The sequence below is a fragment of the Calliphora vicina genome, chromosome 1 (genome assembly GCF_958450345.1).
Source record: "Calliphora vicina chromosome 1, idCalVici1.1, whole genome shotgun sequence".
Taxonomy (NCBI): domain Eukaryota; kingdom Metazoa; phylum Arthropoda; class Insecta; order Diptera; family Calliphoridae; genus Calliphora; species Calliphora vicina.
The window spans coordinates 1808773-1952951 of record NC_088780.1 but is presented as its reverse complement, the minus strand read 5'-3'; the positions used below and the strand labels follow the sequence as shown (position 1 = coordinate 1952951).

Here is a 144179-nt window from a genome sequence, read left to right as displayed (position 1 = left end):
TACTGAAAAGTGAAAAGTTTTTGAGGATGTGCTGAAGACATTCTTGAGTGTTTTCATATATGTCTATTTCATTGCAACATGAAAGTGTATATTTCTAGGGGAGTTAGTTTAAAATTATTTATTAAATATTTTATGTGAATTTCTAATTTGTTTTGCTTACTTTGTATTAAACAAAAGTATTCCTCACTTTAATATTAATTTCAATCAAAGGTTCGAAAGAATTAATTCTTAATTCCATTTTTGAAATCTAAATAAATTTGGTGTCTTCATCATTCTGTTAATGAATTCCTTTATACCTCAAATGTATTGAATTCATTGAGAAATCATTCCTTATTGAAGCCTTCAAATTTTCTTGAATTCATAGCCATTACAAAATAGCTTTAAAAATGTATTGAATGATTTCAATTTTTCTACAATTTAAGTCTATTACAAAAACGATTAAGTAATTTTTTTTCAATTTATTTTGTAAATGATTAAAAGCAAAACTGAATAAATAAAAAATAGTTTAATTCAATTTGTATTAGCTTTAAATTAACAAAAAGTTAATCATTCAAGGATTATGAAAATTCATATTCAAATTCTATTTAAATAAAAACTTTTGAATGATGCTTAAGAATTAGATGTTGGAAATTGATTTACACATTGAATGGCTGACATTTTTAATTCCGAATTAAGATTTTACTGAATTAAGCTCAAATTGATTTAATTAATTCGAAGCTCTGATTTCATATAATTTTACCGGCGCGCGTATGTGAAATATAAATTTAACAACTTCAATAAATATTTTGATAATTTGATAATTTGATTTTTGAAAATCCCGGGGTTCGGGATTTTAGATTTCCCGAAAATCCCGAAACCACCGGTCGGAATGAAAGAATGAAACTTTTTGAAATTTGTTCTTTGGCAATAAATTTTTATTAGACGCTAAAAAGTATACTATTGCATCTATGGTTTCATCTGCCATTTTGGAACGAATTTTGTTTCCGACATATACTGCTGCCGAAAAACACCTTTCACATTAAATCTTTCACATTGGCAAAACCATTTGCAAATACTTATAACAAATCTGCAAATCCTCTTATTCCTTCAGATATAAAATGATATATTTCTTTTGCAAGTTGCAAATCTACATTATAACTTGGATTCGTTATTAGCCTTTGAGCAATCGAAATATTTTCATTTTGTTCGAGCTCATCTGAGATAAAATCAATTTCGTTTGAAGAAGATTTATATTGAGTTTTGTTAGATAACATACAAAAAAAGGTGAAGAATTGATTTTCTAGAAAAAATCTAGAGAAAATCAAGAAAATCCAAAAATACCGCTTTCCTTTATTAAAAATGTTGTAGCTGGAGTTAAGCTTAAAAACTTAGCTGAACATCACTTTGCGATTTTCGGGCATGTAGAATGTCAAAATGAATGAAAAAGACACACAAAAATGTCAATTTCCCCTATTTATTTTTGAAAAAGGGGATTTGGAAAATCCCGAAAATCCCGGGATTTAACATTAGAAATTTCCGGGAATTCCCCCGGGATTTTCGGCAACGGGATTCCGGAAACGGTTAAAAGGTAACTCTAAAGCTAAATTGGATTATTTCGATAACGGTAGCGGTAATTACAGTAATTTCGTTAACTGCTGTTATTTCGGTAACGATATTTTAGTGACAATGATAATTTCATACTGAATTAAATAAAATATAAAAAAATTACAGAAAATTATAATATTTTATTTTAGTTATTTCTAAAACTGTAGCTTAGCGGTAACGGCAATTGAGCTAAAATGGTAGTTTACAGTTAACGGTAGCCAACCTTGGTTTTGAGAGACTTATTACTACTTTCAAAAAAGAGGCGATTTTAAAATATTTCATGATTTCATATACAACAACTTAATTTGAAATTTAACTTTTTTGTATCAAATTTGAAAATATTTTAAAAAAAAAAATACTCAAAAGATTTATTTGTTAATTCTATAGATGTTAGAATATGGTTTGTTGTCCATTTTGTTGTCGGCAACAGATTTAAAATAACCAATGGGATATGTTTGTAACATAACAATTTTTCTTTTTAAAGAAAATTTCATTTCATTTTCTCTTTATTTTCTTAAAAGTTACTTTATGCAAAGGTATATTATATACATATATACATATCTGTAGTAAAATATGTACATGTGACTGATTTAGTAAGTATGTATGTATGTATACTTGGGTGGCCCCAAATTTAAGATACCATTTCTCAGAATGCTTGCTATAGTATTAGTCATTGGTTAGCTAGAGCAAGGACAAGTATTTCAAGGAAAATTCTCTTAGAATGAAGAAAAAACTTGGCAATTTCTAATTTTTGCTTTTCTGAATACAAATGGATTTATCCTAATACATATGTACATTAGAATAGGTCTTAAAAAATAGAATTGCTTTGGATGGGTTTTATTTTATTCTTTAGGAGCTAAAACTAACTGATGCAAAATTCTGCTATTAAAATATTACTTTATTTGACTATTGAAGTATGTACCTACATCCAAAACAAGTATATTTTTTTAGGAGCAGGTCTAATTTACATTTATAATGTATGTGTGTTTATCTGTGCAAATAAACCCTCATGAAAATCAAAAGCAGACTAAAAGTCATTGGAGAGGAAAAACGTAATGTAAACAACAAGTAACTAACAGCAATGAGCATCATCATCAGCATCAGCCTCAGTTATTTAAAAAATAAAACAAGAACAAATGCAAGACATAAACCAAACGAAATTCTAGTAAAATATGAAACAATAAATGTAAATATTCTATAAGAGAGCAAAAAAAAAAGTGAGTCGAATTCAATTGACTTTCTAACAATATTGATACAAATGAATTAAAGCAGAGATACGAAGAAAAATTATTATGTTTTTTCTCCTTCATTTTTATAAAAAAGAAGTCAAAGATATAAAATAACGAAATATCAGAAATCATATTCAGAGAATATATTTTAAATATTATTTTTATATACGAGTAAATACATACATATTTGCAAATATTTGCTTTATTTTTCCATTTTTCTATTTATTTATTTATAACTAAATATTTATTGTTTCAGCAAGTCTGGTTATAAGCGAGTTCGTTTTCACTTCCTTTTAATCTCAATCTATTAAAACGTGAATAACTCGAATTTATTCGAGTTTAATATAATGAAATGCATTTCCGATTCAATTGATATTGTCTTATAATTGTTTAAATCTTTAATATTGATTGCGGAATTAAAAGAATTTATGTTATTATTGTGACAGGGATTTAACATAACAAGTATTCAATATAACATTAATTTAATGAATTGTTTTTCCTGTTCAATTGATATCGTCTTAGAATATTTATTAAGCTTTAAGTTAAGAGATTTATTTATTTAATACGTAGTATTTTTGTGACTGGGTACTTTTTACAACTTATTAGTAATAATAGCATTTAGTAATTAGTAATTTAGTAACATTTTATGGAATGAATTTAATTTTTGATAATTGATTCAAATGTAAACCTTAAAATATCATAAAATTATATTTCTGAATGCAAAACCATTCATATCTTTCTGAAGAATTAAATTTTAATTAAATTATATTGCATAATTTAAACATTTAAAATAATAATATTTTCTTACTAATTTGGACGATTCTTACTAATTTTAACCAAATATTTTCTATATATCGGCCATTTTCTATTTATATGTATATGTATAAATTAATTTTGAATTTCCTGTTCAAATTAAAACATATAAAAGTCATATTGAACCGAAACACTTATATTCCGGTTTACTGTCAATACCTACATATAAATGGAGTCATTAACAAGATGGAGTAATAATTTGAACCGATCAAAATCCAGGAAATCTTACTTACAATCATTTTACAATGTCAATTGTTTGTTTTTTATAAAACATATTTTCACTTATATGTTGCTAATAATTTTCCTATTTCTATCTATTAGTTTTATTTTATCTTTAACTAGCTAAAACCCGGTGTACTTCGCTCCCCGTATCTTAGTGAAATAAAAAGTTTAGAGTTAAAAAATATATGTGAAATTGGAGAGATATTAGGACAATGTTTGAATAATAACGTTATTATAGTTATCAAGATATTTAGAAATAACTGTTTACTTTGTATGGGAGGTGACTCACCCCCTGTACCGATTCCTTCCTATTTTTTGGTAATACGAAATTGATTCATGTAAAGTTTGAAGACTTTCACAAATATAGTTCTAGAGATATTGGAAAATAACTATTTACTTTGTATGATAGGTGCCACGCCCACTAATACAATCGCGACAAACTATGTACAATAATAAATGAGATATTCGGGCAAAATTTTAAGTCTATTCTACACTATAGTTATTCAGATATTAGAAAATAACTATTTACTTTGTATGGTAGGATCCATAACCACTGTAAAAATTATAGTTCTGCAAATATTAGAAAATAACTACTTAGTATTGTGCCATGTCCAATTTTTCAATTCCGCCCATTTTAATCCAAGAAGCCATAAAAATTATTTACATTTTTATGGGACTGGCATTGCCACACATGAAATTTCAAAATAAAAAGTATCTTATGGTTCCTTCCAGACATAGAAGAAGATACAGTAATAATTTCAAGGGGATCGATCCAATGGTTTAGGCTCCTATAAGTCACAGCATTTTTGATCTCCTGATAACTTGTGTTTTCTATGATAGGTATATTCTTTCGATTTGTATATATTTTACTCAAAAAATTTAAATTTAACATGTAGTAACATGTAGTTTTAAAATGTGAATACTTAAAAAGAGAAATCTGTAATTTAATGATGACTTTTAAGGAGTTTGACAAAGTGTCTCTTCTAAAAACAAACATTAATCAAGCAAAGGCTCTTTGAAAAGGTATTTTTTTTTAATTTTAAATTTGTTAAAGTTTATCATGGATTGTAGGTTTTTCCTTTCGTTAGTGGTTCTTACAAAAATATACAGGTAAACAAACAAACAGACAAACAAATAAAGGTCGGTGCTACTCTAATGGAAAACCTGTCAAGGTTCTGTTTGTTTGTGTAAGTAAGTGTATGTATATGAAAATTGTATGTTGGAGTGTTTATTAGTGGTACAAGGGGGAGATGACAGAGAGGAAATAATCTATAATACAAAGTATCATTACTTAAACACGTTTTCGATTAAATAGTCATTATTTAAGTTCTAAGCAGGTGTTTACTTCGCTTTTTTATGCTTTTGTGGTGGAAATTTTTTATTTTATTTTTATTTTTTTAAATAAATAAATCCTTCAGGTAAAATCTAAAAACATGTAAGACTTTAAGGCAATTTTTGCTTAAACAAAGCAATCAGAAAATAAAACCATTACAATGCACAAAAACACAAAAACTACACTGTAAAAAGAAACAACAAATAAGCACAACACAACACATCACAATACAATTCAACGCAACCACAATTCAAAACGAACTTCTACAAGTCATGTTCATCTTAAATTGGAAAATTTCTATTAATGTCTTGAGCACACAACAACTACATTCACACGTGCAATAAAAACAACATCAAACGTATGTGTAAAAATAGGTGTTCATGTGTGTGTGAAAAACGATATGTATGTGTGTGTGCGTGTACATGGGTGTATAGAGTTGTAGTTACGTTGACATATTTTTTAATTTGCCACAAATCAACCCCAGCACATGATTTTCTACTACTACTACTGCTGTTGCTGCTGTTGTTGTTATTATTGTTACAAAAATGCCACGAAAATTTCAAGTTTCAGTTGTTTTTTTTTTATTATTATTTTTGGGATTTACCTTTGTTCTGCAAAGGTAACCAAAAAGTCGAAACAATTTTCATTATTATCAACATCATCACCTTTGAAAACAAAAAATCTCTTTCTCTCTATGCTCGTATGCTGCTGTCTCGTCTGTGTCGACTTGTGTATGGGTATGGTTGTATATGGGTCGCTCTTTATCTCAATTGTGCTCGTATGTATGTATGTTTTTTAAAGTTGAGGTTTGAATTTTTGTTTTTATGTTCTGTCATTGTTTGTATTTTACATTTACCTCAATGTTTTTATTGTTAGAGGCGCTGATACTGCACTCTACAGTAGCAAATGTTGCATTGTTTACAAGTTAAACTGTTAAATATATGTAAATGATAAATGTGTTAAATAAAACACAATTTTAGAAATAAGAGTGATGCTTAAAAACGAACATTTTTTTTTAATGTAAACACATTTTGTTAAACAAGAAATCGCAACATAGAACAAACTTAACTGATCTAAAAATCAAATGCTGAAAATTGGTCACAATTGGATAACATTTCAATATGACATTGATATAAAATACGGATGAAAATTTTACAGTCGTATTTCTCTCCTAGTTTTTGGAAATATTTAAAAAAAACAAGCAACTTGTATTAGCAAAAAACACTAACAGCTGTTATAATCTTACTTCATACGGATAGGGCAAAAGCAACATACGCTTTAGTTTTTTAGGTTCCCCGATTATCTGGCCTCAGCAACCAGTGAAATGCATATAGGAACTAACTTATCACAACAAAATCTTAATACATATAAAATAAATTTGTTTGTGTTCTCAAAAATAATTTTAAATAATGTATGTTTAATTAAATAATAATTAATCGACTGTTCTTTTTATACCCTTCAGCTTCGTGAGAAGGGTATATATAAGTTTGTCATTCCGTTTGTAATTTCTACATTTTTCATTTCCGACCCTATAAAGTATATATATTCTGGATCCTTATAGATATCGGAGTCGATTAAGCCATGTCCGTCTGTCTGTCTGTCTGTCTGTCTGTCTGTCCGTCTGTCTGTCTGTCTGTCTGTCTGTCTGTCTGTTGAAATCAATTTTCTGAAGGCCCCAGATATCTCCGGGATCCAAATCTTCAACAATTCTGTCAGACATACTTTCGAGAATTTTGCTATTTAAAATCAGCAAAATCCGTCCATAAATAACGGAGATATGAGCAAAAATCCGAGACAACCTCTGAAAATTTCATCAAAAAACACAATGTATTGCATGCTTTGACAAAAAAACAACAAAACGTATGCTTGGATGTGCAAGCTTTGTGTATTTTGTTTCTTTTGGCGTTGTTGTTGTTTTTTATACAACTAAAGTTTAGTTTGATTGTGTGTTGGTTTTTTTGACAAAAAAAACAACAAATCGTATGTTTGAATGTGCATGCTTTGCGTATTTTGTTTTTTTTGTGTTTTGTTTCTTTTGGCGTTGTTGTTGTTTTTTATACAATTAAACGTATGTTTGGATGTGTGTTGGTTTCATTGCCTTGCGTATTTTGTTTTTTCTTTTGGTGTTTTGTTTCGTTTGGCGTTGTTGTTGTTTTTTGTGTTCTTGATAAATTTAGGATGCTGTACGCTGAAAGTGGGCAATGTACATACATATATACTAATTATAAAAAATAATAATGCATCCACAACAAAGGTGAAGGGTATATAAGATTCGGCATAGCCGAATATAGCACTCTTACTTGTTTTTTCATAGATTTTTCTTTCCTAGTCGATTTACTGAGTCCGTCTGAGAAATTTAGTTAAAATAACATATTGCAGGGTAGTCTATAAGACGGCTAACACCATTCATCATTATTGTACGTGCCATATTGTAACTCCTATTAACCTTTAAATCATCTGTTAATATTTGTTTAAACTCACGTACCAAATATTCGAGTTGGGTCTCCTGTTCAATGGCTGAAATGGGTGATTTCAGTTACATTAACATGAGTATAGACAAAAAGTATTTTATTTTTTTCATTTCTCCATTGAACGGTGGAGCTGTAGGACACTCAAAATAAATGAAAAATATAAGAAATTTAAATTACATCATTTATACAGCCAATTGAGAAGATTTTAATTGCCAAGGATGTTAATTTAAATAAAATATTCTATATTGGCTGAAATAATGTTCATTAAAAATATGAATTTATTGCCCATTTTTACACTTTAAGAACCAAACCACTGTGTGTGTGTGTGGTGGAAAAAGCAGTTGGTTGTGCTTTCAAGAATTTTTCATAATTTTCTTCAACAGCGACACTCACATTAACATTATCATCAACAGCATGAAAATATAAATATCTTATTTATACTCACAGACATGCACAAGTAAATATTAAATACATATTTGTGTGTGTTGGGGAAGAAGGAGTGGTAGCTGTAGTAGTTAAGGCAACATCGGCGGTAGTAGGATCTCAAGGGCATCAATTTAATGTTAATATACTTTTTCGTATTATTTTGCCATTGTTTCTTTGTTTTTGTGTGTTTTTTTTTAGCTCATTGTTGTTTTGTTGGTGAAATTATGTCAAAATCTCTCTTTTAAAATCGAATTACAATTGTATTAAAATTTATTTTTCTTTTGTTCTAGTAGGGAGGGAGGTAGGCAGAACAACAGAGAAGATGATGATTGCGATTGTGTTGAGGAGGACTAAAGGACTAGAGTTTATAGCCAAACCATCTACAAACGATTAACTTAATCCATCATTAATTTACAAAGTCATTAATTTTAAAATAGACCTCTGTTCGGTTCTTTGTCTTGTGGGTATGTGAGTGTGTGTGTATATATATGTAGATGTAACTTGTATTTGTACAGAGTCTGCTCGACAAACAATCATTTAAAATTTTCATCCATAAAATACTAACAATAACAACAGAAACAAACAAATTAAACAAGCAGCCAGAAAGTAGAAAAAAAACAGAACAAAACAAAAGCAGTAAAGTTTATAAAACAATTGGTTTTGTTGGTTTTCAAAATGTCACAAGTGGGCACTTTAGCACCAAAACCAAACCAGCACTAACGAGAAATAACAAACCAAGTCAATGGATTGTTCTTCTTATTCAAAAGTTTCGTTGGCTTGTTGTTTTCATGTTCGCCATGTTGTCGTTGTCGTCGTATCTGAAGAATTTCTGTTTAAAATTGTAATGAAATGAAAACAGACGTTTATATCCGTTAGACTTTACTCAATATTTAGGCATTCTTAACCTGCACGTCCGCCCTCATTTTCATTTAATTTTCATTCAGCCAGGTGGTTGCTTTTAGCTGTAACTTCCTGTTAAATAGTACAAATACTCAAACTATTTTAGCTTCAATTTGCTAAATGGTCGAAAGGACAGACAACTTTTTAACGAGTTTTCCTCTTTTCGTTTCTCATTTATTTTGAAAATTTAAAAAAATAAAAACAAACAAATTTAGTGCAAGTAAAAACTACAGCCGTATTTATTTATTCAACTGTTTTCATACTATTAAATTGTAGCTCTTTATGTTGTTTTTGTTTCTTTGAATCTTTTTTGGTAGCAGTATTTGCTGATACAATTGCAAAAGTGGTTGAATTGTTCTCCCAAATAACTAAAAATGTCCTTTAAAACTGAATTATTAATGATTTTTAACATATACTTTTGATTTCGCAGCTAGGAAATTTAAATACTAAGCTACAGTTCAATAAAAATGTTAACCGTTGTTAGTAATGATTTAAATCCCAATCCCTTAAATTCAGCATTATTATTACTTTTTGTAGAGCTTCAATGTGTTTTCTATTTTTTTATTTTATAAAATTTATATGTTTATTTAACTTTACTTTAGAATGACAACATTCTCATGGAATCGTAGTATGTGTTTATTAATTTGTCCTTGAATCACTCTTAATGATATCGAAATTCTTCTTGAGGGCGATAATAAACATGGCTAATTAATGTGTCCCAACTCTGTGTTTGTTATTTATTAGCACTGAAGGAAATATGAATTAATCTAATTCTCTGTTTAATAAATATTTACATGCTAATTGTGGTATTTGTATTTTACAAAAATTTAAATTCACATTTTATCAGCACAAATCCATGAACACAGAGAGAGTGCATCAGCCAGTGTTTGTGAAAGTAGTCCAAGTAAAAAAAGTGTTGGCTTTATACATGTTTATAGTAAATATGTTGCAGCAACATGTTTATAGTAAATATGTTGCAGCAACATGTTTATAGTAAATATGTTGCAGCAACATGTTTATAGTAAATATGTTGCAGCAACATGTTTATAGTAAATATGTTGCAGCAACATGTTTATAGTAAATATGTTGCAGCAACATGTTTATAGTGAATATGTTGCATCAACATGTTTATAGTGAATATGTTGCATCAACATGTTTATAGTGAATATGTTGCATCAACATGTTTATAGTGAATATGTTGCATCAACATGTTTATAGTGAATATGTTGCATCAACATGTTTATAGTGAATATGTTGCATCAACATGTTTATAGTGAATATGTTGCATCAACATGTTTATAGTGAATATGTTGCATCAACATGTTTATAGTGAATATGTTGCATCAACATGTTGAAAATTAATTTGTTGAAAACTTTGCATTTAAATATCTTCAATCTAGTAAATAGTGACTTAGACCACTATCATAACAACTGGCACATTTGTATGGAGAATTTGTACAAGAAAAAGCAAAACACAAATAAATATAAGAATTACCAGTCATAAGAAGAAAAATTCATTGATATTCGAAACACGACAGTTCAACGTTTATTATGGTTTCTAAAATCCATAAAAAATTCAAAAGGAACAAAATAAATGCAAAGAAATACTGTCTTCGAAACACAAAAAATTAATAAATACTCTTAGTTAGTCCTTTCGAAGGATGCTACTACTATATTTTATTTAAGTTAAGCAAAGGAAAATTAGAATGAAAATAAAAAAAGACAAAAAAGTAAGATGTTTAAAAGATATAAAATATACATTTTATACGTACGTATAAACTTTTCACTGAAGATATTATGATCATAATTATTTAACACCCCAAAATCTTATAAAAAACATTTAACGTCTTTATTTATTTAAAATGATTGAAACATTTTACTCGTTTGAATTTAAGCAATTTTTACATAATTCTGTGTGTAAAAAAAATTTGAACATTGAAACGCGATAAAAGTCCAACCAATGAGAATTTAAATTTTCCATGCAACATATTATTTTGTATAACCATAAAAACTTAAATACCAAGTTTTAGTCGACTTCGGAATTAGATTCATATAGTTTTTATAATACATTAATAAAGCTGATCGGTTTAACATAGTTATAGTTCTAAATAGCTATATGTACTCTAGCTGTATTCTACATTCTATAAGCAAGAACTAATAGCGTTTCTAAAATACCCGTATATTTTTTTCAGTTCTATGTAGCTTTCGCAAACAAACACAAACTAAACCAAACAATAATAAAAGCAATTCAGTCTCATGTAAAAATATTTCTACGAGTTAACATTACAAAGGTGCATGCATACAAGAACAAGAACAAAAACAATGACAACAATTGAAGCATATACAAAAATGTTTATGGTCATGTTAAGGAACGTCCTTCTGGCTACTTTGACTAACACAACTACTGTTACCACAAGTACTAACTACTTACTACCAAAGCTGCATGCAATTCTTTATAAATGTGTATGTGTGAGGTTGTCAATAGTATGGTTGGTTACTTGTGGCAGCTTAACTACATTATATGTTGTTGCAACAGTAGTTGTGTAAGTAAAAACATTCTCAAGATTATAAAACATGTATTAGTGGGGCAAAAGAAAAGCTAGAACAAGTAAGTAAAAAGGATCGAGAGAAAGAGACAAATGTTAAAAGAGTATGCAGTTAATATTGTTAAAGAGATGCAAAGGGAATATCTGTAATAATGCAAAAATAAATTACTCGGCGACTGGTATTTTTAGGAATTTTTGTTAGATGATGTACTAAGAAATTTGTTTTTGTAGTTTTGTTTCTTTTCTTTCGACTAGTTTTATAGCCACGAACTTCATTGAAAAATTTAACCAGCCATGTAACTAGTTAGAGGAAAATATCAACAACACAACAAGCAGCAACAGCAACAACAAAAACATCCACCAGTACAAGAAACCATCCGATATTCGTGTGTTTCTGTATGTGTGTTTGTATGAGAGTTGAAGAGGTATCGTGGCAAGGATAATTCATGTGGAAACGTGCATTTATGTGGCATTTTTTATGTTTATACATTTAAGGCAATTTTTTCTCTGGTTTCTACTTTCTAAAGAATAAAAGGATTTTGTTAAACAAAATAAAAAAAAGAAACACAGAAACTAAAGTGAATGCTCCAACCTTGAATGGTTGAACGAATATTTTTATATATATTTTTTTTTTTTTAAATATGTTCTACAGATTTTAGCCAACTTTAATGAAGAACGACATGGTTCATTAAAGTTGGTTAAAAAGTAAAAAGTAAATTAGCAAAATCTTAAAACAATTAAATTTACAAAGTACATACATACATAACTATATACATATTTTGAATTAAAGATTATTAAACTGAATTAATATTAAATGAATGTTTTGGTATCATATTAAAGACCTTAGAAATGGCATAAAATTTCGTTTTTATAAAGAAATTTATTTGTGAAATTTTTAAGGGGGAATTAAAATTACATATTTTTTGTATTTCATTTGCTCATAGATGTTTAAATATGAAATATACATCTCTTTTTAATTTGATAATAAAAATGTTTTATACTTTATATTTAAACAACTATATGCAATATAACAACTATTTTTTATTGAAATTTATTTTCCATATTTAACTTTTTTTTGGAAAATGTTGCTACTTTCGAAACCTTAAATAAACTGTGCAAATCTCTATACATCCGATTTTGCATTTGGATTTTATATGATATTTAATGTTAGACACAGGAACATTCAAAAATAAAAAAGTGTAAAATAAATGCCACGGGACTTGGTTTTACAAATCCCGTGTTTCAGGATTTCAGAAATGTAAATTCCGGGATTTTTCGGGATTTCGGGATTTTAGTTAAACGTCAAAAACATAAAATTCAACAGTAAAAACTAGTTATTTCGTTAATATATTTAAGTAAAAATATAACAAAGAAAAACTAATGCATTGAATTAAAGTAAATTTGACACAAAAGATATTTCATATTTATACCCGTATTCTGAACTTTAGAAATCCATAACAAAACTGAAAATTGTATAACTTTAAGCATATCAAAAGTTCAAATGTTCATGTTCGTGTTAAAATTGGTAAGGCAGTTTAAAAGTTATTTACAATTGAAACTGCCCTATATTAATATTAAAAATAAAAAGTATTGCTTTATTTGATAACAAACAGAAATCTGTTTAACCCTTTCACGATCATAAGAGCTTGTTTAATCTAAACATAATAATAAGAGACACGTTTAGGAACTAATGAAAATTGAAATGGTACCCATTATTTTTTTTGTTATTTAGTTATTCAATATTTTTGTGTTGGCTCACCGGTGTACCCGTGGTCGTTAAAGGGTTAAAGCACGATAGGGCACAAACTAAAGGAGCCAACAGTCTAAACTTATACACAAATACTCTCTGTTGATAAGGTTTGTTTCGTATTGAAAATGGTCCATGTTTTCCCTAGCCCCATACAATTGTCCCCCGGAATACTGTTTGAGCAGTCATATGTTGATTATGCGACAATTCTTATAAAATTTTGCACAAAATAAGTTCTAAGTACTCAATTATACTGTAATAATTAACATCGTGATAAAATTGAATAAACAAGTTGTATAAGAAAATAAATCCTTCTACCAACTTTTGTGAGGACCAGTTCATAATAATTTACCCCTATATCAGAAAACTATTTTATTGTCAATAAATTATTTGTCATTCATTCATAAATGCTGATTCAAGGTCCCATAGAAGGCCAAAACTATATATTTGTGGTGAGTTGAAGTCAATGTAAGGGAAACCTGATGCTCTTTGGTTAAAATGAAAAAATCTGGCTGCGTTTGGATTTGAAGCGATATTAATGTTACAAGTATGCTCAAATTTACTTTATAAGTATTTTGGGAACTTAAAAAATCTTCCTAAAATATAAAAAATTTCGTAATTTTCGGGATTAACAAATTGGCATCCCTAGTAAATGAATAATCAAATGCTTAAGTAATTCTCATACTGATAAATTGTTATGCTGGCCAGTTTAGTGAAATTTTTCAATTAAGCAATTTATAAAAACAATTAATAATGTATGTAATATATGTATATTGAAATGCAAACAAATATTTAATGCATTAGTGAAATTGGTTCTTAAAAAACGATACGTACATACATACATATATGAATATGCATAATAAATGCTTGTATACATAATAACATATTCATTTATTGTATATGTGCACTAAATTAATATAAATACTACAGCATTCAAATGAATTCGATATTGTTTTAATTTATGAAAAAATAACAAAAAATCAATTAAATATAACTCATACGCACTGCATTCGTTCATCATTCATATTTATATGGAATGGATTTATATACATAAGTACATACATACGTATGTGTAATCTCAAGTAAATAATCACACTCATACGCTCAGCATACACATGCACATTTTGGCATTTAATTGAATTAATTAACACAAAGCATATACAGACTTACATAGAAGTATGTATGAAGGTGTCCAAGACATTCAGATTACAAATGTTGAAAAATATGCAATACATATAATTAAAAAAATAAAAAAACACTTGAATAAATAAATTATGTAATTAATATTACATACTATTCGTATACGCGAGCAGTGTTTTTGTCATTACGAGTACTACAACATTTATTAATTAATCGTTTTGTTAAATAATAACGAGTACTATAATTATACTGTATGTACTTGATACATTAAAACATATTTACTGTGCCTGTACATATTTTTATAATGTAAACTACAATTTTGCTCTTATAGTTTTTCCTAACAAAATAAAAAAAAAAAATGGAATTTATTACCTATTTAACAATTGCAATGTGCTACACACATCCTCGTGTTTTTTAGAGAAGGTGTATTAAATATTTAAACACGACCTGCATTTTTATTTTTTATATTTATTTTTATTTTTTTAACATTTCTGTTTTGCTGGCCTTAACACATAAAAATATTAGTTGTGTAAAAAACGCGCTTGTGCTCACACATACATATATGTAGTACACAAAATGTATATACACTCATACACACATACATACATACAGTTATACATACATACAATTAAAATAATGTTAAGTGCCGCTGCGGGCAATGAAAAACATACAAAAACCAAAACCATTGCATACTTTGTAGAGCACAAAAGTTGTATGCATGTTAATGTGTACGTGTGAGTGTATGTGTATGTTAGTTTGTTTGTTTGTTTGTGGGAATGTTTTCTTACATGTAAGCAAAAGCATACCAGCTCACCAACCAACAACAAAAACAAAAACTATACAACAACAGTCATTATTTTTTTCTCTCGCTCTTTCTCTTTGTTTAAAAGGTATTTTAGTACATGTGTGTATGTTTGGACTTGTACTGTACAGTACAGTATATATGCATGTATGTATGTATGTGTTTGTATTACTTTCCATTTCATTCAAAGGCTGTTAATACCGTGTTGATATTCTTGTTGTTGTTGTTATTATTTCTGCTGTTGTTGTTTTAACCATCATACATACCATCGCTAAAGTAGCAATACGATTGTGTGTGGTTAACAACAGTAAAGCAAGCAGCAGTCTCTATATGAATGCCAAATGCAACCAAAAAGGCCCAGGTGGTTTCATTACTTGTGCATATGCATGTGTGTTAGTGCTATTGTTAATGCTTCATTAAAGTATTAAAATTAAAATAAAACTACCAACACAACAAACAAAGATTCGCTCAAAAATGAGAGAAGAGAGAGTGAAACTGTTAACTAACTATCGATATATTGAATTGCTGTAGTAAATATTTAAACTTAAAATTTGTAATGTCATGACTTTTAGTGTATTGCTGCATAATCAATAAAATATTGATTATACCAAGCAGAACGAGTGGTAAAGGTAAACATTACGGTTGTCATTCGAATAAAAAAAATTTACTACTAAAGTACTAGCTAAGGTTAAAAGTATAAAATGATTTTCCAATTAATAAAAACATATCATTTTTAATATATTGTAGTCAAACGCATTGAAAATTTACTGAAATCCCTATACGGATTTTAAAATGTTTTTTAATCTAAAGTCTTTAAATCAAGAATATAAATTATATATAATGTTCTAACTATTTAATATTTACATCTAAGTATGTACGTATCATTCATTTTGTAGTTTTGTTCAATTATTCTTTTAAAAACATTTTATTAATTATTCGTGCGAATTAAAAAATAAAATAAAAAATAATTGACAACTTTAATTTCTACAATATTCATTTGCGACCCTATAATGTATAGGATAAAAATAAATATAAAAAACAAAATATTAAGAAAATCGAAAATGTTGCCGAATTTCACCAAAAATATTTTTACTGTGCCACGACTCCCATTTTATAGTTATATACTCCGATATTTAAGCATGCTGAAAAGCCCAAAATCTACATTGATTTAAAGTTAAAAATTAAAATAAAAAAATTACATCTTTTAAATGATTTGACAACATTTTATTTGAATTAGACGCGCACACGATATATGAAAAAAAACTATAAACTTTAAAAATTGGTAAATTTTGATTTCATTTGTATACCACCGTATAATTTTCTTCCAAATGGTATTACCATAATAGACTATCATCATATGTACACAGTCTAGTGATTCTAATTGTATTGATAGATTTACTATGTAAGTTAGAAACTATGTGTCAAATTAATAAAAAAAAACTCTTGTAAGTTTCAAATTATATTTTTAAATCACAGTCTATCGATATGTGTGTCATATTTTTTTCATTTCGAAACACAAAAGAAACTCAAGCCATATGGCTGATTAAAATTTATTTTCCAAATCCCAAGGTATTGGCATCAACATGTCTTATAAATTAATGAGAATTTTGGAAATGAAGATCTTCAAAATCGGTCGATAAATGTTGATATATGAAGAAAAAACTACACTTTTTTAAGTTTTTATAAATTCTGTAAATAGACAATGTGCATATTAAAAAAAAGGTAACTCAAAGCCTTTCCAACGCTTTTACATTTAAAAAAACAAATAAACAATATTTCACTAAAAATATTTATTTTCACTTTTAGAAAAGTTTGTTATTATTTTGAACTTGTTAATTTTTCAATTCAATTTACTTTTTTTACAAATTTACCTTTTAAAATTGGTAGGAATAGAAATATATTTATTATAGAGTCTTTTAGAAACTGTAAGAGTAAAAGACTTTACTAACATTATGTTTTGTTGTTTTTCACATTCTGCTAATTCAAAATTAATTTTCATTATCTGGAGGACTCTTATAATGGGAGCAATCAAAATTTCCATGTTGCTCAATATTAATATTAATTAATTAATTAATATTAAAACATAATCACCTAGGTATGCTGATGTACAATGAAGTCGAGTTCTTCTACGAAATTAGTGATGTTGTATTCCAATACTCTGATCTCCAGTTGTTGTTTTCAGCATCGGTTGGAACTTGTACTAAATCTTTTATATCAAAAGTAGATTGTTGTTGTATAGCGGTTAATCTTTTTTGTATGTCACTTAAAAAAGTTTACAATGTAACTTTGTATCTACTGTATATTTGTTTAGAGATTGTTAATTTGTTTGTTATGCATTTGAAATAAATAATTTTGCTTTAGCAAAATTAACCAAATACAAATGATACATTCCTGTGCAAAAAAGTCTGTTAATTGAGTTTGTTTTTTGATTGCAGAAGAAAATATATATGTATATGCAGAATGTGAACTGTAATTTATATGAAAATTTTCAATTTGTAAAATACAATAAAAAATATGCTCAAATTCATCTACATTTCTCTAAAAAAAAATATGTCTACCATGGGAATATTAATGTATAGACACATAAATACATTTGTATTCATAAAATTATTCATGTTTAAAGAAAGAAAAAAATCAAAGATTTTCAATTTCTAAAACAAGTACCTATATATACAATTATGCATATGTGTCTATGTAAATTGTAATACACACTCATATTTACTCGTATTTACAAATGCATCTATTTATTCATCTTTACACTTTTAGATACAAATGATTTTGCATCTTGTTTGTTTGTTTGTGTGAAGGAAGTCTATTTGGTTTTTCTGATTGGAATTGTATTCTGTAGTTGTTGTTTTCTTTTATTTTTCCTCAAATGCACAACTCAACAGCAGTAACAGCAACTACAACATCACATTTAACCTCTAAAATTGTTCCATTTCGATAAGTTTATGATGATTGCACAAATGCTTCGAACTCAAAATAGCAGCAACAACAATGATCACAGCAACTATAACTATCTTTGGCAACACTCGGGTAAGAAGATGTGTGAATTTTGTTTGCATGATTGTTGTTCGTTTGTCTGGTAATCCAATTGTAATTTTCATAAAGCTTGACTACCATGAACAAAAACTCCATCCACATTCGCACACAGTATTGAAAGGAATTCTACTTGTATATATTTTACATATGCATATTATACAATAGAGTGTTCCGTTGGACACATTTTTTAGGATTACCATTCAAACGATTCGTATTGAAGTGCTGAATACGGGAATAACGTATGTATAAAATGTAAATACATTTTAATTAATTCAAAATATGCACTTTTAAATAGTTTAAAGAATTATTCATTTTAGATTTCAAAGAAAAAAAAACGATAATTTCAATTTTGAATAGTACTTACATTTTTTGGTAGTACAGACTTACATATTTATCAAATGAATCGTTTAATTCAAAAACCAGTCAAGCAACAAAAAATCCAAAATTGAGTTATTGGGTTTAGTGAAGAATCTTTCTTATTTTCATAAATGCTGTAGGTCTCAACAAATGTAAAAAAAAGATTTGCAAGCTCTAAAACTCTACTTGGTTGGATATGAAAAGTTTTATGGGAATATTTTTCAATGGCCAACAACGGAAGAAGAATGCCGAACGAGTGTATGATGATGAATATTTATTTCAGAACAAATATAATTGAATATGATGTTAAACTCTCTAATATATACCACTAATTTACGACATTAGTACCATAACATCAAAGACATAAATTCGAGTAAGATGGCTGAGATTTTTTACTATAATTAACTTTTCCATAAATCGCTTGTTTTGTTTTGAATAGAAAAGTAGAAAAATTAAGTAAAAAGTTGCATTATTTCCAATTAACCCCCAATTTACAGATTCCAAATGAAAAATTCGTTTGGAGAACTATGAAACTAGTCATTTGCAATTAAAATATGTTTTCAGGCAAGATAATATAAATGGTTTTGGAAAAAAAATTTAATTTATGTGTGAGTGAGTAAATATTTAAAACAAACTCAGCTGACCCTTTTATCAGCTCAGTAATGATGATTGTAAAAAGCAGTTATAATAATTTAAACACAGCTGCTGTAAATGTTGGAAGTTTATTTCTATCTGCATGAAGTTGTTGAATTGAGGTTGTATATGTGTTGTTAATGACATTTGCTAATAGTTGAGATTCATGTTCCTATTTCTCCTACAGTTTCGTAGGCAGACACATACACAAAGAAAACAGATTCGTTGTGATGACTAAATTTGTAATACCCTACACTAAGTAAAAGAGTAAAAACATTTTTCTTTTAAAATTTCAATAATTTATATTTTTGAGTGATTTTCGGAAGTGGGCCTTATATGGGAGCTATGACCAATTATGGACCGATCACCATGAAATTAGGTCGTGTGATTACGTCTATATTAAAGTTAACTATGTTGAATTTTGTGTGTATACCAACATTTCTAAGCTATTTATGCACGTTAAAGTGATAAAGTCCAATTTCGGAAGGACATTTGTATGGGGGCTAGGTGAAATAATGGACCGATTTCAGCCAGTTTCTATAGACTTGGTCCTTGGGCCGAAAAAATAATATGTACCAAATTTGATCGAAATATCTTCAAATTGCGACCTGTACTCTGTGCACAAGGTTTGCATGGACAGCCAGCCGACTAGCCAGCCAGCCAGACGGACGGACATCATTTAATCGACTCAGAAAGTCGATCTAAGTCGACCGGTATACTTTAAGGTGGGTGTTACACTAATATTTTTGGGCGTTACAAACATCTGCACAAACGCATTATACTATGGCGGTGTAGGGTATAAAAAATAGGTAATTAAGACTGAATGTTTCGATTAAATACAATTTTTAAAAGCTAAATGCTTTAAGTATTATAGACCTTATTTTAAATTTATCAAAGGTTTGTAAAACACACTTTGTATTGAAATTTTTGTTTATAAACATATTATAAATTATAAAGTTCATCATGAATAAGTGAGTAAAAGTATAAGAAAATTCACATTTGAAGACAAAACTGAGTTCATTGATTGGTTTAATGTGGAAAGGACGTATATATCATGTTTTGTTTTTCGTTCATGAATATATCGATTTTACCATGTGTTTAGAAGAAATATTAAAATTGTTATAGAATGAAATCAGTCAGGTTTTTAATATTTTTTTTTTGTATTTTAAGTATTAATTTTTTTCTTCGAATTTCTGATTCCTACCCTGATTGATACCAATGTTCCTACCTGATTGATACCAATGTTCCTACCCTGATTGATACCTATGAAATTTGTTATGTGTGTTTGAGTGGGTCCTGGATAGTTTAGATTCACAATTGACCTATATAGGAACAATGGGCATGGCACCTCCCATACAAAGTAAAATTTTATTATTGCATATCTGGAGTACTATTATAGTGGGAGTCTTCAAACTTTGTGTGAGCTATGGCAGAACAACGTTTGCCGGGACTGCTAGTCTATATATATAAAAATGAATTAGTCCATGTGTGTAATGGAATCACGTGAGAACGGCTGAAGCGATTTGGTTGATTTTTTTTATTCGATTCGAAACTTTCAGGAGATGGTTTGTAAAGAAAAAAAAAATTAAAAAATTCCGGGTAAAACTCGGATTTTTTTTTGAGTCCGGTCAACTGTAATAAAAAAGCTCCCTAAAGTATGCAGTACAAATATAGATATTTTGTTTTCAAATAAATAAGAACAGGTAGGTGTATGTGGGTTGGAGAAACTTGAAGAACTAACATTAGTAAATGCTACCGGTCGAAGCCGTGGCGGTCAACTAGTTTTATATATTTTTAAAGTCTATTTAAAAGAAAATTTGACCCGATCAAGAAAATCTGAGTACTCAGTGATATTTGTACCGATTTGTCCATGTCTACAAATTTAATATATTTTGTTTAACCCATTCAGATATATTGGACATTTGGATTTTTCCTTTTAAAGTCATGGTTGATGCGTTGATGCGAATGGATGAATTTTTATAGTTGATACCGTTATCAAAAGAGTGTTTACTAGGTTGTATATATATGTATATGCAATTTAAACATCTAATTTTTCATTGGTTTTTGTTAAATTAAGTTATTTTCATAAGTTCCTCAGCGTTCTATAAGTATGTGTTAGACATTGTAATATTCAGTACTAGCTTAAAATGATAATTACATTATTTTAAACTCTACAAAAAACGTATAAGTATTAATTAAGTATTAGTTTAGCTATTTGTGTATTAATTGCAATTAATTACATTAATTTTTTTAAATTTATTTCTGAGATACATGTAATTTAAGAAAATTCGTCCAATATATTTGACCTCACCCGGCAGGCAGGTGGGACGATTTACATGTAATTTGACTTCATATTCTTAATTAGCAGCCTCAAATTTGCTTACACTGAAATTTTCAGTTTTCTATCTCAACTAATTCTATTAAATGTCTGAAAGGGTTAACATAAGCAAACATGCATATTCCGCCAATTGAATATAAGTTTAAGGTAATGATTAACAATTTTCAAATTATGGAAACTTTTCAAAGAATGTGTATATTTCTCATATTAGATTTTTATATTTGCAATAGCCTTGTTTTCGATTATCAGATTCAAACCAACATATATTATGAAAATTACAAAAATATATATAAATTCGACCGACACATGCATTGTAATATATAATAGCTCGGATTAGGCTCCATTTTTTTGTACATAATATTAAATATTCGCCACGTAGAATTTAGTTTTGACAGTTTTTGTTATTATATTTACATATTTGTATAAAAAAAATCGTACCTATTCAGCCAGGTGTTCAAATAATTACCAAAAATCTATAAAGTAATAGAAAACTTTTAGAGATAAATTTAAATGAAAGGAAGCGAAATCTCCATAGCTATTGTTATTTAACCTCCTATGTGTATTTTAGACATTTTAATAAACATTAAATCCATTTACACTCTTTCATTGCTACATTTATTCAAATACACATACATACATACATACATACATATATTTATATTTATGTTTATTTATATAAATATGTGAGAAATATGTATGTATATATGAATACACACAAATATATACATACATATGTATATAACAAAAAAAATTCATTCATACGAAATGGCAGAACTGAAACTCAACACAACACAAAAGATGACAGAAGATGAAATACAGAAAAATTAACCGACAAATTTGAAATAAACAAACTTCAAATATGTATGAATGTGTGTATGTGTACATAAAGATGGAATGTCTGAAACACATAATTGTGCGTACACTGAAGAAAAACAACAGAGTGAGCCCAAGTTCTGCAACGAAGGATTTAAAGAAATTCACAGTGTGTATGTACTATGAATGAGTGTTACTTAAGAGACTTTAAATGACGTACAAATGTGGTAAAACGTAAATGAAAATACTTATTACGGTTTCTGTTTTACTTTTAGCTTCTTTTTTTGTTGTCCTTTTTCTGTGTAGAGTACCGGAATTTTATTTATTTCTTTACTCACGTTCTTCATTCCTTGTAGCAATTTTATGTAGCTACAAGAATTGAGCGAGCGTAACTCGAACTCACATGTACAGCATCCACGCCCTGTATGTAAATTATTAGCTGGGTTCAAGAAAAAATTAAACAGAGACGCACACATACACTCGCACAGTCTTACCAGGTTTGTTTACATGTGCTTATTTTGTGTCTGTTTGTGTTTATGCTCAGTTCTCAGTTGTGTAGTCTCTGTTTCGGATGATTTTGTTGTTGTGATACAATTTATTGTTCTCAGTAATATTTGGAGGATAAAATTAGGAATTGTGTACGAAAAATTAAGAAAATAAAATTTAAGCTATCAAAATGGAGTAGTGACAGTAGAGAGGACGAATACCAAGAGAGAGTGAATAAAATGTGTATTTGAGTAAAATCTCCAATCAACAATTTACAATTCGGTGTCGTTTTATATTTTATGTTTTATGTGAGCTTGATGTTGGTTTGGTTTGTTTTGTTTTCTTTTTCGTTACGTTTTGTATCGTTCTGTCTTTTGTATGGGTAATACGCCCTATTTTAACATCTGATTTGTATATTTTCCTTACAACAGCATTCAGTTTTTTTTTTTGGAGCAAATGAGATATTAAGAACTGTCAACAATAATATTATTGCTCTTAGTATCTATGGGAGAATGTGTGTATGTGTGGGAGTAATATTTTCCTTATACACTTTACTTTGTTGTTTACTACTAAATGTAAACAAAATGAGCACGAACTTACAATTATAGAGCATGTTCTAAATTCAAAGCCTGTAATATTTAGATCAATTTAAACTGATCTTAAAAATAGATTTTCAAAATTTCATGGAATTCTTTAATTTTCATTATCTGCTTCTTATGTATTTCCAGTACAACTTCTGGTACAAATTTTAAAGAAATATTAAACTGTTTATAATTTGAAAAAATCTTAATATTTTATTAAAACATTAGAATTCGCTTTATAACTTAACAGTAAAATTTTAATAAATAATAACAGAATGACCTCTCGAAAAAAGGGCGTTAGTACCATATACTTTTTAACCTAAATTACAAAAAAAAAAATACTTATATATATTACAGAAAAAATCTAACAAAAAAAAAAAAAAACAACAATACAACACAAAGTCTACGACAAAATACTCCAAAAATACACACATGGCACCCTAATATAACAAAAACAAAACATAAATACGAGTACAACTACAACTGCTACAGTAAATGTATGTGAGTGTGTATGGACGTGAGCATGTATTTGTGTAAAGTAGAGATGAGTTTCCTAAGATGAAGTAAAATTAAAACAACAACATAAATAAGCACAACAGTGAAAAACTACAGTGGAGAACTAACTGGCGCATGTTAAGGACATGGATACTGTGTGCGCCAGCATCCCTTTGGGTGCGTTTCGTATGATTCCTATGAACTGAGATTTACCAAAGAGCTGCAGAGAGTGAGTTCTTTTGTTATTAACCTCATTTGTAGCTTTTGTTTTGTCGCTTGTAGTTGAGAATGCTATTGGAAGAGGATAGAAAAAAATCCCAATGTTGATATGAAATCGTATATGCTCCATACGCAAGCTGCCAGTAGTTGCCTCAGAGCCCGCGGGTTGAAGAAAACGTTTTGGTTAAACGTTGCGTGTACTAAGTGTGCCGAAGAAGATTTTTTATTATAATTAAAAGCAAGAAAAAATAAAAGAAAAAAGAATAAAGATAATTCATCCAAGAAAAATTAAATAATTTCAAATAAATCAGTGTACAAATATTTTCTATTGAAGTGAAAAGAAAGTGCAATAAGGATAAGAAAAACCCCAAAAAAAAAGAAAAGAAAATAAAATAATTAAAGGAAATTTCCAAGAAAAGCTAAGAAAAAATATAAATTTATACGGATAAATAGATATATTGTATATGTATGTAGAATTAAAAAGGATATACACATGTATACAAATAAATAAAGTGGATTTGCTTAGTGCCAAGAAAACGACAAATTGTAAAAAAAACATGCTTGAATAGAAAAAGAAAAAAAATTAAAACAAAAAAATCAAATATTATGGTTATGGTTTTTTTTCGTAAATTGAACATGGACCGTTGATGCTCAATAATCAATAAAGCAAAATTAATTAAAATTAAAATTAAATTACAACCGTTACTGCCGCCAGGTTTTTCTTTGGTTTTTGGGAAAAAAAATCAAACAACAGTAAAAAGAAAAACCAAATTTAAACATTTCTACAACTGCCTGCATTCTAAAAATATATATACAAAATGTATGTTTAATCATTCATCTACATACTGAAATGTAATACATTTTAACTGTTTGATATCACAATTTCATTTACTTTCATACTTTTTATTTCTATTTTTATTTTTGTAATTAATTTTTAATAACTTTTTATTGACGCATTATTTTTTTCTTTGTTGTGGGGCGTATGAGTGACATGGAATATAAATTGTTGCTTTTATTACAGCACGTATTGTCCCAGTCACTTACAACTGGAGCTCTTAATTAACAAAATGACAGCCAGAAAATGTAATCCATCAAATCTACATTTCTGTTTTTGTTGGTTTTATAACGTTTTGAAAATCTAATTTTTTATTCAGTTTGAGAGTAATTTCGCTCGTCTGTTTTTTTTAAACTTTTTTCTTAAACATTTTTATAAAATATCATGTGCTTCTGCTGTTCTTCTACAGGTTTTTTTCAGAAATTTTCTTTAGACAGATTACACATTTTTGTCTATCTCAATTTTTCATACTTGATTATGTATGTACATGTATTGGTGCGTGAGTGTTTGTGTGTCTATCAGGATGATGTTTTGTCTTTTCACTTGCAACATTTCTAATTCTTATAGCAAACATTTTGTTGTTGTGGCTGTTGGATTTTGTTTTGTTATTTGCATTTTTCACTAACAATTTCTTTATTCATTGTTCTTCGTGTGTATAGAAAGAAAAACAAGAGAAAAAAAAGCAAATGGATAATAAAGAAGGAAGGAAAGGAAAAAAAGGTACTCGAAATGTTCATCCAACAACATGTATCGATTGTTGTTTGTTGTATCCCCTGTGAGTAAATGCGTGTTTTGTTTTAATATGAGTCTGTGAGTAAATGAGTGACTGTGAATGTATGTGTATGTGTCTGTATTTGTGTTTGCACAGAGTGGCAGTGAATGTAAGTGTGTGTGTGTGTATGATGAGTGTTGTTTTTGTTTAGGGTACTTGTACTTGGTCTATTGTATGCCACAATGTCTGCCAGTCCATTTTTCGTTGTTATTGTCTGTTTATTGTTTACAAAAATGTTATTTTTTGTGTGTATGTGTTGCCTTGTTGAGCAATTTTTTGGGCTGTTGAGAATAGAAACAACAGAAAAAGCTCTTCACAAAGACTTCTTTTGTTTTTGTTTTACTTTTTTTTTTCTTCTTTTGGTCCATCAATTGTCATTTATTGATGTTCCTTAAAATATGAGAGACGTGTATTTTTATCTTCATCTGAAGAGTTTTATGTCACAATAGAAAACTGAAGATAAGTTGGTAAATATTTTGATTGGCAAAGATGTTTTTATTTTCTCAATCATTATGAAATACAAACATATACATACATACAATTTTGCAAACATTTGAATATTGATACATACATATGTACACAGAGTAAACAGTTTTGGTTGCTATAACCGAATTTGTAGCTAATCAAATCAATTACTCTTAATGACCGATTTTTTCTGTTGTTGCTGACAAATTTAAGTTGAGTGATAAAAATTCAAATATTTTAATAGTAATTCTTCTTTCTTAACGGACATTATTTACCTCGAATCGAAAAAAAAACTGTTGATATTATGTTTTTCCCAACACCCAATATTGTAGCAGTAAAAAAGAGTGTCTAAAAAATATTAACATTTGTCCTTGTTTATATCCATTTAGTTTTTTAAACCATTTATCAATTGTTTATATCCGAAACAAAAAACCTTAACAAGTACATACACAGAGAAAACAGATCCGTTGTGGCAACTGAATATGTCGCCAATCGAATTTTGTCGGTGACATGCAGTATAACATAAATCGGTTCAAATTACTGTGTACCAAATAAACAAAGCTGTATTTAAAAATAATTCCATCAAATAGAGAGAAATCTTCAAATAAAACTTGACTTTTTCTTTTTCAATTTATTACACTTTACTAAAAAAACAGCAAGGAAATACAAATAAAATATAAAAATAATTTATAATGAGAAAATATTTACTGTACATCTTGGCTAATAAAAGTAGAATCGTCGAGGACGATTACACTGAATTTGCCATAGTCAACTTTATAGGTTTATAGCCGTTGTTAAGATCCTGCAGGATGATGTACAAATAAATTTTTTTCATTGCTAATTGTACATGTGACTACCTCAAGACAAGCGACAAAATAATTTCATTTTGAGCAAATCTAAGGTAATTAAACTAAATTTGCACATCAAATTATTTTTTTAGTCAAATTTTATATGCATTTAAATTTATTTGCTTTGGATGGGTCTTATTTCGTTTATTAGTAGCTAAATCTAACTACTGCAAAATTTAAGTGCAATCGGATAACTAGAACAAGTGCCGGAAATCGATTGAATGTTGTAAAATGGGTAAATAATGTTACTTTTCTCGCTATCTTAAAAAAATCCCTATTTAAATACTGTTTTTTTAATCATTTACAATAAACCTTAGCTTCTAGAGAAAATTATCTTTTTAACAAGGTATAAAACAATAATTTCCAATGAAAAGTAACAAAGTTATACGAGTTTTATCTGACCAAATATTGAGCAAAAAGTATTGGTTTACGCATATTTTACTCGCATTTCTATTGTTGACTAGTTGTTTACATAACTTTTGCATGCAAACTAGTAAATAATACAAAAATATCGTTTTTCTTGAATATATGACGTAGGGAAATGCTAATAACTTGGTTATTTTTAACTCGATGTTCATGTTTTATACCTCATTAGGAAGATAATTTTCTCTAGAAGCTTAGGATTATAATAACTTTTATAATAGGGAATTTTGTTAAGATATCGAAAAAACTACCATTATTTACCCATTTCACAATTTTCAATCGATTTCCGGCACGTGTTCTAGTTTCCGATTGCACTTAAATTTTGCAGTAGTAGTTTTAGCTACTAATGAACAAAATAAGACCCATCCAAAAGAAATCGATTTTTTAAGGGCATGTCTAATGTACATAGCTAATATTTTCAAGTTTTTAAATGATTTTTGAGAATTTTTAAATTTTTGAGTATTTTTGGTTGCAGTCACCAATATTTATTTAAAAAAAGGTGTATAGAATAAATTCAATTCGGTTCTCTTTTTGAAATTGTTGAACCGTAATTCTATAACAACTATAATTCAGCTCTTATTAAAATAGACAATATATTTTCAATAGCTACAATTAAAATTTTGTTATTTTTATTAAATGTTCGTTATTGCTACCGATTTTCAATCAATCATTTTTCTGTGTGTATAAATATATACAGTATATAAAGTAAGTATGCTCATAAGCATAGGCACACAAAAAAGTGTTCGTCCCGTAACTGAAATTTAAATATTGTTAATTTTCAATAAATTTTAAAATTAGATACTTGAATTATTAATGAAGTAATTTGTTTGAATTTAACACTCATACTAAAATTTTCTATTGTAATTAGTATTTCAGAACAAGTGAGAAATTGTGTAAGAACTGAGGTTATAGAACAAATAGTTTTGGAAATACATATAACTAGACTTTCATTGTGTTCTAGCCACTACACAAAAAGGACCATCCTAATGCAGCACAAAAGTTGTTAAGCCTTGTTAAGCTCATGTATTTTACATACACGTACACCTTAACGCCATGACTAAATGTTTAAGTATGTATGGATTTAGTTTTCTACACATTCATTTACACGTGTATGCATACATACATACATATGTACATAAATACATATTAAATGAAATAATAGTTGGATATATTCGTGTAAAAATATAAATATTAAATAAAAATGTTGCTAAATATTTAGAGTAGTGTTGTTAAATTTAAGACTCTTGATGCTGATGTTTTATTTTTTGTTCTGTTGCTCTTGCTGTTGTTTTATATCATTGTTCATTGTATTGCTGAATCTTTTCTCTTATTTGTCAAAATTATTTATCATCGATTTCAACTCTAATTGCCCGAACGTTTTTATGAGCAATTTGATTGAAATGTTTTGATTTTTTCTGATTTTCTACTTGGGAAAATATGTAAAGAAAACAAGTCATTTTATTGTAGTTGTTATGTCACCGTTGGTCTGTTATACGTTATTTTGATGTGTCCAATAAATTGGAAGTATGTCTTTTGTCCTTTATTGTGAAACACAGAGAGAGAGAGTGTGTGTGTGATTCAGTGAACCATTCTATATTTTTTTTGTTATTTTTTTGGTCTAAGAAAATCAGCTTCATCATCGTCATCAACGACAATTTGAAACCAGCAAAACACAGACTATAATAATAAAAAAGCAACAAAAATGAAAAGATGAAGAAAAAACAACAATAATAAACATGACAGAACAATTGATGTTGTTGGTATGGGTAGTGATGAGAAGAGCGATTCTTTTTATAAGAAACAACATAAAAATAAGAAAATAAAAATGTTTTAAAGAACGAAATATAAAAAACGCGACTTTAGTCCTATTGCAATGGATGACTTAACAATGGTCATATAAAAAACCATAGATAACCATACCTGACAGGTTCTTTTGTTCTCTATTTCTATTTTCAGTTGTGTTACATTTTGTTCTGTTCTATATTGTTTTGTTTTACTGTTATTATTATTATTATTTTGTTCTCATCCTATAGTTAGTAGTTGATGTTTGTGTATATAATGTATCTATCACTAAGAGTTCAACATTTCATATGAACATAAAAAAAACTATGAAATGAAAATATGTACTAAGAACATATTAGAAACAACAACAAAAAATACTAGAAATACAAATGAGACAATACAAGTTGATAGTAGTTGATGATGAACAAATGTTTTAATCTTTAAAGATCTCAAATTACTCTACTTGTATATTTTCTTTGGTTCTACTGTTGCATATAAGTATTTGGGGAAAATGTATCCAATATACAAACATAGATACATATTTGTATTTTACTTATTTAGTAGTCGTCATATCCTACATAGTTCTATGTGAGTTTGGATGTACTATACAAGATTTGTAGTAACATAAAACTAAACTGTGATGTTGAGATTTTTGTATTTTATTTTATATTTTCTTATTCTTTGCTCCTGCCAACGAACTTTATGGATTATCAACGTCACCAACCAAAAATGTAGACAATTGTGTAGACACTTTGCATGCTGCCGCATTGCAATATGCTATATGTTGTGTATGACTGGAATCTGCAGTAGTCTAGTGTAGTGTGGTTTGTGTAGTTGTAATAGATGGCAGAGAGACGGCGTCACTGATATAATGGCGTCTAAAGTCTACATTATAGAAACACATAGACTTGTCCATACAAAAACTCACACACACACACACAACTACATATAAATCTATGTACATAAATTGTTATGGTAAAGGACTAACAATCAAATACATTCATACATACATATGTATGTACAATAGCTGTGTGTGTGTGTGTATGTGCATACACATAACGTCCATCATTCCCTATACACACATCCACAATGTACATAGTTGTACTACAAACTTTGCTCGGTCTTTTTACATGGTCACATTGTATTATTATTTCTTTGTTTATTTCTTTATTTTTGTTATATCATTTTTTGTCGCTCTTTATATACAACCAAGGTACAACTATTCCATTTTGTATAGACGCCAAGAGTTCGCTGGCAGGATGTTCATGATAATGCTTTTTCATACATACACATACAATTTATAAAAATACATACATTTATGTAAAATATATAGACAGACATACAAGCAAACAAAAATCACAAATAGATAGCACCTAGTTGATATGAATGTTTGTGTGAATAAAATAAATGAATAAGTGCATATTTTTTGTATGATTTTACATTTTACTTGATTATGAAGTGGCTAATTTATATATTTTAGTGCATACTTTTGTCACTAAATACTTTCGTATGCACATATAAGTACATACGTATATCCATCACTATTATTCCATTAATTAGACCAGACCATAAACAATTAATTTGTTTTTAAAGGTCTAATTTCATTGTTTAGTATTTAATTAATTAATTCTAAAACACTCATAAATCAAAAAATATCTTAATTTATTTAAACTCTTCGCATGTTTTACCCAAACAGTTGTATTTTTGCATCAATTAGTTTTAGATAAATAATAAAACCCATCAAACCAAATGTATTTTAGGTGTAGTAGTGTTTGGACACTACCATACACAAACACATATCAGGCATGCAAGCAGTTTTTATTTCTGGTATAAATTTAAATGTTTGTCAATGATTCTGTCTGAATTCACTGGCATCTATATTAACAAAATGCTAAATATAGAATATCGTGAGACATTATTATTCGATTTTAGTGATGTATGTGGATCCAAAAACTCTATTCTATGGACTTTATAATTGATTTGATCTGTTCTTTGGCTCAAAATCTCGAAGCTCAATTAATTTTCGTATCTAAGATATCAGACTTAATGAAACATCAAAAGTCAGTTTCAGTAATAAAATTACATTTAGAACTTCATTCAGCTAAGCAACTGAACTTAAACGTATAAACAAATATTTAACTTTGAATAGGTGTTTCGACTAGAAGATTTATTTATAGAAAATACTCAATTTGGTTGAATAAAATGAATTTTTTTGTAAGACACATTTTACAAGATAAATTTAATTTTTTCTTAAAAAAAAATAATTTTTTTTAATTTGCCTAATAATATTTGTAATTTTTCTATAAATATTTACAAGTGCCTCCTCTAAATTTTATAAATTAGACTTGATGTCGAATTGTTTTATTCTTTGTATAATAATATGATGCAATTTCAAACCACATTTATCAGTAGTAAGAATTTAAATAATATGCATATGCATGTTCATATACAGGGATTTCATACACTACGAATAATTTTGAAATAATTCTCAGAGAAGCACAAACATTAATTCGTAATGTTAAACATAGATGGTCATATTCAGTAAAACAAAGAAAGTGACATTCAAAGACCTAGGATAAGTCTTCTCAGAATTACAATTATGTATAGTTTTGTTTATTACAAAAAATGTTTGCTTTACATTATTAAATGTGTATAATCAAAACCGATTTCCGATAGATATTTTTTCAGAGTGCTTGCAAATTAAAATGATTTTGTATTTTTCAAAAAATGATTTCTAATTACCAATAATAGAATTATAAACAATTTTGAAATAATTATTAATTAATTTATTTCATATGTAGTTAAATGAATTCATATTACCTGAAATCACTATACAGATTTGAAATAGTTTGGAATCCAAATTCTGAAATCTGAGTATATGCATACTCAATAAAAAGTAAAATAATTAAATATGTTTTAATTTGTATTACTTACATACATGTGTATTTTAGTATTTTTATTTTTTTTTTTAATTTGTTTTTGTTTTTCAAACATTTTATTATATAATTCGAATTTAATATTTAGTTATTGTGAAACATTTGTTGTAAAACATTTGAATTTGTTGATGAAAGGGCAAAGAGGAATGGAATGAAGTTTTTGTTGTGTATGTCATCCACATTTATTCGTTCTGTACAGAAATATTAAAAACTGAAAAGCAAAAACTTCACTGTGTGGACACGAATGCAGTTTCAAAGAAGAATTTAAAAATGTTTAGCAGCAAATGTTTCACAGTGTGGACCGGGACTTAACATTCATTCGAATAATTAAAGAACATTTTAAAATAATATATTCGATCACGCAAACGAAAAAAGAATAATAAACTTTAGATTTTGTACAGGGTAAAACTATTTTGCCAATATAACTTATTTTTATCTACACCTTAGTGACCGAATTCAACAGTTGTGACTACAAATTGACTTTTTATTGATAGATTCGAAAAATTCTATGTGTGCCACCGATGCATTCGATTGACAACAAAATCGGTGACTACTACGAATCTCTTTTCTATGTGTAGTTAAAAACACTTTGTTCAGTGTCTCTGTTTGAAAATAGAACTCTGACCTCAAGACTTAGAGAACAACAGCAAGTAGCCTGTTTAAGTTTCTCTGATTTAACAAATTTTGCTTTACAAGCAGCTTCTGCGAATTACCTACTTAAATCGAACTGTAATCATTTAAATCAAACTTTATTTAAACACATTCTATTTACAAACCAGAAACGGCTTTGTCATTAGTTCTCTTTACTTTTTTTTAACATTTTCTTGCATTTCTATTATATGTTTTATTAATTTTTTTTTTTTCATTTATATGTTGGAAAATTTATCAGACTTAATGTTGTAGTTTTAGATTTAATTTGGCAGTATTTCAAAATGGGTGTCAACAAAGAATAATAAAGCGGATACAGAGAATTTGTGTATGTGTATTGTATGTATGTGTGTGAATGTACTTCGTACATAAAGTATTTTTGGCAGGAATTCCAATGAAGGAAATTAAATATGTACGAAAAAGAAAAATTATGAAAACTTTTGAATTTATTACACTTATTCTTAAATTAAATAAAATTAATTAATGCTGCTGTTTTTTAAACTAAATATTTTCTTTAAAATCTTTTGCCAACAGTTTGATGCTCAATGTGATAGTTTTTAGCGTGTGAATTTATATTTTTTTTTATTTTCTCTTGCCATCTTAATGTCTATCTATTGACATACTCGTAATTCATTTAAATTAAGTATTTGCATATTTTCGAAAATAAACTTTTTAATGATTTGAATTTAATTTAATTTGTAGCTTCTCTTTCTCTTCTTTTTTCCTTTACAGCCGGTGTCATAGTGTGTCATAGAGTGTGCTCCACTGTACTAAACTGTACTGTACTCTGCTGTGCCATCACAGCACATCGTAATGTAACGTGTATTCTGTCAGTTTTCAATAAAGAATATGAAAATAAAAGAAAATGATTTTACATCTTTTATAGTCCTTTGAAATTACGGGCGAGTGATATAGTTTCTAAATTTCTTGTTCTTCTTGTTTTCTGAGTGTGTATGTGTGTGTGAAAGTAGGCAAGCAGCTCTTCAAACACATTTTGTGCTCGATTTTACGAAAAGACTGCATTTAAATCAACATTGCGGCATTAATAATGGCACGTTGTGCAGAGTTAACGGATTTGCATAAAGGAGCGTTTAAACTTGTATAGTTTTTGGTGAAATAATAAAAAAAGTGTGTTTTTTTAAGTGCGACATTTTACAAGCCTTTATGCCAAAGTAGTAACAAAACTAAAACTGCAACTATACTTAAACCAAAAGATTTTCAACTTTTGTGCTGTTGTTATCCCTTCATAAATACCAGAACAAATTCGAATTTTTCTTACCGCCTCAACAAGAAAAAAAAATAGAGAAAATAAAATAAAACACACTCGCAGCCACACATACGTTTATAAAACAAATAGGCAGACAGACTGACAGTTAGTTGGGCAGAAATGAAACTCTCACTACTCTACTGCCAATAAAATAAAAATGACATTCATGGTATTTCGCAAAATACACCATACAATTGAGTCTCTGTTTCGCGTGTAGTTGCAGCTACAACTTGAATTTAATTCAGTGAAAAGTTTTTCTATGTTGCATTTATAATGCTGGTTTTTCTGCGAAGAGCAGCATTGAAATTTCCCGCAGGGAACACTGTTATGCATACAGCATAAAAAAAGACGAAACACAGCGTACGAGCAAGTTGAAAAGGCTGGGCTAGACCATTGTTTAGATGCCATTTGAAGCCATCTAATACAAAACAAAAAGTAAACTAAAAAAAAAATTCAACAAAAAAAAATAAATAAAAAACTATAAAAACTTGATAAAAAAACAGAAAATAAAGCAAACAATACCAATATTACCACCACGAGCACTAGCAAGCACCACTACTACTACTACTAACTACTATTATTATAACAACAGCAACTTTTAGCATCATTATTACCACAGGACTGTCATTTTAGTCAACTGTCACAGAGCATTGAAAATATCATCTGTCAGTTGAGTGACATAAAAAGGAATTTTAAAATGATGGAATTGCACTATTTTTAAATCGCAAAACAACATAACAACCAATAACATCACCGCTAAATATTAACGAAAATTATAAAAATAGAAAAATTATCAGCAAAATTACACAACAACTGCAACGACTATAAAAACTGTTCGCACATAAAATTCGACTCAAAGCAACCATTACAACAAGCATTACGACAACATAAAACGAAACGATTTTCAAAAATCACATCTCGACTTTACAGGTCCAAACCAAATTAAATCAACTAGACAGACATATGTGCTGAGAAAGCGAAAATAAAAGAATTATTGCTAGACGCGTTAAATTAACGCATTTCGCAGTACGCTGTAAAAGAACTAGCCTTCTTGTCGTGTTATATTTTCGTTTACTATCGGAATTTATTCAACACCAGGATTGTGCAGAATTTTATACGATACCGCTTAACAGTAAACGCTTACCTACTTCATGTGGCAGAGGTAGGCGGCGTTGGAGGCGGGTTGGCGACTTACACCGTCGTTTAGTTGGCAATCAGGGGAGCAGAAGGCATATTGGCGCAAGGCTGCCATTTGTAGGCAATGCACCGTCTTGCGGGAAGAGTGTAAGTACACAAAATAAAACTAAACTTTAGATTAACATTTAATACATACATATATTTTTAAAAAACACATACTACTAATAACTATTTGGGAATAAATATGTATCAATCAAATTACAATACCTATCTGCTCCTATGTATACAACATACATATTTAATTTATACTAAACCAATCAGAACTGCTTCCTGAAATTATTTTTCATACATACATATATTTCCATAAAGACAATATAAAGAATTAAACAATTTTAGAATCGTTGGTAAATATTTAAAATGTCCGCATTCTGAATATTTTTAGCTGCATTTTTTCATTTCACATACATACATACATACACACATACATAAATACATACTTAATAAATTAGTAGTTTGTTGTATGTGTGCAAATTCATAATGGAAAACCATCTCTTTATAATATGCCATAATTGTCATTGTGATTGTGCAGGTGTGTAAAAAGTATTTACCTCAGAGTCAGTTATTCCATATTGTTTTCCTCATTGTCTATCTTTCTAACTGTATGTCTGTCTGTGTGTCAGTCAGTCTGGCATCGTTTAAAAATGCCAACATAAAAAATCATTTGTTTAAAATGTAAATGTATAGGTACAAATGTTTGCATACACATATAGAAATGTGTGTCTGCCTGTGTTTGTGTATGAAATGATAAAGACAATAAACATTTACGGGCCTTTAAATGTTTGAATTGAGTAACAACCCCAATATAAAAATGTCTCATCTGTTTGTATATGTATGTTAAACAAAATGCATAAAAGAAATTAAATATTTATTAGTGGCATTTCTTCTTATACTTACATTTTGTTTAACTAATTAAAAAAAGTCTGGGGGTACACCGACATTATCGTCATTGCTTCAAACTGTTTGAATCAGATAAAAACAGAAACTGTACTACGTCTATGGTTTACGCCAACATTGAACGAAACGGGGGATTCATTGATAGTAGCGGATTCGAAATTTTAATGCACCAACCGAGAATGAAATTCTTAAATTTGTCTATAAATATCGTATTGTTATGTAGAAGAATACACTGGTAATACAGTTGATGTTAATTCTAACAGCGCTAAACTAAACAGACTGCAACCCGCTACCACTATTTATGTATACAATGCCATCTTCCACCAGTTTCATGAATTATCTTAAGGGCAAAATTAGAAAGTTCTATTTCTAGCTTTAACATTTAATGATGCTATACTTACAAAAAATTATAATAGCTGCGTGTTATCAATATTGTTGATAGGTAGAAGTTTCTACTGATGGAAATGTTTATAAACATGATGAATGTTTTTGACAATTACGTCTCGTCTCTATGTTACCATATTTTAAAAACATTTTTGATATAATTTGGTGATTGTCATAAACTTCAGAATACGGTGCTTAAGACAGAATTGTTTTATTAAATATTTGATTTTGGACATTGGATTTGACATTGTCATAATGGAATATTACGGTATCATGTCTGGCCGCATATTCTGGGCGTTTTTCGGCCAATGCTCGCTTCAAACGAATCAGTTGTATTCCGTACGGTTTGACAAAAATCTTCATGGAGTAATGCCTCCAATTCTTGGTCTTCAAACTTTTTTGGATGGCCTGGGCGATCATTCAGAAAAAGTAAAACGAAAATTTTATTTTGGAATGAAACCACTTTCAGTTTTCAAAGTGGTATTGATATTTCTTTGTGATTTTTTGTTTTTCTAAAATTGTTAATAAATTTATGTACCAATCGATCACAATAAAAAATACCAAATTGCAACCATTGAGAACAAAATGTGTGACAGGCCAGTATTAATCAATTTTTTGTATGTCCATTCGGCACATACATACAAATCAACATAATCTGCAATAATTTTTATTTATTTATTTACGAATAGAAAACAATACCCGAAGAAGTTGTTGCATTTCAAATTGGGAGTAAATTTGGTAAATACCTAAAAGAACAACAAACACTCCCGAAAAAATCGTTTATTTCGGTGTCATAATTGGGTCCTGATCGACTGAAAGTCAAACTAAAAGTATATTGATAAACAAAACACTTATTATTATTATTATTATTTAATGTTTGATACTGAAAAAACTTATTCTTGACTATTTATTATTAAAACATTAGTTAATGTATTAATAAATAATTTAAAATATTCCAAAGAATTATTTGTTTGCATGTACTAAGTATGTATACACATTCGCTATCGTACATAAATATTAAATTTAAATTGTCAAACATGCCTTTACACTGACATTTATGATGATTTGCAGATAATGTCTTATATTGTACGTTGGCTACTAACAACAACGACAATCTAAAAAAAATATAATAAAAAACAAAACAAAATTAAAAACTGAAAAACTTTACTCGTATCTAAAAAAAAATTATGCAAATTCTGTTCCATCAACAATTTTTCTGTTTTTAAGTTCAGTACTTGGCAGTAGGTATTATTTGCTGCCCTTATTCTAAGAATAACACAAAGAATAAAAAAAAACTTTCTTAACCTTTGAACTTTTTTGTTCTATAACATTGAAGATGCTGAGGCATTAATAGAGGAATCCGAATTTGAAACGCAAAATGCGAAAGGGAGATTGTATATATATCAGTCGTTTCTTAATGTACTATCAGAATTTGACAAAATTTCATATAAAATTTGGTCTTTAATTGAAAATTATTTGAAAGTCGTATTATTTTTATTCAATATACATATTGCTCATTTGCTGCAACAACGTCATAATGCAAAATGTTTGAATGTTTTATGACATTTTACTATTTCTTAAATAAATTCTCAAATATTTCTGAAATAAAACCTGATTTAAATAGTAGATACTAATATCTTTCTAATCTGTATTTAACACAAATTTTTAATGGTCAAATATACCAGAAAACGTGAATCTTAATTTTGAAAAATAATTGATTTTTTTTAAAAACTGATAAAACTATATGAAAAACTAAAGAACGGCGCATTGTATTACTCAGTTCAAAACACACGGATTTTTAGTTATGACATTGTTGCAGCAAATGAACGATATGTACATATTTTCAAATATTTACAATTGGTTGTGTCAAAAAAATATTTAGTCAAACTTAAGATTTTAGGAGTATGTATTCTCAAAATTTCAAAAACAGGGCTAAGAGTTCCTAGTTACAGTAACTACCCAGTCACTTGGCGAGCGATATTTCGCTTGCTAATACATCATGCTAAATCAATATGTAACACAATATCCAAGGCCGTATTTGGGTATACCGGTGCCCTAGGGCAAATTAAAACAAGTAAGAAAGTATGGTCGGTCAAGCCCGACAATACCCTACACCAAGTAAATGAGTAAAAATATTTTTGTTTTAAAATATCAATAATTTATATTCGTGAGTGATTTTCGGAAGTGGGCCTTATATGGGAGCTATGACCAATTATGGACCGATCACCATAAAATTAGGTCGTATGATTTATGTCTATATTAAAGTTAACTATGTTGAATTTTGTGTGTATACCAACATTTTTAAGCGATTTATTCACGTTAAAGTGATTTTCGGAAGCGGGTCTATATGGGAGCTATGACTAATTATGGACCGATCGTAACAAAATTTGGTGACATGAATTTTGTATATATAAAACTTATTTGGAGCGAAATTTGTGTAGATACATATATAAATTAAACATTTATGACCGATAAAGTCCAATTTCGAGGGGACATTTGTATGGGGGCTAGGTGAAATAATGCACCGATTTTAGCCTGTTTCAATAGGCTTGGTCCTTGGGCCGAAAAAGTAATATGTACCAAATTTGATCTAAATATCTTCAAAATTGCGACCTGTACTCTGCGCACAAGGTTTACATGGACAGCCAGCCAGCCAGCCGGCCAACCAGACGGACATCGTTTAATCGACTCAGAAAGTGATTCTAAGTCGATCGGTATACTTTAAGGTGAGTGTTAGACTAATATTTTTGGGCGTTACAAACATCTGCACAAACGCATAATACCCTCCCCACTATAGTGGTGTAGGGTATAAAAATGATATATGTAGCTATAGGGACAAAATATGCTGCTGATTTGAATAGGTTTCGATAACTTTTTTTCGGGACTTCTGTTCTGTAAATTTTTTAAAGTTATCACTCTCCATTTACATAATTGACAAGTTAATTAGTCATTCTTGTAACATACATAGTTATTCGTAATTAATTTGTTATTAAGCTGTGAAAATAAACAATTGATTCTTACCAGCATTCTATCACGAAGACATTAATAGTCCTGAGTTGAATTCAGAATGTTTGCATTTGAGCCAATACTGTAAGATTGCAAAATAATAAGCGGATTTGAGTATCTCTGCAATGTCCCATAAATTGGAAGACACTTTCTCCAACGTTGAAGTTGATACAAGAACACTAATTTCCTTAATGAATTAAAATTTAAATAAATGTTCTTGTATATATGACTCTAATATTATTTATATTGTAGGAATGTCATGTCTTTAAAAAAATTGTACCTTGTATGCTCGCACCATTTCTCTATTATCGTGATTATTTTAGTTAAAATTTTAAAAATAATTATTATTTACGATATATATTGCCGTCTAATGCATAAGATCGGTATTAAACAATGAAAAACTTAGCTAAAAACTTAAGTAAGGACGGTACTGTCAATATCTGGCTATTGTTGGGTGCAAAATACTTATTGCCAAACAGAACCCATCAATGTTGTATTAGAGAAAAAAAAGAAGATTCATATTTATGTATATGTATATGTATATATTTTTCTGAAGTCATTTAAAGTTATTTGCCAACGAACGAAAAAAATGAATTTATTTCTAACTTTGTGTATGCATGCTCAAAAGTGCGTTAGTGTGTGTGTGTGGTATAAATTTCCTTTTGCTCGGTTTTATGGCTGAAAACTTTTCACATATTTTTGTAATATGTATTTTGAACATGAGCCAACATTGTAAAAAACTTAAATGAAGTTGGAATTTTATTTGCAGATGTGTGTACGTGTGAGTGTATGTGAGAGTGTGTATGAATTCCCATACAGCGTGAACGAAGAAAAACATAACCCAATATTTATGCATATCAAATGTAAAAGCAACGTAGATTAAGCCAAGAACCAAAAAAAAAAATGAATGAGCCAACTAACGACCAGAAATATCGAAAGACAACAACAAAAACAACAAATTGCTTAAAAACATGTTAAACTTTTTTCGTTTCATTTCGATTATTTTTTTTACATAAATTGTGTTGTCTTACTCTTATACATAGATACATACCAACATATGTATTGTAGTTTATCCCAACAGTTCTTGGTGACTGTCCCGAACTAGTGATTTTATCTATCATTTAGAGTGAGCAGTTATGTGACTAGTTATTTTATTTGATTACACTGATACTACTGTCTGATAGCAGATCCAAAGTAGTCAAGACCTGGCATTCACATAGAGTCAGTTAACTTACTAGCTACCTAACTGGTTACAATACTCTCCAATAGATAACTTCGGGTGGGTAAAATAACTACTTTCTAAAATGCAATACAAAATAAACGTTTAAAGTGACTACATTCTATGTTACATAGAGACACCAAAGTGACAATTGAACAAACATACAATAAACTGTATGACGTTTATATCAACACAATTTGTATAAAACCAGTTTCACAAAAAAAGTGTAGTTCAAAATAAACATTTTAAGTGACTACACTCTGAATTACATAGAGACACTTACGTGACGATTGACTTGACACTAAATTACCTAGGATATATAAAGTAACCAATTGATTTCTTTCTGCACAACAAAAAAATATTTAACTTGGAGTCAGACATTAATGACAATTACTGTAAATAAGGGATACATTGACTACTTGCTTAACTGCCGGCATGAGTATTGTGTAAGTGTATCTAAGTGTGTATGGGTTGGGTTATTTATTCGTATTAGAAAAGAATGATGAGTAGGAGAATTTTGAAAGCTGGATTATGTTTATGGGATATCAAGATACACATAACAACTGTCATTCAACGCACAAAGGAGAGAAAACAAAAATATATTTATTCATATTTTTTTTATGGCAGTTTTGTCGTATTTTTTTGCTATATCTTGTTCTTTTTTCTTTTACATCTTGCTAAAATAAAAAAAAAAACTAAGTTCGTTTATATGGCTGTTTGTAAAATGTCTGTTTTCTATGTTTTCTACATACAAAGAATGTGTAAAAAATATTACTAAAATCGACAACCATCATTGGAAGCGATAAAAAAGGGATATAGTACATACAGATACATATATATATTTTTTTTATTAAAAAAATACGGTTTTTGGGGGCTTTTTTGCAATTCAGCAAAGTATAGTAAAATTAAATTTTAATAAATATGGATAGAATAACAAACAATTCTTCACGCAATTGTTATACATACATGGATATTGGACAATGTCCCAGAAAACATTGTTAAGACATTTCTTAAATTCGTATTAATTTTTATTTACATATATTGAAAAACTATTTCAACTATATTTATTGAAATTTATCACAATCTAGAAAATTATATAGGAAGTCATGTAGAGTACTCGTATTTCTAAAGCTACTATCACACATGCCAAATATTTAACGAAAGAGCGTATCCGATATTTTAAGCTCAAATTTTTTCGACGTATATGTATTTCATACAATTTTTAAACGCATATTTTGAAATCTCAATATTTGTATTTTTTTTCTAAGTTTTCTTAATTTTGCCACTTTCCAGTGTTATCAAACATAAACACAGATCTTGCCAGTTGAGGTGTAAACAGATGATGATCAGCATATTGAATATACCTTGTATGAAAATGAAAATAAATTCTAAAATTTTGGTTTTTGAAAAAAATCGATTTGTTATAAAATTACCATTGCAAAACCAATGATTACAAAAGGAATTTCTACAATATTTGAACCACGCAGGTTCTTACATATATTCAATAATATATAAATAAAAAATATGTTCACTAATCTGCCCAATTTATTTCATCAAACTTTGTTATTTTTAAATATATACAGTGACTCAAACCCAAAATCGGACAAGAGTTTGTCTGATATATGTAAATGTGCTCTAAACATAAAATGATGTACCAACAAATTTATTTTTTTTCGCTTCTATTTACCCTCCACATACCTATATCTCTAAAAAATAACAAAAACTAAAATTTGCATAGTTAAAACTGTAAACTTTTGCACAAAAACCAAAATAACTCAATTTCTTGCGCCAAACACAAAATCGGACAGAGTAAAATAGGTATTCAAAAGTGGGCGATGTATGTATAAAATTTTTAAAATGTCAGTTATTTTTAATACAAAACATCATAAAAAATTTCAGGTTTTACAAAATGTACAATGGTTCGACTGTCTGCTGTTTCTAATTAAAAAAACAGTGGATAATAATTAAAAACATTCACTAATCTTCTTTCCAAAACTAAATGAATTCAATTAATTTTGACAAACTTATAAATCACAACATTTATAAGTCAACTTTAGATGGTGAATTATTCAGCAATACTGTTTTTCAAAAGAAACAAATATTAAATCCTTAATATGGACCAAATTTTTTAAAATGTTCAGCACCAAAATAATCATAAATATTACTTAACCATGACTTTAATATTTACTGTAAAGAAATTAAAAGTTTTCTACTTAAATTTGTTTTGTTTTTTTTTATGCATTACATAGTTTTCTAGATGAGAAATTAAATCAATTACATATTATCCTTATGAGTCCACCAATGACAGTATAATGTAGCAAATTATACATATAAATACCAGAAGTACAACCATAAAACACAACTGAAATATGATGTACTTGTTCGACATCCTACAAGAGCAAGACAAATACAAACACACACACACACTACCATACAAAAGAAAGAAACAGTGGAAAAAAACGACGCAAAACAGTCTCAGATAAAAATACGCTTTGATGAGTCCAAAGGCACGACAGGGGTGAGTGTGTGTAAATGTGTAATGTTAATATTACCACAAGCAAAGCTTTGATGCTACTTATTTCCCAAACAAAAACATACACACACACGTCAACACAACATACACACATGGCAACACATTAAAAATCCTGTATTAAGTATTTGTATGTGTGAGTAAATGTTATTTTTTTTCTTCATCTCTATTAAAACTCTAAAGTATCCGTTTTTATGTTTAATTTATACACATATATACAGTTACATACATGTATTTGTATTTGTATATGTTTACATGTGTGTGGGTATTTTTAGTTTGTTGATACTTTCAAACACACAAACATACCCATACTTAATAATACATATGATGATGATGACGATGACTATGAGAATGAGAATGTTGTGTAGTCGTCTGCGAGTTTAGAATGTGTAAACAAATAAGGAAGGGTGCATTTCTACATTAAATATTTTTCCTTCTACGAGTGAATGAATACTTTCATGAGTACATACATACATACATATAGATTTTTTAGTTCTTCTGTTTGGTTGAACGACGAACATTCCAACGTTTGAACGATCGTTTGTGTGACTTTTTGCCATAACTATACAAGTATTGATATGAATGTTAAAGTTTGAGTGCTTGTTCTGCTTTATTTTTCTTCTGTCGTATGTCGTTTCCTGCTGGTGTTAGAGTGTATTGGGGTAGTAGTGGTAGTAGCAATTAAAGTCAACAACCAACATTATATACATTCGTACGCATACACGTATAAACAGATTCACACATACTATATATGGGCAATTCCACGAGAATCGCTACCACGACTGAAAAAACAAAAGCCCTTGAAACAAAAACCTTTGAAAGTATTTAGATCATATTACAACATTTTAAAGACAAAAATAATAGTTTAAACTGATTAATTTAATAATTTAATCTTTTGGTTATGTTTTAGACTAAAATTGTGGCGAAAACTAGGCTCACAATTGACTTGTAGTATGAAATGAATTTGAATCTGATTGTTTTTTTGCTTTCTATTAATTTTTTTAGTTTTTCTATACATATGTTTACAGAATATATCTTGATTTATTATGAGCGAAAAATCTGTCAAGTACGGTATGTCACGTACGATATTACATTTTATTTATTATAAAATCATCCAAAGATTGTTTTTATTTAAATATGACGGATTGTAAAGGAAAAATATTTCGTTTAGTTTAAGAAATTAAAAGAAAACATAACGCCTCTCAGGATTCGAATATTTTCGCATATTTCTACATGTACCTCAAAATGAGATCCGTTTTATGTCACGTACGATATACCCTTATTTCGCTCAATATTTTGGACAACAATATTTCGAAAGAACTTTTTATTATTTTAAAATATAATACCCTCTGAATGGAACATAAGGACCAAATTATTTTGCAGATACTCTTATTTTTGCAAAATCTATTCCACTCTATAGGCGTACAAATGTCACGTACGATGATATGGAATTGTCCATATGTATGCATCTACATAAAGTAGGTAGTTCGAAAGTTTGTTTGTATGTATGTATTTGTATCCAGGACATTCACTTACCACACTATATATACATACATACTATATAAATTAGGGTTACCTCGTTTGTATGGAGGAAAAATAAAGTGTCAATCTCATCAACTAAACATTGCTAGAGGGGACCATTTCCAGATGTCCATATTTGGTGAGCTAAATCAATGGATACTGAACCCAGGACAAACATAATGAGAAACGGTATTTTGAAATGAATTAAACTTTTATTTTAGCTGGGAACATCAGCAACTATTTTTTTACAGGGCCAACCTAATATACATACATGCAAACATTTGTATATGATGTATACATGAGTATGGTTGAAAGAATGAATGTATTCATCCACATACATTTCTGTAGACTAGTTTGGTTAACCAATTTCAGTCAAAACTATTTATACATACTCACATTCCTGTTTGTATGTATTTATTATGTTTCCTCAGTGGTTTTCCTTGTTGTAATTTAATGAAAATTAAAATTTAAAACGATTCTTTAATGAATTTCATCAAAATGTTACATTTAAAGGATTAACTTTATCAAATAAAAATTTATGTATATACAAACCCATACAAACCTAAATTCATACACATAATACATAATAAATACATAATTACACACAAGCATTTTCGTCTATGTGAATAAATATGTATGAATAAGTAGCAAAAATTCCATAATGATTGTGGTTCTTTAGCTATGGCTCGTTTTGGTTACAGTTTAAACAGGAAAATCTTTAAAATTGTATTTTATAGTTGTACCCATCATCATACTTATCTACTAGTATTTATAGACATTATAATACAGATACTCACATAAATATTTCGAATTGTTTTGTTTTGTGTTGTTGTTGTTTTTGTTTTATGTTTTCATTTTTAAGGTCGACATACATAATAATTACAACACAATTCAAAATGTATGGGTGGGACATTCTTCCACACACAAATTAACAAGTCAAATTTATAACTTTTCATTTACATATTTCATTTATTTACCTAAATATTTATAAAGAAATTTAAATAATTTAATTAAAGAACTTAGCATAGAGAAGAAGATATTTTATTCCTATCGGTTTGATGATTGTGTGGTTGCTAAACGATATTCTCTAATTGAATTTTGGTTTGTCACATTAAATTTCTATTCAATTTAAACTGTTATTATCGTATTAAGCTTTATGGTTGAAACAGCTCAAATGCATATGCAGGTTCAAAGACAACTCAAATACATACAGTGAGTGACACTACAATGGAAACTTATTTCGTAGTTTCAGTATTCAAAAACATAAATGTATTTTTGTAAGATAAACTCAAGTATAGTCAGTTTTTTAATCATTAAATTTTAACATAAATACATTTATAGAATATACACAGAGAACACAGAATCGAATCGCCGAGTCGTGATATATTAGGACATTATGACAATATGACTGATAAAAGACCTTGTGAATTGACCAAATATGTAAGAAAAATATCTAAGAAGTATCGTGATTTAATGTTATTTCAATATTTGTTTTATTTTGATCATTTTTTGGCACAATAAGTTTTTTAAATAGTTTTTAGAAATGCCTAAAGTCAAGATATGCGAAAATCTAAAAACTAAAATAATAAACGATTTTAGTGATGGATTGAAGCAAAAATTATCTGTGATAAATATTTAATTAATAAATCATCATTTTCAAAAATTATAAAACAAATCGTGGGACAGGTACTGTGAAAACTCAAAATTTGGAAGGAAGACCCCGTAAAACAACTCCAATACAAGATAATTTAATAGCAAGATAGTTTAAGAAATTCCCTAAAATTACTCCCTTAAAAGCTTATCAGTAATATATAAGAAGACACAAATTAAATGACAACGAGTCAAGTTTGACGGTGACTACATTATGGTGTGGGGCTGTTTAAGGGAAAGTTTTATTTGTCGAATTTCAATGGCCAAAAAAACACCTCTAGGTACGTATTTTAATTTAACTCGCCTGCCCAATCGCATACAAAACCTATGTGAAATTGTAGATCGCATATTACGGATACAAAATTATTCTACAAAGGAAACTTTATCAAATGCTGCTATAAGAGCCAAATATTTTAAAGGAGACGATTTATTCTTTAATTGAACGATAAATCGTTTTGTAAAAATTAAACTTAAAGGTCCATTGTTTTGACAATACCATAATAATGAAGACTTATTATTTTGTTTTCTATTTTAAGAATGTAATAAATTAAGCGTGTTCTTATTTATTGTTGTTAATATAAGCAGTGTTTAAAAAGCTACGATAACTAACAAATTTTTAACTATTGATACAACTACTGCTTCAAAAAAGTGTATGTAGCGGTAGCAGTAACATTTGTCTTTTTTCGTTTTCTTGTTTTTTTAAAACTACTGCTACCTTCAAAATATAAAACTCTTAACAGAGCAGTAGTAATAAAACATGAATTGTAAATAGAGTAGTAGCATAAAAATACAAATCATTGCTACTGCTCTATATCGAGTTTTAATTTTTAAGGTAGCAGTAAAGTAGCAGTTGATGCAGCAGTTAAGGTAGCAATAAAAGAAGTCAAAAAAGAAAAATTGACAGAATTAAACACTGTGTGTTGTTTTTGCTTTGAGAGAGTTTGAAAGAATTATTCGTCTCAGATGTTCGTGTTGCTAACAGAAAGATCGTGTTTTCTGTGTGTATAACAAAACTTTTATTTACAATACGACCAACTTACACAAATATAAATTCATAACAACAACACATAATATACTTTTTTGGCTGAAGATTTTTATTTTTGACTTATTTTATTGCTATCTCAACTGCTACTTAACTGCTACTTCTTCTACTACCTCAACTGCTACTTCTATTACTACTAAATTTTAAAAGTAGCAGAATTAGTAAAAAACTAATGATTGCTACATCAAAACTTTTTCTTTTTTAAGGTAGCAATAGAAAATAAATTACTCTGCTACTTTTAATATTTTCTTTTATTAGTACTACTACAACTACTGCTACCAAAATGTGAAGGTAGCAGTAGTAATAGTAATTATTGACTCCGAGTTTTTATTAATTTTTTAACTAGACTACTTGTGTTTTTTCGTTGCTACTGCTACTTGTAGTCTAGTTTTTTAAACACTGAATATAACTAAATAAAGGATATATATATAAAATGCTAAAGAAATGCAAATTTATTAAGTTTTTTTCATTGTAATATTTCGCACACCCAGTTCAAAAGTGACACAACTCAAAATTTTAATTTTTATATTTGTATTTAAATATATACCAATTGAAAAATAATTAATGACATCAATCTTTTTTTTAGCCACAGTTACCAACAACAGAATACACTGATATCTTTTGTATAGATAAACAAGTATATTGTGCATAGTTTAAGCGTAAAATTCATTTTTCGGGTTTATATAACCCGACAAATTAATTTTGAGTTGTGCCACTTTTGAACTGGGTGTGCGATTTGTTAAAGTTTCCATTGTTTTGTCAGTAATTGTATATACATGAATGTACATATAAATATAGTTAACTAAAATACAAACGGCCCCAAGTACAATTTTAATAATTTTTTAGAAGCGAAAATGTTTAACAATCTTTTAAAATAACACTGAAATTTCACTTAGTCTTAATTGGATAATTTTTAATTAGAGTACATACATCTTTTACTTCAGCTCGGTTGTTGCTAAGAAAAATTACGATTTCATTTAAGAAGTCATTTATACAAATTTTTGTTCCAGCATTAGACATTAGAATCAAGGAACAAAATGTGTTTTTTTCCGAATTCGAATACATTTTTTTGGTTTTTTTGGGTTGGTATGTTTTTAATTTTTCACCGATTATTTATATATTCTTCACACGGATAATCTACATGCAATTCGAAATGTTTTATATTGAGTTTCTCAAAATTCGTTATATTCTGCAATTTTCTATATCAATATTCAGCTTAATTTAATTGTTAAGAATATAAACAGTCTATATTTGCGTACAACTTGTAGTTAAAAGAAAACATTTAGTTTTAATAATAACGTCAAATGTGTAAAAATCCATGAATTTCAAAAATGTAAAATTCTTGTAAGAAATCAGGGATATGAATACGAAAATTTGATTCAAGGAACCAAAAAGTTCATAAAAAGTATTTAAAAGAAACTATTGACCTTTAAATTTGGTTTATTAACGGTTAACCATGAAGCCAATGTTTCACCCTAATCACCCATATATACATACATGTATGTTAATACATATTGATTACCAAATATTCGATATTTTAGTAAGTATACCTTGATTTTATATTCACATTCATACAAACTACGTTATCTTAAAGTTGTAGAAATGTTATGCTTAAATTTACAACACCTGAGGAAATAGTTTGAATCCAAACTATTATTATTTTTATAAACTCTTAAGAAATACTTGCATATGAAAACAAACTTATAACCATATCTAAATTGTAAATTTAAACTAACTATGTACAATGTAAATACATAGATATTTTGTTACTAAAGAGTCTCTTTCCTTCCATTACTCACTCGCTGTCTTCTCCATACTCAGGCAGAACAAATATTATGACTGCTTCAGCGTTCGAACAAATAAACGAGCAAATAAACAAACAAATACAGTTTGCTGGAGGCTTTAACAAACTCTAGACTAAATTGGACATCCGGTGGCATAATTTTTTCTGTTTCTTTTCATGCACTTGCAACAAAAGTAGAACTATTGTAGCATCAGAAATGCAGTGCCATATAGAATGGAATACAAACAAAAAAAAAAAAGAAAAGAAAACTGTACAACTGAAGGGAAAAACCCTACGGGGAATAAAAAAGACAGTAACAAATAAAAATGATAAAGAAACAGAAGTATAATCAGAATAAGGAAAGACTAGAAATAGCAATACGACATCGTTTAGTTGTAATACGTTATGATATTAGTTATACCATCCTACCATTCCTCCCAACTCCTTTTACCTACTACATGTAAATATGCATGAATGTATGTATATTGTATATAAGTTGGCAGGCACGATCTCATGACTGTATTCTTCACAAAATACCATATATTTTCTAAAGTATAAAAATACATATATAAATATTCTGTCTTGAGCAGTCACACATATCCGCATTCGAATACCATACAATACTTCTAAATTTGTAACTACTTAAATGGCAGTTGGCAGACAGTTTTTGCTTGAACAAATCTTAAACATATTGAAATAAATTGTTGTACATATTCAGTTTTTATGGCCCTGTTAAGGAAAACTAAGTTCACTGTAAAAGCACAATGTTGTCAGGGGATATCTGTGCTCACTTACTAGAATTGTATTTGATGGCTGTGAATTCCATTATTTTGCCCACAACGTTTTTTAGATTTGTAAGAAATGAAATTTACTTCATTTCTATTATATTTTTAATACTTTTCACAATAGCATTTGTAATTATATATTTTTTAACTAAAACAAGTAGACAATTAGATGAAACATATTTATTAATATGTGTCCTGTCAACTACATGGTAATTTTGTGTTTTAATTTTAACATCAATTTTAATGGTTATAAAGTTATTACATTTTAAGCTTATTTACATATAACACAATTTCTAAATGTAATTCTCAAAATGTGATATAACGTCCAACAATATGTTCAATACTGAATTGAAACGAAAAACATATAATACATTAACACACTTTGTGAATGGGCCGAATACAACGAACGTATGTTTTTTTGTACTAAATCTTAAAATAATAATGTTAAGCAACGTGTGTTGCAACTAAAATAAATTTGATTTTTTATGTCCTACTTTTTACATGTCTGATTGTTATAGTTTTTCTTAAATATAATTTTTATTCAGCTTTTTTCAATCTATTTACACACATTACATCCCTGTACACATAAAAACTCACTTACACATATGACTTCATTTGAACAGTCCAAATTTAAGACTTTTTGCTCATAGGTTTCATTATAGTCATTAAATCCAAGAAAATAAACCAACAGCAAATACTACAAATGTCAGCAAAAACCGAAAAACCAAATTCAATGTAACTAGATTTTTTTATACATCATACTACAACTAATGTGACAAAATTTTATATTATTTACAGTGCGTTAAAAAAGTATGGGAATATAATTTTTAATTCAAAACAAGTAAGAAAGTATAGTCAGTGAATCCTTACCATATAATACCCTACACCGAGAAGATGATTATATACAGTTCTCTTTTGAAATTTATATGGAAGCAATGACTAATTACACTGTCCAACTGCATTTTTGGAACAGACTTGCGACCCTATAATTCTGAAAGGGCATGTTGAGTAGATCATTTTTGTAGAATAAACTGAATTTCATTGGGGGTCACCAAAGACACAAAAGTCGTAAATAGAACAATTTACGCTTAATTAGCCAAATTACACGCCAGGTTGGGTCTCACATTTTTTAAAAATATCTCCAAAAATCCAAGTATGATTCGAATGAGCTGAAATTTAAAATGTAAATAGTCCATAAGGAGATCTACACTCTCAGATATTAACTTACAACATTTTTTTCAGTATAATGCTACCTTCGATCAAAAAATTAAAACTTTGATCCACTGTAAAAAAAAATTCACACCAGCTGGACTATAAGTTTATTCTACAAAAATTATCTACTCAACATGCCCTTTCAGAATTATAGCGTCTCTGTTCTGTTCCAATCAAAAAGTCTCAATTTGTTGGACAGTGTTATTAAGAACCAATCGCCATAAAATTGGGTGGCATGTCTTCTGTATATATGAAACTTATTTGTGTTGAATTTTATTTGAATATAAACATTTTTAAGAAATCTATACTCTTTAAAATTCTTTTCAGAAGTGCGACTCATATTTAACATTTTTAACAGATTTATTGTAATTAAAGTGATTGTGGGAAGTGGGCTTTATATGGGAGCTATGAATAATTATGAACCAAATTTGGTGGTGCGAGTTCGGCTTATATAAAACTTATTTCTGCTGAATTTGGTTTGCATATCTAAATAACTGAGAAATTGAGAAATGAGAGTTTAACTATTTTCATATATAGCAATCGTATGGGGGCTAGGAGAAATAATGGACCGATTCTAACTAAATTCTATGGTGGTGTAAGTTCACATTAGAGATTTGCTTTAACTAAATAGACATTTCTACGTTTGGGATAGTCTGATTTGCTTTTAAATTAGCAGAAACAGTTAGCAATAAATACAAATACGAGAGCAAGCAGTATTCAATTCCTTGTTAAATATTCTAAAAGAGGTAAATTCATTTTGCAGTTCCCCATTTCCACGAACCCATACGATGGTAAATGCTTAATGGCTCGATGGACACCCGGAATTCTTTGACAATTTTCGATGTGAAAAACACATTCACTAGGGACGGACCTATTTGTCCTATTTGTTATTAGTAAATATGTGGATATCCCTTGAAAAACGAACTATGTATTGACAAAAAATTATTTTGTAAAAATTCTCATTCTTTTAATTTATTTCCATTTATTATGTTTATCTGATCTTTAATTTTATCACGAACAGTATATAATTTTAGTACTTAAGTATTTCAGTTTATGTATATTCATTAGAGTGGCATCAAAAAAAAATTGTGGATGTTCCCAACTAAAATAAAAGTCTAATTCATTTTCAAATAACGTTTGTACTGGGTTCAGTATTTGGTGAACTGAACCAAAGAATAGAAATGTCCGTTATTAAGGTTTTTATAACGCTTTTCATATTTTTAGCAAATACATATTTGGGGTCTACTATTAGTCATATTGTCATAATGTCCTATTATATTATAATAGTTGTTGTTGTGTTTTAAACAAAAAAAGGTCTTATTAGTTTATAACTTTTTTATTAGAAACACAACAAAAATTTGATTAAACTATCATAATATATTAGGACATTATGACAATATGACCAAATAGTAGACGGTGTGAATACCCCAATTATGTACATGTGTATGTATGATATATTGTATTGATATTATGTGAAAGGTCTTTGAAATACGCTTCAATCTGAAATTATATAATTTCACCGAACGGGTATTTCTGTTTTTGGAATTTTATTTGAATTTTTGAAAACCTATTTTCTTCTTGATCTGATGTTAGATGTCATTAAACGTATAAAATAAATAAACACATGAAAAATATTAACAGCAAAGAGAGCATGACAAATAAATAAAATTGTTTGCTTGAAATGTTGCAAGTATTTTAGTTAAACTATAATGTTTGTTTTGTAACATTTTTATTTGTATATCCATGTTGTGATCGTCTTGAACATATAACAAAAATTAGATCACATAAAATAGGTTACAAAAAAAATTGTAATAAAACTTGAACTAATTACATTGATTTTCAAAAAAGATTAGGAGACTTTATATGAGTTTTATAGTGTATTAGTTTAAACCAATTACAGTACTTTAAATAATTATATGTCAAAATGCCAAAAGCCTTTTCAAGACCTTTCACACGATACTAATATTGTATATGTTTCACAAAAACCTTAAATGGGCCTATTTAGCCTTTGTTCCAGCTGACCAAATACTGAAGCCAGGACAAACATTTTGAGAAACGGCCTCCGCAAACAAACTAAACTTAAAGTTTAGTTGGGAACATCGACACCTTATTTTTCTTCCATAGAAACGGGTCCACCCTAATCTACGTAGACGACTGTGTACATTTGTTGTTTCATAAGTTACGACTCGAACTTTTTTTATGTCTATTGTCTTGTGAAAAAATTTATTGTTGGCATATAAAACACAATACAAATTGAACATGGAATGGTGTCTACAATGAATGAGAGAACATTTTAATGAGAGAAGAAAATGTGCCAAACACAAAAAGTATACGAGTACTTGAACAGATTCATCATTAAACCGACGCCAATAGAAAAAACAACAAAAGTTAACGAAACATCATGTGGAACATTTGGAATATACACAGCTACATATATAAAAGTATCTGAGTATACAAGAGATTTTATGTGTGTGTATTTGTCTGTGTTCTGGTTTTATTTGGCAAAATATATGTACATTTTCTATTATTGTTTCAGAGAGATAACTTACTTGTAAGTACATACTCGTCTGAATATGTAATATCCGTTTGAGTTTCTGTTTGTTTCTTACTGCTGCCTCATCACAACACTGTTTTATATGTTGAGCAATCTTTTGACCTTTTAGCTAAAGTTGGTGTGTTAATCAACAGGACTTTTCCTTTATCGTATTTTTTTTTTGTCGATTTTAAGGGTGGGAAATGTTTTTCTAATTTATTTCTTGAATTAACACACATAGCTCTAAAACTACTTTATATTTTTACATCTGGTTCATCACATACATATATCACTGCGATAAAAAAACATCAAGAACCATTTCTGAGTTAAAATTTATTTTCTCCGACTTTTGGTGAGATAAATAAATGTCAAACAGTAGGAAATTCCAACAGCTTGCAAGACAGTAAGTTAAAAATTAAACTTTGGTTTTTGTAACTATGTATATTTAAAGAATTAATCGTATTTTCTTGAAATTTAACATATGAATTTAAGTTATCAAAAGAGAAACTTATCAAAATGAACTATAATTTATATGTATATTCGTGTTTGGTAAATTTGAAATACCCTTCAACTTAAACTAGAATTATATAAATTAAGTTCTTATTTATTGATCCCTATTTATACACAAACACACATGCATTATTGGTCAATTCACAAGGTGTTTTATCATGTCATATTGTCATAATGTCGGCTTAACCGACTCTTAGGCATTCGGCGCAGTTCTTTGCTGGTTGTTTACGATAACACAATAAACATAATATACAGATTAGTATTATTTTAGGAAATTTTTTGTTTGAAATGCAATAACAACATTTTCAAACCATTTTGAAATATTAAGACATTATGACATAATAGGACATAAATAATAGGAGCCCTTGTGAATTGACCATATGTGTTTTAACCCTCTGTTAGTCGCAACTGATCTGGTTGATACATGCAAACATTTTTTATTGTAATTTTCTTTTAAACACCCTAAATTTTAAGCCATTTTTTGATATAATATATATTTTTACTGGAATTTTCTTTTTATTACCTTGAATTTAATATTGTTTTAATGTTTACGAAATAAAAAGTGAAGAGATTATTTTCAAACGCGGCTTTTTCTTTATTGATATCAATTTGATACATCGCGACTAGTGTCAATTGAAAATGATTGCGACTAACGGAGGGTTATTTAGTATTACTTTTTTTAAACAGTCTATAAATAAAATCAATTTTAGCTACAACAAAAAAATTACATATTGGCTGTGATCATGTTTTAAACAGACAGTCAGACAAATTGACATAGCTAGATCGAATTAGTATTCCAATAGAACCCTGAGTATATAATTTATTAGGTCTCAGGCGAATATTAAATAACTATGAAGGCGAATATTAAATAACTATCCAAATGAAAACTAATCAAAAGCATTTGGAAACTTCAGGAATATATGTACTTTGAAATGGTTTTCTACACATTAAAACAAAATTGAAACTTTGTAATAATGTTTATTAAGCTCTTATTCATAAAGAAATTTTTACTTTACCAAACTTTAATTAAAATTTGATAAAATAAAAACGCATGATGAAGATGGTTACATTTAAGAAAAAAGTATTTGTCTACATAAAAAGATAACAAAAACTTATAAATTTTATACCTTAAGAGTTATTTTTATTAGAAAAGAAGGAGATTATTTTATTACAACTCTTCACGTACGTAAATATTATGAAATAAATGACATAGTACATCAGTAAAACCTTAAAAAAAATATAAAAGTCAATTTGCTTATTTGTTGCAAAGAACAACAAGAAAAGTAAAAGAATAAACTTTTTAGATTTATGTCTTTATTTATGGTCAGCTACGTAACATTTAGCACTCAGGAGCCAAAAGACAATTGTTTGAACAAGTGTTTGCAAACAAATATAAATTTATTATATTTAGAGATATTTTAAGAATGCCAACATTTATATACTTTATATTTTATATCAAATTCAGGGAAACGTACATCATAGTTGGGAATCTGTGAAAAATTATGACTATTTTTAATGTTTTTGTCATTTTTCATACTCAAGCACTAGTGCTCAATTAAATATGGACGAATATTAACTATTTTTAAACAAGAAATTAATATATAGATTGTTGAAGGAGTAGACTGGTACTGTAATGTAATAAATTTATTTATTTGTTTGTTGACATGTCATTATTTAAATTGGAATGAACTGTACATGTTCAGTAGAAAAGAGGAACTATGTACTTACAAGTCTTTGGTGCTTTGACATCTTCATTTTATTAATGTTTTATTGCTCATAATATCATTTTTATTAACTTTTCTAATTATAATTGTGTAGAGTTACAAAAATGTTAGTGTAATAACCTTGAGTTTTAATGAATTTTTTCGGTTTTCCTTTGACATTTTCTGAGCCGGCAGCCAACCAGCAATTCTCCAAATACTTTGGACAAATGTTATTATATAATTTAGTTTCCTTCTTTGCTGAAATAGAGAATTTTCTGAAACAAATGAAAGTTTTTACATTCATACACTTATATTTGTGTGTACAAAGAAGTACATACTATGTATGTATGTATGTAGTTTTAATGCTGCACCAGTTTGAATACGAGTAGATGTTAAACTGTGTGACATACATATTTTCAATTTTGGTTATTTTAAAAGTTTCTCTGTCTTATTGAGATGTTCTACCGAAAACTTTTACAAAAAATAACACAAACTTTTTGTGCTAGTTAGAATGTATTGTGTAACATCTTGTAATAATGTACATTTGTACACTAAATTTACTAACTCATACACACTTTTTGTGCGATAATTGCTTCTTTATAAAGTGTGTAAAATAAATTTACACATGTTGTACACAAACATATTTTACATAACACCCTCTTTTCCACAATATGTTTGTTTCGTAAGTGCACAGTTATTTGGAATATTAATAAACATCAAAATCATTTAAGTAGAATAATAATGTCAAATGTATTAAATATTATATTGTACATACATGACAAGTGTTGATGTCTAAAGTTAAAAAAAAGTGTTTTACACCCAAAAAATATGTTTAAAAAAAATAAAAAAAATTAAAGAAATCCAAATATGATTCCAAATATTAAAATATTTATTTTGTTAAATACAAAGCTATTGCTAAAATTGATATCTTAATAAAATTCATTTAACCTTTGAATGATTACAAAATGGCAAAATATGCTCTTTCAATTCTATAAGGGCAAAATACGCAAAAAATATACAGTACCAAGTCGATGACAGATTTCTTAAACTATTCTGTAACGTATGTATACATTATGCATGACTTCATTGGATGGTTTCCCTGGTTACGACTATTGATGTAAGTAATTATTAATAAATTTTGGCTGGAAACATTTTCAACAAGCTTTAAAAAAAACTCATTCAATCAAATAAAAATTTAAAGAAGCCTAAGTGAAGAAAAGTGACACATGATTTCAATCAAATTATCTGGAAGAGTGAACGTAGGGAAATATTTTGTTGTTCTCCGTCCAAAAATCCAAACCAATTCAACTTTATATGGCAAAATTTACTTTTAATTTTATTTTCAAAACTTAAATTTCAAACAGTGAAATTTGCATGAATATTTATGAAAGTGTAAAAATACACAAGTATTTAATTGTATGGCTTTACCTATAAACATACATACAAACAAGTACACAATGCCACTTCTATGTGTACGACATAAAAACAATTTTTATACCTAAAAACTATATACATAGTGTTGGAGCTTTTAATCCTTTTTTTGCACACACTTAAAACTTAATTATGCGTTCATTATTATTCTACTTACTACACACAAACATACATATGGGCAATTCCATTATTTCGCACGGGACCGTCGTACACATTTAAAGTGAAAAAAAGTCAAAATCGGATTTACATGTGTTTTGATTTTGTTAAAATTGTTGTTGCAATAACAAAACACATTTAAATTTACACTTAAAGTACACGCTTGTACGCACATACAATTTTCCGAAAATAAGCGAATTCACTTAATTGTGAATAAATTCGAAAATAATCGCTCGATTTTTATGATCGATAACTCATTTTGTTTCTATTACATGTAGTTTTGCGATAAAGTAATAAACCAGAACAAGTTCGGCTGTTTTAAAAAATATATTTTTTGATTCACTGAACCGATTAAAACGAAATATATAAACAGATTGAAGGCTAAAAAAAAATTATCAATTTTAGAAAAACAATTTTTTAAAAAAAATCTATCCATAGAATTTAAAAATTTTACCATTTTTGTACTTAGGTAACCATGATACATCAAATCTATATAGTGGTTATTGAAGCCTTTTGAAAATCTAATGCAATTTTAGACTAATTTAGATTAAGAAATAAGCCTTAAATGGGGACTATATTATCTTGACAATCATTTTGGCGGTTATCATGACAAAAATGTATAAAGTATAGATATAGGGTAAATTATTGTGTAGTAGTAAATAAATTAAAAAAAAAAACTAAGTTTAAATGGAAATATTATGAGAAATATCAAACGAAGGTTTTTTCCAGAATACGCTTTTAACTAGTTCTTGATCATTGCAACAGAAGTAGTTCAACTGGGCAATACTTGGTATAGCCATTCCATATTTTGTCTAAATTATATAAAGGAATGCTTTTAAAATATCTGATAATGCAAAGTAAACTCTTACAGTTATTTGCAATTGCATAGTTTCTTATGCATTCTTTTTTGACTATTTGTACCCTCAGAAAGACTTTAGATATCAAAAGTCAATGCATAATGTCTCTCTTTAAGAACTTGTATCAAAACAAAACGTGCATTATAAATATTAAAATGAGAAAAGTTGCCCTTGACCGCCTTTGCATTCGAATATCTTGAAATAGGTTATGAATAAATGTAAAATTTCCTTACATTATTTAAATTTCGGTGGAAATGCCCATATGTATGTATGTATGTGTGTACAGTGTACACATACACACATACAGTAGAGTATAGTTGCTGTAGTTAAACAAACAAGTTACACAAGTTGGCTTATAATGTAATGTTTTTAATGTAGGTTTTATATGTGTTCGTGTGTGTGTGTCGGTGTACACGATCAAGTGACAGCTGTTCAAATGGATTTTAATGTCAATTTGTTACAGTTGTTGTTTAGTTGTTTATAATGATATAAGTTTCTTGTTGTGTAAATTACTTGTACAAAAACTACAAGACATATGTATGTATGTATTTGTGTATACGATAGTGCATATATGTGTGTGTGTAAGTTGTACTTACAAGTGACTTGAACAGTTTTTGTTTTAAGTACTAATAAAGTTGTCGGGATACCAGTATTTATAACATCGACGTTCCTGGTTGTTGTTATTATTGTAGCTGATGGGATTCAGCGATTTGAAAGTATATTAAACTAAACATGTAATTAATCACCAAATTAAAAACATATTTCATGCCTTTCTTAATTTTTATTTCTCTCTGTGTCCTTGTTTGGTTATTAGGTTGCGGTATGTGGTTATATTAAGTTGCGGTATAAATGTATGTAGATATTGTGAAAATGTTTTGTTATTTTTTAGATACAGAGTTTAAAATAAACATGTTAAATTATTTGTATCTAAAGCTCTATGATGTAGATATAAAACGAATTCATAAATTACTGTAATGGTCATTAATTTGATTTGATTTATTAGATTTATGTTTGCATTCATATTATTTTCGGAGCTCATACAGCGCATAAATTATTCATAATTATTATCAAATCTCTAGCAAACACTCAAACACATGCAAATATACATATATGAATGTATTTATGACAAAACACTCGCTGTATATGAGATTACAACACAATCAGTATTAAAAGAAACAAAATGAAACAAACAAAACAACAAATGTTTACATCTGGCTTGAAATTGTTGTGGCCATTATTTCAATAAAAATCAATTAAAAAGTAAAACAAAAACAAATCATTTCGAAATTTCCACTTGACTACAACCGGATAAGAAAATAAAATAAAAAAGTAAGTCCAACAGGAAATGAACATTAAAGTTCATTTCATCATCGTCAGCGTCAGCATCAACATCAACATAATTAAAAAAATGTTTGTCATATTGATTTAAAACAAAACTCGAAACAAAAGCTTCAAAAAACAATAAATAACGATAAGAAATATACAAATTTTTTATGACATCCTTTAATTCAATTTGGTTTTTATTTTTGAAAGAGGAGTTTATATTTAACGATCTGTGTTTGTTTTTATTTTTTATTTTTGTTGCTTTAGTACAAAATATTCATGTGAGTTTATTTTTTTTATACATGCATACATACATATGTACATATGTATGTATTTGCTTCGGTAATAAAATAAATGCTTATTAAATTAAAATGTTGGAAGGCAGAGGAAATATAATACATATACATAGACTTACACATACACATACACACTTAAATATACAGCATACATGAGAACCATAAAATAACCATAAATAAACTGTGTTGTAAAGGAATATGGATTTAAGTTGAGTATGCTTAAGCAACAACAACCACAACAAAAAGCAACAACTGCAATACGAAGAAGCTAACCCAGAATTGAGTACAGCTCGGTCTAGTGTAAAAATATAATAAATAAATAAAAAAAACAAAAACCCCATTAAAAACAGTTGTTTATTTTTGTGTAAATATTAATTAAAAGCCTTGAAAATGTTCTTCTTTACTTTCCCCCCTTCCTTCTTTGCTCTTTTACTTTAATTTTCCACTCATCCCAGCTCTTCTCCATTTCTTGTTGTATTTAATGCCATAAAGAATGTCGAAAGTGAAAAAAAGTATTAATGCACATTTATTTCTCTTTTACCTTTCAACGAACCATTAACTTCTAATAGATGCAAACAACATTAAGGAAGTAATTAATATTTTTTAATTTATTTTCTCCCTCTTTCAAATACACGTACCACACCCTCTCTCACTTGTACTCGCAACTATTCGTACAATACAATATAAATATTTCATTTTATAAAAGGTGAAAAGTCCTAGGAAAATTTATAAGCTAATCATTAATAGTGAATTTAATGAAAGTCTTAGTTAAATGGTATTTAAATACCACATCAATAACGACAAACATTTAAGTAACGAAATTAGCTCGCTACACCCTAGCAATCCAAAAGAGTCTATTGGACTTCGTTATTCTCAAGACTTTACAAAACTTTAATTATGAAACTAAGGATTTAAAAATTAACTCAGTTTCTACTGCATTGTTCTCGACGACCAGAGTAGGAACAGTTGTCTGAATACCTCCCAATCAATGCGTATTGATAGGCTGTTTATGAGACAAATAAAAGTAAAAAAAGAACAATTTTATTCAAATCATTTTTTTTTACTCAGAAACATATTTTTTGTTAACTTGAGTAAAATTTAATAAATTATTAAAGAACAATTAATCAAATCAATTAATATCAGAAACGGTGCCGTTTGCAAAATTATATATGATCGAATCGGAGAGGAGGACAAAGGCTTTAAGTTAATTAACAAGGTGAAATGTATGGATGAATCATAAATTTCTGAGTGCCCTTTTAGAACCAGAACCAGAGGTGGTCAAACTCGACCACCTCTGGTTAGGAAAACTTTGTGCAGATTTGAATTAATGAAAATTTGTTATAATGGAAGAGGGAAAGTAATCATGTTTATAGCACTAAGTTTTTTCTTATAGTTTAAAAGATAATTAATTTTAAATTTTAAAATTTTCGTTTTTTACCTTGATTTTATTTTCATTTTCATTAACTTTGACATCTGTATCTCATCTTGTATTCTAACAGGGCGGTAACAAATTACGATTCATTCATACATCATTTTGCAATCGGACAGTAGTTTAAAAGATTCAGCTTTATTACCACATATTTTTTATTAAAACCACTGTGCGATGGTAGTTCATTCGCTTCTTCCAATTTTACATTATTTTCTTTTCATTTTCGATTCATTGTACTTAATGTTGAAAGTTTAGAAGTCAGTAAAATGTGTTAAAATAAACTTTCGCAAATTTTTTCGGAATTTTATTTAAAAAAACACTGTAAATTATTTACATAAATCTTCAGTTCATGTCAAATAATTGAATGTATTCTATTGTAATTACTTAATTCAATATACTACATAGTTTTTTGTTTCAAACATGTAAATTTTCTATTTTCTTTATTCTATGCATTAAATTGGATGACTGATTTTAAACAAACTACATTTTTCCTCATAGGTTTTTTTGTTAGCAAATGCGAATATGAAAATATTTTATTTTAATTGAAATTTTAATTTATTATTGTAACACCGTGTTGTTTGTGCTGTCATTGTTATAAAAACAGAATTGCTAATGACAAAGTGTCGCTGTCAAAAGGATCTAATTATTTATTTCAATTTAATTTTGCCCTCATTGCCTTTTCCCGTGTGCACTTGTTGTTGCTTTTATTATAATTCCATTTTAGTTGTATACGTCGTTGTGCTCTTTTAATGTCAACTTTATCGCAGTCACCAACATACCCACTCACTCGTATCCAGATTATGTAAACTGTAAAAGCTTTTTGGTGAAGTTAATGCATTTCTCAAATTGTTGGTGTGTGTGTGTGTGTGTGTGTATTTATTTATGTGTGTTTTTATGTGAATGTATGAGAGCGCAACACTACAGGTATACGTACTTAACATTACATTCCCTTCGTTTTCATTTTCACCTTTTCTTTTCATTTTAATAACAATTTCCATAATTATTATTAAAATAAACAAACAATTTTAACTGTACGGAAAAAAAACGAAAAACGAAAAAATCTGAAATATCAACGCAAAAATAAAATCATATAAAAAATAAATGGAAAAACTGAAAGCGCCCTCAAAGTCCTCAAAGCACGATTTTATTTTGAATAACTTTAATTTATGCAGTACACAACGAAGACGTCAACAACGAATACGAAAATGTAATAATTTTCATAATCAAAATCATCACCGTTGTCATCATCATCATCGTCACCACCATCCTTAAAGCAGCGCCAGCAATATGAGATTAAAAAACCAAAAAGAATATAAAAAAAAATCTGTGCATTAGTGTTCATAAAGATGTAAAAAACTATAATTAAAATAAATTTATTTATACCCAAACCCAGTCCAAAGAAAAAAAACAAGAAAAGTTATTAGAGTCGGTTAAAGTTTAGAGGGAAATATTTTGCGAGTTAGAAATTTTAATAATTATCAATTCAGTTTCGAAATAACATTTCTAATCAATTTAAAAATACTATATACACTACACACCACACACCACACACATCAAGTGGAACGAATGTGAAAGCAACTAAAAGACTAAAGGATTCACAAATTGAGTTGAATAGATATGAGTTTGCAAGTACCAGTATCAAAGGGTTATTCTCGTAGAAACATGTTAACGATGAATAAACCCGATTATTGTACGAGTATAAACGAGTACCGATTCAACCGCATAACGAATTTGTCAATGTTTTTATTGCTCGGAAAAATGGTGTCACTCTAAACATTTTCATGCACATCCGGCGAATTGAAAAGGTTTTCATTTCCTCCTGCTTTATTTTGCTGTAAACAAATTTTTCGAAACATGCCTGATATGATTTCTTTAGAAACTCACAAACAAACACGGGTTTGTTTTACACATTTTTCCTTTTTCTATTATAAATATTTTTATAAAATTAAATAGAAAAGAAAAGAAGAAAGCTGTATTTTTGTTTCCTCTTTTATGTGTTACTTGTTTTTTTTTTTTTTGGTTTTTGTTCTGAATGCGTCATAAAGAATGACCCAATTTTGTGGTTGAGTAGTTGCTGTACTAAATGAAAGTTTATTTACTGTTACAATTTCAAATAGTAGAAAATTGTAATTATGAAAAAATGAACATTACATTTTATGCTGTAAATATTCTGTCTATATTTAACAGAAATATCTAAGAAAATTCTAAAAAAAACCAATAAACATTTTACATTTTATTAAAATTTTATTTCGTAATCGAATTTATAAAATTAGCAATTGAATAAACGGAAGGACTTCATTTAAAAAGATGGTTAGACAACACATGGTTTCGAACTTCTTTTTCTTATTAAAAAATTATCTAGACTTACTTTTCATAAAAATCATATAAACATACACTGAGTCAAAAGAAATGCAGTAAATAATATAAATAGGGCTGCGAAATTCAAGAAAAGTAGGTTAATATACAACAGAAATTTTTAGTAAAATCGTTAAATTTTAAAAACTTGATCCATAGGTTCTCCACGGATATACAAAATTTTATGTTTCTTGGAAATTTAAATTTTACTTTGATATGGCTTTTATCGCTGTTTAAAAATTGTATAGAAAATTGGTGTAAAATCGCAAAAAATGTTAATGTTTAATAATCCTAATACTTTGTAGGGTATCATTTGCTATTTTTTAGTGCCTTTACGATTTTAAATGAAGCGTTGATATTCTGGGCACTGACAGTCTTACCCAATTTTTTTATTTGTGGATAAGGGCAATTAAAATTATACCCAATTTTCTGATAGGTAATAGTACACACAATATAAAAATAGCATTTTAAAATATTTCCAAAACATAAACTTTCTAAAACTAATGAATAAAATTTGACTACGATGGTGTACGATTTTAAGTGACATTCACTGTATGTATTTTAATTCAAATATATCGAGAACACCGCATGGTCCAACTCTGAATTTTGAGATCTACATTTGTGTATGTTTTTAGTTATCATCAATGATTAAAATAATACAATATAATTCTCTTAAAGTATTTGTGTATTTGTTTCATTTCATACAATTATTGTAGATAAAATTTATTGAAAAAGTAACAAAATAATAAATTTTTGTTGTACCCTTTTTCGTGATTTCATGATTTCGAAACGACTTTAATACTTTATACAAGTAATTTTTTTTATTATTCTCTTTTCATCTTTTGTTCCTAAACTTATTGTTTTGTATGTCTGTCTGTTTGTTTGTTTATAAGTTCGTTGGCGTCCTATAGTCCAACTGTAAATGTGTTTATGGGTCTCGCTTTAGTGACAAAACGTCTGTGTGTAGTTGTAGTAATGGCGGTGGAAGAATGGCTTTGTCTTTGTCTTTATCTTTCTCTCCAATAAAAAAAAATAAATAAATTTCAATAGTCAAATTTACAATGTCACATAACAAACCAAATTTGGCAGCCAAACTTAACGAACCAAAAACAAGCAACTATAGCAAATTACCAAAACAAACAAAAAAAAATATATATATAATACAAAATGTAACCAAATGAAAATAAAAAGGGATACAAAAACAAATTACTTTTCATTTTTCTATTTTCAAATGACTTTTTATATTGGTAAATAGGAGGAAAAATAATATTAGAAAAATGTCTTGAACGTGCGTTTTTGAATTCAAAGTTTCTTAAATTTATTATTACTCCTAGCAGAAACAGGAAACTTGCTTCGTAATAAATAATCTTAAGCAACTCAGGAACCCTATTGGAAGGAAGACATTGTCAATTACTGGTGAAAAAAGGACATTAATTGAATAAATTTTGCATTTTAATTTCAAAAATATTAAAATTTGATACAATTTTCTTTAAGCATTTATTAGTTTTAAATAATTTGCTTTTCAAACATTAAATCCACATTTGTTAATCTTAAAAATTGTTCCATTATTTGTGGTTAGAAACTTTTAATTTTCTTTTTGTGTATTTTTTTCTACTTCTTTTTCGAACACTCAAACGACTCGAATAAGTGGAAAAAACTTTTATTCTATTCTATTCATTTTCATAGTTTTCTATACAGTTTTGCAAAAAAAAAAAAAGTTTTCTCTCAAACATTTGTTAATCATAAATTGAAGTACACAACACATATACATATGTGCATACATACATACTTGTATAGTAGCATACATTCACAAATATGCACGTTTACAGCTACACACTACTACAGATGTGTGTAAAAATTGTTTGCCTTCTATATTTGTTATCAGAAACTATACGAGCATAAAACCATATTTGCATGCTTCTTGAAACTTTCATTTCGTATTTAACTATTTTCCTACCCTACAACACTTCTCCCCCTCTCTAATACAAACACAGACGTTCTTATACATACAAGAATGTACATTCATATACATATTTGGTATTTGTAGTAGTTTCCGTCTCCCAGTTAATATCAAATGATTTTAGGGAAGCATTTTCAAGTCTGATTAACACGAGACGTGTTTTTAAATTCTTGCCTATGTCTAGTTCTAATTAAAAAAAATATGTTAATGTAAGATTTAACACCACATGAAATTTTATTAGAAAGAGAACACATACCAAAACTGAGTATTTTGTATCAACATACAAAATATCGCTGGGTTCCAACAGGTTCAAATTTGTTTACTGGGTTACTTCAAACGCACATTTTTACCAACACTAGTACTTAAAAACGTATTTCAGATGCACCAACTATGCAACCTCTGTAATGTAAAAAAAAAACTTTTTCCATTTAATTTTGTCGTATTTGCCTCAAGCTTCTTTTACAAGTTACAACAACAGCAAAAACTACAACTGCAACAACACTTAAAACAAGATAAAAAACAACAATAAAATTTATAACAAAAAGCGAATGGAAAAAGTATGAAAGAAAAAAAAAAACTTAAAATTGCATTTGCGTAAGTTTTGTAATTACTTGCAAAAAAAAATGAAAAAGAACGTCTAAACTAGAAAATGGAGATTTAAAGAAAACCTAATGAAAGTAAAAACAAATTCAATTGAGACTTAAAGAAAACGCTTCATAATGGTATTATTTTAAAGAAATTATTTTAATATAAATGATGTTTCAAGTTCGATTCCATAGACATTTTTCTCTATAGTGGACTCATCAGTCACTCAATCAGTGTTTTTTTTTTTAAAAAAAAAAACTTATAAATATTTTAAAGAATATTTATGTTCCCTTTCATAATGGATATAAACATTATGAAGTGCAAACTTTTTGTTTTCTTAAATGGCTGGAAGGAATTTGTATTGCATGGCAACTAATTTTTAGTTTTTAATGTAAAATAAATCATTAGACACACATGTACCAGCTAAACCTCTGGTTTTACACAAAAACACAAACACTTTGCTTTTGTAAGCAATTGTTTGAATAATACAATACAATGCAATCGAATTTATTTTTTCCTTTAATTATATTTAGACTTTTCTCTTTTATTTCATTTTGAGATATTTTTATTCATTAAAAATTTCTAAAAATGCACTTGCAATTTCTTTTCATTATTTTTCTTAATTTTATGTTCTTAATGCAATAAGTTTTTTGTTCTTAATTACAAATCAATACTAAATAAGAAATTGCGAAAAACCACAAAACAGTAGAAAACGTAAAAAATGTTCCATTATGGGATTCATCTATAATAATCATGCGGCTGTTTGCATTATATGGGGCAGAGCGAATGACTTAACAACCAACCATTGATTAATTTACATTCGCTAGTTTATTCATCATTCATTCTTTTTTATTTACTTCTCCATAGAACAGCGAATGCTTTTAGTGCATTTTTCATTATTATTTAATAATAAACAACAAAACAACTTTGAATCATATTATGATAATATGGTGGTGAAAATTATTCAGACAAATTTATGTATTTGAAGTCACGCCTCTTCTGAATCAGATAGTTGAATCTTAAATATACATATGTATAGTTTTGGAGAATTCGGATATTAAGTTAAATGCAAATTCAAAGATTCTCAAAATGTTTGGAATATTACACAGTGATACAAAAGTGAACGGAGCTAAGAGGACCAAATTTTACTTAAAAAATTAAATCGTTTATTAATTTGAAGTATAATTTAATTTAAAAACACTTCACGGCATATAGTTTTGTAGGAATAATCTGATGTACAAAATAGACAATACAAATTTCCACTTTATTTTTTCAAAGAATTTACTTGTCCAAAAAACACATAGTGATCATACGGCTTTTGTGGTCTATATTGTTTATTTTATAAGTAGTTGAAAAGGTGATAATGTTATGAGAATACCAAATATCATCTGGAAATCTCTTATCATAATTGCACTTTGATAAAGCAATCCCTGTATTATTTCATTTTATTTCCTTAACTGATGAAAGCAAAAAGTAATGCATTCATAGCACAATTACTGTCATTATAATTAAAACCAAACTTATTACTCCATTATTTTATAAAGCCGTTTCCCTTTCCCATACTTAAAATAAAAATATACGCATGATTATAAACAGATTTGATTGTTACTTGTTTCAGGCAAGATAAAATAAGGGAAAAATAAAATTACGTTAATTTAATTTCACTAAAATTAAAAATAAAAAAACGAAGAAGGAAAATCTTTTTAACAAGATTATATCACAAACAATACTTCTTCTCATAGGAAAAATTGGCTTAAGTAATTTTGACTTCCGTTTTGTCAAGATTATAAAGGAACAAAATTAACGGCAGACGCCACAGCGAGAGCAATTTAAATCAAGCAGAATGAGATGTTCAAAAGTCAAACACGTGTACCCACACATACATATGCGTACACACATATACATACAGACATATGTAATTTAATTATGTTCCCACTAACACAGGTTCAAGAAAACTGCTCATAAGTAGTACGGTTTAATGGAAAATGTTTATTCTGCGTAAACATACAGATACACTTCTTTATACAAGGAAGTGACATAATTTCTTAAAAAATGTAACAGCATTCATTCATTTCAGCATTATTACCATTTGCATTAAAACAAAGAGTATTTATTGACTTTTCCTTTAAATGAATCCACACTTGATGGTTGTATATATCATGGATTCTACCGAAGATCAGAGAAAAAACACATATTTTTACCGAGTTTTTTGAAATTTACTATATTATACTAATGACTTTCTACAATATAGGTAATGAATGATGTTAATATGATTATGTTTAACACCTCTTAAGATTATTTACTAAACAATTACAGTGATGCTTCGAACATTCGCAATTGGATTAATTCGTACCACTTTTTATGAATTAAATTAATGCGTTTAAATATAGTATAACAAATTATTTTCTATCCAAGTTTAAAAATATCTCGATCACGTGAACGCGATAGTATGTACAAGTATTTTTAAACGCAAATATAAAATATAAATAAATGCAAATATGCATTTAAAATTTTCCATAAATCCATTTAGCAATACTTAACTCTAAAAACACAGTACAACTTGTATTAAATGCAAAACAAACAGGAAAATCCAATTATATAAAAATCATACGCCATGTAGTTCATTAAAAAAAAACAACATTCTGAAAATTAGAACATCGCATTTGTATACAAGTCAACAAAATAGCCATAATTTTAATTCGTTTTTGTTTTATTTCATATTTAGCTCCACATTAATGAGTTCCTTTCTCTGCCATTAAAAACTCTGTTACACTACAATTTACAGGAGTAAAGAAACTTAATTATCAATGAATGAAAATCATTTTCAAACAATTTATTCAAATTTTTAGCGAAACATTGTTTTTTGTCGATATGAGTGTATCTCCAGTGTATTGCAACATGATCGTGTAAAGGGGCTTTAAATACATACCCGACTTTTTGAATTGTTTTAAAAATGTGTGAATATCGACCATAAATCAAAAATTTGTATTATCTGAAAATCTATTATAAATTGTATCACAATAAATGAGTTTTTGACAAGTATTAATACACAGTATTGTAGTCTGAAAATACACCTCTATAAGATAGATACAATATAATTATTTGTTCGCATTGCTCTACTTTATGGTTAAAGTATTTGGCAAGAGAGGTACTATTCAAACCATAACTATTGTTTTTATTCAAATATTGTGCAGTATAGGAGTAATAAAATAATAAATATATAAAATTAAAGGGAACAAAACAAATATAAAATATGTAGGATGGAAAAGCTCAACATCAACAGCACTTATATTTTCAGAAATTAAAATTAAAAAACCTAGCAAAAACTAACGGTGTCAGTGATGTATGTAACTGTACCAGAAGTATTAATATTAGAAACCAAAACATCAACACAAGTTAAGTACTCGTATTTATATATGGTAGAAAACCCTGCAAACAATTTATATTGAAAATATCATCCCAATGTATCATCTTGAAGTTGAAACTCATCGAATAAGCTTCTTATCGATATTGTATCAACGTTTGTGATAAAACGCTATAAAATTTATTTGCATCTTATAGTGTCGAATTATTATATATGTATATGTAGATAGAAGTATCACATTTTTATCTAAAAAGTATCTGCAAAGAAGAACATGTTTCTAATTCAGCTTCTGACTTTAAAATGGAAATATTTTATTGCATTCCTGTTAATCAAACACTAAATACTGTTTAATTGTTTAATACTGAATGTAAATAAGACGAGAATAATGAAAGTCTGGATGGTTCAACGATACAGATGGGAGGAAGGGAAATTGAAATTGTTGACAGAATGATGATATTGGATGTTATATTAGACGATAGACTTGACTTATCTTACCATATAGACAATGTATATACAAGAGTTTGTTTCACTTTACGTCGACTATATAGCCTCAACATCTATTTACCATATCATATCAGGCTCAAAGTGGCTCATGCTCTGTTAATGTCGCTAATTTCATAATACATGGAATTATTTCTGTGTACAACCTCTATTAATATTGGAAGGGTCCGATTTTTAGTAAACAAGATTGTACGTTTTGTCTTTGGCATTGGACTTCATAATTCTAATCACAACCAACTTCCAAACAATCAAAGAAATTATAACCATATATCGCCGCAGGTCGAGCGTTTTCTTAAGTGTTTCTTTATTTCCTTGCGCGTACTTGGAATCATTTACCAAATGATTTACGATTATTTTCTTTCTCATACAACGTGCATCGAAGAAAATTTACTGAATATTTAAATCGGAGTCAAAATTGATTTGAAGTCATTTGGTGGTCCATTGCTGATATGGATTTACATTCATTTTAACATATTGCATATTTTTTGTTGTTACAAATTTGAGGTTGTTTAGTCATAAAGCATTAGTATTAAGATCATGATATTTACAAACATATATATACACACAGATAAATATTTCTACAATTATCCATATTCATTTAAACTAAAATTTAGTTTTTTCTGTGAATGTATAATATTAAGTAATTTTAATTAAATTTTTTGGATGGCTATGCAACTTTTTCTATTTTTACTATCAATTGTAATAATTTTTTGGCCATTGAAGACTTTTTTTAACACAATTAATTAAATAAAAAAATACTTATTAACATTAAATAAAAATAAAATAGAATACCAAAGAATAAAATAAGTTTTACCAATTAATTGAAATGCGAATTTAGCTTTTTGCTAATTATTGCACTAATTCTATATATGTATTTGTAAGCTCACTTTTAAAAATAATCTCAATTATAAATATAACACTAATTATTTAATTTATTAATTTTAATGGTAGCTAGTCAGTTGCCTTAATTGCTATCTAACTGGTTACTTGAGCAGCTATATATAAATAGATATTTTAACATGTACAGGTGCTACTTGATCTTAAATAGTCAGTTAAAAATACATCTCATAAACAATTCAATAAACTAACCTCCTCTCCCATTAATTATTTCTGTTGGGTCTAAACTGCAGTATAAAATAATTGTTTAAGTGATTACACTCTAGGTTACTTAGGGACACTTAAAGGGCAATTGACTTCACGCTAGTTTACATGGGGTTAAGCAAAAAGAAAATAAACTGTATGAGAATTATATCAACACATTTTTTTTAAAATCGGTTTGTACGAATTTGTACTCACAATAAAGTGCAATACAAATAAAAACGTTTAAACTCTAGATTACTTGGAGACACTTAAGTGACAATTATCTTAACGCTAGATTACGTGGGATATGTAAAGTAACCAGTTGACAACAATACAGTCAAGTGATCAGTTATTGGTGAAAATTACCCTCTAGAAGAGTTACACTGACTACTTGCATAACTGCTGGGATGTTTATGTATATGTATTTTGTATTCTTGCTAACAGACAGACGTAAACACACACAAATTCACATAAACAGAGATGCTCGCACTCGTACATAGATTTAAGTTGACATCTGACATTTAATTTAGTGCGCTGTTCATTTGTTTTTGTGCAACATGAAATTAATGTAACTTTGTTCGTCTGTCTGTCTTTCTTTCTCTCTCTCTGTCTGTCTGTCTGTTTGTCTGCCTCCTGCCTGCCAGTTTTTAGTTTTTGTGACTTTTAGTGGGACAGTATTTCATGTTTTTGTTGCTGCTGCAACTACTTATGTTTGCATGTTGTATTTGGTTGGTTTGTTACTTTGTTGGTTTGTTTATTTAAACACAGTAGTGTCTGCCTTTTGCAATCTCATATCTGCTCTTTATATTTGTACTGGTATTTGTTTTCGTTTTCTTCTCTTTCTAACTTGGTAATTTGCCAAATATTTAGGAAAAGAGTTTCCCCATTTTTAACATTATATGGCTTAAGTAAACTAGACGCAAACATACATACTCACACACAAAAAACCTAACATGCTCGTTGTGGCTTATACATTGTGTATTCATTAATTTTCATGAATAGTTACATACACACATGCCCAAACAGAAATAAATTTAAATTTGGATTTTTTCATCATCTATTTTATATATTGTTTTATGAGTACTTTGGCTGCTTAACACATTTTTAAACAACTTTTACTTTTTTTTTTTTTTCTCAAAAAGCTGTAAAATATTTGTTTGGTATGCTGCATAATATGTTGACGAAAATAATATACTGTTGATTTCAAATACACAGAAAGAATTATTGCTAAAATATTTTGAAACAAGCGAAAATATTTTCGAGTACTTTCAACAATAAAGCAAGTATTTAAATAAAAGTGTTTTTGATATTATCATGTGCATCTTACACACATTGACTAATTTTGTTAGCAAGTGTATTTTTACGAAGAATAAAAATAACTAATTACTTTTTTATCAAAGGCTTTCCAAAATTGTATATGTATTATTTGTCTGATAAACAGACAAACCCCTTGTTTATTATTTATTTATATTTTTTTTCTTTTTTTTCCCACACTTTAATTTTGTATTTTCTTATATTCTTAGGAAAAATTTCCTTATTATTTTTTTATTATCTATTCTTACATGAAAACAGACAAACATTTTACTAAATCGGAGATAAAAAAAATTGTTTTTTTTCTATTAAATTTATGCGAAATTGTTGTTTGTTTACAAATTTTGTGATAGTTCCCAATTTGAACAAAATGGTATCTGATTCTGTAAATTTCTTTACTGAATTAGAAAATTAATTCTTTCTGTGTACCCATATGTATAATACAAAGTTGTTATTCCTAATTTCTGATGATAACAATTCAGTAATAATATTGTATATATGCTTAAAAATGCCTTCATGAAATACTAATAATTTGAAGATATTAATTAAAGAACTAGCTGACCCGACAGATGTGGTCCTGTCCAAATTAAAAAAATGCTTGTGCTCAATTTGTGAATTTGATAATTTCGTTTTGGAATTTCGGTTTTTTCAGTTTATTCAATAAACTAAACCGTTTTCGAGTTACGCGAATATATGTTGTGCAACCTCCTCCATTTTCGAAATAACGGTATATCTCGAAAATACGAGCTAACCTAAAAAAAACGGTTAGCGTACCCGAATTAAGCCGCTGGGTGCCCCTCTTGACAGAAAAAAGTGTCAATTTCGTGCATAGTGTAATTTTTATTCATATAGGTTTTATTAAAATATGTATGTACAATGAATCTTATGGTCATAGAATAAAATATACATAGAAGCGTTACTGAGAGACAAAGAACCTAAGTCTGTTGTCAAAAAACTAAAAATAATCACAGATCGAGCTCCTTTTCTTGATTAAACGCTTGTTGGCCAAGTTATTACCAAATTTAGATATTTTGAGTTTTTATATAAAAAATTGATTTTTTGTCAGAAATATGAGTGATCACATATCGAGCTTCTTTTCTTGATTAAACGCTTATTGGCCAAGTTATTAGCGAATTTACATATTTTGAGATTTTATATAAAAAAAACGATTTTTGTTCTGAAATATGAGTGAACACATATCGAGCTCCTTTTCTTGATTAAACGCTTATTGACCAAGTTCTTAACGAATTTAGATATTTTTAGTTTTTATATAAAAAATCGATTTTTGATTACAAATATGAGTGATCACAGATCGAGCTCCTTTTCTTGATTAAACGCTTATTGGCCAAGTTATTAGCGGATTTAGAATGTAGACAACACTGAAATACATACTTTAAATTAGATTTTCAAAGTTTAGGGAATCCCTTTAATATAAAAAAATTTTTTGTATCCTCCAAATCGAAAGTTGTGAAATAGTGTAAAAAATTGTACTTTTTCAATTTCTCCAAAAATGTTCTCATCAAATTTTTCCATGCACAGTTTGGAACAAAGTATACCAAGTAGTCCAACTCTCAATTTTTTCAAATTACTCTCTCACATATACGGGTACCGTGTGAGCTCAGAGAAATGTAAACAAATGAAATGTCTTGAAATTTTCACTTTTAATTTTTGATAAAATAACGTTCTATTACACATTATTACTTTAACACATATAATTTTATATTTTTTTTTTAAACACTTTTAGCACACTTTCATTGTTAAAAAGTTTCTATTTTGCACAAATCAAGAAAAAATATTTTTGGAAATTCTGACATGTAATTTTTTGTTATTGTAGAATTTAAACTATAGGACAGAGTTACAATTTTTGGTATTAAAAATTCATACAAATTCAAATTTAGAACATATTTATAAAACTCTGTTGCCTGTAGAAAATTTAAAAGTTACCAACACATGTGTAATTTTGTTACTCACACATGTTTAGAGTTAGGTACTTTTTTACTAACACATGTATAGAGTTAGGTACTGTTGTCAAAGAGTTGGACTACTTGTTATACTTTGGTTTGGAATATGAACATTTTTTTGGCTTCATTAAAAATAATAATTTATTGTAAGTGAAACTACATTAATAGTTCTTCCAGTACTCTACACTGTGCCAATCATATTTTCATTAACAATTGTTTAAGCTTATTTGTAATAATAAAATATTTTAGTTTTTAGCTTAGAAATGTTAGTAAGTATGTATGTATGAGTATACTCGTCGAATATGTCACTGTAGATTAGAATTGCAGACTCATTGTAAAAGAAGACGTATGAGTGATATTTTCATAAATAGTTTTTGAAAACGACCACAAACAATAGTTTTATTATTCAGCTTATATCGTAAAATTTATTACAGTGATAGATACATATTAAAACAAGTGTGTACTCGGATGTGTGATTATGTCTATATTCTAAATAAAGTTTTTGTTTTTAAATTTCTGTATGTATGAATAACGTCTTTTGATTTATGTTTAAGTTTTAAACATGACAAGTCTGTTACAAGTCTTTTGTGTATATTTTATTTTTTCAAATGTAAATTTTATAGATTTCATATAAAAGAATAAAAATAATTCTTGTCTAGTGTCATAGTTTTTGTGTTGTTTTATGTGATTTTCGTTTAGTTTAGTTTAGTTTTTTTCTTTTATTTTTATTATTGAATCTATGCAGAATAGAGAGAAAACTTTATACATCATTTGATGCAGTAATAATTTTGGATTTCTGATGTGTTGGCAATCGTTTTAAACCATTTTTTTTTTCATATTCTATGTTTTAGGTTGGTTTTTGCAATGTGTGTACATATGTATGTATGTACGAGTATCTATGTGGATATTTTCATAGTTGCTTTTTTATTCAATATTTTTTATGGTCACAATCGTTACACGTTGTGTTTGCCAATCTTTTTTTATTTATCATTTTAATTTAGTTTTTTTCCCCCGTTTGGTGCTTTCTGTTTTACCATTATGGATTTGGAAAAAAAGAAGATAAATAACATTTGGACATTTTTTCCTTTGTTACACATACAACATACATATAAATATGTTTGTGTTTGTATGTAAGTGTTGTAAGTCACATTTGTGACATTTTAGAAGAATGTAAGAGAGAGAAAAATGTACAAACATTCATATGTATGTATCTATATAAGAACTGAAATCAAAATGAAATTGAAATGGCCTTGTGGTCATTGCTGTGTGTTTTTGTTGCTGCCAAAAAGTTTGTAAAAAAAATAAACCTTTTGCAAAAATGATTAATAGTTCTTACAAAAAAATTGGTTTTTGGCTTAAAACTGAGATTGCTAACCGTTCAAAACATTCATATAAAAGGTGAGAAATTTAAGCTTTAAATCATTTGTCAAGAAATGATATTAATTATTGACTTAAATTAAATACAAATTCTTTGATATCCATTAATTCTTTTAAGTAATGAAAATTGAGCAGTCATCCCACTAATCTTACCAAAATTTTGCCTGGTTTAAAAGATGGGCAAACATGTTTTAAAAATTTAACTAAATTCAGTCCTATGTACATACATATATGTAAATAGTTTTACTCTTTTCTCATTTTTAGTTATTTTGGAATTTTAATCACACAAATCTGTGGTCGTTTGGAAAAACTAGGTAACTCAACTTTTTTTAAAAAAAAATAGAAAGTACGTTTCATTTACTATCAGTCTGTCAGACCGAAATATTTATATAGTTTTTCATTTAAAAGTTATTTTTATGTAAAAATTTGCTAACTCCATGCATTTCTTTAAAAAACAAAGTAACACCATAGTTTCTTAAAAACAGAAAAATTAGATGTTTAAAACGAAGTTGTTTCGAAAACTAAGAGAGAAATAATGAAATATGTATATAAGAAAAAGATTTTTGTGAAAAAACTTTTTCGTAAAAAACGGATAAATTAACGTGCTGAGTCAAATAGTCAATGTTTTACCACAAATGATTACTCAAGGTGCCTTAATTCCGTAAAATGTAAAAATAAATTTAAAAAAAATAATTTTTTTTTTGGAAAAACTGACATCGACTTTCGGTTCTAATATCGAAAAATGAGTTCAATGGAACCAAAAATCTTCAACATTATCTAAAATTATGTTTTGTATAATGCGCATGCATAATAACATAAATTCATATGAAATAATTAGGCCCAGTTTTTGACTTCGTATTTAAATACGTATTTAGTTAATTTTTACTTAAATTTAAGAGGCACTTAAATACAATTTTAGTTTTTCAGTCCTATATAATTTTTCATATTTAAATAAGATAAAAGTATGGTAGCACTACTAAATTTCAAAAATTTATCGATAGTTTTGCTTAAAACAGCTGTTCAACAAAAACAAAAATTGATACATTTTGCCCAAAAACAATAAAATTATTGGTAGGAAAATGCGCAAAATGTGCTCCAATTGCCCTGCATCGGAATTGTAGTTTTTACAAGACGCTGTAAAAAAAACACAGCGCTACAATAGAAAGTTAAAAACCAAACAACAAAAGACAGCTGCTAAAAAAACATGTGGTAGTTTATGAAACTTAAATAGAATTTAAATGGCAAACGTTGGCCATTTAAGTATCATTTAAAAAAGCACTGAGAAACTCATTTTCGTATTTAAATAGAACTTAAAAATAATTCATATTTAAATACGATCTCAAAAAATGGCCGATAACCGATTAATTTTGGTTCGAATAATTTAAAATTGAAGATTTTCAAATAACAAATAAACCGATTAATTTGTTTCGATTAACCGAAATTTCTTTTTTTTGCACTTTTTATAGAATTATAGTTTTAAACTCACAATTTTTATTTCATAAATCGTGAATATTCCCTTCTAGCAATACTTCAAATAGTACGAAAACTGAAACTAAGCAATTTGGAAATTACCATTTTTTCTATAAAGTTCTATGATGAACTTTGTCCTAATGAGTCGGAGGACGACATGGTAGACATTACTGAAATGAGTCTTTTATTAGAATTTAACGAGACTATTAAAGTGTTCAAAAGAAATCCAAAAAGGACTCCACTGGTATAATAGAGGATTAAGAAAAAAAATAAAAAAGGAATTGAAAACATTAATATTCTTTATCATCCTTTACTATTGATTTCTCCAACATCTACAATTTAAAAAAATTGTTTAAAAGGAAAGCATTTAAATTATATTCTTTTTAAAAATATTATTTCAGAAGATTTCCCTAGAATTGTAAAAAAACTCACATCTGTATAAATTTATTAATTGGTTTGTTGAATTGTTATGTTTTGTTTGTTTTTGTTCTTTTTATTAACAAAATGCTAATAAAAGTGCACAAAATTCGTGTTTTTCTTTTCAATTTAAAATAAAAATATAAATTATTCGATTAATCGAATAAATTTAAATTAACCGATTATTGACGGATTATTAACCGATTAAACCAGAAACCCGATTAATTGAATACCCTAGTATGTATGTATGTATGTATGTATATGACAATTGTAGTAATGCATACTTACAAACAGTAATAACAATAACAAGACTCTAATGTGTGTATAAATGTAATGCTGGCAACAGAAGCAACATCAACGTCACGCAATCAACAACAAAACACTAGAATTATAACTGCATCAAATGTTCTAATGGTGAATCTGAAAATTGCTTCATTAAGACACTAAGACATTATTTTTGTTGTTGCAGCCAGCAGTAACAACGACATGCAAGCATTATGATGCACATTTGGTTGTGTGTGTTAACGTTAACTAACAAAAACAACAACAATGAAATGCAATGCAATTGAGTTCATAAATGTTGCAATTCAAGCTCTCATTGTTCATGTGTGTAAAAGTGAAAATACTTTTTTTTTAGATTTAGGGGTGTGTAAAAATATTTATTTTTTTTTTTGCACAAAAACACAGTATAAATCTACTCTTAGACATGTGTATGCCTGTGTGACTACACGAGTGTTGAGAGTCTTCAAACACACTTTAATTTTATTACGTTATACATTATTTCACAACGACAAAAACGCATTAGTTTAATATGCATACATTATGTTTAACAAAAAATCAACATACAAATTCTCATACCCATATACCAACATGTACGATCCATACGCATGTATACATGCATATATAGATTAGGGTGGTCGCGTTTGTATGCAAGGAAAATTAAGGTATCCATGGTCCCATTTCTCAAAATGTTTGTCCTGGAGTTCATATGATACCAATATTTCATATGCTTCATTTGCAAAATTATGATAATATTGAACATAGGTCAACAAAAATTGAGCAACCTATTCTACAATGAAATAAACTTTGAATTTAGTTGGAAACATCCAAATTTCCATTTTCAAAATTTATTTCATGTAAAATATAAAAACATAAACGATTGTTATTTAAATATGTGTTTCTAAAACAAAACTCTTTAAAAATAAAAAATAGTGAAACAAAAAAACGAATAAGAATTTTAGCAAAATGCTTAAGACAAACTTTTAGTTTTATCAAAATCTGTGCTAAAGATTCTACTCACACACTTTATTTGAATTTGAAATTTAAGCGTGTCCCACAGAAAGAAACTCATAAAATCAACTTTTTGTTATTGTAAAGTTTATTCCCACAAAAAGAAAAAAATAAGAAAAATTACAGCTGAACATAATAAGCCACAGTCCAACTGAAAGTTACTTTTGACAAAGCTTTTAAAAGTAAATAAATTTACTTGGCTCATACTTTAAATACCACCAAAAGTACGAGAAAATGCAAAAGCAAAAACGAAACAAACGAAATATTACTTACATAAACTTATCAAAAAAGTTAAAACTTGTTTTTCGTTCACAAGATATACGTGTATAAAAAATGTGATTGTAAAACTAAAAAGTAATATTTTCCCAAATAAGTTAATACCAAGGTTGGCAACCGTTACCGCTAAGCAGCCGTTACCCTTAAAACACCCTTTTAGTTCAACTACCATTCCCGCTTTGCTACCGTTACCGAAATAACTGCAATTACCGTTACCAATATTATCGTAAATACCGTTACTGCTACTTAATAAACTGAGTTTAATAAAATCTACAAAACTATACATATCTATAATAAAATACCAAATTTTTCAACTTATTTTTAATGTTTGTAAATTTTATGAAAAATTTAATTCACGGTACCATTACCGTTACCGCTACCTTCCAATACATGTCATTTCATTGAAAAAGCAGCAAAAAGTTAACAAAACTTTAAGTCTAAACATTGAAGAAAACAGACAATCTTAGTAACACACATAATATGATATACATTTCAAAAGGATCTTTTATGAACTTTGATTTGCATTGTGAAAGTGTGTTGTTATACAAAATTTAACCTCAAATCACGAAAAGCTCATTTTTCATATTACTCTCTGCAATCACTCCCCTGACAGCAATTCTTTTCTCATTTTACATTCACTATTCATGTATGTAGTATGTGTCTGCCTGTGTATGAGTGTGTTCAACAACAGTTCTATTTAATAGAACTGATGAAAATGTTTCCAAAAAATATTCATAGTTAAATTTGCTATCAAATAGAGCAGTAACCCACATGTACTTATATTATTCATAGAAATGTTTATGTTTTGTGAATCTCTATGTTGTAAAGTATATGAATATGTGAGTACATACATATACAGATTAGGGTGGCACCAACACACAAGTTGTTCATTTTAAAAAGAACGTTTCCAAAACAAAAGAGTCCTTTGGAATTGGTGATATGAACAGGTTGCATGCCACGCTGAACATTCCGCACGAGCGATTTGAGGGCATGGTCATCTCACCTGGAGATGATGTGAACTGGCTATCAAATGTCATGCGATTAACCACATAGCCCATGTCATCGATTAAATTCAGTCTGATTTATGCGCCAGAGTCATGGAAAAAAGGACATTGCAGATCGCTTAATGAAACCCCCTTTAGAATGCTCCAATTTCTTTATAATTTGTAAAAGAAAACATTTTTGATGAAACAAAAAAAATATATGTATTTGTCTTTAATTTTTTGCAATTTAACAATTCAATTATGGGGCATGGCCTCAGCTTCTAATATTGAAAAAATTAAAAAATTCCAAAATAAAATATTAAGAATGATAACAGCAGCGCCCTGGTATGTGAGAAATATTAACATTCATAAGGATCTAGGTGTCGTCCTGGTGAAAAATGAATAAAAAAAACAAGCGGAGTCATATTTGAAAACGTTAGAAGTTCACCCTAACCCACTTGCACGACATTAATGAGAAGTAATGGCTACATCCAACTAAGAAGAAGGAATCCAACAGACCTGCGCTGATGATAGGATCTGTAAATTAAATATAATTTTTCGTCAAACTTTGGTGGGACGTAAATAAAACTTAATATTTAGATTTAAGATTTGAACAACTTATTGATGTTCACATTATTTTGTGGAGTTACAAAAAAATAAATAAATTTAACAACTTAAATTGTTAATAAATATCTAGAAGAAATTGTTTATATGAAATATAAATCAATTTAAAAACAAATTATGTTTAAAGATTACTTAATAATTATTTCTGTGTTATTAGTAAAACAGTGTCTTAAAATATAATAAACTATTACATTAGCTCGGAACATAAATAACTTTTTTAGCCCCTTACAATTGAGCACACCTAATACACATACTTACGTATGTATACAAATAGTTTAAAATATAAGTATGTATTTTAATATGTTGAAAAGAAAGAATAATACGAAGATGATTTGCAAGAAAGAAAAATCTTTTTTTAAGGTGTCATACTCGACATGTCATTGGAGGTTTATTACTCTACGAACACTCGTAAATGCATGCATACCTAAATACATACATATGTACATACTTAGATACATATGTAAGTAGATATGTACTTATGTATGTATGTATGTACACAATATTTAAAACTCTAAGCAATTTCAATTTAAATTTTGTGCAATAAACGAACCTCTCTTATATATTTAAATATGTAACAAAAATAAAGATACTGAAACAACAACAACAGCAAATCCATTTTATGACACTATATTCTAACATGAATCTGGTTTTGCATATCATATTATTTATAGAACGTAAGACTAACCATGACAAACAAAGTCTTTCCAAGAACATTAGATAAAAAACATAAACTTTGGATTTTTCTGGTTTTTATGTTGCAGATTAGAAAGAGTCATAAATAAAAAATCAGTTTTTTAATGATATCTACATATACATACATATATACTAGAAGACAAAATGAAACCACAAAATACAAAACAAATATAACTATATGGGCAGAAACACTTTTCCTTTAAATTCTATGAAACGGATCTTAATTGTTCAAATTTAAAAATTTCAGAATGCAATGCCTATAAATTCTTTAGTTATAGATTCCAAAAATTTAAAAATTTAAACGAACAACCGATTTTTTTTATATGGACCACTTGAAAATTTCTCAAAATTATCATATTTTATTCTACCGATTTTTATTAGCTTAAACGGTCTAATATAAACACAATAGACTTACTAAAGTGATATTATTTATATCACTTATATGTAAGCAGAAAACGAGATTATTTTATCCCAACACATTTTCCAGTGGCACATCCAAGATCATTCATGAATTTTTTCAAAACCGAATGCAATAGTAACCTTCTGACAAACTTTATCTTAAAATGGAAGGTGTCCTTAAAAAAGTTCTAAATCCACTGATTTATTGGATTAACATCTTCTTTATTTTAAATCATATCTATATAATTTCTTTTGAAACTTAAATCGATTAGTAAACAGCACATTTTGTCATAAAATGCTTAAAGCACTTCATCTTTTTTAGAATGCTACTAATATTTAAAACTATCAACCTAACTATAAATGAAATGTGAAAGTTAATTTTTGTTAAAGTCGACTTTATTTTAAACTAGAATTTTGTTTTTTCTTTCGTACCATAAGCAATATTTTAAAAAAAGCTTTCAAAACTTTTTCCAACACATATATACATACATACATGCAAATAAAAGAAAATATTTGTCAATGAATGTAAATGAAAAAAAGAAATTTCAAAAAATTAAGCAAACAAAATGTACATAAAAATTCAAAACAAAAAGCTAATTTTAAAATAATAAAACAACATTTTAAATTCTATTTGAAATTTATTTAATGGTACGAAATTTAAAATAATATTTAACTTTATGGACTTAAAATAGACTTTAAGGGTCATTGTTACAACTTGACTTTATAGTTAAAGGTAACTTTAAGCAACAGAAAAAGATACCCTTAAAACTATAAAGGCAAGTTGTAATAATGGCCCTAAGGCTTTTGTTGTTAGGGTTTTTGATTGATTTTTAACTTAAATATTAAATAAACTTTTTTTTATAAATATTATACCGCGATAATTTTTAGGACCCTTCACCAAAGTAATTCACGTCATCAGATTTTATACGATGATGTGCTAAGAAATAAATATTGTGAAAAAATTAACTCAAATTTCAAGAAAATTATGTGATTTTGCCCATATATGTATGTATAAATATAAAAACCGTGTGAGTGTTAATTTGAACAATAAATATAAATCATACGTTCGATGAACGTCTTAAATTACACGATGGATTGCATGGTGGATTGTAAGTAAATCGTGGAGTTGCATCATAAGTTTTTTATTTATTTGTTTTTAATGGAGTATTAAAATTTAATTAAAGTAAAGCATATAAGGAATAACTTCGAAAATATATTTAATTAAATTCAAATAGTTTTTCTACATTAGCTTAATATGCAGTTTGAAAAAGCAATTTTTTTCTATTAAGTAATTCGGTAATTGTTAATGGATTTTTTGTTACAGCTATATAAAGTTCTTTTCAGGATTTTCAAGCTTAATGATTTTCAATAAAATTAGTATAAAGAAAATGTTTTAGCAATTATTTCTTCTTTCCATTACAAAGTAATTTTTTTTTATATAAAATGAAAAAATGTATGTGTACAAATAACCTGTTAATGTGTATGTAGTATATATCAAAACTCGAATACATACATTTTTAAAAAGTATCCACATTCACATGTGAAAATAAATTGAATTAACTGGGGAAAACAAATTGCAGATATTACCTAAATGTACCAACAAACAAAAGCAAATGAATGAAAAGAAAAAGAAAGCTAATAAACCATTACAAACACGATTACAAACATAGTAGATGAGAAATGAAAAATATTCTTGTTCATATGTATGGATGTATATAATAACACATACATACACTCACAACTCACTCATACATTTATATTTAATCTACAACTCTTACTCCCACATATAAAATTATACTAAATTTGAAATGTTATGCTTCTTTACATACTTATAGCCCTAAGATATAGCATTTTTCTTAACATTCCATCTTTTTTCCAACCAACCAACCACACAAACATACAATTACATTTTGTATAAATATTCCTTACAAAAGAACACGCCTAAGATTCTTTCTTTTTTGCTGTTTTTTCTTCCCTTTTTGTTTTTATTTAAAAAAAAAAAAAAAAATAACAAAAAACGTTAACAAATATATTTTCTCTAAGATTAAAAAAATAAAATAAAAACGAAACTTAACTCAACTCAACTAAATGAAAAATTAGAAAAACCTAAAAGTGTAGCACAAAAATATTTTATACGAAAACAAAAAATGCAAACTTTTATTTAAAAGGGATTCACTCAACTGAAAATAAAATTTGTTACGAACTTGTAACACATTTCAAATAGAAACATTAGCACATGTGTTACTTTTATTTAAGCGACGATAAAGAAATAATACTTTCAACGACGACATAAACGAGCAAAAAAAATAAAAGAAAAAAGGAAAAAGAAAGTAGCACACAGTTATATTCATCATACACCTCGTTTACATCACAAATATACAAAGAAACTCACATACGAATGTATGATTATTTAGTTGTAAATATGCATGTATGTATATTAGGGTGACCCTTATATTGGACTTATTAGATTTTCTGTATAACCAAGGACTAAAATTATACTCCGTCATCTAAATGCTGAAAATTTGAACAAACATTTAGAGGTTTGAAATTTTATTTGAAGTTTCAAGTTATGCAATATTTTCAAAGAAATTTAAAATAAATTATATTAAAAAAAATCCAATTAAAAGTAGTAGATATTTGTATTTCATTTACCCATACCTGTTCATATATATAAAACAATTTCAGATATCGTTAACCCATTTTACTTGATACAAACAAATCATAAAACTTCATAAATATGGGCATTTCCACGGTCCGCATTTTGTACCAATTTGATGTGAAAAAATAAAGAATTTTTTTCTTATTTACAGTTTTCGATAGCATCTTTATAGCACTATGTTTCGGGAAAAGATAGGATTTGTCGATTAGTTGTTTCCAATATATTAGCAATAACCATGGTATGCCTAATGAGACCAAAATATGTAAAATGATAAGAGAGATATTCGGACAAGTTTGAAAAATCTCCCAATTATAGTTCTCAAGATATTTATAAATAACTATTTACTGTATATGGGAGGTGACTCACGCCCTGTACTTATTCCCTTCCCATTTTTGGTTAAACTTCAGGCCGTGATATGAAATTGATTCATATGATATTTCAAGACATTCACAATTACAGAAATACAGATATTCGAAAATAACGAAATAACGGTGCCACAGCCCCTGTTCCGATACGTCCCCTTTTTGATTGGACTTCATGCACTGATAAGAAATCCAGATATTCGAAAATAACTATTTGCTTTGTTTGGGTGGTGCCACGCCCACTTATCCTATTATGACAATTTTCAGCCAAGCTTCGCACATTAATTTATCTTTATATATATAATTCTTCTGTACGTGTGTTAGTAACTGAACTCCTCCTTAACGGCTGGGCTGATTTCGATGAAATTTTTTGTGTGTGTTTGAGTTGGTCCCTGGATGGCTTAGATTCACAATTGACCTATATATTTATAATGGGCGTGGTACCTCCCATACGAAATAAGCATTTATTATTGAATATCTGGAGTACTATTATAGTGGGAATCTTCAAACTTTGTGTGAGCTATGACAGAACAACGTTTGTCGGGACAGCTAGTATATACATAGATATTTAAATTAATTATTTTGGAAAATATTGTTACTTTGACTAGATGATAGAGAATAACTTAAGAACTTGAGAGCACCGATAATCAAAAAGGGAAATATAAGGACCACCATAATGTACATGTGTATGTATAAGTATTTTGTTATGTTATTATTGAAACACAGTGCATACATACTAGGAACTACATACACAATGTATACTGAGTAGAAAGTTGTTTATATTATTTATAATATAAATAAGAATTCAGTTTTATCTAATGAAAAAAATCTCTATCCTAAAGATGCAAATTTCAGGTTTAAGGTATCTAAAGACGTTGTTGTAATTATTTTATTTACCCGTTGCATTCATTTTCTTTCAGTCTTGCTCTTTGTTTGATAAAAGAAATACAAATAATTATGTGGCTGCATAGTGGTGTATTCACTACGAAAAACTCTTAACAAGATGTGTAAATAAAACGACATCGGTTGGACATTTGAAGTCAGCGTTATGTATTATGATGTCTCATATTGAAACGATTCTACGAAAAAATATATGTATATTGTACAAAATATAAATTCAAATAACATATTTTAGATTTGAGTTATGATTTAACACGATTTGTCAGCCGATAATAGATGTGTACACGCTTATCCCCTCAAAATGTTAACTTGTAAATTTTAATCAGATTTATACCATTAATATCTTTTACTCATTTATGATTTTATATCATCTAAATTAGCTGAAATCTGAACTACTGTAAATATATGTACATATTTATCTTTTTATTTTCTTTTGATGTCATTAATAAAGTGTGAAGTCAAGTGGTCGTAATATGTTCTCCATGGACTGATTTTCTTGTTGTGCTTCCCCTTATTTTTCTTCATTTTCCTATTTCAAAATTTTCTTTTAAATGATGATTTTGAATGAAGTCGTGTAAAGCGAACAACCTTGAATTTTGAATTTAGTTCATAAAAAAATCTCACTTCATGCTTATAAATAAGTGAATGAATAAATAGTTTTGTAATTACAAGTTCACATTCACCTAAATATGTACATTAGGGTGGTTTTATAAAATCGATTTCCGATTTTTATAGATGCTCACGTCTAGAATTGTTCCTTTTAGTGTAAAAATACGATTGATAAAGTTTTAGCTCAATCGGTCTTTGCCTTCCCATGCCGAAAGTGCCTCGAACATCTACTAGTTAATTTTTCGTTAGTAATCATGTATTTAGGTTTTTACTTGTCGCTTGTAAAGGTACTTACAGAGAAATATTAATTTAATGTTTGTTGGTGCAATATTGGTAAGCAAAGGAGATGATGAACAACTTCTGGGAATCTCCGCTTTAAAGAATAGCACAGGTATCAGTCATGTAGAAGCTGTTAGCGATAGCCTTTTTGAAAACCTCAGGACTCTTTCGGCACGGGAAGGCAAAGTTTAAGTTTTAAGAAAAAATGTTGCCCTTTCACAAAAACTACCCTAATAATGTACATGTACATTAGAGTGACAATCAGTTGTATGGAAAAAATTTTTTGTTAAAATTTTGAAGAGTGCCGGGTGGAATATTGTGACACTAGACCTAAATGTTAAGTGCTGAAAATTTGAGCCAAATCGGTCAACGATTTCTGGACGCGCATCGAGGTCAAAGTTCAGATATATGCAAAATTATACTATTTATATGGAATAAATAGGTGAAACTCGTTAAATTTCTGCATTGTTTTCTAGAAATGTATAGATTTATTTATATTAATGAATATTACATTAAAAAAAATTTTTGGAAGTTAACCCTGCATCTCCTTTGGGTCAAAATGACCCAAAAACTGTATTATCGCCAAAATTCTGAAAAAATGCAAATTTTTCAGATATTTTAAAAATTTTGCGACTAAATAAATACTTTTGCAATTGAATGCAAAAGAATCGAAATGTGTACGTAATTATCGTTCTAATGAGATATAAATGACAAAATTTGGTTAAAAAATGTTAAAGTTATTACAAATTCGCCAGACCATTAACGTGTTTCAGGCCACTTGAACAAAAAATTTAGGAAAAAAAATTAACATATTTCGAGAAAAATTAAAATAAAAGCTAATTTTTATTTAAAATATATCCGTATTTACTTGTGTATGAGTTTTTGTCTTCGTAGGATACCGTTAACCTATTCGCAGGTATGGCCAAAAAAAAATATTTTTTTTAACGGCTGTTTCAAATCTCCATTTTCAAATTTTTAAAAATTTTGTTAAACAAATTTCAGAATTTTTTGATCATCACATTGGGATTTATTGAGATGAAAATTGGGAATAAAAATATGAAAAAATTATGTCAATACCTCTTACAGTTTTTCCGTACCTGCGATTTAAATTTTGCGATTTTCAAGAAAAACTAATTTTTTGTCCATATTTAGGCGAATGAGCCCAATTTCCTTAATGTTATAAAGTTTAAGTAAAACCTATTCATAATATTATAGTCCTTGTAATTTTAAATGTGGTCTGAAAGTTTTACTAAAATCGGAAAACGATAACCTTAAATCGTGAAGGTCAAAGGTCAAATTTTTCAATATTTGGAATTTCTAAAGAAAAGATAGCGAAATGTTATATATTTTTGGGCCGATTTTAATGAAACTTGAGCAAAATATACATTGGGGTCTAACATTTACAACAACAGTGCAAAAATGGATTTAATCCTTTAAGAGCACTTGGGGTCAAAATGGCTGTGTTTTTCGTGATTTTAAATGTTGAGGGTAATTTGGACCCCAAGTGCTGCTATGAGTTAATTTCCATTTGTCTGCTGTTATTTTAAATCCTGGACTTTATGTTATACTTTCCTCAAGTCTCATTAAAATCGGCCCAAAAATATATAACATTTCGCTATCTTTTCTTTAGAAATTCCAAATATTGAAAAATTTGACCTTTGACCTTCACGATTTAAGGTTATCGTTTTCCGATTTTAGTAAAACTTTCAGACCATATTTAAAATTACAAGGACTATAATATTATGAATAGGTTTTACTCAAAATTTATAACATTAAGGAAATTGGGCTCATTCGCCTAAATATGGACAAAAAATTAGTTTTTCTTGAAAATCGCAAAATTTAAATCGCAGGTACGGAAAAACTGTAAGAGGTATTGACATAATTTTTTCATATTTTTATTCCCTATTTTGATCTCAATAAATCCCAATGTGATGATCAACAAATTCTGAAATTTGTTTAACAAAATTTTTAAAAATTTGAAAATGGAGATATGAAACAGCCGTTAAAAAAAATAATTTTTTTGGCCATACCTGCGAATAGGTTAACGGTATCCTACGAAGACAAAAACTCATACACAAGTAAATACGGATATATTTTAAATAAAAATTAGCTTGTATTTTAATTTTTCTCGAAATATGTTAATTTTTTTTCCTAAATTTTTTGTTCAAGTGGCCTGAAACACGTTAATGGTCTGGCGAATTTGTAATAACTTTAACATTTTTTAACCAAATTTTGTCATTTATATCTCATTAGAACGATAATTACGTACACATTTCGATTCTTTTGCATTCAATTGCAAAAGTATTTATTTAGTAGCAAAATTTTTAAAATATCTGAAAAATTTGCATTTTTTCAGAATTTTGGCGATAATACAGTTTTTGGGTCATTTTGACCCAAAGGAGATGCAGGGTTAACTTCCAAAATTTTTTTTTAATGTAATATTCATTAATATAAATAAATCTATACATTTCTAGAAAACAATGCAGAAATTTAACGAGTTTCACCTATTTATTCCATATAAATAGTATAATTTTGCATATATCTGAACTTTGACCTCGATGCGCGTCCAGAAATCGTTGACCGATTTGGCTCAAATTTTCAGCACTTAACATTTAGGTCTAGTGTCACAATATTCCACCCGGCACTCTTTGAAATCTAAAAAAAAAAAATCGGCTGTCACTCTAATGTACATATAAGGAATATTAAGAAATATTAATTTATTTATTAATTGTTTTATTCTGACAAATTTAATAAATATTGCAACTTGTTTTCGAACACGATGAAAATACTCGTACAAGAGCTAAATTAATTTAAATTGTGTTTGTATTTAATTAAATCATGTTCACTGTGCAATAGTTTAATGCAATTAAGAGTTAATCATACGTCATGTTGAACCAATAATGTAGCGACGACAAGAAAGCAATTTAATACAAACAGCCATCCTATCCGTAACAAGGTTGCTGTTTTTTTTTTACATGTTTTCATTAAGTATTACGTAGAAAATATAATCATAATATAATTAATTTCATCTGCATTTATACATACATATGTATACGTACATACATATATGTTTGCATGTTAATAGTTATTACGACTAAAATCCCTCCATAATCCCAATATATATGTATGTAATACGTTTAACAAAAACAGCAAAATAAACTCTCGGTTTCATTGAAAACACTATTAATACAATAAAACATTAAAAGTGCATTATTATCGATGCAAATTAATGTCATTTTGTTCGTATTTTCTTCACTTTTCACATTAAAAGTCTTTATTGAAAATCTTACATCAGCATCTGCATCTGCAGCAAACAAACAAATATGTATCTATGTATGTATGTGCGAATGTGTTTGTACTTATATAGACATCTTTAATTGATTTTTGTTCCACTATTTAACGCTCACGTTATCGCTTAATAATAATAATATTAAAATTATTTTCATGTTTGTTTTCTGAGTATTAAAATAATTATACATGTGATTTCTGACATTGTGCCAGTATTATTGTGGAAATAATAAATTAGGTCAATTGAAAACAAATTCAACTTTTCTAAAGTCAAATAAAGTCAAACACATAATTACGCTGGGCTACATGTTAATCACTAATTTTCGGACACAGTAATTTTTCAATAGAAATCCAAAAAATAAAAAGATTTCTGGCAAATTATTGATAAAATTTGTCATCACTCATATTTCCCACCAAATATTGATTTTTATATGAAAAATCTAAAATCACTTATATATCGTTAATAAGAGGTCCTAGAGGAAAAAGAATAAAAATCTGTGATCACTCATATTTCCCACCAAATATCGATTTTTATACGAAAATCTAAAATCACTTATATATCGTTAATAAGAGGTCCTAGAGGAAAAAGGATAATAATCTGTGATCACTCATATTTCCCACCAAATATCGATTTTTATATGAAAAATCTAAAATCTCTCATATAACGTTAATAAGATGTCCTAGAGGAAAAAGGATAAAAATCTGTGATCACTCATTTTCCCACCAAATATCGATTTTTATACGAAAATCTAAAATCACTTATATATCATTAATAAGAGGTCCTAGAGGAAAAAGAATAATAATCTGTGATCACTCATATTTCCCACCAAATGTAGATTTTTATATGAAAAATCTAAAATCACTCATATATCGTTAAAGAGGTCCTAGAAGAAAAAGGATAAAAATCTGTGATCACTCATATTTCAGACCAAATATCGATTTTTATATGAAAAATCTAAAATCTCTCATATAACGTTAATAAGAGGTCCTAGAGAAAAAAGGATAAAAAATCTGTGATCACTGATATTTCCCACCAAATTGATTTTTATATGAAAAATCTAAAATCACTCATATATCGTTAATAAGAGGTCCTAGAAGAAAAAGAATAAAAATCTGTGATCACCCATATTTCCCACCAAATGTCGATTTTTATACGAAAATCTAAAATCACTTATATATCGTTAATAAGAGGTCCTAGAGGAAAAAGGATAATAATCTGTGATCACTCATATTTCCCACCAAATATCGATTTTTATATGAAAAATCTAAAATCTCTCATATAACGTTAATAAGAGGTCTTAGAAGAAAAAAGATAAAAATCTGTGATCACTCATATTTCCCACCAAATATCGATTTTTATATGAAAAATCTAAAATCACTCATAAATCGTTAATAAGAGGACCTAGAGAAAAAAGGATAAAAATCTGTGATCACCCATATTTCCCACCAAATATTGATTTTTATATGAAAAATCTAAAATCACTCATATATCGTTAATAAGAGGTCCTAGAAGAAAAAGGATAATAATCTGTGATCATTCATAATTCCCACCAAATATCGATTTTTATATGAAAAATCTAAAATCACTCATATATCGTTAATAAGAGGTCCTAGAAGAAAAAGGATAAAAATCTGTGATCACTCATAATTCCCACCAAATATCGATTTTTATATGAAAAATCTAAAATCACTCATATATCGTTAATAAGAGGTCCTAGAGAAAAAAGGATAAAAATCTGTGATCACTCATATTTCCCACCAAATATCGATTTTTATATGAAAAATCTAAAATCCCTCATATAACGATAATAAGAGGTCCTGGAGAAAAAAGGATATAAATCTGTGATCACTGATATTTCCCACCAAATATGGATTTTATTTTGAAAAATCTAAAATCACTCATAAATCGTTAATAAGAGGTCCTAGAAGAAAAAGGATAATAATCTGTGATCACTCATATTTCCCACCAAATATCGATTTTTATATGAAAAATCTAAAATCACTCATATATCGTTAATAACAGATCCTAGAAGAAAAAGGATAAAAATCTGTGATCACTCATATTTCCCACAAATAATGATTTTTATTGAAAAATCTAAAATCACTTATATATCGTTAATAAGAGGTCCTAGAGAAAAAAGGATAATAATCTATGATCACTTATATTTCCCACCAAATATTGTTTTTTATATGAAAAATCTAAAATCACTCATATATCGTTAATAAGAGGTCCTAGAAGAAAAAGGATAAAAATCTGTGATCACTCATATTCCCACCAAATATCGATTTTTATATGAAAAATCTAAAATCACTCATATATCGTTAATAACAGATCCTAGAAGAAAAAGGATAAAAATCTGTGATCACTCATATTTCCCACCAAATATCGATTTTTATTGAAAAATCTAAAATCACTCATATATCGTTAATAAGAGGTCCTAGAGAAAAAAGGATAAAAATCTGTGATCACTCATATTTCCCACCAAATATCGATTTTTATATGAAAAATCTAAAATCACTCATAAATCGTTAATAAGAGGTCCTAGAGAAAAAAGGATAAAAATCTGTGATCACTCATATTTCCCACCAAATATCGATTTTTATATGAAAAATCTAAAATCCCTCATATAACGATAATAAGAGGTCCTGGAGAAAAAAGGATATAAATCTGTGATCACTGATATTTCCCACCAAATATGGATTTTATTTTGAAAAATCTAAAATCACTCATAAATCGTTAATAAGAGGTCCTAGAAGAAAAAGGATAATAATCTGTGATCACTCATATTTCCCACCAAATATCGATTTTTATATGAAAAATCTAAAATCACTCATATATCGTTAATAACAGATCCTAGAAGAAAAAGGATAAAAATCTGTGATCACTCATATTTCCCACAAATAATGATTTTTATTGAAAAATCTAAAATCACTTATATATCGTTAATAAGAGGTCCTAGAGAAAAAAGGATAATAATCTATGATCACTTATATTTCCCACCAAATATTGTTTTTTATATGAAAAATCTAAAATCACTCATAAATCGTTAATAAGAGGACCTAGAGAAAAAAGGATAAAAATCTGTGATCACCCATATTTCCCACCAAATATTGATTTTTATATGAAAAATCTAAAATCACTCATATATCGTTAATAAGAGGTCCTAGAAGAAAAAGGATAATAATCTGTGATCATTCATAATTCCCACCAAATATCGATTTTTATATGAAAAATCTAAAATCACTCATATATCGTTAATAAGAGGTCCTAGAAGAAAAAGGATAAAAATCTGTGATCACTCATAATTCCCACCAAATATCGATTTTTATATGAAAAATCTAAAATCACTCATATATCGTTAATAAGAGGTCCTAGAGAAAAAAGGATAAAAATCTGTGATCACTCATATTTCCCACCAAATATCGATTTTTATATGAAAAATCTAAAATCCCTCATATAACGATAATAAGAGGTCCTGGAGAAAAAAGGATATAAATCTGTGATCACTGATATTTCCCACCAAATATGGATTTTATTTTGAAAAATCTAAAATCACTCATAAATCGTTAATAAGAGGTCCTAGAAGAAAAAGGATAATAATCTGTGATCACTCATATTTCCCACCAAATATCGATTTTTATATGAAAAATCTAAAATCACTCATATATCGTTAATAACAGATCCTAGAAGAAAAAGGATAAAAATCTGTGATCACTCATATTTCCCACAAATAATGATTTTTATTGAAAAATCTAAAATCACTTATATATCGTTAATAAGAGGTCCTAGAGAAAAAAGGATAATAATCTATGATCACTTATATTTCCCACCAAATATTGTTTTTTATATGAAAAATCTAAAATCACTCATATATCGTTAATAAGAGGTCCTAGAAGAAAAAGGATAAAAATCTGTGATCACTCATATTCCCACCAAATATCGATTTTTATATGAAAAATCTAAAATCACTCATATATCGTTAATAACAGATCCTAGAAGAAAAAGGATAAAAATCTGTGATCACTCATATTTCCCACCAAATATCGATTTTTATTGAAAAATCTAAAATCACTCATATATCGTTAATAAGAGGTCCTAGAGAAAAAAGGATAAAAATCTGTGATCACTCATATTTCCCACCAAATATCGATTTTTATATGAAAAATCTAAAATCACTCATAAATCGTTAATAAGAGGTCCTAGAGAAAAAAGGATAAAAATCTGTGATCACTCATATTTCCCACCAAATATTGATTGTTATATGAAAAATCTAAAATCACTCATATATCGTTAATAACAGATCCTAGAAGAAAAAGGATAAAAATCTGTGATCACTCATATTTCCCACCAAATATCGATTTTTATTGAAAAATCTAAAATCACTCATATAACGTTAATAAGAGGTCCTAGAGAAAAAAGGATAATAATCTGTGATCACTCATATTTCCCACCAAATATCGATTTTTAAATGAAAAAGCTAAAATCTCTCATATAACGGTAATAAGAGGTCCTAGAGAAAAAAGGATAAAAATCTGTGATCACTCATATTTCCCACCAAATATCGATTTTTATATGAAAAATCTAAAATCACTCATAAATCGTTAATAAGAGGTCCTAGAAGAAAAAGGATAATAATCTGTGATCACTCATATTTCCCACCAAATATCGATTTTTATATGAAAAATCTAAAATCTCTCATATAACGTTAATAAGAGGTCCTGGAGAAAAAAGGATATAAATCTGTGATCACTTATATTTCCCACCAAATATCGATTTTTAAATGAAAAATCTAAAATCACTCATATATCGTTAATAAGAGGTCCTAGAGAAAAAAGGATAAAAATCTGTGATCACTCATATTTAAAGTAAATTGAATATTAAATATTACATAGATTTGTGCCTAAAACTATGTGAATTTATAATATTGAGATTTCTTTTAAATATAAACACAATCAGTAGGTTGGCCCAAAGATAAATATCATCAATATCATCAACAACATAAATTATTTTACTTAGGATAGGTTAGGTTCCATTTGACTTACATGAAAATATAGTTTTACTTTAGACTTTTACAATTCATTTATATAAATACTTTTTAACAAGCATTCAAAAAATATTTTGAATTTATACAAACGTAACTCTACAAATATAACTTATGTGAAGTCGTATATATTTATTTATTTAAGTTTTTTGCAATCATATCTTATATTTCATTATTATATTTGGATTTTTAATGTGCTTTCGTTCGTACATGGTTGTAGTATATATATCTTTCTTCATTGAGGTCTTTCATTTAAATCTAGTCTCTGGTTATTCATCACTCGTTTCATAGTTATTTGTGAAAGTCTACTTTGCTTTTATACATGTTTGAATCTATATCTTTGTTATACCAAAACTTTTTGAATAAAGATGTTTGTGCAGTAAAATTTAAAATCTTATTTATTTAAATACAAAACTCATCAAACAGATGTATGTATCATTGGTATCATGTAGAATGGCCATAGCTCGCATTTTTTTCGAATTCCATTTCAAATTTTTTTTTAGAATTATATTTTCTTGCTGTAATATTAATATATACATATATATAGAAGGAACCAGATTTAGAAATATCAAAGTAGTAGAAAAACTGACAAACATAACATGAATTCACGACTGATTGGCTTAGAAATACTTTTTGAGTTGAGTTTTTTGTGATTTCAAATAAATTAACTAGTGTAATTTGTTATTGGATATCAACATAAATCTATAAATATGTACATATGTATGTTTACCAGTCTGCCCTTAATTAAACCAAAAATAATATATTTTTATAAATAATGGCTTTATATTACATGTTTTGAAATAAATAAAAAAATAAATAAATAATATGCACAAACTTTATAACCACAAGAATGCGAATCAAATTTAATAAGAAAAGTTTAATTTAAAATCGTACAATTTTTATAATTCGATTAAATCTGCAAATATGTATGAATTGTATTTTATGTGGTTGTAAATGCTATGGCAACATCTGGCGTTTGAGAATGATCATGCAACCATTATACAAAAACAAACTCACTGAAAACCTACACATATCTACACACACAAGAACCCATACTCCTCTCATACTCTCTTACATGCATACATAAGTACACTTTCATGTGGAAATAGTTTTGACAGTTTAAGAAATTTACGACTTGAAAAATATAACACTTGCAACAACTATGAATAAATGCAACATCCATACATAGTACGTACTAACGTACTGTACATGCACAGTTACTTACTTACATCCTTACTCGTACATTGAACACACACAATCAAAAGGAAACCAAAAAAAAAAAAAAACCAACAAGAAATTTAACAACTACCAGTACAATTGCATGTGCAAGTGCAAGTGATACATACTGACTTTAAGTCTTTAACTACTGAGTTTAAGAAGAAAACCGTACGTAAAGTACATACATATGAATTTATATAGAGATTCCAAAAAGCATACTGCATAATACATACAAACATACCTATTCATATGTATGTATATATGTTTGTTTGTATTTGTGTATAAGCAAATTTGCAGAGCATGTGTTGGTTAATGTCTACAATAAATATAATTTATAAGGATGAACATGTACATACTACATATACCGTACTGTGCAGAACATTAGCAACAAGATTAAGATTAAATTGGTAAAATTTATTTATATTTGTATAAAATTCACGAATTTCTAAACGAACGATTTGTCTTCAAACAAAATCGGTACAAATTTGGTTTTTATGAATCTCAAAAATTTGTTAATTTTTTATACCTTACGCCACCACCATAGTGGGGAGGGTATTATGCGTTTGTGCAGATGTTTGTAACACCCGTAATTTCCGAGTGGTTTAAAAGACTGGATGGTTCCATGTAAGCCTTCTGTATAAAGTACAGATCGTAATTTTGAAAATATTTCAATAAACTGGCCGAAATCGACCCATTGTTATGTAACAAAAACAAAAATAATATCCTAGACAGTATGGTGATGCAGGGTATAAATATTATTTTACCGCACAATCAATTCATAATCAATTTTTAACATAAATTTATCAAAGGTTAATAAAATATAATTTCCATACAAAATTTATCTTATAAACCCTTGATGAATTTAAATTAAAAATTGATTATGAATAAGACCTTTAATATTTATGTTTTTGTTTAATCATCATCAGCAGTTGCCTAAAATAACTGATTTTTTTGTAATTGTATTATTCTAAAATTCTAAATGCTGATATTCTGCTCAGTACTGTATGTGTGTATGTATGTTATATCCCTATAAAGGCAAAGTTTATGCTGATTCATATTTATTCGTTTACGTATCTCAGAATGTATGCATGTGTGTAGGTTATAGTCTGGGCAGGATGTTTTTCAAGGAACAGAAATTAGAACATCTATTTACTTAGTTAGTAATTATAATCATAAAATTCAACACAAATGAAACAAAAAGTTTTAATACGCAAATGAGTGAACATTTTGCCTAACAAATGTTTAATTTTAAATAAATAAATTCACTTTCTCAAAACAATACTTACATACATACACACACACACACTCTTGAATATATACATATCTATATAAATTATTTATATTTATTAGGAATAATTGTGGTTTTATTAATATATTTTATGTTTTCTATATTTTTAGGGGTGGATCTGGCCTAAGATGGGGAGCGTGCTCTTTGCAGCTGTGTTCATAGCGTTACATTTTGCTACCGGCGGCCTGGCCAACCCAGATGCAAAACGTTTATACGACGATCTCTTGAGTAACTACAATCGCTTGATAAGGCCTGTTGGCAATAATTCTGATCGTTTAACGGTCAAAATGGGTTTACGTTTATCACAATTAATTGACGTTGTAAGTACTTATAAACACAATAATTACAAAATAGTTAAAGACAATTCCAAAACAAATAAATAACGGAGTTTCTTGTATTAATTTACAAAAAAAAAACATTTATATTTCGACTTGTCTCCTTATAAATGTAAGATTTTAAAAGGTATTACCCAGGTTATTCAATACATTATAAATAATATAATAAAAATCAACCAAGAATATAAGATAAATTCATCTTTCCTACATGTGTTATGTTATTATCGGACAAGTAAGAAAGTATAATCGGTCAAGTCCGACACTGAGTTTACATATTTTAAAATTTCAGTAATATATTTCGGAAGTAGGCCTTATATGGCAGCTATGACATGGACCGATTGTCATGAATTTTATTTGGATACGAACATTTTTAAGTGATCTATGTTAAACAAATTTATTTGTAGAGGAATTTGTGGAAATATTTATGATAGAAAAGTCATATTTCGGAAAGACATTTGTATGAGGGCTCGGTGAAACAATGGACCAATTTGGACAGAAAAAAATCCATGTACCATCCTTAGCGTACAAGGATTACATGGATTGCCAGTCAGACAGACGAACAGATGGACATCGTTAAATCGACTGAGAAAGTAAAACTTTAAGTTCGGTTTCAGACAAATTTTTTAATATTTACTTTAATTTAAGGTTTACAATTTATATTTAACATTCTAATATATGCCCTATTGCAGTACTAGTCAAATTTACACATTTTATTTAGAAATAATAAAATTAATAAGAAAAACCGCAAAATATGTTGAAATATTAAGCACAATTCGACAAATCTGGCAAGTATGTTCTCTGCTCCGAAAACTTTGCCATATGAATATATTAAGTAATCATCAAATTGAGATGAATGATTATCTTCTTATTATATAAAAAAAATTATAATATAATTTTATAAAACACTACACCTAACATTCTTATGAAAAAAAAAACCTAAAAATATAATCAATCAACTATTCCCGTTTTAGCTTTAACACTCGTAACAAAAACTTTAATTACATTTATAGGCTCTGAGGAAAGTTCAATAGAAAACTTTGACAACTGATTGAAAGCATTAAATACTACGCAACATAGGAACCATTGTGAATGCGAACATTATAATACACACATTTACACTAAACTAAAGTAAATTCTTGAAAAATAAAATTAATTATGAAAATACTTGTAAAAGTTTCAAACTTTTACTTATAACACGTCATCGTCCATTATAAATCATCATAGACATTTATGAATTTCTGAAGAACTGAAAACACATTCTAACAACTCACACCCTTTACGGCGTTTAAAATAAAACAAACAATGAATTCTCAAAGATTTTAATTAATTATTAAATAAATTAACGCCAGAGTTAGATACGCCATTAAAATATGAAATTTAATCAAAATCAATTTGAATGTGACAAAGTCTTTTCTCTCAACAAACATTTATGCATTAATACATTGTGTAATTACATGTGTATGTGTGTATGAAAGTTTTAAATTTAAGTGCTATTTTGATTACGGTTATACAAAATTCTGTCTCATTTTCTCTTCCACTCTTTCATAATTCAGAATACATCCAAAGCAATATTTTACCACAACTGACATATTAAATTCATGCATTCACATTCGGAAACCTTTATATTTTATAACCAATTAGTAATTGCTAAGCAAAATTAAGTGCATCGTCATAGCTGTTGATTTGATTAAATGATTGTGGCTTAGTTCTAGTTGATGTTGTTATTCAAACTTCATATAAGTATACATTTTAATGTCATTTTCACAAGTTACTCTTCATACATTTAGTATAAATACACGCATAAATAGATGTATGTACGTATTTATTTATAGATTTATAAATATCCCAGCAGTTCTAGGAGACAGTCCCGAACTAGTGATTTTACCCATCATTTAGGGTGGAAAATAATTACTTTAATAGCTACGTGACTAGTTATTTTAACTCGTGCATGTTCTAAGCAGGGGCACAATTGATCCTTTTTGATTACAATGAGACTGTCTGATAGCTGATCGAAAGTAGTCCACGTTTCTAGGTGAAATAAAGTGCAGTAAAAAAAAAGTTTGAAGTGACATCACCATAGGTTACTAAGAGACACTAAAGTGACTATTGACTTCATGCTATGTTACATGGGATATCAGTATACTTAAGCAAAAATAAAAATAAACTGTATGAGAATTATATCAAGACAATTTCTATAAAACCAGTTTGTTCGAATTATTCACAATACGTATAAAGTGACTACACTCTAGATTACTTAGAGACACTTAAGTGGCAATTGTCTTTACGCTCATTACCTGGGATGTATAAAGTTATCAATTCTCTTCTCTCTGCACTACAGAGAGTACATACCTGTCAAATGGCCAAAATATATAAATTGGAGTCAACCAAGTGATAAGACATTTGTGACAATTACTGCTGGGATAGTCACACTAAATATCCATCAATGCATTCATTCATATATATGTATGTATGTATGTATCAACAAAAACACACACAATGCATGCATTACATTAGAGTTTCCCGACTAAAATTAGAGATTAGTTTGTTTGAGGAGACCAATTCTCCGAAAATTTTGCCAGGTGGCAGTAATAGCCGAGCTGGATAAAAGACAATTTTTTAAGATTTTCATGAATTCTTTCACATTTCTCGCAAAACAATAATTAATTATTGTTCATAAAGACCTTAAAATGCACATTTTTCATCCTTGCTCCAGTTCACTAGGACAACAATTTTGAGAAATAGTATCTTAGAATAAATTGAATTTTCATTTCAGTTGGGAACGTCCACAATTTTTTTGTTTGTTCCTCCCTAATGGACAGCCATAAGTACTTGGAGAACTTTAAGTATGTTTATGTACGTTATTTGATTTTATTTTAGCTTGTTATACAGTAATTATGATTATTTATTAAATGCTGAAATTTCAACATTATTGCCATATACAATTTTAATGAAATTCATCCAACCACCTATTTATGCGTTCGTTTTATTTACAAGTTCAAGTAGCATTGCATTTCAAATAACGGTAATTTATGCACAATTCCCAGAATTTTAGGCTCGTTTTGCTATTTAAGTTTTGCGGTTGTGAATATTTTATTATTTTTGACTGGATTTACAAACATTATAATCGACTTGCAGTGTATTGGTTGTGTTTTTCAATTGTATTTAAGCGAAATTATTATTCAGCAAACTTAATTGGCATAATAAAAGCTGTTCTTAATATAAAGTGTAGTTGTTGACATTGATGCATACATATGATGTGAAAATATGGCTTTATATTATTTATGATTTCCACGACCAAATAATGTAGAATTATTACTTTATTTTCTATGCTTGAATGGACCTACAATCGTTGTTTTCCTCTGGTTTTATGTTTGATTAGCTATTTCTGCTTCAATTTATTGAAAATATTTCATATTTCAGTTTAACAGCAAAACCATCGTCATACAATTAAATATGTACTCACAAACGTACTTTTTTAATTCTGTTAAACTCTGTTCAGTAGTTTTTAATAATTATAATTTTTCATTCCTGTCATCCAGAACCACTTAATATTGTTTAAATTATTTCACATAAATGTAGGCTGAATATTGTGATAAATGGATTATCTGGACCAATATTAAAACACTTTATAAACTCTGTGATGTTGCAAATATCTACAACGTGTGTGCAGCACTTATGTATGTATGTATCTGTTAGTTTAGTTATAAAAACGTACAATTCGTTGTCTCATCATCTCCAACACATTATACTGAGTACCTGTGTTCCTATTTATGGATTTAAGTACGTATGGATGTCCGTGCTTGCGAATACTACTATGTATTTGCTTATATGTATGTACTTGTGTTGAGTATTTCTGATAATTACTTAAAAGCTTTAAACATAATTACATTTTTCTTCGCAATATTTTATATCCATTATGTTTCATAAATTGTTGCGTCTCCTCCCGATTGCTCTTGTTGTTTAAATGTCGTTGTCGTGTTCGATAAAATTCATTGATAAATTGAATTTACAATGTGTCAGGCAGGAAGCCAGGCAGGTAAGCAAAGTGAAATAATGACAATGAAAAAAAATAAAAACAATTACAAAAAAAGAATAAATCACTAAATTCTAACTAACCAAGAAGAAAGAATGGTCTGGTGGAGCGAATAATTTATGAACCATTAGCAAAGTATTTATCTACTAAATTTTAGAATTTAGATTAAAACCCAATGCATGTGGCTATTATCGCTCCTCCGTTTTCCACACACACTCTTCCTTTTGCGCTATATCAACAGCTGGGTAAATGTTCAATCATAAAAATTCCAATAATCTTTAACAACTACAGAGACAACAAGAGCTGAGTATAAAAAATAGAGTCATGGGGTGGGGGGTTATAATAAATGACATTATATTCCATATATACTATACCTACTACATAGTACGGATATTGTATTAAACTCACACAACCTGCATATCGTACAGCTGAGAAACAAGCATCGATCGATGCATTCATCCATCCATCCGTCCACTCACTGAAGAAATCCCTGTTTATTGTTTACGTGTTTATGACTTTTTGAACCCACTGATTGATTGTAAAACAAATGCTCACAATGTTGTTTGGACATTTAAACAATTTATGTTGGATGCATTGTTGAAGCCAAATACTACTATTATTACTGTATGGTATTTCACAACACATATGCATATACATACATACTTGTATGTTAGGGTGTCCCCAAACTAAAAATTATTCTTATATTCGCTCCACAATAACAATATTATATTTTGATATCATATATCATTATGATAAAAGTATCTTATTGACAAAAATTTAATTTCCATTTTAGTTTGGAAAATCGACAACTGTTTTTTGGAAACACCCTAATATTTAGATGTATAAAATTTGCATATAACATATGAGTGAATTTGTTAAATAAGCATAAATTGCAATAAATGTTAGGTTGGTACTTATTTTCCACTTTTCCAATTTTCGATGCTCCAGATGCTGAAAATATGAGTCAAATCGGATAACATTTAGAGGTTATACATATGACATAGTAAATGTATGTCATAAGTTTAGAAAACTTATTACAATTGTCCAATTCACAATCGGTGTCGTAAGTTGTATGTCATATATATTTTTCAAACAAAATTTTTCGAAACAAAAACTAAAAACAGTAATTGTGAATTGGACAAATATTTCTATAGCATATAATTTCCTTTTCCATTGACTTTAAGTTAGTTTTTGCAAACCATTATTTATATATAGGGAGGCAAGAATGTAATTAAAACGATAATTTACGATTTCATTGAAATTCAGTCGGCATAGTAAGTTTAATTGTTCAAATATGGATCAAATTATGTGCAAAATCGAGTCTTCAAAACTTAAAAATATAATTGAAGCCCATTACTTAGAAAAATATATAATGGTACTCGCTGGAGCTCCTCAGATGCCGAATGGTTTGCAAGCAAATAGCTCAACATTTTGTGATCTGACGGGTGTAAACTTATTTTATTTTGAGGTGCAGCCTTCTGCCTTTAAATACAGTACATTGTAAAAAAAATTATACATGTATTTATTGAAAAAGTTCACAGGCGTAACCTGCTGTCTATACCAGATAAATTTTTATCGTGATAATCAAAATTGTTAGTGCTTTTGCTCAGACAACTTTGTCTTGACAACAAACGTCATTAATTGTTATGATAAATATTTGTCAAGCATAGACAGGGGGAAAGGAAACATAAATCGGTATGTTAAGATAATCCTGGATAGGCTTTATTAACAGCAATGACTTATTACTATTTTTGTACTTTAATTTCAAATTAATGATTTTGAATGATATTGAATAGTTATACTATATAAAAACAAATTAAGAAAAGGTAAGATTTTCGATGTCTTTTTTAGAAAAAATGCTAAAAAAAACCTGAATGTCAATTATTTCCTGATATTGGTAAAAAAAAAAAATATAGAGTTTATGTTTTCAACATTAGTAGACTAATATCGAAATGAGAAAATTTAAAATAAAAATGTGTTACCTTTATTGAAAATCCGACATTTAAATGTTTTCGGTGGTACTTTTCTACTTTTTTCTACAAACATACGCACACAAATGAATTACACATAGACACGTACACGGATACAGGAAATATAACAAACGATTCCGTTAACAGATAAAAATGGCAACGAATACGAATGAATACAAGAAAATAAATTTATTGCATTTCATTACGTTCGCATACTTTGGCATAAACATTCTTACACTCCTTAAGTGGGAAGTATGTAAAAGAAGAAAAGTGAACGAATTGATAAATGGATGAGTGAATGAATGAATGAATGACAAAATGAAATGAAATGTACGAGTTTTTGTCTGTGAATGCAAAAATGCATTGGTATGTAAATTAAACAATCGAAATAAGCAGGAATGATTTAAGGGACGAATGCAAAAGTAGATTGAAAAATTTAACTTAAAATCAACAATTGAAAATTTCGTGTACTCTGAATTTGGAAGCACTCGTAGTAGTCATTAATTGAATATTTTCCCCATAGATAGGAATTTTATACAAAAGAATTCAGAATGATTTTTATTCGCAGATGTTCGTAAATAAAATATGTATACTTGTTTGTTTGTTTGTTTGTGTATGTTTGTATGTCGTAAATACGTTCAAGAATTACACAAGTTGCAATGAATAATGCGCCATTTACCAAACAAGCGAACAAAAAAACAAACCAAAAAAAAAAGTTAGCACAAAAAATAAATAGTTATTTCATCGCTCGTTAAGAATACAAAATTCTACTTTGAAATTGTTGCAATCTTTCATTATATTGTGGCAGCACAACTCATTTATTTTGTAGTAAAAAAATGGGGCGTTATTTGAAGTTTGAGAAGTTTTAATATTAAAGATTTTAGTATTTGAAAATCTAAATTACACGTTAACTTTGTTTCATCAAGTTCTACAGCAATTTCTACAAAAGAAATAAGATATTTAATTAAGATTGTAAATGCTTATATGTAATTCATATACATCTATAGACATACATAAGTAATAATACATATATTAATAAAAAAAACCATGAAATAAATATTCTTAAACGAAATTAAAAATTCAAATTGATTTTGATATATTCTTTTGATATTCTACACCAAGTGAATACAAAGTAGTGCATGTATAAATTAAGGTGGCTCTTATTTGTCACATTTTGGATTTTCGATTTTAGCAGATACAGATTAAGTTTTATTTTAGTATTAAAATTATAATGGGAAAATTGTTATATTTAAACAACTATGGCTAAATGAAATACAAAAGCTATTTTTAATTGGACTTTTTTTCAAGGTTTAATTTTTATTTTTTGAAAAGGAAATTGCTTAAATTTTAAGGACCATCCTAGTGTACATACGTATATACATATGTAGATATTTATAGCCAAATTATATGTCGATCAAATTCATTGCTTAATAAACTCCAGTATAGATTATTTATTTAAATAATCAACTCTTGTCAAGAACTAAAAGAAAAAATAAATAAATTTAAATTACATTTGTATTTGTACCAATTTAAGAAATAATCAAATAAATATTTTTTATTCTCTCCTTTTTTATTTGCAGAATTTAAAAAATCAAATCATGACTACGAATGTGTGGGTAGAACAGGTAAATTTTTGAGTGTCAACTTAAATTTAACAATTTACATAGTTTTTATTATTTATTTCATTTTGTATTAATTATTTTTTATTTATTTATTATAAAAACCAATATATTTGCAAATGACAGCTGATGTACACTCATACATAACATTCCAACAATATACACTGTATGAATAAATTAAATATTATTGCACAAAATAAAAACTTATCACATAAGTATATAAGAGCGACTCACTGTGAGCCTCAGTTCATGAACGGTTATAACTGGACCCAAAATATTTTGAGAAACAACATATTAAAACATAGACGGTAGACTTTTATTTCATGACACTAGATGACTCTAGAAACATTATTCATTAAAGAGAGCATATTCAAAATCGATCTTTCTTATTAATTTTTTTATCGGCATTCAACATTCTGCTAATATTTTCCAGCGAATTGTCGCTAAAATATAACGTTAGAAAGTTAAAATTCATCTAATACAATACGGATTTCTTATTAAGATAATACCACTAGGGGAACACATTCTACTATCATTAAATAACTAATGAAATTTTTATTTTCAAGACCTCAGTACAATTTCTAGGCGACAAACTTTTCGTCAAATATATTTAAACTAAAGCCCCCTTTGGGTCGGAAGTACTTTTCAGTTCAAGTGCAAATGTAATTGTATTATTTTCTGAGGGTATATTTAAATACTTGTTGTTGTTTTTATTTTAATACAATTATCTGCCATAAATGAAAATTAAATTTTGCCAACTTAAATAAATTAACGCCATACAAATGAATGTATAATTGTTATAATCACAATAACAAACTGCTTTATCAATAGCAATATAAACACACATACATACTCGTACACGTACACATAAATACAACAACAGTGCCAACTCCCGGCAGTTCTAGGAGACTGTCCCGAAATATTGATTTTACCTACCATTGAGGGTGACAACTAGTTACATAACTAGCTAAGCTAATTGACCCTTTATAGCAATAAAACTTTCCTATAGCTGGTCCAAAGTAGTCAACGCATTTAATTCGCATAACGGTTAAATATAGTCAGTTACCTTACCGGTTACTTGATCAGCCACATAACTAGTTATATCATGTACGGGTGCTAATTGACCTTAAATATTCAGTTAAAAAGACATATCATAGACAGTCCATTAACCAATTGCTTGTAAACAAACCTTCCTCCGACAAATCTCCAAAGTGAAAATTGACTTCACTCTAGGTTAGTATACTCGGATGAAAATAAACTGTATGAGAATTATAATAACACAATTTATACGAATTACTCACAAAAAAAGTGCTGTACAAAACAAACATTTAAAGTGACTACACTCTAGATTACTTAGAGACACTTAAGTGGCAATTGGGACGTATAAAGTAATCAATTATCTTCTGCACTAAAAATAATCAAAAATATATAAATTGGGGTTAGCCAGTGTTCAATTACTGTCTATAAGGGATACATTGTCTACTTTCTTAACTGATGGGTTATTACAAAAATAAACATAAATGAAATAAAAATCATTCAAACATACAATAATCGTAAATGCACATACAAATGTTTTTCTGACGTACATATGTACTAAAACATACATACATACATATGTACAATAGATCAGCCCTTAAAATAAATTAGCTTTCTTTAGTAACTAAAACTAACTGACGCAAAACATTAGGCCAATCGTCCATTGGAATAAAGATAAAATTGATTTCAAAATTTATAGCGATTTATAATGTTTTTTTTTATTTTTGTGCAAAACATGCTATAGTAAATACAAATCGCTTAAAAATTTAATGAGTTATGGCAATTTTTGTGATAAACTTGTCTTTCGTTTTTTCGTTTTTTTTTAAAAAAAAAAAAAAGAACATAATTAGCTGCCAATATTTTTCTTTAGTTGGAGAGCATTCTTACTTTAACTTCCCGTAACTCTGTGATTTTCCAACCGATTTTCTGAAACCCTATTGTGTTTAAAAGTTAAAAATCTTTTTCAAAGGAACACATTTATAATGTTTTGAATTTTTAATTGTAACAATACCCTCATATCACTACAAAATACTAAACAAAGTGATTGAGAAAAACTACAAGTATTTCCGTACTCTATGCAAACAAGTACACAAACAATGCCAAAAATGCAGTTGTTGTGACCGGGGTTTCGGGATTTTCGAGAAATCTAAAATCCCGAAAATAATAAGAAAGAAACGTACATAATTATGTCTTTACAATTGAAAGTAAATTTTTTATTTAGCAATTCATTTTTATTAGACACTAGAAAGCATACTATGGCTTCGTCTGCCATTCTGGAACGAATATTGTTTCGGCAGCAGCATAAAAACATCTCTCATATTGGCAAAACCGTTTTCAAACACTTATAACAAATCTGCATGTATTTTCCTCTTGTTCCTTCAGAAATAATGTGATCTATTTATTTAGCAAGTTGCAAATCCACATTATAACTTGGTTTCGTTATTGTTATTTGGGTTTTGTACATTTATTAATATTAACTTTTAGCCTTTGTGCAATCGAAATATTTTCATTTTGTTCGAGCTCCTCTTCTGAGATAAAATCAATTTCGTTTGAAGAGGATTTAAATAGAGTTTTGTTAGATAACTTACAAAAAAAAGTGTAGAATTGATTTTCCAGAGCCCCAATTTAGGAAAACCAAAAATACCGCTTTCCCTTTATTAATTATGTTGTAGCAGGAGTTGAGCTTAACAACTTTGCTGAACATCACTTATCACTATATTCGGGCATGTAGAATGTCAAAATGCATAAAAAAGGCACACAAAAATAACAATATCCCATTTTAGTTATGAAAAACGGGATTTGGAAAATCCCGAAAACCCCGTGTTTTAAAATAAAAAAATTCCGGGATTCGGGATTCAGGATTCAGGAAATCCCCGGGATTTTCGGGTACGGGATTCCCCGTTTGGCATCTCTAGTTATAATAGATACAAGAATCATTCGATAATATAAAAATGGCGAAAATGCTCATATGTGGAAAACATAATAATATTAGTTTGATATTTTCTCTCAATAAAAACTCAAATTTAGATTTAATTGTCAGGAGATGTGATTTGTTGTTGAAAGAAATTTGTAAAATTCATACTACTCCATCAGAAGTTAATTTTGTAAAATAAATATCTGCATATTAGCGGTATTCACAATGTAGAGTATCTGGTAATATAATAATAGAGCATAATAGCACAAATTAAAAACAAAATACGTTAGGAATACAAGTATTTGTCAATAACTAGCTCTTCTGCTTTTTTTACTAGGCCAAGAGCTCCACATCATGAATACCGCTAATGCAGAGTAGTTACCCTACCAATGTAGTAAAGAAGCAGCTTAGCTAAAACCAAAAACTAAATACATTAGAACTACTTTTTTACTTCTTTACACTTTTGCTATTTAAACAATTTGAGCTTATTTTATATTTGATATCATAGTATTTTATTTTGTTTTGGAAATAAATTCAACGTTATTCTTTAAATAAATTTTATAGAAAAAATAAATATAATACAAAATAAAATGAACAAGTCCCAAGAATGAAATCGGAAAGTGCATTAGAAATGCAATTTATGGTTTGAGAATAAATTTATCGACAGCAAATTTTAAGGTACGTTTACAATCTGTAAAATTTTGTGTCACTAAATTCTTCTATTACGGTTTTACCAGTACAAAAGTTCTACATAATGAATACCGCAGTATCCGGACGTTTTTACTAGATACTAAAAAAAGATAAGTACTATAGATGGACCCTTTGAAGTATCATTACTTACTAAGTACTTGCCTTTAATGACATTTCCGTGTTAAAATTACCATCAATTGAAGTTTTTTTTAATTTTTTGTGAAAATCTCAAGATACTGCAATTTAATTTACTAATTACTGAAAAAATTCAGTAATCAGTAAAATTTACTGATTACTGAACTTTTTTTTTCAGTAATCAGTAAAAATTTACTGGTAATGAAAATTATATTTCATTACCAGTAAGCATTTACTGATTACTGTAACGCTTACTGCAGTAAAAAAGTAATGCAGCATGCCCATGTATGGTATGTAGCAATTTTGTTTAAGAAATTAAAAAAGTACCATTCATTACCCAATTTTATAAAATTCAATTGACTTCCCGTTCTAATTCTTAAAATTGTTCATCAGTTACTGCCTGCTTCTCTAAATGCGAACGAACGTTTTCTTTCGTATTTTAAATTGAAAACAACAAATAAATTTATTTTTTATTTGTTTTCAGAAACAGGTAGTTAGTTTTAGTTACTAAACACCAAACTAAGATCCATCAAAGCAAATTCTTTTTTTGTACGGGCCGGTCTAATGTACATACATACACTCACATAATTAATATAGAATACACACATGCATACACTCATTTACAATGTGAACTTTTATCTGTGATTGTGTGGGTGTCTTCATACAATAAAACAAATAAAATTATAAATAAATAAATAGACAAACAGTGAACTAAAAGTTTTTGTTTTCATTTATTTCAGTTGATTTTTGTTATTTTTTCTTTTGTTTTGTTGTGCTCATTTTGCTTTCAATAATTTATTCATATTTTAATTAGATTTTTATGCATTGTCCTATTTTACATATTTAAATGTAATTTTTCTCTTAGTTTTGTTATTGCCGCCGTTTTTATATTTTTGTATTTATTTTGTGTGTGTTTTTTTTTCAGGAATGGAATGATTACAAATTAAAATGGAATCCAGATGATTATGGTGGTGTTGATACGTTACATGTACCTTCTGAACACATTTGGTTGCCGGATATTGTTTTGTACAACAAGTGAGTACTTAATTTTAACGTCATATTTAACATATAATTAATCAACTAATTATAATGAATCAAATCAAATGAAACAAGAACATTTTAAAGACAACACCATGTAACAATATATTAATATTTGTTAAATGCACATGGACAAATCTATATCTAGAGTCCATTCAAAAGGACATGTGTCTCTAATTTCATGTATGTAACGATTTGTTCATGTTGCACGGTGTAATTATTAATTGCAATACGAGCATGTATAATAAATACATATACTACTTACAATTCAAATTAATCTATTGTATGAATATAATTGAGAATTTCCTTTGTTAAGATGTTAATAAAAGAGATTAGTGTTCACGATACGCATTGAAAAGTATTTATTTGAGAAAGTCTATTATACTTAATTAAACTTAATTATGGACAAAACATTGTAAATTTGCGAACATTATTGTTTTGCTTGATTACACTCTACAGCATTAAAGGTATACAAAAACCCCCAAAAGGGTTTTCATAATTCCTTCGAACTATATCGCATTGAAGTGTGCTCTTTTTGTTGTTATTAAAAATTAAAATTATTTTAATTATTTAATCGGAATGTTATTATTATTATTGTTTCCTAGAATGCAATAAACAAACAGTACATTCCGATTAATTAATTGAAATAAACATGAAATTCAAACTTATTTTTCTAAACCAATTGGGATATCAACAATTTCCTTAAGATAAAACTCAATAAAATGGCTTTCACACTGCTTCTTCCTTTGATAATTTTTTCCAATCTGATTCAAAAATAAAAACCAAATTGGCCTTCTACTATTTCAGATAAGATACTGGACACACACCATTCACTCTTTTTTAAGTTTGCCGAAAGCAAAGGAAAAAAACAAAGGGGTGGGGCGGATGTTGTGTGTAAGTGATATGGATAAAAGGGACGGGATAAAAATATTTATGATACCAAATATGTATACAATTTCATTTTTTGTTTCTTGCTGTTTGTATTAGTTGGTTGCTGTTTGTATTGTTTGCAACTTTTTTCAGTTGGCTTTTCAAGAGGGTGTTTTTAGAATGATAATCGTTTGTTTGTAGGACCCATCACTTTATTTACTTTTCCGACTTTTGTGTTGAGTTGATGCTTCTGCTACTGTTGTAGCTTGCTGTTACTGCTACTAATGCTACTACTACTACTACTATTACTGATATTGTTGTTGCTGTTGCTAGTTATCATCAGCTTTGCAATGGATTTTGTTTCAGCTTTTAATACGGTTACTACTGTATTAGTGGTGCTGGTGGCGGGGTAGCAATGGCAACGACAACGACAACAGCAACGGCAATGGTACTTTGTTAACAGTATCACAGTGTACAAACAAATTATTATAATTAGTGTAACTTATACTCAGCTCAAATTTGATGTTTTCGCAAGGATAATTTATGTTAAAACTTGAGAAAGCCAATTATAATATAACAAATTATAACTAATTAACGCTAAACAAGGAAACGGCCATTACAGCCAACTTTAGCGCACTGATATAATTTATAACTTTTTCTTTATTCCTTTCCATTTATTATCTGTTGCTCTGTTTGGATTGCGTTAATTTTAATTATATTCTAAACATAAATTCAAATATAGAAATAAATAAATATTAAACATATACATAACTCTAATACAAATAAATATTATAAATAATTTACACATTTACATTTACATATTATGTATGTTTGAATGAATGCATATTATATTTGGTATTGTAAAGAAAAATCCACACAAATATAACATATTACATTATATGTATGTGTATGCAGTATATTTTAATCCATTATTGAAACATAGCAATTTCAGTTCGAAAACGGATTACTGATTTTTATTTTTTCAAAAAGGAAACCAATTTCTGTTTTGATTATAAAATATTTTTTTACAAAATGTACATCCAAATGCTATACAAAGCAATCTTGTTTTATTTTTATCCATAAAATTAACTCTGCATATACTTCTGTATTATTCGTTACTGTTTGAAAATTAATCGCTCAAATGAAAAGAACGAATAAATAATCTCTCTAACGGATGTTAGATAAATATATATGTATATAAATTAGAATGTCTCCGAAAAAAATTTAAAATTTTCTTACATATCTAACATGAACGTATTTTATTCTAGTAACTACTGTTTTCAAAGCAGTGCAAATGACGAACGAAATATGAGAAAAATTGTATGATATGGTGGAACTATTTAAAATACAGTTTTAAATTCAATTCATATGCCATGTATTCAAATGATTCGAAAAAGCTCGATGATAAGTTGAAGGCATAGTACAAAATCAGTGCATTAATTTGTTTTAAATAAGCTTTCGCGCGTGGTTGAAGAAATAAATTTCGTTTTATTTACAAGAATAAATAGCCAACATATCAATTACTCATGAAAGCAAATGTGCAATTGTCGTTTCAAACAAATTGTAAAATGTACGACAAATCAGTTTTATCATACCTTCAATAGTTTCTGAAAAAAGACACTGGTCCACATTAGACGCATAGTCCACAATACCCGAAGTTACTCTACATTTTCTTTGAAATTTTTTAGATAACTTAAAAATAAAAAAAGTTATTTTTCCCAAAAAGTAGCGAAAAATCGCCTTTTTAACTTATTTTAAATTAAAATACATATAACTTTGGAGTCAATCACGATTTTTAAATAACTCATTCTTTGTTTGACATATACATTTGTTGTAAGTCCAATAAAAGAAAAATGGAGAAAATCGGGATATATTTGGATCCGCTGTTATCAAAAATGTGGAGTAGGGTGGGTAAAAACGTTGAAAAAATACTATACTTTTCAATTTTATCATTATATTTGCATGCGTTTTACTATGGATACCCAGGTATGTGCAACTTTGTAAATGGGCTTTATCTTCAAAAGGGGTGATCCTATCCTAACCAAACTTGGGACAATTGCGGAAAACAGTTTTGGCTAGGATTTCAAGTCGATCCGAAAATCTAATTCAGAGATACAGCATTTTGAAAATGCAAAACATACCCAGGTATGTTGCCGTTGACATAAAGGTTAATGAGAGTTCAAGCGTATTCCAGTGAACATTTGTAGAAGCTAGGTCATATTGTGGACGGCTTTTTACAAATATCTTCTGAGTACACTGAGCCGTTCTAATATATTGTGTATATGAATATTTTTTATTACATAGCCCACGTACACCCACGTTTACATAAATATTATATGTATATGCAGCAATGTACATAAATATATGAATATATTGTTCTACTAATTATAAATTATAGCCGTTTGTGTCAATTAAAAACAATGAAAACTGTTAAGCCTGAAAATATGTAACACATTCCTTGGGCAAACAAAAAATACAAACGCTATAATAAATTTTAGATTATTTTATAACAGCAACTGCAACCAACATAAATGTATTGACATCCATGCAAAATAAATAGCAAATAAATAAATAAATGAGCGAACCGCCAACCGACCCAGCAGTTCTTGGCGACTGTACCGAACTAGTGATTTTACCTATTATAAATAGCTACGTGACTATTTATTTTGAAAGGGGGTCAATTGACCATATATAGATTACAAATCGACAATCTAATAGCTGGTCCGAAGTAGTCAATGCATTGGATTCACATACCTAACTGCTTACTTGATTAGCTCCAAAACAACATGTTCGGGTGCTAATTAGGAACCTTGTAAGGTAACAGACTCTATGTGAATTCATGTAACTAGTTGCCAACCTAAATGATAGGTAAAATAGTCTCCTAGAACAGCTGGGTACTTGTAAAACTGATGGGGAATGGGGAAACCGCCAAAGAGAAACTAACCCACACACCGACACATATTTGCCAAAAGGCATTGACAAAATAATGGTAATAAAAATGAGAATGTTAGATAGATGGCGGTGTTGTAATTTATAAAACACAAAATGCGTATTTTTGTTTTTTTTTTTACAATTAAGATATTTATTTAAATATATGTATGTATGTACATACGAATGCATTTGCAATTGACACACAATATACATACTTTTCTAAATAGACTGAATATGTATATGAATTTGGTAACATTTTACTCATTCCATTAAATTGATAAAAGTGTTTGGTGAACAAAGTTTCCACCATGAATTGGTATATAATATGTATGTGGTATGTTGTGCTGGTGTTTTGGTTGAGTATGGTATTTTTATTTTACAAATATGAATGCTAGTGACCATGATGACACTGTATGCACCGCAACACATAACTCAAAAACCGAATACATACTTACTTGTATGTATGGCAGTCTGTCTGTCTCATTTTAATGCAACATAAAATGTCGTAACTGTAAATCTGATGGCAAACATAAAACAAATATAAAACAGCAGAAAACCACTTTTAATTTAGAATTTAATTTAACAAAAAATTAATTGTTTTAGAGATTTGCAAAGCAACAACTGTACTCGTAACAGGTATAACCATTCAACAGCCCAACCGGGGGAGGGGTGGTGTGGTCGGTTAGCCCATGAATATAAACATATTAACACTCTATCCTCTCGTTAATTCTCACTCATTCACACTTACTGACTATGAACTTCCATAAACACATACATCTGTACATATACATATGTATCTGCAAGGATATGCATATTCATGTACATAGGACATAGGACATGTTTAAACAAGTTTGTTTATAGTTTGTATGCAGTTTTTCTATGGCACATAAGAGTAAAATTTGTTTTCATTTTCCTACTTTGTAGTTTCTGTTTTGGATTTGAATTCCAACCACACCACAAACGGTTGGTATTCAGCTGGGATCTCAAAGCACAATAATTTATTGGTTTGGTGACACTGTCACGCACTGTTTGCTCAACACTTGAGACCTTTCGCCAAAAACTATGTATGTATTTATTCTGTATACACTTTTCAGCCAAAGCTCTTCCAAGCCGCCGAAAACACAGAACAGTATTGTATGTTTTCACTGCAAATGCAATCATGCCAGAAATAAAAATCTATAAACGTTTACACTACGGAATGCATAAACAAATGAATGTAGGAAGATTTTTGCTTTGCATTGGTTGCAAGCATTCATTTATTTTGTCATTTATGGCATAGAATTTTAAACAAATATTTCAATACATGTATTTGAATCTCTGCCACCTCTTTCTCGCCCAGTTTTTGTTACTAAAAACAAAACTATTAAAACAAACACTTAGTAAAGCAATAAATTAATATTTGTGTAAAATTTTTATTTTTTTTTAAACAATTTTCCTTTTTTTGCATTACAAATTTATTATGTATACATCCATACATACAGCAAAAAAAAAACAGATTTATAAATTTCATAACCATAAAAAATATTTATTTATTTATTTGTGTATTTGTTGTTCGGCGATGTCTGTTTACCACCAGATTATATTTTGGTGTATATGTGTGTAAAGTACAAACGAACACACTCATTGAAAATGTAAATGTAAATCTGTGTGCGTGACAGTGTGAAGTACATTTGATTGGGTCTATTTGAATGTGTATGTAAAAGTTTCTTGTTTAACTTGGATTCTTTTTTTATACATTTTAATTTTTCCAATTTCTTTTTTCTTTTAATAAATTGTACAAATATTTTTATTTGTCTTTTTAGCTTGTTTATTGAATGTCAACCAAATTTATCTGCGTTTTATGTTGATTTTATTATGCGTTTATTGTTTACATTTGTATTTGTATTTGGGAACATCCATATTATCTGTTTCTGTCTCTGTTCATATTGTCGGATGTGATTATTGATAAATTTTTTATTAATTGATTTAAATTTTATTTCATTGTAATTAGAGTTTCCGTATTGCAACCCAGAGAATAAACAACAACAACAACATTTTTCTTTTCTCACTTGTCAAATCAAACGTTTTGATACCCAAGTACGATATTTACCAGATTAAATGTCCGATAACATGCGAACTAGTGCGATATTGAAAATAAAATTAACAAACTACTTACATATGGACAATTCCATAACATCGTACGTGACATTTGTACGCCTATAGAGTGGAATAGCTTTTGCAAAAATAAGAGTATCTGAAAAATAATTTGGTCGTTATGTTGCATTCAGAGGATACTATATTTTAAAATAATAAAGAGTTCTTTCGAAACATTTTTGTCCAAAATATCGAGCGAAATAAGGGTATATCGTACGTAACATAAAACGGAAGTCATTTTGAGGTACATGTAGAAATATGCGAAAATTTTCGAATCCTGAGAGGCATTATATTTTCTTTTAATTTCTTACACTAAACGAAATATTTTTCTTTTACAATCCATTAATAAACAAAATTTAATATCGTACGTGACATACCGTACGTGTCAGATTTATCTCTTATATAAACAAAAACTAAAAAATTAATGTAAAATATACATTTGGTTTCAATAAACAATTTTATAATATCAAATAAACAATCAGAATCAAATTCATTTCATACTGTATGCTAATTGGGGACTTAGTTTTAACATAGAACATGCCAATTAAATTAAAAAATTAAATATAGTCAGTTTAAACAATTATTATGACAAATGTTGTAATAAGCTCTAAATACTTACATATAGTAATATTTTAGTGTTTTCTCCTATTCAAATCATCTTAAAAAAAAGTTTAAAGGGTTTTTGGGGTTTCGGCCGTGGTAGTCATTCAGTCGTGGAATTGCTCATATTTATGTCTTAAATTAAGTAAATTTTTAAATTTACTTTCAAAATAATAATAATTCTCATAAAAAATCCTTAAAAACTCGCATATATTATGGTATATCACATTATTAAGAACAAGCTTGGAAATAATAAATATAGTGTCATATGCAGCCGGCAGATCCCTTTCAAATGTTTTAAAAAAACTAAAGAAAATATTCTATTGAAAATTATCCAGCTTTAAAGTTTGGGCTATCACTAGACCCAAAATAATTTGGGATACATCCAAAAACAAACCATGGTTTATTTTCAGGGATGTAAGAAAATCATTTTTTTCTGTTCATTATTCATTTTAGTATTGAAAATGAATAATAAATTACAAATAAATTAACATTTTTTAGAAATTATATAATAAAAAGCAGAAAAAGAACTTATTTAATTATTTACAGATCAAATATACATTAAACAATTTGAAAAATTTTTGAATTTAGAAATTTAAATACATGTAATGAAATTTTGTATGTTTGTACAATGAACATACATTAACATCTATGCATCTATCAATACAATTTAGAAACTCTTGAATGATTCTTGAATGAACTACAACAAATATAAAGCTGTTTGGAACCTTGGAACACCAATAAATAAGGAGTTATGTTTTCAGTTTATTGTCTGCAAATATGTTAAATTTCAATACAAGAGCAGCTCTGTGCTTTAAGCAGAATAACCAAGATTGATCGAAACTATTGACAATATGTAATATTTAACTTCACAGAAGGATATTTTAATTTTCGGTCATTACATTTTCAAAATTTTTACTATAAAATCAAACAGTTTGCTAATTATGTTATAATAAAAAACTATTTCAAAAAGTATATTTTAAAGTCAAGTACCTCGATGTAGATAAGTCTGACTGGATTAGGCTAAGTACGTTCCCTGAATTATAATATTAGTTTATTTGTTGCGTATCTTTTTTTTATAAAATAGATATTATTGTATATAGTAACAAGGTATATAGTAAAAATACTGATAGGAACATCTTATTGAAACGTATTAACAAAATTTCAATATTTTTTTTTCGTGTGTCATTTCCGGAAGTAAGCCTTATATGTGAGCTATGACTAATCATGAAACGATCGTCATGAAATTAAGAAAATTATGATTTCCATAGATACCAATCATATTTGTAATGAAATTTATTTGTATATCAAAATATGGAAACATTTATGTTGAAGTCATTTTCGGAAGTGGCCCTTGTATACGAGCTATTACCAATTGTCAACCGATCGCCACGAAATTTCAAATCGGAAGAGGAAGTTTAAGTTATTACGAAAATAATTAAGAGCCATCCAAAACAAATCAATTTTTTAGGGACTGGTTTAATGTACGTGTGTAGTATGTATACATAAATATGTGTGGAGTATGTATGTTTCTAGATTTATAATCCCAAAAGTGCTTTGTTTTGTCTTCATTATGAAAAAAAATAAATAGTTTTTGCTGGTTTTTAATTAAATGTTTGCTGTTGACAAGTTCATTATGTAAGAGATCTTCTACTTCTATTATCAATGAAATATTTTTAGACCATGTGTCGTCGCCAAAGCATAAAACCAAAGAAAAAAACTCTATTTCAAACTATGATTAAAAGATAGAGAAAATACTCGTTAAATCAAAAAGAAACCACACACATACGGACAAAAACTAAACTCCAGCAGTTAAGTTAGTTGTTGGGTAGATGAAATTACAAGCGTATAAAATGATATTATAGCTACAAATATCTTGTTTAAGATTTATATTGTTCTTAATGAAAACAAAAAAACTTCCCGAAAATGTTAATACTTTAATCTCCTAAGAAAAATATAAAATCATTATGATTAAAGCAGATTATTTGTATCAATTTCCGCTCAATCAAATGAATTTGTTTACAATGATTATTTTGCATTAAATAAAATGAGATGCGTATAGTGTGACTGTGTGCCAGCAGCCCAGCCCGACTTATTTCGTTTGGTTTTCTCCCATCTTTATAAAAACAAGAAGACGAGAAAAGCAACGGAACAAGAGCAGAGCTCAGATAACGACAATGACACGTAGGAAGGGTTCATTAATGTTGTTTACTTTCTACAACACAGATTCATACACACATACACAAACTACTACAATATAATGAGCAAATGCCTTCTTCCATTTTGCACTTTGTATCGAAATGATAAAAAAAATAAATAAATATATTGTGCGGTATAAAAGTGTCTGTTGTCTGGGTCTGTTGTAGCAACAAAAAGAAAACAAGTTGAGAATTAAGTAGCATTTTGTTTTTCTTTTTTCCGTTTTCTCCGGTTTTTCTGGCTGGAGTGAATTTTAATTTCTGAGATCATCATAAAAATTAATTGCTGGAATTAAGCAGCATACAAACGTTCTTTGACTTGCTAGAAATTTTATTTTATTTTCATTTCATTCCATTTAGTTTTTCATTTTATAAAATTTATTTTTTTTTTTTTTTATTTAATTTTGCTAGGCTTATAATAAGAGACATTACAGACTTAAATTGTCTGTACTTTACAATCACTTCTTGTGTAACTAAGAGCTAAATATACAAAAATGGCAAACAGCCAGGACTTTCATAATCTATGTATGTGTGTGTAGATGTGTAAATATATGCGCGTGTATAGATGACTCTGAATATGTATTGCTAGTAAAACTAAAAACTCAACACGATTTTATATATATATTGCCATTTTCATATACATATACTTACAATCAAACAACATTAAAACTTTGTCTACGAAGAATTGTTTTTTGCCACTGCTACAACAAGTATCATTATCCTGACGAGATGATAACAACTACAAGAATTGGCCACTGTTAGTATAAAGAGTTTTAAATCCATCTCAAGTTTTATGGCTGCCATAGTTTTTTAAACTGTTGTTATTTGTTTATAACTTATATAAATCGAAAGATCTTTTAATCAATGGAAATTCCTAAAACGAGAAAAATATCTTCAAAAAATTTAAGATAACATTTTTTGGATATTGGACATTTATTGAACAAACAATTATGAAAACTTTTTATTGAACTATACTGAAATGATTGCAATGTATTGATTTCATTTCTAATGGAATTTCCTTAATTTTTTGAAGCAATTACACTGTAAGCAAAACGCCGAAACATTTTTAATTTTGGGTCGTAGAATCCAGTGGTATACTAAGTTTTGAAACATAAGTTCAAATTCTAAAAATGGTACTTACAGTTTAGATTTAAATTTACTTCAAAAATAACAAACATATATTTGTCTTTCTTTCAATTTGTAAAAGTTTTTAATATCTTAAAAAAATAATGTTGGGAATTTATATACATACATATCGTCACCTAAAATGCAAAATAACGTAACATCACTTTTCATAAGTTTATAGGAGGAGGAAAAAACGATATAAAATGAAAACTACTTGAGATATTGAAACAAAAAAACTAATTTTTTCAAAGCACACTTTAAGATATGTGGCTTACGATTTTTTGAATTGTTATTTTCTGAAACAAAAAAACGTATCATCAATATAAATTTTTTTTTAAAAAAAAAAACTTAAATAAAAATATTTTTTTATTTTAAATAAACGCAGTTTATTTATACATTTTTTAATTTTATTATGTTTTTTTTATTTTAATTACTAACAACTACTTTTTTAAACTAAAAAAGTTTCTTCCTTAAATTTTCATTAAGACTGCAATAAATATTCAATTGCAACAAATTTATTAAACAAAATTAGGATACTACCTAAAATAAGGTAAAAACGATTTATTAATTAATTACTTAAAGCGTATACGTTATTTTGTTTAAGAAAATCATGTACTTGATGATAATGTAGTTTAAATTTTGGTTATAACTTGGTTATTTTTGATAGTAAAAGATTAAAATTGTGTACACATATGTAATATGATGTAGTGAATCGTAATCAATAATAAAATCAATTTCGAATTTTTTGATGATACGTTGTTTTGCATTTTAGGTGACGATATGTAAATTAAAAGCCTTATTCATAAACAATTTTTAAATCTATCAAAGGTTTATAAGTCAAATTTTGTATGGAAATTTTGTTTTATAAACCCTTGATTGTGAATATGAGGATAAATCATATTTTAATTAATGAATACTTGAATAATTCAATTAATGGCACATTCCAAAAAAATACAGATTCTTAAAATATTATAAGCAATACTTTCAAGCTGATTGATATATTAAATTGAGTTCTAAGCAAATAATTCTTCCGAACCTTTGAATAATAAAACATCGCCTACATGGAAACATTCAATGACAATTATATTAACAAAATAATTGATAAATGCAGACGAGACCCTCCGTTTGTCGAATAAAAATTCATGTATTTTGTTGTTGCAGGAGTTAGGTTTTAGATAGATCACTCAAATAAATTCAAGTAAAAGAGTGTACAAAACACAGTGATTTTGAAAGTGGCTATATTCCAATTTAAGAAGAAATATATCATTGTCTTACCCCCAGTAACTAACAGTTATACTAACAGTTTTCATACAAAAATAATTTTAACAGACAGTATAACTATTAGTTAAGGCATAACCAGTCTTCGTGTTAATGGGGGTTATTATGAATAAACACATAGTTAATTGTATTTCAAATTTATGATAACAATTCTATATGAGAGTTTGGAATTTAAAGAAACATATGAACTAAACCAAACACGCCAGTACTATTGAATTAAAGGGAGATTGCTAATTTCGGATAAAATAAATTGTATCAAAACAGTTTAAATATATTTTGTATTAATCGTGGTACAATGTGGCAATTCATTGTACCACATTCATAAGTTATTCTGAAAAAACCGTTTTCAGTTATGTCCGTGAACTTAGTCAGTCTCTGTCCGACTTTAAATTTTTTAACGGGGTTAAAAAGAAAACTGATTATGCTTTAAAATGATGTGGATGTTAAGAATATCTAAAAGAAAAACAAAATTTATCAACGGTTTTAATTTGAATCGCTTTTCATTGCTTATTTTGATACGGAAGCTTACACAAATTTATACCAACCATCGTTTTAATAATTCAAATCGGATGGAAATTGTAAAAGTTATTCAACTTTTCATTAACACCTTTTTTAGTATTTTCGCCCCCAGCCCATATGAATAAAAAAAAAACAAAAAAAAATTTCTACAATTTTTAATTTACAAGGTGGAACTCTTTTGAAAAAGTTTAATAACTTTTGCAAGTATAAACCGATTTTAACAACTAATATCTCATTTTTGTCTACATAAAATTGTCTATAAATTACTGTGCAAAAAAATATAGACAAAAATTAAAATAAATATTGTTGAATTTGAAAAATTTATAAAAACTTAAACAATTTCTAGGAATATAGATCTTATACATACATTTTATGAAAACTTAATTCTTTACCTAACTATAATTGTTGATTTTGAAATCGGTCTAAAAATGTGTGAGTTAGATGTACTAAAGTACTACGACCTACCCTAAAACAGTTTTTTTCAAAATAACTAAAAATTTTGAGGGTGTTTCAAAATCTATGAAAACGTTTTTAGTATGTCCTCACCTAGGCCTACAACCTCCACTAGGTGGCTTTTCAAGTTCTGACAAAAAGTCTCATTTTGTAGCAGAGTGTAATCGGTGTTAATTTTTAATACACAATTTTTTAAACATATTTATAGAAAAAATATAAAAACTAGAAAAATCTTTAGCTACAATAAATAGTTTCTAAATTTGTTGTTCATAATAATTTTATAATATCAACAACAAATTTATGAGATTTAACTTAAAATTTGTGCTTTTTCAAACTAAGTTGTTTGCAAGTGTTTCTATTAAAACTGGTTTTATACATTTAAAAACAACAAACAAAAATATTATAATACTATAATCAACTAATTCTGTCTCTCTTTTATAATATTTTTAGTGCTGATGGTAATTATGAAGTGACAATAATGACAAAAGCCATTCTCCATCATACCGGCAAAGTGGTGTGGAAACCTCCTGCCATTTATAAATCATTTTGTGAAATCGATGTTGAATATTTTCCATTCGATGAGCAGACATGCTTTATGAAATTCGGTTCATGGACTTATGATGGTTACATGGTAAGTTTAAGCAAAGTTCGTTTTTTTAATGGTATTATTCTATTTTCATTCGTGTTCATGTACAAGACAAATAGAAAAATCAACAACAAATACAACAGCATTAATAAACAATAAATAAGAGAAACATGAAGAGAAGAGAAAATGAAATGAAAATAAAACATAATAAATTCACACAATTTTTATAATTTACAAGAAATAAACATGACATTAATCTCAATTTTATAACCATTAAATCATTGTAAATGTCTATTTGTCGGCTCTGTTCCACCAAGTGAGTCACTGTGCATAGATGCGTGTGCTGCGTAAATGTGCGTTTATGTTTAGCTGTCAGATTTATTTGTGAAAATTACTTTTTAACAATGTTTATCAAACAGTTCTATGTGTATGTAGGAGCATTATCTAACGTTATTTGTTCCGTTTCATTCTCTATTTCCCAGCCTTTAGTTTTTATTTTGCCACATGTTAAGCGCAAACTTGAAAATGATTAGAAAACAAACAGCAAGAAAAGAAAAAATAACTAAAAACGAACAACTGCTAACTTTGACAATAAAATATACTTTCGGCCCCATTGACATGTGCACATTTTATCTGGTTTCTCTATACAAACCCGCACGCACACACAACATGTTCCAGCAAATTTTAAATTTACAATCTTTTCATCATTTCTGTTGTTGTTGCTGCTGTTGTTGTTTTGAGCCACCAACAGGCCTCACAACTTTTGCACAACTGCTAAAAGCCATCTTGGTAGCAGTCAAAATTGTATTATTTTATATTGTACAAGATAGATATATAGATAGATGTATGTACGTACGCACAGTCGTAGGTTGTAAGTCGTCAAACGGTGCGTATGCTTTATGCTGGTGTATTGTTGAATGAATCATGTGTCACTCATACGCACTGGGGTATCGCAAGAAAACAGATGGGTGTCTGTCTGTTTGTCTGTGTGTTTGCGTGCGTTTAATGAACTAACAACAATAAATGACTTTTTGAAAAATAACCCAGCTGTCAAATAAATAAAAAAGAAAATGGCGGCCATTAAGGCAAACAGATGGGTGTTCGGGTGTTTGCTTTTTTATTGTTCTTTACTATTTGTGTTTAAACTTCAATTTAAATCACATGTTTGTACATAAATAGCACCATACAATATACTACCATAAACTGTTGCTCAATTTGCTTGATGTTTATCCATCAATGTACGAATATTTTCTCCATACTTCCATATATATGTATGTATGTATATCGATGTCACTCAGTTAGTCAGTTTTTTTTTATACAAATAAGAATTGTGTGTCTAATATGAGATTATTTTTGTTTTTCTATTCACTTTATTTTAAAAAAAATGAGAGTTTTCACTATATTTGACAAGTTTTTGTCAAACGCCCATTTATTTTGTGATTATTTATTCGCCACCAAACAAACTGTTTGCCAAATTTTCCACACGCATCATTGATTTTGCTGCCCCGGCTTCTAAATATGTACTTGAAATGTTTGGGTATGATGTGAGTGTGTCATTCAGTCAGTCAGTCAGTCAGTCTGGCATCAGTACACGTGTTTGAAAGCAGAAAAAGTAAATAAATAAATATAAAATTGAATAGCGAGCTATTTGGAATTCATCATTCTTTTATAATGTTTTTTTTTAACAAAATAAATGCTGGAACATAAAACAAAATAAGTATATACATATGTACTTGTACTTGTGCACGACACATGTTTATTTATGAATTCATGAAATTACAATTGAACAATTCAGAACAAAATTAAACAATAAATAATTTTCTGTCTTCATAGATACTTATGTACAATAAATTTAAATTTTGATTTCTGATTTGCAGGTCGATTTAAGGCATCTTAAACAAACGCCGGATTCTGATAACATTGAAGTTGGCATTGACCTTCAGGACTATTATATATCGGTGGAGTGGGATATAATGCGCGTTCCGGCTGTACGTAATGAGAAATTTTACAGTTGCTGTGAAGAACCATATCTGGATATTGTCTTCAATCTAACGCTGCGAAGAAAGACACTCTTTTATACTGTCAATCTAATTATTCCCTGTGTGGGTATATCATTCCTATCCGTCTTGGTTTTCTATTTACCCAGTGATTCGGGTGAAAAGATTTCCTTGTGTATCAGTATTTTACTGTCGTTGACTGTGTTTTTTCTACTGCTCGCGGAAATTATTCCGCCCACATCATTAACGGTGCCTCTGCTGGGAAAATATTTACTATTTACCATGATGTTAGTTACGCTGTCGGTCGTAGTTACCATTGCGGTACTAAATGTTAATTTTAGGTAATTATATTCTTTTTACAGTTCCCCCATTTGTCATTATATCTAAACTATGTTTGCTTTGATTTTGTTTTTTCTACATCGTTTTATAGGTCTCCTGTAACACATAGAATGGCCCCTTGGGTTCAAAGAGTATTCATAGATATATTACCGAAACTCTTGTGCATTGAACGCCCCAAAAAAGACGATTCAAATGACGATGAGGACGATCAACCGCACGAAGTTTTAACCGATGTCTTTCATCTGCCACCAGATGTCGATAAGTTCGTTAATTATGATACAAAACGATTTAGCGGCGATTACGGTATACCAGGTATGTTTTTTTCTCTAAAATTGCTCATCATTTGTTAATAGAATTTAAGACCTTACTCAAACCTAAGACTGTTATATTTAATCAAATAAAATAAGTTTTGCATCAAATTATTTTCCATGTTATTTTGTTACTCTTTTACAAAAAATTTCAAATTTTAACTTATGATCAAATTAAATATATATAAAAACCTACAACATACATTTAATCACTTAGCGTGTAATTCTTAGACTGGATCTCTGATTTTATAAAAACTTCGGAACTAAGATAATCCAAACATATGTATGTTCTCTTTAACTAAGTCGAGTCAATAATGTCAATTTGTTTGTTTTTCTAAATTTCCATATACAAGTACATATATGTATGTGTATCTATGCAAAAATTCAATAAAAAATATTTTTTGTCAAATTTTTCAATAAAGTATTCCATGAATTTTTAATTGTCAAAAGTTATAAATATTTTTGAAAAATAGGAAAATAGCTTGAACGAAATTATGATATATCGCATCATAAGATTTTTAATTCTATGTATAAATTTCAAAATAATCGAAAAAACCTTCTCCTGTAAAATTTGTATTTTGTCGCTTACGATAATTTGGCGCTAAGGGCTCGATATTGTTGTTTACAGTTTTTATTATTGGCTTCTGTTTTTACATGAAAAATACATTGAATTTTATATTAAAAGTTGAAGAACAAAATAATAAAAAATTGTTAAGCAATAAAACATGTAATAAAAAAAATATTACTATGACTACAATTTCAATTTCAATTTAATACTCATCTTACTATAAAAGTAACATTATTATTATGATGATGTTGATAGTTATAAACATTATAAAATAATAATAGAAGAGAGAATAAAAGGGTTTCATATTTAAAAAAAAAACAATTTTATAATGTAAATTCAATAAACAAATACAAGAGTCCTAAATATAATGATCAATCAATCATGCTTAGAAAATTCAATACAACGCAAACATTAAGTTTGCGTTGAATCATTAACCGTTAAAAGCCAAGATTTTTTTTGATTTAGAGTAAAACTAGACATTGGCTTGCACAAGGACACTTTTATTTTGTAGTTTAAGTCCTTTGGTTTCTGTCTTCCTTAATGGACTTTTTGTAATAATTTTTCAACTTTATTATTTTCATTATCATGAACATCGTTGTCATGTTGTAGATTCTTGAAGCGTAAATAATTTTAAAAGTTTGTTAATGCGTAAAAGAATTATTGTTTTTAAGATTGTACAAGATTTATTAATATTTCCTCGTTGCAATGGGTGGTTTTGTGTGGGTTTTTGACTTATGTGTATGTCAGTGTCAAAGCTATTAAAGGATAATGGTGCAGCACCACGCAGCATTAAGTTTTTCCATCATTTCCATAACCATAACAATTTTAGCTGTTTCATTTTCACGAACCTAGTAAGAAATATAGTAATAAATGTGTATTATCTAAAATAGATGTCTATTTGAATAACAATGCAGGGAATGGCATTAGTGAATTTGTAGTGAGTTAGTAATGACATTGTCAGTAGTACTAAGTACTTAGCATTTGTACCCCAGTCAATGTAATCTTCTATTGACATTTAACATTAGCTTGATATTGAAAATCCACCAGTAGACTGTAGAACTACTGACTTGTTAGTAATTTTCTATACCTATTGACTGTTGACGAGCTGTTGTCTCTAACGTATTTCTACTGACGTTTAAAGGTTCTAGGCTGGCTACAGGATACCTATACATTCATTCTCATCACTAATGTTTTTGACACTTTTGTCTCATCTCTATGTAAAAATGTTGAAATACACAGTTTTAACCGAGAAAATCATTTAATTTTTCTGTAGCCTTTATTGTATGAAAAAACTTCATTATCTTCCCACTAAATAAAATCCTCATTTGTCAAAAATTATGAAATACAATGTTATTTTTACTGTTACTTGACTAAAATATTGTAATTTATTTTTCCTAAAAATGCTTCATCAATGCAAATTCATTAGAAAGTGGCGTTATCATTCATATATTATTTGAACGTAATTTGAAATTTGTAAACAAGAATGTACAACACAATATAAAATCGGAAATGGAATAAACAATACACATGAAACTTTCAACTCATTTGGCAAATAGTACTAAATAAAATTCAAATAAATACTCGTATTTATTTAGACTTTTATTTGTTTCTAATTTTAAAAATTCGTATTTGTTTAATTCTTATTCCATTACGTGGGAGCACAAAACAAGGATTTATTTTAAATGCAATCTAATCATTTTCATTTCATGTGACATATTTGTTGTGTAACTTTTCAATTTACATTTGAGTATGTGTTGGAGAATTTTATACGATCATTGTATCTACTAGTGCACTCCACTCACTGCATACATGTACCTTCATATGAATGTACATTAGGGTGTCCCCATCGGCCGTACGATAGAGCTTTGTTGGACTTGTTTCGAAATTTCCAGAAAAAGAAAAATCCAGAAAAATTGAGTTCGAGATCTCGACAACTTCTTTGGCTGCATGCCAATGGGGTCGGCCTAACGTACATGAATATAAATATATGTGGTTGGGAGCGTGTGCTACTTAATACATGTTTCCATTTGACACAATACACATGAAAAGAAAAATCCAACAATTGGGGAAAAATAAAACAAATCATACAATAAAAAAGGAAAAACGTTTTTCAATTTTTCCTCAATCCCGCGTACTTAATTTTAGAGCAATTGAAAAGACATACACAGGCACATACAACTTTGCACTTGGAAACTTAATCCGGCTTGAATTAAAGCAAATGTACTTTTTTACACACTCGAACACACTCTCCAACCAACACTGGCTGGCTGGGAGCATTCATTCATTCATTGACATCATGGTATTGAGTAAGGACATGTTTGCTAGTGTGTATGTGTAGAGTTTACGGTGTCATTTTGTTTTTGTTGTACTTTGTGTTAGAGCATTAAATACATGCACACTTATGTATGTATGTATGTTTGTATTTACAAAACGTAGTCGCATTTCCGTTTCCGCTTTCAAGTCCAGACACGTATTCTTTATATTTCTTTTCTTTCGTTATTTGCTCGTGTCCTCCTGCACTTGGCGACAATCAACCAAGTACATTATTTCCTTAGCGGATCCCTTAGTTGTTTTATATGTTTCACTTTTTTGTTTGTTTTGGATACTCTCACCTCCTTTATGATATTTTACATTGCCCTTCCTCCATATATTTCATTTCCTTTTGCGCGTTTTGAAAAATAAAAAAATATTTTCAGAAGAGTGTGTCTGAGACAAGAGGAAATATCTAACTGAAGCAAATAGAATTTCATGATTTAGTTGCTTTGCAATAAAATATTTCTTTTTATTTATTTATTTCTTAAGTGTAGACACACAGACAAACACACAAACACAACAGCTTAATAACATGAAAATAAAATAAAGTTTGTTTTTATTAATTTTTTGAAAAATTTCTTTTGCTACTATCCGGCTACTTAGTTGTAAGCGAAAACACTTATTATAACATTTTATGTGATTTTCTTTTCACATCGTTACTTAAACCCATTTCAAGTTAAACAAGTATAAAAAGAGTAAGGCAGCCAGCCATTGTTTGTATTTAAGATGATATTCTAAGTATTCTGAAATAAATAAAATTAAATTTCTTTGTTTATTCTTGTGAATTTCAGCTTTGCCTGCTCAACGTTTTAGTGAATTTGCCGGAACAGCGGGTATTGCGCAATGTTTCGGTGATCCGCCCCTGCCTTCTGCACTGCCACTGCCTGGCGCGGACGATGATCTCTTCAGTCCGACTACTGTCAATGGTGATTTGAGTCCTAGTTGTTGTCAGGCCGATTTAAGTCCCACATTTGACAAACCCTACGTGGGTGAAATGGAAAAAACAATCGAGGGTTCTCGTTTTATAGCCCAACATATGAAAAACAAGGATAAATTTGAAAGTGTAAGTATCTAAAGAAAAACAAAAACATAAAGGCGTTAAAACAATTTCATTCCTTTTGTTTATTTTAACATTCTAAAGTAATCTAATTTCCAGCATTTAGCTTAGTTTCGCTGAATTAATTTGCATTCTATTCTAATAATCACTGCAGCGTAAATAATAATACAGGTTGCATATGTGCTACTTAAAAAATTACTCTTCCAATTGCACAGAACGAACATCATCATCATCACCATTTCTACACAAATCTAGTTAGACTTTTGCATTTGTGTGGCTAAACACACACACATACATACATATGTAATAAATAAATGCGTTTTAATAATTTTAGCTCCAGAAATATAAATACATACAAGTACATACCTGAAATGCTTTTTTAGAGATATAGTGTTAGTTTTTATTTAAAGCTGTGCATGTTTAGACATGTTCCAATGTTGTTATTCCGAAAAATCAGCAATTTAAGATCGTAGTCTGAAAAATTAATGTCATTGTGTCTACATTTGGTGAAAATTGAAAATCTAGCTTAGTTGTAAATGTCCACTTTTCCACCTAATTTGATAAATATCGAAAAAAAACACCCATTGCAAATATGCTGCAGAATTTAATAGCCTGTTTGGATTCATGTACAAATGTATGTACAATGTATATGATAAATGTGTGTGGTAGAAGCAGGAGAGTCGAGCAGTGGCAAGAGTGATTTTCTCTAATCAAGGCATAAAAATGAAATATTCCATTGAAGCATGAAATCAAAGTGCTTTTAATATCAACATCCCATAACCATGTCTATCTTAGTGAGCCAATGCCACCACTAACAACACCATCATTATTTGCATCATCATCGGCATTATTGAGTTGTCATAACTAGGATTGTCAGTTATTCGAGTTTTATTTTAATCGAATAAAAGTTTATAATTTTATTATTGTTAAAGTGATTTATTAATTTTAAAAATTTCATTGATTTTTCTAACGAATAACGAGTAAAAAATATTATACAAATAATTTAAAAAGCAGCCAAATTTCGATAATTTGTTTGTTAAAAATAAATAAAAATGCAAAATTAATAATGAATAGAAAGTTTATGAAGTAACTGTTGATAGAAAAACTTTAGATTCCAAATTCGTATAAGCCGTTTGACTAAAATACATATATTATAAATACCTACCCAATAATAGGTATCTATATTGTTTATTATTAATTGGAAAATCGTGAAATGAACTCTATTGCAGATATTTTAACCTTGCCTAGGTCCTTAATAGTCACAAAATCTTGGTTTGAGGGTTGCGTGTTCAATTCCCGCCAAGGACTCGTGTTTCTTTGTGATAATTCCCTTTAAAGTTTTACTTATATAAACTATATTTTTTTTAATTTTAACTTAAAACTAGATTTATTCGAGTATTCGATTAATCGAATAATATTTTATTCTAAATTGAAAAATCTTATTCATTCCAATAAAAAAATATAATTTTTCCTCGATTATTCGTCATAACCTAATTGTATGCCAGCTACCACACCAATCATTAGCCAGTCAAGTAATATTTTCTCAAACATTGCAATCATCAAAACGGCATCAGCATCTGCACCGTCCCAAATTCGGTTCAGTTCAGCTGTATGTATTCTGCATAATGTACATTTTACATCAATACAATCCCATGAACAACTACATACATACATACAAATACATCCAAATAGAAGCATCTAACATTAAGTACATATTGAATGAATGAACGAACGAACGAATGAGTGAATCAATGACAGATTGAATAAATGTATGTATGTGTGTGTGTGTATGTGTTTACATCATATTGACTGTATTGATGATTGTGGTAAATCTCGTTTAAATCAAATTTAATGTAAAGTTTTTACGATTTCGTGTCATTTCTGCAGTTTTTTTTTTATTTTTATTTTTCAAGTGTTTTTAGCATTTTCAAAGATTTTTTTCTGGGATGGTGTTGATGTGGCGACCATTTTTAGTCAATAGCATTAAACCAACCAAATTGAATTGATTAAAATTTATAGAAAACAGCAAAAATCAAAATAGAAAGAGAAAGAAAATGGAAGAATGAAAGAAACACAGCAAAGTTTATTTAAGGATTTGCCACGCTCTATTTCCCTGCACTACACTTTACTTGAAAATTTCATTTAATACGTTCATTTCTCTTTAGATTTATTTGTTACTTTTTTGTGTATTTAGATTGGCATCATTGGCCTTAGAATTGATTTGAATTGAATTGAATTAATTAAATTACATTTAATTTTATGATTTATTTTTCTCTTTGTTTATTTGAAGGTTGAAGAAGATTGGAAATATGTGGCCATGGTGTTGGATCGTTTGTTCCTTTGGATATTTACCATATCTTGTGTGGTAGGCACTGCCTGGATTATTTTACAGGCCCCTAGTTTATATGATCAATCGCAGCCTATCGATATCTTATATTCGAAAATCGCCAAGAAAAAATTCGAACTTTTAAAAATGGGCAGCGATACGAACTTATAGCGTCCACTAGGGTTCGCAGAGGGCTGGTGGAATATCATCACCAGAACTTTGCGAACCCTGTTCGCCGCTCGCGATGATGACCGTGGATAATATCCAGCTGTCATTGTGGAGGTGAACGCTGATCCAGGAAATAAAACACTTAAATTGGATATAGGAGAGCAAGTGATCAAAATAGAATTTGATAATGAAGAATAAAATCTTAAGAAACCCCCCCAAAAATACAAAAACAAACAAACAAACGTAGTTGTAAACTTATCAAAGATCATTACGATACTAAGTGAAAAATAAAACGAAAGTAACAAATACATAAAATGCAGAAGCAAATGATTAAAAGAAAACCAAACAAATAGTGTGCCCTACTAATATAGTTCGAATGAAACGAACAACACATACAAAAGAGAGAGAGAGAAAACGAGATAAAAAAAATGTTTAACATAAACTAACAAAACACAAATACTGAGCCATCCAGGTATGATTTGAAATATTAACAAAAAAAAAACAAATCTCAAGTAGGAAAACAATTTTATTACAAGAATTGTAGTTAAACAACAATCACAGAACATCAACAAAAGAACTCATATATTTTCTACTGGTATGCAAACTGAAACCGACAAATACCCTACTAACTCTCACAAATACACTATATACATACATGCATACATACACACACACACACACACACACACACACATACAAAATAGTCAATAAGGCAAACATAAAAATAAAGAATATATTAACTAAACAAAAAGAAAAAAAAAACACAACTAAAGAATCATTTAAACACAAAATTATACTCGCAAAATTCGAAAACAAATTAATAGGAAGAACAGCAAAAATTTAGCACTCTTAATTCATAAATTCTACTAAAACAAAAACAAAAAGAAAAAATACAAATACAAATAAGATTTAAATTTAGAATAATTTGTAATTAAAAAACCAAAAACAACAACAAAGCTATTGATTTTCTTTTCCTGTCTTTCATTTATTTTTTCCTTTGGAAAATTGTATTTTCACAACCAAGAAAAAACAAAACAAACGAGTTCCTTTATCAAAACAAATAAGAACGATACACAAAAATGAGAGCAGAGAACAATCACACGTTCACAGAGTCTAGGTCGAGAGAGAAAACTAACAATAAAAAAAAGCAAATATGTATAATCACAGTTATACCCACACAAGCAAACACTCTCTCCCACATCAACAAACACAATAAATTAGTTAAGTATGAATTATTAAATACAAGGAAAACAAAAATATTAAATCTACAGGCTTAAGCAGCACATCAACGAATTATTTAGATAAACAAATTTCAATAAATTTCACAAGACTTGATCAAATTGTTCTCTAACTCTCATAAACAAGAAGATGAAGAAAAACACACACATTGGTATAAAATAATAACATTAAACATAAATATTTAGATTTGTTTTTATTCTTTTTACATAAATTCAAACATTTGTATTCCCAATTTTAAATTTCCAATTTATTTCCGAATAAATCTAACCTTTGTGAGCTACATAGTTCAATTTAATATCGAACCAATATTTTGTTTGTTTAACTTAGTAATGACTCTTATCAAGGACCACTTAATATTTGTTACAAGATTCCAAATAATTCACCAACAGTCGTGACGAATGTTCACCTTAAAAATATTCATGTTGGACTCCATAAGAGACGTCTAAAGCATTGGTAACACCATGTACACAAGATAAGTTTATCAAATTCTGTATATTATATACAAAATATATAAAATTATTTTATTCGAGAATATTCTCAGAATTTCATACACTTCCATTTAAATATTTATTATTCAATTGCCCTTAAGTTTGCAAAATCTATTCACCTCCATTGTTAAACTGGTTAATAAAGAATTGCAACAAAACCCCAAATTTAAATTTTATTAATACATTTAAGTCTTTAAATTTGCTATTCCGCATTAAATGTTGTTCTATATTTAACTTAGTTTAAATTGCAAAATCATGTTTATACGAATACTTAGAGAAATGTTCATCTACAACTAAATGTAAATCCAGATTATGAAACGTGGATAATGATAGCATTAATACTGGTGTAGTATATATGGTCCAGGTTCGTTAAATGAACTCAGTTTAAATAAATTAAATTGATATCAAGAAGTAATAAATTGTTGAATAGAAAATGTACGAAAGAAAAAACGTTTCAATATAGGTTTATAAATCTTATCAATCTATATAACACCTATCACGAATGATGAATCCATTGTAGAATACTTCTCTAACTTTCTAAAAAAATGCATTATATAGAAGGGCAAATTTACTAAAAACATATATTACATTTCTTAGAATTCTGGACACAACAGTAATTGAAGTCCGCAATCCAAAATCTTCCTTCCATTGTTTGCGTTAAAAATGACACAGTTGTGTGGTGAATGCAAAAAAAATAAAGTCAAGTAAATAAATATTTTGTTTAGACATGAATTTTGCAATTAAAACCTACTATAAAAAATGGGTTGAATTTGTTCCAAAATATTTAACAGCAAAAATAAATAAAAATAAATTGTTTTCAAACATTCATCAATTTGTTAAAAAAAAAATAAAAACAACCGCCACTACTGCAAACAATAAAAAAAGTTTTGCAATTTTTCTGCACACGTACTCACATATATTTCATAAGTGCATATTTACATACAAAATACTGTCAGTAGTTTATATGTATGTATGTATGCTATGTATATGTACATCCCAGCAGTTCTAGGAGAATTTCCCAAACTAGTAATTTTGTGACTAGTTATTTTAAAACGTGCAGGGGTCAATTTACCCCTATATGGATTACAATGCGACTGTCCGATAGCTGGTGCAAATTAGTCAACGCATTGGATTCACATACCGGTTATATTGAGTCATTAATCTTAATAGCTTCCTAATTTACTTCTGGTGGGCAATCTAGGTTACATAGACAATTGACTTCACGATAGATTATATGGGATGTCAGTATACTTAAGCAAAAACAAAATAAACTGTATAAGAATTATATAAATATAGTATATACAATTAAAGTTTAAGGTGACTACATTCTAGATTACATCGAGACACTAAAGTGATAATTGACTTTACGCTAGATTACCTGGGATGTATAAAGCAACCATTTGACTTATCTCTGCACTACAAAGAGCACATAAGTGTTAAATGACCAAACAAAATATATAAATTGGAGTCAGCCAAGTGATGAGACATTTGTAAGAATTACTGCCTATAAGGTATACATTGACTACTTACTTAACTGCTGGGATGCAACTGTCATACTTCAAAAGTGTGCATGTTGTGTAAAAAATAAAGTTTTCTAACACACAGACACATGCATTTGCATTGTGTTTTGCATGTTTGTAGTGCTATTACTCTACTCTTTTGGTTGTATTTTATATGTTTTATAAAAAAATAAAAAAAAATAAAATTGTGTCCACATTTAATCAAAATAATGTTTTTAAAACTCATTATCATCATGATAATGAAATTCTATGGTAGAGTTGTGAAGAGTTGAGTTGAGTGTTTTTTGTTTTGCAATTTTTGGTTGCCTTCTGGTTTTCTGGTTCCTCTTACAAAAATATTAAGTGTGAAAATGTGAAAATTTCAAGTGGCAAAACTTTAATTAAAATTCCTAATCGATTTTTTCCTCCATTATTATTCTCACATTTCAATGAAAATTAATTAAAATAGTTTGACTTTTTGTACAAAGTATAAGAGTCTGCAATGACTACAACCATACGGTTCAAAAGGACGATGAGAAAGAGGAGGAATCCATACATACAAACATACATGCACCTGCACAAAATATTTGTATCTGTGCACTAGAAATATGTATGTAAATATGAATACGTACATATTTATAATGAAATTTCTGAAATGTTTGCCAGGTTGGTTAAAATACACAAGCAATTTAAATGCTAATTCACTTTTGTATATCACTTTATTGTTTAGATAAATTTCAAAAACATAATACCACAGAGTAGTAAGTAAGTATGTGATCATTTGTTGTACTTTTGATTCATGGTGGCGCATGATCATTGCAAGAAATATGAATTAAATGTCACTCATACGTACGTTGTCCACAACAGCAGTAAATGGAATATTTATTTTCAACATTGCTTGCTTGCTTGCTTGCTTGCTTTTCAAATCACTTGAATGTGTTTAAATACAATTTTTATCCAATTTCAGTTTAATAGTTTTCTTTTTTAATTCTAACTATTTTCGTTATTACAGACAATTTGTGTGTTTTTACTAAAAACTAGAAATTTAATATTTAAAATATAAATATCTAGTAAATAAAAAATGAAATTGAAATTGAAATAAAAATAATACATAATAACAAAACTAAATAAATAAATAAACAAATAAGTAATTAAATTACCTTTTAAGTGTAAATGCAAAAGTAAAGTGGACAAAAAGTTAACATTTTTTTAATAAAAAATTAGATTTTAAATAAAATATTAAATAAATAAACAAACAAAACCAAGCAAAAATAAAATAAAAAAAAAACTATAATAAACAAATAAGGTAAATAAAAAATCATGTATAATAAATAAATGTGTAAAAAATCAAATTCACATGAAATAAAACCAAAACTAACTAAAATTAAATGAAATTAAATTTAAAATACGAAAAACACACAAATTTCTTTAAAATAAACGATAATTTCTTTGTTTAAAGGGAATATATGTAAAACTAAACTAAAATTGGTGTTAAATAAAATGGACAAATTAATAACAAACAAAAAAAATACTATTAAAATTGAGCTTAATATCTGATGAAAATATCTGAAAATCATTAACAATTTTACACTAGCAAGAATTTTACAGTAGAACAAAAAGATAAAAAAAAAACTTATTAAAATCATAAAATAAAAAGATAAACTTTTTTTAAGCCAGGAATTGTTGCTAAAAGAAACACGAAAAAAATTTCAAACAGTCTACACATTTTTATACCCTACACCACCATAGTGGGGAGGGTATTATGCGTTTGTGCAGATGTTTGTAACGCCCAAAAATATTAGTCTAACACCCACCTTAAAGTATACCGATCGACTTAGAATCACTTTCTGAGTCGATTAAACGATGTCCGTCCGTCCGTCCGTCCGTCCGTCCGTCTGGTTGGCTGGCTGGCTGGCTGGCTGGCTGTCCATGTAAACCTTGTGCGCAGAGTACAGGTCGCAATTATAAAGATATTTCGATGAAATTTGGTACATATTATTTTTTCGGCTCAAGGACCAAGCCTATTGAAAATGGCTGAAATCGGTCCATTATTTCACCTAGCCCCCATACAAATGTCCCCTCGAAATTGGACTTTATCGGTCATAAATGTTTAATTTATCTATGTAACTACACAAATTTCGCTTCAAATAAGTTTTATATATACAAAATTCATGTCACCAAATTTTGTTACGATCGGTCCATAATTAGTCATAGCTCCCATATAGACCCGCTTCCGAAAATCACTTTAACGTGCATAAATCGCTTAAAAATGTTGGTATACACACAAAATTCAACATAATTAACACTAATATAGACATAAATCACACCACCTAATTTTATGGTGATCGGTCCATAATTGGTCATAGCTCCCATATAAGGCCCACTTCCGAAAATCACTCACGAATATAAATTATTGATATTTTAAAAGCAAAATATTTTTACTCATTTACTTGGTGTAGGGTATTATATGGTCGGGCTTGACCGACCATACTTTCTTACTTGTTTTTTTTAAATTTAAATAAATTTAAGCAAAGGCTGAAGTAGAAAAAAGCAAACAAACAAATTAATAACAAATTCCATAATAAGTATTAAAAATAACAACAACAACAAAAACTACAATACTCTAAATTTAATATTCTATTGTATAAAAAAAGAAAAGTAAAAACCAACAAAAAGAAGATTTTCACCAAACAATGCGCAAACAAATGCAAAGCAATTGTAAATAATTAATAACAACAAGAACAAACCAAAAACACAAACAATTAGTTTTATTAATCAATTAGTAATTAAACCAAAAAACAAAACAGAAGAAAAAAAAACAAAATTTAAATTTAAAAAAAAAATAAAAGAACGATTTCAGTTTGAGCTTCTTCAATTTATTTCGATTGTTATTTTATTGGTTTTTTAACTTTAGACAATCAGCGGAAATAATAAAATAAAACAACCACAAAAATACCAAAAAAAAAACAAAATAAAAAATTAATGAATATTTGTAATATTATTATTATTATTATAATTATAATTAATTATTAAATAAAATACAAATTGTGAGATATTCTTTTCTAAATTTTTGTTGTTTTTCTCTTTTATTAAAATTTCTATTCTTTGGGAAATCATTACGCTACTTAAGAAAGAATAAAAGAAAGATGATGAAGAAAGAAAGAAGATGAAGAAGAAAACGAAAAACAAGACACAATAAATATGTTTTTTTTATTTATTAATATTTAAAACTTACTTACTAATCGTAAATAAAACAAAAACAAAAAAAAAACATTTTGAAAAGGCATTGAAAAATAAAACAAATTAAAAACTTTACAATAAATATGCTCTCATTGGTTGTGTTTTTAGATAAATAAAAAAGGAAATGTTAAAAATAATAATAAAATTATTTAGTTTATTTAGTTGTTGTTTTAACACATTTTTCAATTTCATTTTCAAATAAAATCATTAAGTTCTCTACAAAACAGCCAAATACAACAAAAAAAAACATTCAAACATTTAATTAGATTTAACACTTTTGTAATAAAATATTTCCTAAAACTCATTCGTCATTAAGCAGTATTTATTTATTTATTAATTATTTCTGTTCAACCATCTCAATTGTGATTACAATTTGTTTTAAATTTTTACTAAATTATTTAAGAAAAAAGAAACAACTAAAGAAAAACGCCACAAATTGTGTTTATTTGTAATATAAATTAGAATTACAAAACAAAATAAAAACAAAACAAAACAAACAAACAATTATTTGTATATTTAGGATTAATAAATTATAAAAAAAACAAAACAAAACTAAACTAAAATAATTAAATTATTATATGTTAATTAAATTATAAAAACAAAAAAAAATAACTGCCACAAAAAGACAAGGAAACAAAAAATAGTCAAAGTAATGTTTAATAAAAAATAAAAAACTTAAAAATAAATAAATTATAGAAATAACAAATAAAAAACAACAAGAACAAAACACAGAATATCATGCAAGCACTTTCTTCATTTCACAAACCAAAAAACAAAAACAATAAAATGAACAAGAAATTTCAATTTTGAAAATTGAAACAAACGGGGTTCGAAGTTAACATTGTGGGTAAGTTTGTAACTAAAATTAATATAAGCCATAATTTCTGACACTCACACACACACACACACACACACACACACAGATAAATAACTCACTCACTCCCACTCCAATACATCGCCATCAGAGAATTTCTCATTTTTGCATTTAACTGACTCTTTTTGTTTTTCTTTATCATTGTAAATATGGTGTCAAAGGTTTAGCGTTATTAATTCTAAATGTTTTCTAAATATTTAAATCGAAAAAAAAATATTCCAAAAAAAGAAATTAACAAAAAAAAAATACATATGTATTAAATGTAGTTATGCAAGTGTAAAACTGTCATATTAATTAATTTACAACTAACAATATACAAAAAAAAAAAAAAACTCACACACACACATACACATACAAATTAACGAACATTTTTTTAATATTTCGTTTCATTTAATTAATTTAATTTGAGTTTTCATTATTGTTGCGCCAAGTATGAATAAAGGATTCACAGTTTCAGACGCATTTAAAAATTCGTGGTGCCAACTAATTATGGGCAAAAAATCACAGCAATAAAAATATTGAATATTGGTTTTAAGTCCCGGTCCACACTGTGAAACATTTGCTGCAAAACATTTTTAAATTCTCTTTTGAAACTGCATTCGTGACATTTCTGTACAGTAAGAATACGAACTCAACAAAAACTTCATGTACATGAAACAAAGTTCCCTTTTTCATTCCTCTTTCCCCTTTCATCAACAAACTCAAATGTTTTGCAGCAAATGTTTCACAGTGTGGACCGGGACTAAATGAGATTTGTTAAAAGTTGCCTTGTATTTGTATTAACAAAAATATTTGGCAACTTTGATTTTAAGAGTTTGCAATTACCTAAAGTGCTCTCAACTTATAAAAAATTAGATACTTATAAAAGTGGGTGCTTTTCATACAATATTTTTCGACTGAATGATGACCACGTTTTTTTGCACCATGAATTATTTTTTATTTATATTATAAAATATCTTTGTGTATAACTTAAAAAATGCGAGATTTTTTAAAATTTTTAGCTTTAATTTTGCAAAACATTTATACAATATAAATTTATTCAAAGATTTGACCATTGTTAGCTATGACCTTTTCCCATCATTCTGGCAACATATGGATTCCGGAACAAACGATCTGATGATCGCACCAAGATGATCTTTTGAGGTCAAGAACGAATCAAGATATTTTCGGAAGCGAAGCGTAACTCACAGAGAGCATTCGATCGAAACAAATAGAAGTCGGACGGGGCAAGATCTGTACCAAAAGGCAGGTGAGGCAAAATTTCCCAACCACATATTTCTAAATAGTTTTTAACTGGAATTGCCTAGCGTTGTCATGATGGAATATTACTGTTTCATGTCTGTTCGCTTCAAACATAGTATTACCTTAGCGTCATGGATATTTCCGGCTAGTTTCCCGGGCTTCATGTATGATCTCTTACACTTCGGTAATGGATCCATTTTTCATCGTAAGTAATGATTCGGTCCAAAAATTATTTTCTTTTATTGCGTTCAAACCGCATTTCAGAGATATTCATGGAGTAATACCACCAATTCTTGGTATTCAAACTCTTTAGGCTGGTCTGAACCACACAAACCATTTCTCTCATATTGAAAGCGATGGAACACATTCACTGTAAGCTTTGTTATTTACTTTGTTAATGATCGACAATAACTAAGTAAGAATAAATGACAGATATGTTCCCTTAAAAATGACATATACTACATACGTTATTAAAAACAAAAACCGTTCAAGCGTTCAAAAGATACGCCATCAAATGCTGCCCACTGTTTTACATCATAAAGTCTTGAAAAATATTTTAATTAAACAGACTGTGAATTCTTTTAACATTTAATAACGATTTTATGTATCATATAATACAAATTATTTCAATTATTTTAATTACATTTGTGTATTTTTTATTAAAATATTTGTTCATGCATTATTAATGATAAAAAAACTTAGTAAAAAGTAAACAAAAATAGCTAAAGTTACAGGATTTTAAATAATAAAATTTTTTCTTTTATTTTTAAATGGCTATTATTGTTTAACATTTTTAAAAATTTAGAAAAAAACATAAATTATTTTAAAATCCATAGTATGCCATACAGCTTATCAAAATTTATTTTTCTTAATGCCAAACCCAAAAAGTATAACATTGATCAGCAGCTCTTCAGAAACTTTAGAATGTCTAACTAATTGTTGAAAATATTTTAAGTTTCTCAACTGCAATACACCACAGTTAAACTAATTAACAACCACAAAGGCATTTGTACCTTTGCGTGGTTGCTATTGTAAAATGTATTCCTCTCTGTTTAACATATTTGATTCAACTCATGAACAGCTGATTTAACATTTACAGACACATCTACTAAGTAAATTAAGGTTTTCAGAGAAAATGTGTAGAATTTATTACCAAATACTTGGACAAAATTTCACATTTTGTCTTGTATTCCAATACATATGTAAAAATATACTTGCAATTATTCTTAGTAAAAACAGTGAAACATAAATTTTTCTTTAAGTTTGATTTGAAATAAAAATACACAATTAATACAAAACAAAAACTATTGAAAAAAACAATGAATAATTATGAATTTATTTCATTAAAATTTAATGTACCATTAATGAACAACGAAATTTATTATTAAACAAAAAATACAAAATGAAATAAATCTACACAATTTATTTACTTACATACATACATATGTATTTACTTTAATATAAAAGCTTGATTAGACTTATTATTTATTTCTATTTGTTTATTTAAATATAATTTGTTCCTACCAAACCTATAAGAGATCATCAAGAAAAACCAAACATGAAAAATAAAATACTATTAAAAATAACTTCAAATATGAGGCATAAACTTGATTTAAAATAAACAAACAAAAAAATATAAAAAAAAAAATCAAAAGTCTTCCAAATAAAAGGTCGTCTTTTCGTAGAATTTTTTAAAAACCAAAAAAATCACATCAATCAATTAAAAAAAAACAAAGAAAATAACATTATTATGCTTAGAAAGACGAAAAAGCGACATAAATACGAAAATAAACATGCCACAACCAAAATGGGAGAATCATTTTTAATTTAATTCCAGCTTTATTTACATATCCACATGCTTTTATTTGAATTATTTATACAAAAGGGAAAAATAAATACAAGCACACACCATCTGTTAAAGTTTTTAGTTGCTTTTCCAAGGAGACTGGTACTTATAATTACAAATATCGAACAAACAAAACAAAACCTATGAGAGATGGATGTACTTCTTAGATGCAAATATAAAAACATTAAACCATTAAATAATTAAAAAAAATTACTAGTTAAGCTTCATAAGCCTGTTATTGGAAAACTTTTAAAAGATCGGAAATTAAATGTCACCCTTTTCATCTTTTCATAGAAAGCTTTTTAATCAAATTCAAACCATTATTAATTATTAAAGTACCTGACAATAGAAGCAATAGAAGTAAAAACTCACACGATTTTAAAACTCACTACAGCAATTTGCCCATTCACATGGATACACTCCCACATTGACACGCCCACTCAATCACTCAACCACTCACACATCATCCACCAATTCCAACTCCTTCGAAAAATGGCACTTTATAAAATGGTTTTTGTATATTTTTAAATTTCGATATGGATTTTGTTGCGAAAATATTTATAAAAGAAACACAAATTAAATTAATATATTAAATCAAATACAACTTAACATTAAACCAAAACGAAATTAAAGTAAAAAAAAAACAGAAAATATTGTAAATAAATTAATAATAATAATAATAATCACATACTGTATAGTGTATTATTACAAACAAAGAAATAACTTTTATTTGGATTGATTTCAATAAATATTTTTTTTAATAAATTGTTCTTTTATTGGTTATTGTAATAAGCAACAACAACAACAACAAATTCTGTGTATTTGTTATAAATTTTTTAAATAAAAACAAAACTAAAATACAGCACTGGATTGTATCGGTTTCAATTTCAAACATTAAGCAAACAAATTTAACAACAACAACAACAAAACTAACAACGTTTAACATCAAATACTCGTTTATAAATAATTCATAAAAATCATTGCAATAAAATTATTAAAAAGAAAACACATTCTCATACTCACACTCACACCCACGCGCAATAAAATTAATGCTTTTAGTATAAAACAAACGGAAACAAAAACGAGAGAATGAAAAATTAAAATGCTTAATTAAATTAGTTTAAAGAATAATTAAAAACATAAAATTAATGTACGAAATAATTAAACATAACAAATTTAAATAAAATATTAAAAAACGGGTACTTTTAGGTAAATTTTATCAAAGTTTTTTAGCTGTATTTCATTTTTCTAACGGGTTGTGATGGAAATTTTTACAAAATGTTCTCTTTTTCTTTTTGTCTCAGTTT

General features: G+C 28.0%; 1 protein-coding gene across 1 annotated transcript; it reads left to right on the top strand.

The window, feature by feature from the left end:
• Positions 1-35301: 35301 nt before the first annotated feature.
• On the top strand, positions 35302-133081 carry nAChRalpha1 (nicotinic acetylcholine receptor alpha1). The gene is made up of 9 exons (XM_065498641.1): positions 35302-35437; positions 98016-98225; positions 105824-105868; positions 110563-110672; positions 123233-123413; positions 125246-125706; positions 125796-126016; positions 129685-129956; positions 132241-133081. The coding sequence occupies exons 2-9, from the start codon at positions 98034-98036 to the stop codon at positions 132445-132447; spliced, it is 1689 nt and encodes a 562-aa protein (XP_065354713.1). The 5' UTR covers positions 35302-35437; positions 98016-98033; the 3' UTR covers positions 132448-133081.
• Positions 133082-144179: the final 11098 nt, after the last annotated feature.

Coding starts and splice junctions, on each gene's coding strand:
- nAChRalpha1 (XM_065498641.1), top strand. CDS start 98,034: ATGGGGAGCGTGCTCTTTGCAGCTGTGTTCATAGCGTTACATTTTGCT. Junction 126,017..129,684: donor CGGCGATTACGGTATACCAG/GTATGTTTTTTT, acceptor TGTGAATTTCAG/CTTTGCCTGCTCAACGTTTT. Junction 129,957..132,240: donor ACAAGGATAAATTTGAAAGT/GTAAGTATCTAA, acceptor GTTTATTTGAAG/GTTGAAGAAGATTGGAAATA.